The following is a 134,705-nucleotide window of genomic DNA, read 5'->3' on the forward strand; positions in this document are numbered from 1 at the left end:
GTACTGGTCAAAAGTTTGGACACACCTACTCATTCAAGGGTTTTTCTTTATTTTTACTATTTTCTAAATTGTAGAACAATACTGAAATCATAAACTATGAAATAACACATAACGAATAAAGTAGTAACCAAAAAAGTGTTAAACAAATCAAAATATATTTTAAGTGCAAAGCTGTCATCAAGGTAAGGGTGGCTACTTTGTAGAATCTCAAATATATTTTCATTTGTTTAACACTTTTTAGTTACTACATGATTCCACGTGTGTTATATAATAGTTTTGATGTCTTCGCTATTATTCTACATTGTAGAAAATAGTACAAATAAAGAAAAACCCTTAAATGAGTAGGTGTGTCCAAACCTTTGACTGATGCTGTATATATATATATATATTTTCCTAAGTAGAGCTTTGAGTTTAATCAAAATCAAATGTTATTTGTCACATGCTCTGAATACAACCTACAACTTACAGTGAAATGCTTACTTACAAGCCCTTAACAAACAATGCTTTAAGAGGTTTCAAGAAAAAATAAGTGTTAAGTAAAAAATAGAAAATAAAAGTAACAAATAACTAAACAGCAGCAGTAAAATAACAATAGCGAGGCTTTATACAGGGGGGTACAAGTACAGAGTCAATGTGCAGGGGGCACTGGTTGGTTGAGGTAATTGAGGTAATATGTGCATGTAAGTAGAGTTAAAGTGACTGCATAGATAATTAACAGAGAGTAGAAGCATCGTAGAAGAGGGGTCTGGGTAGTCCTTTGCTTAGCTGTTCGGGAGTCTTATGGCTTGGGGGTAGAAGCTGTTAAGAAGCCTCTTGGACCTAGACTTGGCACTCTGGTATCGCTTGCCGTGCGGTAGCAGAGAGAACAGTCTATGACTAGGGTGACTGGAGTCTTTAACAATTTTTAGGCCCTTCCTCTAACATCGCCTGGTATAGAGGTCCCAGATGGCAGGAAGCTTGGCCCCAGTGAAGTACTGGGCCGTATGCACTACCCTCTGTAGTGACCTTGCGGTTGGAGGCCGAGCAGTTGCTATACCAGGCAGTGATGCAACAAGTCAGGATGCTCTCGATGGTGCAACTGTAGAACCTTTTGAGGATCTGAGGACCCATACCAAATCTTTTCATTCTCCTGAGGGGGAATAGGCTTTGCCGTACTCTCTTCACGACTGTCTTAGTGTGTTTGGACCATGATAGTTTGTTGGTGATGTGGACACTACAGCCCAGTCGATGAGAATGGTCCACAATCATCTCCTTTGTCTTGATCACGTTGAGGGAGAGATTGTTTTCCTAGCACCACAGGGCCAGGGCTCTGACCTCCTCCCTACAGGCTGTCTCATTGTTGTCGGTGATCAGGCCTACCACTGTTTTGTCATCTGCAAACTTGATAATGGTATTGATAACTCTGTAATGAAAAGCACTATACAAATTAAATGTATTATTATTTATTATTATTTTGAATGGGACACCTGGTCATCATGTAGAAGGGTTGTTTAGATGTTTGGAATGTTAACCTGTTGTTATAGTGTGCCATATCTGCCCTCACCAGGGTAGGCCTTAATGACCAAACACATTTAGCCACTGATTATAATGCTGTTTAATAAACATGTCAAATATAAGATATAGCTATTGTTATAATGAATGGAGGATAGAGAATGGCTTTTATCTAACACAGATGTTGGCTTGGTGAGGTTATAATAGGCAGCGTGTGCCTATGGCCTATGGTAGCCTAGCTACACACCGACTGTAGGGCCAGACACCTGCTATGGAACAGAATGCTTTGCCATCAAACAAAATACATCTTTGTATCATGCATTTGTTAGAGCGTTGGACTAGTAACTGAAAGGTTGTGAGTTCAAACCCCGAGCTGACAAGGTACAAATCTGTCGTTCTGCCCCTGAACAGGCAGTTAACCCACTGTTCCTAGGCATTCGTTGAAAATAAGAATTTGTTCTTAACTGACTTGCCTGGTTAAATAAAGGAAAAATAAAAATAAAAATTCACACACGATAGAAGAGGCCTTGATGGAAAGGGGGGATGAGTTGAGCATGAATGTGTCAGTGTCCCTCAAATTCAAATATTCGACATGTTATTTTTGCTCTCACTGTAGGGGACTGAAGGAACGCATCCAATCCTGCTCAGTGAGTGATGCGCAGCCGTGAGTCATGACCGCAAACATGGCACGATGGCACAGGGGCGTGTTTGTTATACCTAACCTGTATGCGCCCTGCCTATAGGCCTGCCGCGTCTACAGCTCCCCTGTTGTCATTGGGCACTTCATATGTCAATCTGAACACCAAACGCAGCGCCTCCTCGCAATTATCGCGGTTGCATAAAAATACATGATTAATCTGTTATAGAGGCGAATTTGGGTTCGTTCGGAATGAGGCTTTGACTCCATCCGAGCAAAACTACCCGAATAAAACATTATTATAGCACAGGACATCAACATTTAACATTTAACCGATGCTCATTTACAGCAGGTGGCGTTGCTTGTATAACCTATAATCGCGTTTCGATCCGGAACTTGGATTGGATCTGCCTGTTGTTCAGATTCAGCACTGGACAGCGACCGATTTTGTCGCTCGGACATTCAAAACGACAAGGAATACTCGAGAAAGGGTAGGTCTAAATGAGAAATGGCTATAGAAAAATAATAGAATGAATTATGTCGATGTATTTATTATAAACGTTTGCCTGTAAGCAAAACATAATATTCGTTGCAACGTGTATCATTTGGTGTAGGTTATTTTTCATCTTGATGCATGTAATCTATGGAATTATGTCTACAAATTTGCACGGCTTTATAGATGACTTTTAGACACAGATTTTAACAGGACCTCATTCCCCAAATGCCCTTGAAAATAATGGTGTGTGTGGTGTTGCAGGCAAACAACTGCGCAATCCTACTCTGACTGCCTCGCTTTCCCTGTCTCTCCTCAGTCGAATCGACCCTTGCTTGGCTCGGGGCAATGCGCGGCTAGATGACTTCACTACATCAACAAGCACGGTAGCCCTGGACTAAATATATCACCACACCCCCCTGCCTTCTCTCTTCCTTCTCTCTCATCTTGAGCGCCTCCCGCCCGCTAGCACCATGGGTAACCGAGGAATGGAGGATTTGATTCCGCTGGTCAATAAACTCCAGGACGCTTTCAGCGGCATCGGTCAGAGCTGCAATCTTGACCTGCCACAAATCGCGGTAGTCGGCGGACAGAGCGCTGGCAAGAGCTCGGTGTTGGAGAACTTCGTTGGCAGGTAGGTTCAACGAGTAGCAGCCAAGCACAACACGTCAAATTCATTACTAATACTAGGGCTAGAAATAATCCAATCTCCTGTTAACCTTGGGGATGTCCTGTCACGGCCAATTTATCCTCAGTCGTGTCCATCCCCGTCACGTTTTGTTTTCCCAGAGGACGCACGCGCCGTGGCGTCCCTGTTCATCTCGTAGCCAGGAGCTCGAGCTCGTCTCCATCTTATTTTCAACGCACATTCCTATTGCATTGCAGGCTATATGACAGGGGAGCCGGTATTTGGGTTACCGCAACACCCTCGGGATTTCAGCCCCATCCAGCCTGTTTCATTCCTTGAACTATCAATTTCTTCAGTAGCTCTACCATTTAAACAGAGACAGCATTTGTTTTCAATCACTTTACACAAATCCATGTCTCTATTTGTAAACTGTACATATATAATGTCTATAGGCCTACAGTATTGGGTTGAAATATAACATGTCCACCCACCACCTGCATAAAGGTTGCTTTAGAACCCGAGATGTCTGCTGTGGTCTCCAGGTTCCGATAGGATTTCTAGTCATTACAGCATAAACTGTATAATACTGTATCAACACTGTATCAATACTGTATCAATACTGCCTATCTCACTGCTTTGACACAACTGACTATCCCTTTCTTATTTCTGTCAAACAAATGAGATTCATAGGCTGTTGTTGCTTCAGAGTGAATGAAGGACGTAAACCTCTGTAGACGAAAGCATCTTTAGGTGAAGAGTAATTATTTGTCCATCCTTTTGCCTCTTGGTCTATTTCAAGACATCGATTTACCAATGAATGGATTGAAACTGTAATGTGAGACTGAATTGAATGAAGGCTGAATCATCTGGTTGAGTATTATATTACCAATTATCATTTGTCCCAAGACAAATGCGGGTGACAGATAGCCTAGTGGTAAGAGAGTTGGGCCAGTAACCAAAAGGTCTCAAGTTTGAATCCTAAATAGACAAGGTGGTGAAATATCTGTCAATGTGTCATTGAGCAAGGCACTTAAGCCAGATTGCTTCAGGGTCGCCGTTGATAATGGCAGACCCTGGCCGTAACCCCACTCTCTGAGGGTGTCTCAGGGGGAGTTGGGATATGCAAATACACATTTCCATTTCACACATGGGTATAATACATGCTTTTACATGTGTGAAATAGGACAAATACAAGTGCCTACATTATTATAAGACGAATCCTCTGTGTCCTCTGTACTGTAGTTGATTAAAGGTATTTCGGATGTGGGTGTCTCAGAGAGTGAATGATTATGTCTGTAAAATAATTAATGAAATGACTGTTGTAAGGACTGTTGGATATACAGTACATATACCTGTCACCACTCTTCTCTCATCTCATTACATTGATATGATCAAGTCACTTCTGCTGTCAATCGTGAAGAAGAGTTTCCATCGATTTTGTTCACTGTGGGATGAATTGGTACTGTACATTATGACACAGTGTGGCCCATGAATGTGGTTTGTACATAAACAGATGCCACTGGATAGAGACAGAGGATGTTATAGAGTAGTCTGACAAGTCAGACAACTGTTTCTGAAAATGACCTATGTCTACAAATATTTACAGACAAACGTGAATGGTAAAGACTGGTAATTGACGCTATGTATAGAAGATGTTTCTGCTATCGCCACGGTTGTATTCATTAGTGCACACCATAGCAAAACGGGTTTCTTATTGGACAAGATTCCGGGGTCCCTCCCTGTTTGTCCGTTTTCTTCCATTTGGTGCCTAGAAAATATGAACCAGGTCCAGATAGATGAGGTGCATGGTTGTTGTCAGCAGCAGCATCAGTCAAAGCTCAGCCGGCCACCCCTGAGACCTGGGATCCAGCTGAGTAATGATCCTGCTGTCCAGGATTGGCTCCCCCACACCGCTGCTGAATGGACACCAGGGTTCTGACTCATCTTTTCTGCTAGCCCATAGATAGAGGGCAATCTCATGATCAATATTCATCTAGCCTAGCCGTTGTTTCAATTGCGTCAGGATTGTAGCGTTCAACTGTGTGATGAGAAATGACAAGTGTCCTAAACATACATGTAGACAAGTGACTTGCAAACACATGAGCCAACCCTCACGCACACACACTCAATCTCTCTCTCACCTGGTAGCAGACTGGTATGTACTGAAGTCATCATTTTCAGTTTATTTACAGCACAGTATGTGGTGAATTTTCAAAACTCGTAGTACAAAACTACAAACTGGTCACACTTGTTGCGTCTTACATTTAAAACCTTTCATTGTGCATTTATTTTGTTTGTAGACATATTTCACCACACAACCATTGATCCAAAATATAACTTTACTGTGAAATATAATGAACAACCAGTTCATCTAATAGCAAAAAATGTAAGATACATTTGTAAAAATTGCCTTTTGAATGTAGTATGCAACAGTACTGTGAATTACAGTACATTACTGTTTTCACATTAGGCAATACATTTACAGTTTCCATACAATGCACTGAACATCACATTTCCAAAATGTCTACCTAATGAGTGACCATTGAAGGCATCTTTCACAATGTTATAAAATCAAATCAAATCAAATCAAATGTTATTTGTTACATACACATGGTTAGATGTTAATGCGAGTGTAGCGACATGCATGTACTTCTAGTTCCGACAATGCAGTAATAACCAACAAGTAATCTAGCTAACAATTCCAAAACTACTACCTTATACACACAAGTGTGAAGGGATACAGAATATGTACATAAAGATATATGAATGAGTGATGGTACAGAGTGGCATAGGCAAGATGCAGTAGATGGTATCGAGTACAGTATATACATATGAGATGAGTATGTAAACAAAGTTGCATAGTTTAAAGTGGCTAGTGATACATGTATTACATAAAGATGCAGTAGATGATACAGTATAGTATATACATATACATATGAGATAAATAATGTAGGGTATGTAAACATTATATTAAGTAGCATTGTTTAAAGTGGCTAGTGATATATTTTACATCAATTCCCATCAATTCCCATTATTAAAGTGGCTGGAGTTGAGTCAGTGTGTTGGCAGCAGCCACTCAATGTTAGTGGTGGCTGTTTAACAGTCTGATGGCCTTGAGATAGAAGCTGTTTTTCAGTCTCTCGGTCCCAGCTTTGATGCACCTGTACTGACCTCGCCTTCTGGGTGATTGCAGGGTGAACAGGTAGTGGCTTGGGTGGTTGTTGTCCTTGATGATCTTTATGGCCTTCCTGTGACATGCGTTGTGCAGACCTCACTACCCTCTGGAGAGCCTTACGGTTGTGGGCGGAGCAGTTGCCGTACCAGGCGGTGATACAGCCAGACAGGATGCTCTTGATTGTGCATCTGTAGAAGTTTGTGAGTGCTTTTGGTGACAAGACAAATTTCTTCAGCCTCCTGAGGTTGAAGAGGCGCTGCTGCGCCTTCTTCACAATGCTGTCTGTGTGGGTGGACCAATTCAATTTGTCTGTGATGTGTCCACCGAAGAACTTAAAACTTACTACCCTCTCCACTACTGTTCCATCGATGTGGATAGGGGGGTGTTCCCTCTGCTGTTTCCTGAAGTCCACAATCATCTCCTTAGTTTTGTTGACGTTGAGTGTGAGGTTATTTTCCTGACACCACACTCTGAGGGCCCTCACCTCCTCCCTGTAGGCCGCCTCGTCGTTGTTGGTAATCAAGCCTACCACTGTTGTGTCGTCCGCAACTTGATGATTGAGTTGGAGACGTGCGTGGCCACGCAGTCGTGGGTGAACAGGGAGTACAGGAGAGGGCTCAGAACGCACCCTTGTGGGGCCCCAGTGTTGAGGATCAGCGGGGTGGAGATGTTGTTACCTTCCCTCACCACCTGGGGGTGGCCCGTCAGGAAGTCCAGTACCTAGTTGCACAGGGCGGGGTCGAGACCCAGGGTCTCGAGCTTGATGACCAGCTTGGAGGGTACTATGGTGTTAAATGCCGAGCTGTAGTCGATGAACAGCATTCTCACATCGGTATTCCTCTTGTCCAGATGGGTTAGGGCAGTGTGCATTGTGGTTGAGATTGCATCGTCTGTGGACCTATTTGGGCGGTAAGCAAATTGGAGTGGGTCTAGGGTGTCAGGTAGGGTGGAGGTGATATGGTCCTTGACTATCGTTTAGCTCAGTTACCTTAGCTTTCTTGGGAACAGGAACAATGGGGGCCCTCTTGAAGCATGTGGGAACAGCAGACTGGGATAAGGATTGATTGAATATGTCCGTAAACACACCAGCCAGCTTGTCTGCGCATGCTCTGAGGGCGCGGCTGGGGATGCCGTCTGGGCCTGCAGCCTTGCGAGGGTTAACACGTTTAAATGTTTTACTCACCTCGGCTGCAGTGAAGGAGAGTCCGCATGTTTTGGTTGCGGGCCGTATCAGTGGCACTGTATTGTCCTCAAAGAGGGCAAAAAAGTTATTTAGTATGCCTGGGAGCAAGGCATCCTGGTCCGTGACTGGGCTGGTTTTCTTTTTGTAATCTGTGATTGACTGTAGACCCTGCCACATACCTCTTGTGTCTGAGCCGTTGAATTTTGATTCTACATTGTCTCTATACTGATGCTTAGCTTGTTTGATTGCCTTGCGGAGGGAATAGTTACACTGTTTGTATTCGGTCATGTTTCCGGTCACCTTGCCCTGATTAAAAGCAGTGGTTCGAGCTTTCAGTTTCACGCGAATGCTGCCATCAATCCACAGTTTCTGGTTTGGGAATGTTTTAATCGTTGCTATGGGAACGACATCTTCAACGCACGTTCTTATGAACTCACTCACCGAATCAGCGTTTACATCAATGTTGTTGTTTGATGCAATACGAAACATATCCCAGTCCACGTGATGGAAGCATTCTTGGAGCCTGGAATCAGATTGGTCGGACCAGCGTTGAACAGACCCCAGCATGGGACCTTCTTGTTTTAGCTTCTGTCTGTAGGCAGGGAGCAACAAAATGGAGTCGTGGTCAGCTTTTCCGAAAGGGGTGCGGGGGAGGGCCTTATATGCATTGTGGAAGTTAGAATAGCAATGATTCAAGGTTTTACCAGCCCTGGTTGCGCAATCTGATACAATTTAGGGAGTCTTGTTTTCAGATTAACCTTGTTAAAATCCCCAGCTACAATGAATGCAGCCTCAGGATGTGCGGATTCCAGTTTGCAAAGAGTCAAATAAAGTTTGTTCAGAGCCATTGATGTGTCTGCTTGGGGGGGAATATATACGGCTGGAAGGCAGAACACAGGATCCGCTCCGGGAAAGTCATATTCTTGGTCGTACTGATGGTGAGTTGACGCTGCTCTTATATTCAGTAGTTCTTCTCGACTGTATGTAATGAAAGCTAAGATGACCTGGGGTACCAATGTAAGAAATAACACGTAAAAAAAAAAAAAAAACTGCATAGTTTCCTAGGAACGCGAAGCGAGGCGGCCATCTCTGTTGGCGCTGGAAGTAAGGTACATCATGTTTAGCAGGCACTAGTTTGCATCAAGCCTATCTTGAGCATTTGGCCACAGGTTCTCATCAAAATTGCAGTAAATATCCTCATCGTTTATGTACCTGGAGAAAAAACAAGCCTGATATAGGTCTGGATTCATCCATGACCTGAAGGAGAGTGACATGGTCATGGCAATCTTCCCCCTGTATTCTATTTCACACAATTGTAGTGGTCCTGTACGTGGCTTAGTTCATTAGAGCATGGCACTAGCCAGAGTTGCTGGTTTGATTCCCACTGGGGTTACATACCAAAATGTGTGGACTGTTGTCACTTTGGATAACAGTGTCAGCTACGTAAATTGCATATATTACAGTACTGTATTGGCAAATGCAATTTTAGTAAAGTACTGTAGCTTCATTTTGGATACATGTTTACTGTATAGGGAATGCATTTCTTTCTTGTTTTGGACATTCTAGATTATTTGCGTATTTGTTTTATATTGTTATTGCATTACTGCATTTTAGGAGCTAGAAACACAAGCATTTCAATGCACCTGCTATAACATTGTCACGATGTTTGTAATAATGGTCGGACCAAGGCACTCCACACTCCAAGACTGCTTCCATCACGTGGACTGGGACATGTTTCGTATTGCGTCAAATAACAACCTTGACGAATACGCTGATTCGGTGTGCGAGTTCATTAAAAACGTGCGTTGAAGATGTCGTTCCCATAGCAACGATTAAAACATTCCCTAACCAGAAACCTTGGATTGATGGCAGCATTCGTGTGAAACTGAAAGCGCGAACCACTGCTTTCAATCAGGGCAAGGTGTCTGGTAGCATGACTGAATACAAACAATGCAGCTATTCCCTCCGTAAGGCTATCAAACAAGCTAAGCGTCAGTACAGAGACAAAGTAGAATCCCAATTCAACGGCTCAGACACAAGAGGCATGTGGCAGGGTCTACAGTCAATCACGGACTACAGGAAGAAATCCAGCCCAGTCATGGACCAGGATGTCTTGCTCCCAGGCAGACTAAATAACTTTTTTGCCCGCTTTGAGGACAATACAGTGCCACTGACACTGCCTGCAACGGAAAAATGCGGTCTCTCCTTCACTGCAGCCGAGGTGAGTAAAACATTTAAACGTGTTAACCCTCGCAAAGCTGCAGGCCCAGACGGCATCCCCAGCCGCGCCCTCAGAGCATGCGCAGGCCAGCTGGCTGGTGTGTTTACGGACATATTCAATCAATCCCTATACCAGTCTGCTGTTCCCACATGCTTCAAGAGGGCCACCATCGTTCCTGTTCCCAAGAAAGCTAAGGTAACTGAGCTAAACGACTACCGCCCCAAAGCACTCACTTCCGTCATCATGAAGTGCTTTGAGAGACTAGTCAAGGACCATATCACCTCCACCCTACCTGACACCCTAGACCCACTCCAATTTGCTTACCGCTCAAATAGGTCCACAGACGATCCAATCTCAACCACACTGCACACTGCCCTTACCCATCTGGACAAGAGGAATACCTATGTGAGAATGCTGTTCATCGACTACAGCTCGGCATTCAACACCATAGTACCCTCCAAGCTCGTCATCAAGCTCGAGACCCTGGGTCTCGACCCCGCCCTGTGCAACTGGGTACTGGACTTCCTGACGGGCCGCCCCCCAGGTGGTGAGGGTAGGTAACAACATCTCCTCCCCGCTGATCCTCAACACTGGGGCCCCACAAGGGTGCGTTCTGAGCCCTCTCCTGTACTCCCTGTTCACCCACGACTGCGTGGCCACGCACGCCTCCAACTCAATCATCAAGTTTGCGGACGACACAACAGTGGTAGGCTTGATTACCAACAACGACGAGACGGCCTACAGGGAGGAGGTGAGGGCCCTCGGAGTGTGGTGTCAGGAAAATAACTTCACACTCAACGTCAACAAAACTAAGGAGATGATTGTGGACTTCAGGAAACAGCAGAGGGAACACCCCCCTATCCACATCGATGGAACAGTAGTGGAGAGAGTAGCAAGTTTTAAGTTCCTCGGCATACACATCACAGACAAACTGAATTGGTCCACTCACACAGACAGCATCGTGAAGAAGGAGTTGAGTCAGTGTCAGTGTGTTGGCAGCAGCCACTCAATGTTAGTGGTGGCTGTTTAACAGTCTGATGGCCTTGAGATAGAAGCTGTTTTTCAGTCTCTCGGTCCCTGCTTTGATGCACCTGTACTGACCTTCTGGATGATAGCGGGGTGAACAGGCAGTGGCTCAGGTGGTTGTTGTCCTTGATGATCTTTATGGCCTTCCTGTGACATCGGGTGGTGTAGGGGTCCTGGAGGGCAGGTAGTTTGCCCCCGGTGATGTGTTGTGCAGACCTCACTACCCTCTGGGGAGCCTTACGGTTGTGGGCGGAGCAGTTGCCGTACCAGGCGGTGATACAGCCCGACAGGATGCTCTCGATTGTGCATCTGTAAAAGTTTGTGAGTGCTTTAGGTGACAAGCTGAATTTTTTTAGCCTCCTGAGGTTGAAGAGGTGCTGCTGCGCCTTCTTCACCACGCTGTCTGTGTGGGTGGACCAATTCAGTTTGTCCATGATGTGTACGCCGAGGAACTTAAAACTTTCTACCCACTCCACTACTGTCCCGTCGATGACTAGGACCAGGGCCAGCGTTGAACCTGAGAGCGGGAGCTTCCTGTTTTAGTTTCTGTCTATAGGCTGGAAACAACTAAATGGAGTCGTGGTCAGCTTTTCCGAAAGGAGGGCGGGGGAGGGCCTTATATGCGTTGCGGAAGTTAGAATAACAATGATCCAGGGTTTTACCAGCCCTGGTAGCACAATTGATATGCTGATAGAATTTAGGGAGTCTTGCTTTCAGATTAGCCTTGTTAAAATCCCCAGCTTCAATGAATGCAGCCTCAGGATATGTGGTTTCCAGTTTACATAGAGTGAATTAAAGTTTGTTCAGGGCCATCGATGTGTCTGCTTGGGGGGAATATATGCGGCTGTGATTATAATCGAAGAGAATTCTCTTGGTAGATAATGCGGTCGGCATTTGATTGTGAGGAATTCTAAGTCAGGTGAAAACAAGGACTTGAGTTCCTGTATGTTGTTATGATCTCACCACGTCTTGTTAATCATAAGGCATAATACCCCCCCCCCTCTTCTTACCAGAAATATGTTTGTTTCTGTCGGTGCGATGTGTGAAGAAACCAGCTGGCTGTACCGTCTCCGATAGAGTGTCTCGAGTGAGCCATGTTTCCATGTAGCAAAGAACGGTACAGTCTCTGATGCCTCTCTGGAATGCAACCCTTGCTCGGATTTCATCAACCTTGTTGTCAATAGACTGGACATTGGTAAGTAGTATGCTCGGGAGCGGTGCGCGATATGCCCATCTCCAGAGCCTGACCAGAAGACCACTTCGTCTGCCCCTTTTACGGCGTCATTGTATTGGTTCGCCGGCTGGGATCCGATCCATTGTCCCAGGTGGTGGGCAAAACACAGGATCCGCTTCGGGAATGTCGTATTCCTGGTCGTAATGATGGTGAGTTGAAGTTGCTCTTATATCCAGTAGATCCTCCCGACTGTATGTAATAAAACCTATGATTACCTGGGGTACCAATGTAATAAATAACACGTAAAACAACAAAATACTGCATAGTTTCCTAGGAACGCGAAGCGAGGTGGCCATCTCTGTCGGCCCCGGAAGTATCATACACAAACACCAACATAGAAAATGAAACCTAGAACCCCACATAGAAATTATAAACTAGACTAAAACCTCTAGTCCCTCTACCATAGAAAATACAGTCTTTCTATGGTCAGGACGTGACAGTACTCCCACCAAAGGTGCGGACTCCGACCGCAAAACCTGAAACATAAAAGGGAGGGTTATGGGGGGTGTCTAGTGTCGGTGGCGGTTCTGGTGCGGGGCAAAGTACCCGCTCATCCGCCAGCATCGGGGGCGGCTCTGGTGTGGGACAAAGTATCCACTCATCCTGCGGATCCAGCCACGGACCCAGGCTGAACACTGTGCCTGGACTGGACCTAGATGCCGGGGAAGGCTCCTGCCTTGAAACGGGACTGGGCACCATGTCTGGACTGGATATCGTCCCAGGGGAAAGCTCCCGCCACGGAGCGGGACTGGACGCTGGGCCTGGACTTGGCACCAACGCCGAAGAAGACTTTGGCCTTGGAGCTGGACTGGACGCCATGCTTAGACTGGGCACCGGCGCAGGGGAAGGCTCCGGCTAAGGAGCTGGAGGTTCCGGACCATTGACCATCGCAGGTGGTTCCGGACCGTGGACCGTCTCAGGAGGTTCCGGACCGTGGACCGTCTCAGGAGGTTCCGGACCGTGGACCGTCTCAGGAGGTTCCGGACCGTGGACCGTCTCAGGAGGTTCCGGACCGGTGACCGTCTCAGGAGGTTCCGGACCGGTGACCGTCTCAGGAGGTTCCGGACCGTGGACCGTCTCAGGAGGTTCCGGAATGGGAACCGTTGCCGGAAGCTCTGGACTGGGCACCGTCGCCGGAAGCTCTGGACTGGAGAGGCGCACTGGAGGCCTGATGCGTGGGGCCAGCATAGGTGGCATCAGACTGGTGACACGCAATTCAGGGCAAGTGCGAGGAGCAGGAATAGGACGTACCGGACTGGGAAGGCACACTTGAGGGAGTGGGTTGAGGAGCAGGCACAGGACGTACCTGACTAGGAAGGCACACTTGAGGGAGAGTGCGAGGAGCAGGAATAGGACGTACCGGACTGGGAAGGCACACTTGAGGGAGTAGGTTGAGGAGCAGGCACAGGACGTACTTGGCTGTGGAGGCGCACTGGAGGTCTCAAGCATAGAGCTGGCACAACCCGTCCTGGCTGGATGGTTACTATCGCCTGGCAAATACGGGCGCTAGCACAAGATGCACTGGGCTGTGCAGATGCACTGGAGACACAGTGCGCAGAGCCGGCGCAGGATATCCTGGGCTGAAGAGACGCACTGGAGGCCAGGAGCGCTGAGCCAGCACCATCCGTCCTGAAGAGTATGAAGCGAGGGCCAGCCAACGAGAGCATACAGGTCGCAATGGTGGGTAGTATATGGGGATTTGGTGACAAAACGGATTGCACTGTGATAGACTGCATCCAATTTCTTGAGTAGTGTATTGGAGGCTATTTTGTAAATGACATCGCCAAAGTCGAGGATTGGTAGGATGGTCAGTTTTACAAGGGTATGTTTGGCAGCATGAGTGAAGGATGCTTTGTTGCGAAATAGGAAGCCAATTCTAGATTTAACTTTGGATTGGAGATGTTTGATATGGGTCTGGAAGGAGAATTTACAGTCTAACCAGACACCTAAGTATTTGTAGTTGTCCACGTATTCTAAGTCAGAGCCGTCCAGAGTAGTGATGTTGGACAGGCGGGCAGGTGCGGGTAGCGATCGGTTGAAGAGCATGCATTTAGTTTTACTTGTATTTAAGAGCAATTGGAGGCCACGGAAGGAGAGTTGTATGGCATTGAAGCTTGCCTGTTTAAAAGTAGAAAGTTTGCAGCCATCCACTTCCTTATGTCTGAAACACATGCTTCTAGCAAGGGCAATTTTGGGGCTTCACCATGTTTCGTTGAAATGTACAGCTGTGTGTCATCCACATAGCATTGAAAGTTAACATTATGTTTTCGAATAACATCCCCAAGAGGTAAAATATATAGTGAAAACAATAGTGGTCCTAAAACGGAACCTTGTGAAACACCGAGGACAAACCATTCACAGAGACAAACTGATATCTTTCCGACAGATAAGATCTAAACCAGGCCAGAACTTGTCCGTGTAGACCAATTTGGGTTTACAATCTCTCCAAAAGAATGTGGTGATCGATGGTATCAAAAGCAGCACTAAGGTCTAGGAGCACGAGGACAGATGCAGAGCCTCGGTCCGATGCCATTAATATGTCATTTACCACCTTCACAAGTGCCGTCTCATTGCTATGATGGGGTCTAAAACCAGACTGAAGCATTTCGTATACATTGTTTGTCTTCAGGAATGCAGTGAGTTGCTGCGCAACAGCCTTTTCAAATTTTTTTGAGAGGAATGGAAGATTCGATATAGGCCGATAGTTTTTTATATTTTCTGGGTCAAGGTTTGGCTTTTTCAAGAGAGGCTTTATTACTGCCACTTTTAGTGAGTTTGGTACACATCCGGTGGATAGAGAGCCGTTTATTATGTTCAACATAGGAGGGCCAAGCACAGGAAGCAGCTCTTTCAGTAGTTTAGTTGGAATAGGGTCCAGTATGCAGCTTGAAGGTTTAGAGGCCATGATTATTTTCATCATTGTGTCAAGAGATATAGTACTAAAACACTTGAGCGTCTCTCTTGATCCTAGGTCCTGGCAGAGTTGTGCAGACTCAGGACAACTGAGCTCTCAAGGAATACGCACATTTAAAGAGGAGTCCGTAATTTGCTTTCTAATAATCATAATCTTTTCCTCAAAGAAGTTCATGAATTTATCACTGCTAAAGTGAAAGTCATCCTCTCTTGGGGAATGCTGCTTTTTAGTTAGCTTTGCGACAGTATCAAAAACGAATTTCGGATTGTTCTTATTTTCCTCAATTAAGTTAGAAAAATAGGATGATCGAGCAGCAGTAAGGGCTCTTCGGTACTGCACGGTACTGTCTTTCCAAGCTAGTCGGAAGACTTCCAGTTTGGTGTGGCGCCATTTCCGTTCCAATTTTCTGAAAGCTTGCTTCAGAGCGCGGGTATTTTCTGTGTACCAGGGAGCTAGTTTCTTATGAGAAATGTTTTTAGTTTTTAGGGGTGCAACTGCATCTAGGGTATTGCGCAAGGTTAAATTGAGTTCCTCAGTTAGGTGGTTAACTGATTTTTGTCCTCTGGCGTCCTTGGGTAGGTATGTTGTAGTTGTTTTCATTAGGTATGTTGTAGATGCTTTCATTAGGTATGTTGTAGTTGCTTTCATTAGGTATGTTGTAGTTGCTTTCATTAGGTATGTTGTAGTTGCTTTCATTAGGTATGTTGTAGTTGTATTCATTAGTGATGTTGTAGCTCATTTCCAAATATGAATTATGATGCGTTACCAGCTTAAAACATTTTTAAACAAAAATGACAGTTATTATAATAACTGAGGCTAATTGCTTGATAAATAATTGTTTCCCAAACGTCCATCATCATCACAGCCCTAGCTGTTTCTTTGTGTTGTTGTCTTGATTGGCTGTCTGTCTGCAGGGACTTCCTGCCCCGAGGCTCTGGGATCGTCACCCGCAGGCCCCTTGTCCTGCAGCTCATCAGTGCCAATGCAGGTAACACACGCGCTCGCACACACACACGCATGCACGCACGCACACACACACACACACACACACACACACACACACACACACACACACACACACACACACACACACACACACACACACACACACACACACACACACACACACACACACACACACACACACACACATACCTATCTGCATCTTTCTTCACAGAATGGGCAGAGTTCTTACACTGCAAAGGGAAGAAATTCACTGACTTCGATGAGGTTCGCCAGGAGATTGAGGCGGAGACTGACCGCATTACTGGGGCCAATAAGGGCATCTCTCCCGTCCCCATCAACCTGCGCGTCTACTCCCCACATGGTACACATACCTAACCCCTCATCCACCCTCTTTCTCTCTCTTACTTTCTCTCCCTCTCCCTCCCCCTCTTTTATCTCTCTCTCTCCCTCTCATATATATATCTGTGCTCTCCTTCCCTACTGTGTGTTCATTAATATTCACTATAAGATGTGTCCTCCCCTCTCCTTTCCCCCCTGCCTGCAGTGCTGAACCTGACCCTGATTGACCTGCCAGGCATCACCAAGGTGCCCGTGGGGGACCAGCCAGTGGACATTGAGCAGCAGATCAGAGACATGATCATGCAATTCATCTGCAGGGAGAGCTGTCTCATCCTGGCTGTCACTCCGGCCAACTCTGACCTGGCCAACTCAGACGCCCTCAAACTGGCCAAAGACGTTGACCCCCAGGGTAAGATTGATCATATTGCTATATCACATTATGGGGTTAGCTGATATTTTAAACACCTATTCAGACGTTGAGAGATCTCGCAGGCATCTGCAATGAAGTCAGCCATGAACGTGGTCTTTGTGTTGTGACTGACTTCTGCCTTTGCCCCTTACCCTTTGACCACTGACACCAGGCCAGCGGACCATAGGAGTGATCACCAAGCTGGATCTGATGGATGAGGGAACTGACGCCAGGGAAGTCCTGGAGAACAAGCTGCTGCCCCTAAGGAGAGGTGGGACATCGCTTTCTCTCTGTCTCTTACTCACTGTTTCTCTGTCTTTCTACCAATCTCTCTCTTTCTTTGTCCCTCTTTCTCCATCTCTATGTCCACCGATCTACTTCAGTCATCTTTGGGATCAGCTTTTCTGTTCTATCCTCCGCACTCGCCTTACATTTTGGTACCATTTTATTGTATGACAGTCATGTCGTTTCCATCATCCTGTCTGTCTGTGTGTGTTGCCAGGATGGATTAGAGTGGTTTCACACTGCCCATCTGTGTGTGTTGCCAGGTTATATTGGAGTGGTTTCACACTGCCCATCAGTATGTGTTGCCAGGTTATATTGGAGTGGTTTAACACTGCCCCACCTGTGTGTGTTGCCAGGTTATATTAGAGTGGTTTCACACTGCCAATCTGTGTGTGTTGCCAGGTTATGTTAGAGTGGTTTCACACTGTCCCACCTGTGTGTGTTGCCAGGTTATATTAGAGTGGTTTCACACTGCCCATCTGGGTGTGTTGCCAGGTTATTTTGGAGTGGTTTCACACTGCCCATCTGTGTGTGTTGCCAGGTTATATTAGAGTGGTTTCACACTGCCCACCTGTGTATGTTGCCAGGTTATATTGGAGTGGTTTCACACTGCCCATCTGTGTGTGTTGCCAGGTTATATTGGAGTGGTTTCACACTGCCAATTTGTGTGTGTTGCCAGGTTATATTAGAGTGGCTTCACACTGCCAACCTGTGTGTGTTGCCAGGTTATATTGGAGTGGTTTCACACTGCCCACCTGTGTGTGTTGCCAGGTTATATTGGAGTGGTTTCACACTGCCCATCTGTGTGTGTAGCTAGGTTATATTGGAGAGGTTTCACACTGCCCACCTGGGTGTGTTGCCAGGTTATATTGAAGTTGTTTCACACTGCCCATCTGTGTGTGTTGCCAGGTTATATTGGAGAGGTTTCACACTGCCCACCTGGGTGTGTTGCCAGGTTATATTGAAGTTGTTTCACACTGCCCATCTGTGTGTGTTGCCAGGTTATATTGGAGTGGTTTCACACTGTCCCTCTGTGTGTGTTGCCAGGTTATTTTGGAGTGGTTCCACACTGTCCATCTGTGTGTGTTGCCAGGTTATATTGGAGTGGTTTCACACTGCCCATCTGTGTGTGTTGCCAGGTTTTCATGGAGTGGTTTCACACTGCCCATCTGTGTGTGTTGCCAGGTTATATTGGAGTGGTTTCACACTGCCCAACTGTGTGTGTTGCCAGGTTATATTAGAGTGGTTTCACACTGCCCATCTGTGTGTGTTGCCAGGTTATATTAGAGTGGTTTCACATTTCCCAACTGTGTGTGTTGCCAGGTTATATTGGAGGGGTTTCACACTGCCCATCTGTGTGTGTTGCCAGGTTTTATTGGAGTGGTTTCACACTGCCCATCTGTGTGTGTTGCCAGGTTATATTGGAGTGGTTTCACACTGCCCACCTGTGTGTGTTGCCAGGTTATATTGGAGTGGTTTCACACTGCCCATCTGTGTGTGTTGCCAGGTTATATTGGAGTGGTTTCACACTGCCCATCTGTGAGTGTTGCCAGGTTATATTGGAGTGGTTTCACACTGCCCATCTGTGTGTGTTATCAGGTTATTTTGAAGTGGTTTCACACTGCCCATCTGTGTGTGTTGCCAGGTTATATTGGAGTGGTTTCACACTGCCCATCTGTGTGTGTTGCCAGGTTAAATTGGAGTGGTTTCACACTGCCCATCTGTGTGTGTTTCCAGGTTATATTGGATTGGTTTCACACTGTCCCTCTGTGTGTGTTGCCAGGTTATTTTGGAGTGGTTCCACACTGTCCATCTGTGTGTGTTGCCAGGTTATATTGGAGTGGTTTCACACTGCCCATCTGTGTGTGTTGCCAGGTTTTCATGGAGTGGTTTCACACTGCCCAACTGTGTGTGTTGCCAGGTTATATTGGAGTGGTTTCACACTGCCCATCTGTGTGTGTTGCCAGGTTATATTAGAGTGGTTTCACACTGCCCATCTGTGTGTGTTGCCAGGTTATATTAGAGTGGTTTCACATTTCCCAACTGTGTGTTGCCAGGTTATATTGGAGGGGTTTCAGACTGCCCATCTGTGTGTGTTGCCAGGTTTTATTGGAGTGGTTTCACACTGCCCATCTGTATGTGTTGCCAGGTTATATTGGAGTGGTTTCACACTGCCCACCTGTGTGTGTTGCCAGGTTATATTAGAGTGGTTTCACACTGCCCATCTGGTTGTGTTGCCAGGTTATATTGGAGTGGTTTCACACTGCCCATCTGGGTGTGTTTCCAGGATGGAATAGAGTGGTTTCACACTGCCCATCTGGGTTTGTTGCCAGGTTATATTGGAGTGGTTTCACACTGCCCATCTGGGTTTGTTGCCAGGTTATATTGGAGTGGTTTCACACTGCCCATCTGTGTGTGTTGCCAGGTTATATTGGAGTGGTTTCACACTGCCCATCTGTGTGTGTTGCCAGGTTATATTAGAGTGGTTTCACACTGCCCATCTGTGTGTGTTGCCAGGTTATTTTGGAGTGGTTTCACACTGCCCATCTGTGTGTGTTGCCAGGTTATATTGGAGTGGTTTCAAACTGCCCATCTGTGTGTGTTGCCAGGTTATTTTGGAGTGGTTTCACACTGCCAATTTGTGTGTGTTGCCAGGTTATATTAGAGTGGCTTCACACTGCCAACCTGTGTGTGTTGCCAGGTTATATTGGAGTGGTTTCACACTGCCCACCTGTGTGTGTTGCCAGGTTATATTGGAGTGGTTTCACACTGCCCATCTGTGTGTGTTGCCAGGTTATATTGGAGAGGTTTCACACTGCCCATCTGGGTGTGTTGCCAGGTTATATTGGAGTGGTTTCACACTGCCCATCTGTGTGTGTTGCCAGGATGGATTAGAGTGGTTTCACACTGCCCATCTGTGTGTGTTGCCAGGTTATATTGGAGTGGTTTAACACTGCCCATCTGGGTGTGTTGCCAGGTTATATTGGAGTGGTTTCACACTGCCCATCTGTGTGTGTTGCCAGGATGGATTAGAGTGGTTTCACACTGCCCACCTGTGTGTGTTGCCAGGTTATATTGGAGTGGTTTCACACTGCCCATCTGTGTATGTTGCCAGGTTATATTGGAGTGGTTTCACACTGCCCATCTCTGTGTGTTGCCAGGTTATATTAGAGAGGTTTCACACTGCCCATCTGGGTGTGTTGCCAGGTTATATTGGAGTGGTTTCACACTAACCATTTGTGTGTGTTGCCAGGTTATATTAGAGTGGTTTCACACTGCCCATCTGTGTGTGTTGCCAGGTTATATTGGAGTGGTTTAACACTGCCCATCTGGGTGTGTTGCCAGGTTATATTGGAGTGGTTTCACACTGCCCATCTGTGTGTGTTGCCAGGATGGATTAGAGTGGTTTCACACTGCCCACCTGTGTGTGTTGCCAGGTTATATTGGAGTGGTTTCACACTGCCCATCTGTGTATGTTGCCAGGTTATATTGGAGTGGTTTCACACTGCCCATCTCTGTGTGTTGCCAGGTTATATTAGAGAGGTTTCACACTGCCCATCTGGGTGTGTTGCCAGGTTATATTGGAGTGGTTTCACACTGCCCATTTTTGTGTGTTGCCAGTGGTTTCACACTGCCAATCTGTGTGTGTTGCCAGGTTATATTGGAGTGGTTTCACACTGCCCATCTGTGTGTGTTATCAGGTTATTTTGAAGTGGTTTCACACTGCCCATCTGTGTGTGTTGCCAGGTTATTTTGGAGTGGTTTCACACTGCCCACCTGGGTGTGTTGCCAGGTTATATTGAAGTTGTTTCACACTGCCCATCTGTGTGTGTTGCCAGGTTATATTGGAGTGGTTTCACACTGTCCCTCTGTGTGTGTTGCCAGGTTATTTTGGAGTGGTTCCACACTGTCCATCTGTGTGTGTTGCCAGGTTATATTGGAGTGGTTTCACACTGCCCATCTGTGTGTGTTGCCAGGTTTTCATGGATTGGTTTCACACTGCCCATCTGTGTGTGTTGCCAGGTTATATTGGAGTGGTTTCACACTGCCCAACTGTGTGTGATGCCAGGTTATATTAGAGTGGTTTCACACTGCCCATCTGTGTGTGTTGCCAGGTTATATTAGAGTGGTTTCACATTTCCCAACTGTGTGTGTTGCCAGGTTATATTGGAGGGGTTTCACACTGCCCATCTGTGTGTGTTGCCAGGTTTTATTGGAGTGTTTTCACACTGCCCATCTGTGTGTGTTGCCAGGTTATATTGGAGTGGTTTCACACTGCCCATCTGTGTGTGTTGCCAGGTTTTCATGGATTGGTTTCACACTGCCCATCTGTGTGTGTTGCCAGGTTATATTGGAGTGGTTTCACACTGCCCAACTGTGTGTGATGCCAGGTTATATTAGAGTGGTTTCACACTGCCCATCTGTGTGTGTTGCCAGGTTATATTAGAGTGGTTTCACATTTCCCAACTGTGTGTGTTGCCAGGTTATATTGGAGTGGTTTCACACTGCCCATCTGTGTGTGTTGCCAGGTTTTATTGGAGTGTTTTCACACTGCCCATCTGTGTGTGTTGCCAGGTTATATTGGAGTGGTTTCACACTGCCCATCTGTGTGTGTTGCCAGGTTTTCATGGAGTGGTTTCACACTGCCCATCTGTGTGTGTTGCCAGGTTATATTGGAGTGGTTTCACACTGCCCATCTGTGTGTGTTGCCAGGTTATATTAGAGTGGTTTCACACTGCCCATCTGTGTGTGTTGCCAGGTTATATTAGAGTGGTTTCACATTTCCCAACTGTGTGTTGCCAGGTTATATTGGAGGGGTTTCAGAGTGCCCATCTGTGTGTGTTGCCAGGTTTTATTGGAGTGGTTTCACACTGCCCATCTGTATGTGTTGCCAGGTTATATTGGAGTGGTTTCACACTGCCCACCTGTGTGTGTTGCCAGGTTATATTAGAGTGGTTTCACACTGCCCATCTGGTTGTGTTGCCAGGTTATATTGGAGTGGTTTCACACTGCCCATCTGGGTGTGTTTCCAGGATGGAATAGAGTGGTTTCACACTGCCCATCTGGGTTTGTTGCCAGGTTATATTGGAGTGGTTTCACACTGCCCATCTGGGTTTGTTGCCAGGTTATATTGGAGTGGTTTCACACTGCCCATCTGTGTGTGTTGCCAGGTTATATTGGAGTGGTTTCACACTGCCCATCTGTGTGTGTTGCCAGGTTATATTAGAGTGGTTTCACACTGCCCCACCTGTGTGTGTTGCCAGGTTATATTAGAGTGGTTTCACACTGCCCATCTGTGTGTGTTGCCAGGTTATATTGGAGTGGTTTCAAACTGCCCATCTGTGTGTGTTGCCAGGTTATTTTGGAGTGGTTTCACACTGCCCACCTGTGTGTGTTGCCAGGTTATATTGGAGTGGTTTCACACTGCCCATCTGTGTGTGTTGCCAGGTTATATTGGAGAGGTTTCACACTGCCCATCTGGGTGTGTTGCCAGGTTATATTGGAGTGGTTTCACACTGCCCATCTGTGTGTGTTGCCAGGATGGATTAGAGTGGTTTCACACTGCCCATCTGTGTGTGTTGCCAGGTTATATTGGAGTGGTTTAACACTGCCCATCTGGGTGTGTTGCCAGGTTATATTGGAGTGGTTTCACACTGCCCATCTGTGTGTGTTGCCAGGATGGATTAGAGTGGTTTCACACTGCCCACCTGTGTGTGTTGCCAGGTTATAATGGAGTGGTTTCACACTGCCCATCTGTGTATGTTGCCAGGTTATATTGGAGTGGTTTCACACTGCCTATCTCTGTGTGTTGCCAGGTTATATTAGAGAGGTTTCACACTGCCCATCTGGGTGTGTTGCCAGGTTATATTGGAGTGGTTTCACACTAACCATTTGTGTGTGTTGCCAGGTTATATTAGAGTGGTTTCACACTGCCAATCTGTGTGTGTTGCCAGGTTATATTGGAGTGGTTTCACACTGCCCACCTGTGTGTGTTGCCAGGTTATATTGGAGTGGTTTCACACTGCCCATCTGTGTATGTTGCCAGGTTATATTGGAGTGGTTTCACACTGCCCATCTCTGTGTGTTGCCAGGTTATATTAGAGAGGTTTCAAACTGCCCATCTGGGTGTGTTGCCAGGTTATATTGGAGTGGTTTCACACTGCCCATTTGTGTGTGTTGCCAGGTTATATTAGAGTGGTTTCACACTGACAATCTGTGTGTGTTGCCAGGTTATATTGGAGTGGTTTCACACTGCCCATCTGTGTGTGTTATCAGGTTATTTTGAAGTGGTTTCACACTGCCCATCTGTGTGTGTTGCCAGGTTATATTGGAGTGGTTTCACACTGCCCACCTGGGTGTGTTGCCAGGTTATATTGAAGTTGTTTCACACTGCCCATCTGTGTGTGTTGCCAGGTTATATTGGAGTGGTTTCACACTGTCCCTCTGTGTGTGTTGCCAGGTTATTTTGGAGTGGTTCCACACTGTCCATCTGTGTGTGTTGCCAGGTTATATTGGAGTGGTTTCACACTGCCCATCTGTGTGTGTTGCCAGGTTTTCATGGATTGGTTTCACACTGCCCATCTGTGTGTGTTGCCAGGTTATATTGGAGTGGTTTCACACTGCCCAACTGTGTGTGATGCCAGGTTATATTAGAGTGGTTTCACACTGCCCACCTGTGTGTGTTGCCAGGATATATTGGAGTGGTTTCACACTGCCCATCTGTGTGTGTTGCCAGGTTATATTGGAGTGGTTTCACACTGCCCATCTGTGTGTGTTGCCAGGTTATATTGGAGTGGTTTCACACTGCCCATCTGTGTGTGTTGCCAGGTTATATTGGAGTGGTTTCACACTGCCCATCTGTGTGTGTTATCAGGTTATTTTGAAGTGGTTTCACACTGCCCATCTGTGTGTGTTGCCAGGTTATATTGGAGTGGTTTCACACTGCCCATCTGTGTGTGTTGCCAGGTTAAATTGGAGTGGTTTCACACTGCCCATCTGTGTGTGTTTCCAGGTTATATTGGATTGGTTTCACACTGTCCCTCTGTGTGTGTTGCCAGGTTATTTTGGAGTGGTTCCACACTGTCCATCTGTGTGTGTTGCCAGGTTATATTGGAGTGGTTTCACACTGCCCATCTGTGTGTGTTGCCAGGTTTTCATGGAGTGGTTTCACACTGCCCATCTGTGTGTGTTGCCAGGTTATATTGGAGTGGTTTCACACTGCCCATCTGTGTGTGTTGCCAGGTTATATTAGAGTGGTTTCACACTGCCCATCTGTGTGTGTTGCCAGGTTATATTAGAGTGGTTTCACATTTCCCAACTGTGTGTGTTGCCAGGTTATATTGGAGGGTTTCAGACTGCCCATCTGTGTGTGCTGCCAGGTTTTATTGGAGTGGTTTCACACTGCCCATCTGTATGTGTTGCCAGGTTATATTGGAGTGGTTTCACACTGCCCACCTGTGTGTGTTGCCAGGTTATATTAGAGTGGTTTCACACTGCCCATCTGGTTGTGTTGCCAGGTTATATTGGAGTGGTTTCACACTGCCCATCTGGGTGTGTTTCCAGGATGGAATAGAGTGGTTTCACACTGCCCATCTGGGTTTGTTGCCAGGTTATATTGGAGTGGTTTCACACTGCCCATCTGTGTGTGTTGCCAGGTTATATTGGAGTGGTTTCACACTGCCCATCTGTGTGTGTTGCCAGGTTATATTAGAGTGGTTTCACACTGCCCCACCTGTGTGTGTTGCCAGGTTATATTAGAGTGGTTTCACACTGCCCATCTGTGTGTGTTGCCAGGTTATATTGGAGTGGTTTCACACTGCCCATCTGTGTGTGTTGCCAGGTTATTTTGGAGTGGTTTCACATTTCCCAACTGTGTGTGTTGCCAGGTTATATTGGAGTGGTTTCACATATCCCATCTGTGTGTGTTGCCAGGTTATTTTGGAGTGGTTTCACACTGCCAATTTGTGTGTGTTGCCAGGTTATATTAGAGTTTCACACTGCCAACCTGTGTGTGTTGCCAGGTTGTATTGGAGTGGTTTCACACTGCCCACCTGTGTGTGTTGCCAGGTTATATTGGAGTGGTTTCACACTGCCCATCTGTGTGTGTTGCCAGGTTATATTGGAGAGGTTTCACACTGCCCATCTGGGTGTGTTGCCAGGTTATATTGGAGTGGTTTCACACTGCCCATCTGTGTGTGTTGCCAGGATGGATTAGAGTGGTTTCACACTGCCCATCTGTGTGTGTTGCCAGGTTATATTGGAGTGGTTTAACACTGCCCATCTGGGTGTGTTGCCAGGTTATATTGGAGTGGTTTCACACTGCCCATCTGTGTGTGTTGCCAGGATGGATTAGAGTGGTTTCACACTGCCCACCTGTGTGTGTTGCCAGGTTATATTGGAGTGGTTTCACACTGCCCATCTGTGTATGTTGCCAGGTTATATTGGAGTGGTTTCACACTGCCCATCTCTGTGTGTTGCCAGGTTATATTAGAGAGGTTTCACACTGCCCATCTGGGTGTGTTGCCAGGTTATATTGGAGTGGTTTCACACTGCCCATTTGTGTGTGTTGCCAGGTTATATTAGAGTGGTTTCACACTGCCAATCTGTGTGTGTTGCCAGGTTATATTGGAGTGGTTTCACACTGCCCATCTGTGTGTGTTATCAGGTTATTTTGAAGTGGTTTCACACTGCCCATCTGTGTGTGTTGCCAGGTTATATTGGAGTGGTTTCACACTGCCCACCTGGGTGTGTTGCCAGGTTATATTGAAGTTGTTTCACACTGCCCATCTGTGTGTGTTGCCAGGTTATATTGGAGTGGTTTCACATTGTCCCTCTGTGTGTGTTGCCAGGTTATTTTGGAGTGGTTCCACACTGTCCATCTGTGTGTGTTGCCAGGTTATATTGGAGTGGTTTCACACTGCCCATCTGTGTGTGTTGCCAGGTTTTCATGGAGTGGTTTCACACTGCCCATCTGTGTGTGTTGCCAGGTTATATTGGAGTGGTTTCACACTGCCCAACTGTGTGTGTTGCCAGGTTATATTAGAGTGGTTTCACACTGCCCATCTGTGTGTGTTGCCAGGTTATATTGGAGTGGTTTCACACTGCCCATCTGTGTGTGTTATCAGGTTATTTTGAAGTGGTTTCACACTGCCCATCTGTGTGTGTTGCCAGGTTATATTGGAGTGGTTTCACACTGCCCATCTGTGTGTGTTGCCAGGTTAAATTGGAGTGGTTTCACACTGCCCATCTTTGTGTGTTTCCAGGTTATATTGGATTGGTTTCACACTGCCCATCTGTGTGTGTTGCCAGGTTATATTGGAGTGGTTTCACACTGCCCATCTGCCAGGTGTGGTTTCACACTGCCCATCTGTGTGTGTTGCCAGGTTATATTGGAGTGGTTTCACACTGCCCATCTGTGTGTGTTGCCAGGTTATATTAGAGTGGTTTCACACTTCCCATCTGTGTGTGTTGCCAGGTTATATTGGAGTGGTTTCACACTGCCCATCTGTGTGTGTTGCCAGGTTTTATTGGAGTGGTTTCACACTGCCCATCTGTATGTGTTGCCAGGTTATATTGGAGTGGTTTCACACTGCCCATCTGTGTGTGTTGCCAGGTTATATTGGAGTGGTTTCACACTGCCCATCTGGTGTGTTGCCAGGTTATATTGGAGTGGTTTCACACTGCCCATCTGGGTGTGTTGCCAGGTTATATTGGAGTGGTTTCACACTGCCCATCTGGGTTTGTTGCCAGGTTATATTGGAGTGGTTTCACACTGCCCATCTGTGTGTGTTGCCAGGTTATATTGGAGTGGTTTCACACTGCCCATCTGTGTGTGTTGCCAGGTTATATTAGAGTGGTTTCACACTGCCCATCTGTGTGTGTTGCCAGGTTATATTGGAGTGGTTTCACACTGCCCATCTGTGTGTGTTCCCAGGTTATTTTGGAGTGGTTTCACACTGCCAATTTGTGTGTGTTGCCAGGTTATATTAGAGTTGTTTCACACTGCCAACCTGTGTGTGTTGCCAGGTTATATTGGAGTGGTGCCCACCTGTGTGTGTTGCCAGGTTATATTGGAGTGGTTTCACACTGCCCATCACTGCCCATCTGTGTGTGTTGCCAGGTTATATTGGAGTGGTTTCACACTGCCCATCTGTGTGTGTTGCCAGGTTATATTAGAGAGGTTTCACACTGTGTGTGTTGCCAGGTTATACACTGCCCATCTGTGTGTGTTGCCAGGTTTATATCTGTGTGTGTTGCCAGGTTGGAGTGGTTTCACACTGCCCATCTGTGTGTGTTGCCAGGTTATATTGGAGTGGTTTCACACTGCCCATCTGTGTGTGTTGCCTGCCCAGGTTATATTGGAGTGGTTTCACACTGCCCATCTGTGTGTGTTGCCAGGTTTATTATTGGAGTGGTTTCACACTGCCCATCTGTGTGTGTTGCCAGGTTATATTGTGGTTTTGCCAGGTTATATTGGAGTGGTTTCACACTGCCCATCTGTGTGTGTTGCCAGGTTATATTGAGTGGTTTCACACTGCCCATCTGTGTGTGTTGCCAGGTTATATTGGAGTGGTTTCACACTGCCCATCTGTGTGTGTGTGTGTTTTGCCAGGTTGCCAGGTTATATTGGAGTGGTTTCACACTGCCCATCTGTGTGTTGCCAGGTGTTGCCCATCCAGGTTATATTGGATTGGTTTCACACTGTCCCTCTGTGTGTGTTGCCAGGTTATTTTGGAGTGGTTCCACACTGTCCATCTGTGTGTGTTGCCAGGTTATATTGGAGTGGTTTCACACTGCCCATCTGTGTGTGTTGCCAGGTTTTCATGGAGTGGTTTCACACTGCCCATCTGTGTGTGTTGCCAGGTTATATTGGAGTGGTTTCACACTGCCCATCTGTGTGTGTTGCCAGGTTATATTAGAGTGGTTTCACACTGCCCATCTGTGTGTGTTGCCAGGTTATATTAGAGTGGTTTCACATTTCCCAACTGTGTGTGTTGCCAGGTTATATTGGAGGGTTTCAGACTGCCCATCTGTGTGTGCTGCCAGGTTTTATTGGAGTGGTTTCACACTGCCCATCTGTATGTGTTGCCAGGTTATATTGGAGTGGTTTCACACTGCCCACCTGTGTGTGTTGCCAGGTTATATTAGAGTGGTTTCACACTGCCCATCTGGTTGTGTTGCCAGGTTATATTGGAGTGGTTTCACACTGCCCATCTGGGTGTGTTTCCAGGATGGAATAGAGTGGTTTCACACTGCCCATCTGGGTTTGTTGCCAGGTTATATTGGAGTGGTTTCACACTGCCCATCTGTGTGTGTTGCCAGGTTATATTGGAGTGGTTTCACACTGCCCATCTGTGTGTGTTGCCAGGTTATATTAGAGTGGTTTCACACTGCCCATCTGTGTGTTGCCAGGTTATATTGGAGTGGTTTCACACTGCCCATCTGTGTGTGTTGCCAGGTTATTTTGGAGTGGTTTCACACTGCCAATTTGTGTGTGTTGCCAGGTTATATTAGAGTTGCTTCACACTGCCAACCTGTGTGTGTTGCCAGGTTATATTGGAGTGGTTTCACACTGCCCACCTGTGTGTGTTGCCAGGTTATATTGGAGTGGTTTCACACTGCCCATCTGTGTGTGTTGCCAGGTTATATTGGAGAGGTTTCACACTGCCCATCTGGGTGTGTTGCCAGGTTATATTGGAGTGGTTTCACACTGCCCATCTGTGTGTGTTGCCAGGTTATATTGGAGAGGTTTCACACTGCCCATCTCTGTGTGTTGCCAGGTTATATTAGAGAGGTTTCACACTGCCCATCTGGGTGTGTTGCCAGGTTATATTGGAGTGGTTTCACACTAACCATTTGTGTGTGTTGCCAGGTTATATTAGAGTGGTTTCACACTGCCAATCTGTGTGTGTTGCCAGGTTATATTGGAGTGGTTTAACACTGCCCATCTGGGTGTGTTGCCAGGTTATATTGGAGTTGTTTCACACTGCCCATCTGTGTGTGTTGCCAGGATGGATTAGAGTGGTTTCACACTGCCCACCTGTGTGTGTTGCCAGGTTATATTGGAGTGGTTTCACACTGCCCATCTGTGTATGTTGCCAGGTTATATTGGAGTGGTTTCACACTGCCCATCTCTGTGTGTTGCCAGGTTATATTAGAGAGGTTTCACACTGCCCATCTGGGTGTGTTGCCAGGTTATATTGGAGTGGTTTCACACTGCCCATTTGTGTGTGTTGCCAGGTTATATTAGAGTGGTTTCACACTGCCAATCTGTGTGTGTTGCCAGGTTATATTGGAGTGGTTTCACACTGCCCATCTGTGTGTGTTATCAGGTTATTTTGAAGTGGTTTCACACTGCCCATCTGTGTGTGTTGCCAGGTTATATTGGAGTGGTTTCTGCCCACCTGGGTGTGTTGCCAGGTTATATTGAAGTTGTTTCACACTGCCCATCTGTGTGTGTTGCCAGGTTATATTGGAGTGGTTTCACACTGTCCCTCTGTGTGTGTTGCCAGGTTATTTTGGAGTGGTTCCACACTGTCCATCTGTGTGTGTTGCCAGGTTATATTGGAGTGGTTTCACACTGCCCATCTGTGTGTGTTGCCAGGTTTTCATGGATTGGTTTCACACTGCCCATCTGTGTGTGTTGCCAGGTTATATTGGAGTGGTTTCACACTGCCCAACTGTGTGTGATGCCAGGTTATATTAGAGTGGTTTCACACTGCCCATCTGTGTGTGTTGCCAGGTTATATTAGAGTGGTTTCACATTTCCCAACTGTGTGTGTTGCCAGGTTATATTGGAGGGGTTTCACACTGCCCATCTGTGTGTGTTGCCAGGTTTTATTGGAGTGTTTTCACACTGCCCATCTGTGTGTGTTGCCAGGTTATATTGGAGTGGTGGTTTCACACTGCCCACCTGTGTGTGTTGCCAGGTTATATTGGAGTGGTTTCACACTGCCCATCTGTGTGTGTTGCCAGGTTATATTGGAGTGGTTTCACACTGCCCATCTGTGTGTGTTGCCAGGTTATATTGGAGTGGTTTCACACTGCCCATCTGTGTGTGTTATCAGGTTATTTTGAAGTGGTTTCACACTGCCCATCTGTGTGTGTTGCCAGGTTATATTGGAGTGGTTTCACACTGCCCATCTGTGTGTGTTGCCAGGTTAAATTGGAGTGGTTTCACACTGCCCATCTGTGTGTGTTTCCAGGTTATATTGGATTGGTTTCACACTGTCCCTCTGTGTGTGTTGCCAGGTTATTTTGGAGTGGTTCCACACTGTCCATCTGTGTGTGTTGCCAGGTTATATTGGAGTGGTTTCACACTGCCCATCTGTGTGTGTTGCCAGGTTTTCATGGAGTGGTTTCACACTGCCCATCTGTGTGTGTTGCCAGGTTATATTGGAGTGGTTTCACACTGCCCATCTGTGTGTGTTGCCAGGTTATATTAGAGTGGTTTCACACTGCCCATCTGTGTGTGTTGCCAGGTTATATTAGAGTGGTTTCACATTTCCCAACTGTGTGTGTTGCCAGGTTATATTGGAGGGGTTTCAGACTGCCCATCTGTGTGTGCTGCCAGGTTTTATTGGAGTGGTTTCACACTGCCCATCTGTATGTGTTGCCAGGTTATATTGGAGTGGTTTCACACTGCCCACCTGTGTGTGTTGCCAGGTTATATTAGAGTGGTTTCACACTGCCCATCTGGTTGTGTTGCCAGGTTATATTGGAGTGGTTTCACACTGCCCATCTGGGTGTGTTTCCAGGATGGAATAGAGTGGTTTCACACTGCCCATCTGGGTTTGTTGCCAGGTTATATTGGAGTGGTTTCACACTGCCCATCTGTGTGTGTTGCCAGGTTATATTGGAGTGGTTTCACACTGCCCATCTGTGTGTGTTGCCAGGTTAGTGGTTATATTAGAGTGGTTTCACACTGCCCCACCTGTGTGTGTTGCCAGGTTATATTAGAGTGGTTTCACACTGCCCATCTGTGTGTGTTGCCAGGTTATATTGGAGTGGTTTCACACTGCCCATCTGTGTGTGTTGCCAGGTTATTTTGGAGTGGTTTCACATTTCCCAACTGTGTGTGTTGCCAGGTTATATTGGAGTGGTTTCACATATCCCATCTGTGTGTGTTGCCAGGTTATTTTGGAGTGGTTTCACACTGCCAATTTGTGTGTGTTGCCAGGTTATATTAGAGTGGCTTCACACTGCCAACCTGTGTGTGTTGCCAGGTTGTATTGGAGTGGTTTCACACTGCCCACCTGTGTGTGTTGCCAGGTTATATTGGAGTGGTTTCACACTGCCCATCTGTGTGTGTTGCCAGGTTATATTGGAGAGGTTTCACACTGCCCATCTGGGTGTGTTGCCAGGTTATATTGGAGTGGTTTCACACTGCCCATCTGTGTGTGTTGCCAGGATGGATTAGAGTGGTTTCACACTGCCCATCTGTGTGTGTTGCCAGGTTATATTGGAGTGGTTTAACACTGCCCATCTGGGTGTGTTGCCAGGTTATATTGGAGTGGTTTCACACTGCCCATCTGTGTGTGTTGCCAGGATGGATTAGAGTGGTTTCACACTGCCCACCTGTGTGTGTTGCCAGGTTATATTGGAGTGGTTTCACACTGCCCATCTGTGTATGTTGCCAGGTTATATTGGAGTGGTTTCACACTGCCCATCTCTGTGTGTTGCCAGGTTATATTAGAGAGGTTTCACACTGCCCATCTGGGTGTGTTGCCAGGTTATATTGGAGTGGTTTCACACTGCCCATTTGTGTGTGTTGCCAGGTTATATTAGAGTGGTTTCACACTGCCAATCTGTGTGTGTTGCCAGGTTATATTGGAGTGGTTTCACACTGCCCATCTGTGTGTGTTATCAGGTTATTTTGAAGTGGTTTCACACTGCCCATCTGTGTGTGTTGCCAGGTTATATTGGAGTGGTTTCACACTGCCCACCTGGGTGTGTTGACAGGTTATATTGAAGTTGTTTCACACTGCCCATCTGTGTGTGTTGCCAGGTTATATTGGAGTGGTTTCACATTGTCCCTCTGTGTGTGTTGCCAGGTTATTTTGGAGTGGTTCCACACTGTCCATCTGTGTGTGTTGCCAGGTTATATTGGAGTGGTTTCACACTGCCCATCTATGTGTGTTGCCAGGTTTTCATGGAGTGGTTTCACACTGCCCATCTGTGTGTGTTGCCAGGTTATATTGGAGTGGTTTCACACTGCCCAACTGTGTGTGTTGCCAGGTTATATTAGAGTGGTTTCACACTGCCCATCTGTGTGTGTTGCCAGGTTATATTAGAGTGGTTTCACATTTCCCAACTGTGTGTGTTGCCAGGTTATATTGGAGGGGTTTCACACTGCCCATCTGTGTGTGTTGCCAGGTTTTATTGGAGTGGTTTCACACTGCCCATCTGTGTGTGTTGCCAGGTTATATTGGAGTGGTTTCACACTGCCCACCTGTGTGTGTTGCCAGGTTATATTGGAGTGGTTTCACACTGCCCATCTGTGTGTGTTGCCAGGTTATATTGGAGTGGTTTCACACTGCCCATCTGTGTGTGTTGCCAGGTTATATTGGAGTGGTTTCACACTGCCCATCTGTGTGTGTTATCAGGTTATTTTGAAGTGGTTTCACACTGCCCATCTGTGTGTGTTGCCAGGTTATATTGGAGTGGTTTCACACTGCCCATCTGTGTGTGTTGCCAGGTTAAATTGGAGTGGTTTCACACTGCCCATCTGTGTGTGTTTCCAGGTTATATTGGATTGGTTTCACACTGTCCCTCTGTGTGTGTTGCCAGGTTATTTTGGAGTGGTTCCACACTGTCCATCTGTGTGTGTTGCCAGGTTATATTGGAGTGGTTTCACACTGCCCATCTGTGTGTGTTGCCAGGTTTTCATGGAGTGGTTTCACACTGCCCATCTGTGTGTGTTGCCAGGTTATATTGGAGTGGTTTCACACTGCCCATCTGTGTGTGTTGCCAGGTTATATTAGAGTGGTTTCACACTGCCCATCTGTGTGTGTTGCCAGGTTATATTAGAGTGGTTTCACATTTCCCAACTGTGTGTGTTGCCAGGTTATATTGGAGGGGTTTCAGACTGCCCATCTGTGTGTGCTGCCAGGTTTTATTGGAGTGGTTTCACACTGCCCATCTGTATGTGTTGCCAGGTTATATTGGAGTGGTTTCACACTGCCCATCTGTGTGTGTTGCCAGGTTATATTAGAGTGGTTTCACACTGCCCATCTGGTTGTGTTGCCAGGTTATATTGGAGTGGTTTCACACTGCCCATCTGGGTGTGTTTCCAGGATGGAATAGAGTGGTTTCACACTGCCCATCTGGGTTTGTTGCCAGGTTATATTGGAGTGGTTTCACACTGCCCATCTGTGTGTGTTGCCAGGTTATATTGGAGTGGTTTCAGGTTTTCACACTGCCCATCTGTGTGTGTTGCCAGGTTATATTAGAGTGGTTTCACACTGCCCATCTGTGTGTGTTGCCAGGTTATATTGGAGTGGTTTCACACTGCCCATCTGTGTGTGTTGCCAGGTTATTTTGGAGTGGTTTCACACTGCCAATTTGTGTGTGTTGCCAGGTTATATTAGAGTGGCTTCACACTGCCAACCTGTGTGTGTTGCCAGGTTATATTGGAGTGGTTTCACACTGCCCACCTGTGTGTGTTGCCAGGTTATATTGGAGTGGTTTCACACTGCCCATCTGTGTGTGTTGCCAGGTTATATTGGAGAGGTTTCACACTGCCCATCTGGGTGTGTTGCCAGGTTATATTGGAGTGGTTTCACACTGCCCATCTGTGTGTGTTGCCAGAATGGATTAGAGTGGTTTCACACTGCCCACCTGTGTGTGTTGCCAGGTTATATTGGAGTGGTTTCACACTGCCCATCTGTGTATGTTGCCAGGTTATATTGGAGTGGTTTCACACTGCCCATCTCTGTGTGTTGCCAGGTTATATTAGAGAGGTTTCACACTGCCCATCTGGGTGTGTTGCCAGGTTATATTGGAGTGGTTTCACACTGCCCATTTGTGTGTGTTGCCAGGTTATATTAGAGTGGTTTCACACTGCCAATCTGTGTGTGTTGCCAGGTTATATTGGAGTGGTTTCACACTGCCCATCTGTGTGTGTTGCCAGGTTTTATTGGAGTGGTTTCACACTGCCAATCTGTGTGTGTTGCCAGGTTATGTTAGAGTGGTTTCACACTGCCCCACCTGTGTGTGTTGCCAGGTTATATTAGAGTGGTTTCACACTGCCCACCTGTGTGTGTTGCCAGGTTATATTGGAGTGGTTTCACACTGCCCATCTGTGTGTGTTGCCAGGTTATGTTAGAGTGGTTTCACACTGCCCATCTGTGTGTGTTGCCAAGTTATGTTAGAGTGGTTTCACACTGCCCACCTGTGTGTGTTGCCAGGTTATATTGGAGTGGTTTCACACTGCCCATCTGTGTGTGTTGCCAGGTTATGTTAGAGTGGTTTAACACTGCCCCACCTGTGTGTGTTGCCAGGTTATATTAGAGTGGTTTCACACTGCCCATCTGGTTGTGTTGCCAGGTTATATTGGAGTGGTTTCACACTGCCCATCTGGGTGTGTTTCCAGGATGGAATAGAGTGGTTTCACACTGCCCATCTGGGTTTGTTGCCAGGTTATATTGGAGTGGTTTCACACTGCCCATCTGTGTGTGTTGCCAGGTTATATTGGAGTGGTTTCACACTGCCCATCTGTGTGTGTTGCCAGGTTATATTAGAGTGGTTTCACACTGCCCATCTGTGTGTGTTGCCAGGTTATATTGGAGTGGTTTCACACTGCCCATCTGTGTGTGTTGCCAGGTTATTTTGGAGTGGTTTCACACTGCCAATTTGTGTGTGTTGCCAGGTTATATTAGAGTGGCTTCACACTGCCAACCTGTGTGTGTTGCCAGGTTATATTGGAGTGGTTTCACACTGCCCACCTGTGTGTGTTGCCAGGTTATATTGGAGTGGTTTCACACTGCCCATCTGTGTGTGTTGCCAGGTTATATTGGAGAGGTTTCACACTGCCCATCTGGGTGTGTTGCCAGGTTATATTGGAGTGGTTTCACACTGCCCATCTGTGTGTGTTGCCAGAATGGATTAGAGTGGTTTCACACTGCCCACCTGTGTGTGTTGCCAGGTTATATTGGAGTGGTTTCACACTGCCCATCTGTGTATGTTGCCAGGTTATATTGGAGTGGTTTCACACTGCCCATCTCTGTGTGTTGCCAGGTTATATTAGAGAGGTTTCACACTGCCCATCTGGGTGTGTTGCCAGGTTATATTGGAGTGGTTTCACACTGCCCATTTGTGTGTGTTGCCAGGTTATATTAGAGTGGTTTCACACTGCCAATCTGTGTGTGTTGCCAGGTTATATTGGAGTGGTTTCACACTGCCCATCTGTGTGTGTGTTGCCAGGTTTTATTGGAGTGGTTTCACACTGCCAATCTGTGTGTGTTGCCAGGTTATGTTAGAGTGGTTTCACACTGCCCCACCTGTGTGTGTTGCCAGGTTATATTAGAGTGGTTTCACACTGCCCACCTGTGTGTGTTGCCAGGTTATATTGGAGTGGTTTCACACTGCCCATCTGTGTGTGTTGCCAGGTTATGTTAGAGTGGTTTAACACTGCCCCACCTGTGTGTGTTGCCAGGTTATATTGGAGTGTTTTCACACTGCCCATCTGTGTGTGTTGCCAAGTTATGTTAGAGTGCTTTCACACTGCCCCACCTGTGTATGTTGCCAGGTTTTATTGGAGTGGTTTCACACTGCCCACCTGTGTGTGTTGCCAGGTTATTTTGGAGTGGTTTCACACTGCCAATTTGTAGGTGTTGCCAGGTTATATTAGAGTGGCTTCACACTGCCAAACTGTGTGTGTTGCCAGGTTATATTGGAGTGGTTTCACACTGCCCACCTGTGTGTGTTGCCAGGTTATATTAGAGTGGTTTCACATTTCCCAACTGTGTGTGTTGCCAGGTTATATTGGAGTGGTTTCACACTGCCCATCTGTGTGTGTTTCCAGGTTTTATTGGAGTGGTTTCACACTGCCCACCTGTGTGTGTTGCCAGGTTATATTGTAGTGGTTTCACACTGCCCATCTGTGTGTGTTGCCAGGTTATTTGGAGTGGTTTCACACTGCCCATCTGTGTGTGTTGCCAGGTTATATTAGAGTGGTTTCACACTGTCCATCTGTATGTGTTGCCAGGTTATATTGGAGTGGTTTCACACTGCCCATCTGTGTGTGTTGCCAGGTTATATTAGAGTGGTTTCACACTGTCCATCTGTGTGTGTTGCCAGGTTATGTTAGAGTGGTTTCACACTGCCCCACCTGTGTGTGTTGCCAGGTTATATTAGAGTGGTTTCACACTGCCCATCTGGGTGTGTTGCCAGGTGTATTTTAGTAGTTTCACACTGCCCACCTGTGTGTGTTGCCAGGTTATATTGGAGTGGTTTCACACTGCCGATCTGGGTGTGTTGCCAGGTTATATTGGAGTGGTTTCACACTGCCCATCTGTGTGTGTTGCCAGGTTATATTGGAGTGGTTTCACACTGCCCATCTGTGTGTGTTGCCAGGTTATATTAGAGTGGTTTCACATTTCCCAACTGTGTGTGTTGCCAGGTTATATTGGAGTGGTTTCACACTGCCCATCTGTGTGTGTTGCCAGGTTTTATTGGAGTGGTTTCACACTGCCCACCTGTGTGTGTTGCCAGGTTATATTAGAGTGGTTTCACCTTGCCCATCTGTGTGTGTTGCCAGGTTATATTGGAGTGGTTTCACACTGCCCATCTGGGTGTGTTTCCAGGATGGAATAGAGTGGTTTCACACTGCCCATCTGTGTGTGTTGCCAGGTTATATTGGAGTGGTTTCACACTGCCCATCTGTGTGTGTTGCCAGGTTATATTGGAGTGGTTTCACACTGCCCATCTGTGTGTGTTGCCAGGTTATATTAGAGTGGTTTCACACTGCCCCACCTGTGTGTGTTGCCAGGTTATATTAGAGTGGTTTCACACTGCCCATCTGGGTGTGTTGCCAGGTATATTGGAGTGGTTTCACACTGCCCATCTGTGTGTGTTGCCAGGTTATATTTGAGTGGTTTCACACTGCCCATCTGGGTTTGTTGCCAGGTTATATTGGAGTGGTTTCACACTGCCCACCTGTGTGTGTTGCCAGGTAATATTGGAGTGGTTTCACACTGCCGACCTGTGTGTGTTGCCAGGTTATATTGGAGTGGTTTCACACTGCCCATCTGTGTGTGTTGCCAGGTTATATTGCAGTCGTTTCACACTGCCCATCTGTGTGTGTTGCCAGGTTATATTGGAGTGGTTTCACACTGCCCATCTGTGTGTGTTGCCAGGTTATATTAGAGTGGTTTCACACTGCCCATCTGGGTTTGTTGCCAGGTTATATTGGACTGGTTTCACACTGCCCACCTGTGTGTGTTGCCAGGTTATATTGGAGTGGTTTCACACTGCCGATCTGTGTGTGTTGCCAGGTTATATTGGAGAGGTTTCACACTGCCCATCTGTGTGTGTTGCCAGGTTATATTGGAGTGGTTTCACACTGCCCATCTGTGTGTGTTGCCAGGTTATATTGGAGTGGTTTCACACTGCCCATCTGTGTGTGTTGCCAGGTTATATTAGAGTGGTTTCACATTTCCCAACTGTGTGTGTTGCCAGGTTATATTTTGGAGTGGTTTCACATTTCCCATCTGTGTGTGTTGCCAGGTTTTATTGGAGTGGTTTCACACTGCCCACCTGTGTGTGTTGCCAGGTTATATTAGAGTGGTTTCACCTTGCCCATCTGTGTGTGTTGCCAGGTTATATTGGAGTGGTTTCACACTGCCCATCTGGGTGTGTTTCCAGGATGGAATAGAGTGGTTTCACACTGCCCATCTGTGTGTGTTGCCAGGTTATATTGGAGTGGTTTCACACTGCCCATCTGTGTGTGTTGCCAGGTTATATTAGAGTGGTTTCACATTTCCCAACTGTGTGTGTTGCCAGGTTATATTGGAGTGGTTTCACACTGCCCATCTGTGTGTGTTGCCAGGTTTTATTGGAGTGGTTTCACACTGCCCACCTGTGTGTGTTGCCAGGTTATATTAGAGTGGTTTCACCTTGCCCATCTGTGTGTGTTGCCAGGTTATATTGGAGTGGTTTCACACTGCCCATCTGGGTGTGTTTCCAGGATGGAATAGAGTGGTTTCACACTGCCCATCTGTGTGTGTTGCCAGGTTATATTGGAGTGGTTTCACACTGCCCATCTGTGTGTGTTGCCAGGTTATATTGGAGTGGTTTCACACTGCCCATCTGTGTGTGTTGCCAGGTTATATTAGAGTGGTTTCACACTGCCCCACCTGTGTGTGTTGCCAGGTTATATTAGAGTGGTTTCACACTGCCCATCTGGGTGTGTTGCCAGGTATATTGGAGTGGTTTCACACTGCCGACCTGTGTGTGTTGCCAGGTTATATTGGAGTGGTTTCACACTGCCCATCTGTGTGTGTTGCCAGGATATATTGCAGTCGTTTCACACTGCCCATCTGTGTGTGTTGCCAGGTTATATTGGAGTGGTTTCACACTGTCCATCTGTGTGTGTTGCCAGGTTATGTTAGAGTGGTTTCACACTGCCCCACCTGTGTGTGTTGCCAGGTTATATTAGAGTGGTTTCACACTGCCCACCTGTGTATGTTGCCAGGTTATATTGGAGTGGTTTCACACTGCCCATCTGTGTGTGTTGCCAGGTCATTTTGGAGTGGTTTCACACTGCCAATTTGTGTGTGTTGCCAGGTTATATTAGAGTGGCTTCACACTGCCCACCTGTATGTGTTGCCAGGTTATATTAGAGTGGTTTCACACTGCCCATCTGGGTTTGTTGCCAGGTTATATTGGAGTGGTTTCACACTGCCCACCTGTGTGTGTTGCCAGGTTATATTGGAGTGGTTTCACACTGCCGATCTGTGTGTGTTGCCAGGTTATATTGGAGAGGTTTCACACTGCCCATCTGGGTGTGTTGCCGGGTTATATTGGAGTGGTTTCACACTGCCCATCTGTGTGTGTTGCCAGGTTATATTGGAGTGGTTTCACACTGCCCATCTGTGTGTGTTGCCAGGTTATATTGGAGTGGTTTCACACTGCCCATCTGTGTGTGTTGCCAGGTTATATTAGAGTGGTTTCACATTTCCCAACTGTGTGTGTTGCCAGGTTATATTGGAGTGGTTTCACATATCCCATCTGTGTGTGTTGCCAGGTTTTATTGGAGTGGTTTCACACTGCCCACCTGTGTGTGTTGCCAGGTTATATTAGAGTGGTTTCACCTTGCCCATCTGTGTGTGTTGCCAGGTTATATTGGAGTGGTTTCACACTGCCCATCTGGGTGTGTTTCCAGGATGGAATAGAGTGGTTTCACACTGCCCATCTGTGTGTGTTGCCAGTTTATATTGGAGTGGTTTCACACTGCCCATCTTTGTGTGTTGCCAGGTTATATTAGAGTGGTTTCACATTTCCCAACTGTGTGTGTTGCCAGGTTATATTGGAGTGGTTTCTCACTGTCCATCTGTGTGTGTTGCCAGGTTTTATTGGAGTGGTTTCACACTGCCCATCTGTGTGTGTTGCCAGGTTATGTTAGAGTGGTTTTACACTGCCCCACCTGTGTGTGTTGCCAGGTTATATTAGAGTGGTTTCACACTGCCCATCTGGGTGTGTTGACAGCGTATATTGGAGTGGTTTCACACTGCCCATCTGTGTGTGTTGCCAGGTTATATTAGAGTGGTTTCACACTGCCCACCTGTGTATGTTGCCAGGTTATATTGGAGTGGTTTCACACTGCCCATCTGTGTGTGTTGCCAGGTTATTTTGGAGTGGTTTCACACTGCCAATTTGTGTGTGTTGCCAGGTTATATTAGAGTGGCTTCACACTGCCCACCTGTGTGTGTTGCCAGGTTATATTAGAGTGGTTTCACACTGCCCATCTGGGTTTGTTGCCAGGTTATATTGGAGTGGTTTCACACTGCCCACCTGTGTGTGTTGCCAGGTTTTATTGGAGTGGTTTCACACTGCCGATCTGTGTGTGTTGCCAGGTTATATTGGAGAGGTTTCACACTGCCCATCTGGGTGTGTTGCCAGGTTATATTGGAGTGGTTTCACACTGCCCATCTGTGTGTGTTGCCAGGTTATATTAGAGTGGTTTCACATTTCCCAACTGTGTGTGTTGCCAGGTTATATTGGAGTGGTTTCACACTGCCCATCTGGGTGTGTTTCCATGATGGAATAGAGTGGTTTCACCTTGCCCATCTGTGTGTGTTGCCAGGTTATATTGGAGTCGTTTCACACTGCCCATCTGTGTGTGTTGCCAGGTTATATTGGAGTGGTTTCACACTGCCCATCTGTGTGTGTTGCCAGGTTATGTTAGAGTGGTTTCACACTGCCCCACCTGTGTGTGTTGCCAGGTTATATTAGAGTGGTTTCACCTTGCCCATCTGTGTGTGTTGCCAGGTTATATTGGAGTGGTTTCACACTGCCCATCTGTGTGTGTTGCCAGGTTATATTAGAGTGGTTTCACACTGCCCACCTGTGTATGTTGCCAGGTTATATTGGAGTGGTTTCACACTGCCCATCTGTGTGTGTTGCCAGGTTATTTTGGAGTGGTTTCACACTGCCAATTTGTGTGTGTTGCCAGGTTATATTAGAGTGGCTTCACACTGCCCACCTGTGTGTGTTGCCAGGTTATATTAGAGTGGTTTCACACTGCCCATCTGGGTTTGTTGCCAGGTTTTATTGGAGTGGTTTCACACTGCCGATCTGTGTGTGTTGCCAGGTTATATTGGAGAGGTTTCACACTGCCCATCTGCGTGTGTTGCCAGGTTATATTGGAGTGGTTTCACACTGCCCATCTGTGTGTGTTGCCAGGTTATATTAGAGTGGTTTCACATTTCCCAACTGTGTGTGTTGCCAGGTTATATTGGAGAGGTTTCACATTGCCCATCTGTGTGTGTTGCCAGGTTTTATTGGAGTGGTTTCACACTGCCCACCTGTGTGTGTTGCCAGGTTATATTAGAGTGGTTTCACCTTGCCCATCTGTGTGTGTTGCCAGGTTATATTGGAGTGGTTTCACACTGCCCATCTGGGTGTGTTTCCATGATGGAATAGAGTGGTTTCTGTGTGTGTTGCCAGGTTATATTGGAGTGGTTTCACACTGCCCATCTGTGTGTGTTGCCAGGTTATATTGGAGTGGTTTCACACTGCCCATCTGTGTGTGTTGCCAGGTTATATTAGAGTGGTTTCACACTGCCCCACCTGTGTGTGTTGCCAGGTTATATTAGAGTGGTTTCACACTGCCCATCTGTGTGTGTTGCCAGGTTATATTGGAGTGGTTTCACACTGCCCATCTGTGTGTGTTGCCAGGTTATATTAGAGTGGTTTCACACTGCCCACCTGTGTGTGTTGCCAGGTTATATTGGAGTGGTTTCACACTGCCCATCTGTGTGTGTTGCCAGGTTATTTTGGAGTGGTTTTGCCAAGGTTGCCAGGTTATATTAGAGTGGCTTCACACTGCCCACCTGTGTGTGTTGCCAGGTTATATTAGAGTGGTTTCACACTGCCCATCTGGGTTTGTTGCCAGGTTATATTGGAGTGGTTTCACACTGCCCACCTGTGTGTGTTGCCAGGTTTTATTGGAGTGGTTTCACACTGCCGATCTGTGTGTGTTGCCAGGTTATATTGGAGAGGTTTCACACTGCCCATCTGGGTGTGTTGCCAGGTTATATTGGAGTGGTTTCACACTGCCCATCTGTGTGTGTTGCCAGGTTATATTGGAGTGGTTTCACACTGCCCATCTGTGTGTGTTGCCAGGTTATATTAGAGTGGTTTCACATTTCCCAACTGTGTGTGTTGCCAGGTTATATTGGAGTGGTTTCACATTGCCCATCTGTGCGTGTTGCCAGGTTTTATTGGAGTGGTTTCACACTGCCCACCTGTGTGTGTTGCCAGGTTATATTAGAGTGGTTTCACACTGCCCATCTGGGTGTGTTTCCAGGATGGAATAGAGTGGTTTCACACTGCCCATCTGTGTGTGTTGCCAGGTTATATTGGAGTGGTTTCACACTACCCATCTGTGTGTGTTGCCAGGTTATATTAGAGTGGTTTCACATTTCCCAACTGTGTGTGTTGCCAGGTTATATTGGAGTGGTTTCACACTGCCCATCTGTGTGTGTTGCCAGGTTTTATTGGATTGGTTTCACACTGCCCACCTGTGTGTGTTGCCAGGTTATATTGGAGTGGTTTCACACTGCCCATCTGTGTGTGTTGCCAGGTTATATTAGAGTGGTTTCACACTGCCCATCTGGGTGTGTTGACAGCGTATATTGGAGTGGTTTCACACTGCCCATCTGTGTGTGTTGCCAGGTTATATTAGAGTGGTTTCACACTGCCCACCTGTGTATGTTGCCAGGTTATATTGGAGTGGTTTCACACTGCCCATCTGTGTGTGTTGCCAGGTTATTTTGGAGTGGTTTCACACTGCCAATTTGTGTGTGTTGCCAGGTTATATTAGAGTGGCTTCACACTGCCCACCTGTGTGTGTTGCCAGGTTATATTAGAGTGGTTTCACACTGCCCATCTTGGTTTGTTGCCAGGTTATATTGGAGTGGTTTCACACTGCCCACCTGTGTGTGTTGCCAGGTTTTATTGGAGTGGTTTCACACTGCCCATCTGGGTGTGTTGCCAGGTTATATTGGAGTGGTTTCACACTGCCCATCTGTGTGTGTTGCCAGGTTATATTGGAGTGGTTTCACACTGCCCATCTGTGTGTGTTGCCAGGTTATATTAGAGTGGTTTCACATTTCCCAACTGTGTGTGTTGCCAGGTTATATTGGAGTGGTTTCACATTGCCCATCTGTGTGTGTTGCCAGGTTTTATTGGAGTGGTTTCACACTGCCCACCTGTGTGTGTTGCCAGGTTATATTGGAGTGGTTTCACACTGCCCATCTGGGTGTGTTTCCAGGATGGAATAGAGTGGTTTCACACTGCCCATCTGTGTGTGTTGCCAGGTTATATTGGAGTGGTTTCACACTGCCCATCTGTGTGTGTTGCCAGGTTATATTAGAGTGGTTTCACATTTCCCAACTGTGTGTGTTGCCAGGTTATATTGGAGTGGTTTCACACTGCCCATCTGTGTGTGTTGCCAGGTTTTATTGGAGTGGTTTCACACTGCCCACCTGTGTGTGTTGCCAGGTTATATTAGAGTGGTTTCACACTGCCCATCTGTGTGTGTTGCCAGGTTATATTGGAGTGGTTTCACACTGCCCATCTGGGTGTGTTTCCAGGATGGAATAGAGTGGTTTCACACTGCCCATCTGTGTGTGTTGCCAGGTTATATTGGAGTGGTTTCACACTGCCCATCTGTGTGTGTTGCCAGGTTATATTGGAGTGGTTTCACACTGCCCATCTGTGTGTGTTGCCAGGTTATATTAGAGTGGTTTCACATTTCCCAACTGTGTGTGTTGCCAGGTTATATTGGAGTGGTTTCACACTGCCCATCTGTGTGTGTTGCCAGGTTTTATTGGAGTGGTTTCACACTGCCCACCTGTGTGTGTTGCCAGGTTATATTGGAGTGGTTTCACACTGCCCATCTGTGTGTGTTGCCAGGTTATGTTAGAGTGGTTTCACACTGCCCCACCTGTGTGTGTTGCCAGGTTATATTGTGATTTGCCCATCTGGGTGTGTTGACAGGTATATTGGAGTGGTTTCACACTGCCCATCTGTGTGTGTTGCCAGGTTATATTAGAGTGGTTTCACACTGCCCACCTGTGTATGTTGCCAGGTTATATTGGAGTGGTTTCACACTGCCCATCTGTGTGTGTTGCCAGGTTATTTTGGAGTGGTTTCACACTGCCAATTTGTGTGTGTTGCCAGGTTATATTAGAGCTTCACACTGCCCACCTGTGTGTGTTGCCAGGTTATATTAGAGTGGTTTCACACTGCCCATCTTGGTTTGTTGCCAGGTTATATTGGAGTGGTTTCACACTGCCCACCTGTGTGTGTTGCCAGGTTATATTAGAGTGGTTTCACACTGCCCATCTGGGTGTGTTGCCAGGTTATATTGGAGTGGTTTCACACTGCCCATCTGTGTGTGTTGCCAGGTTATATTAGAGTGGTTTCACACTGCCCACCTGTGTATGTTGCCAGGTTATATTGGAGTGGTTTCACACTGCCCATCTGTGTGTGTTGCCAGGTTTTATTGGATTGGTTTCACACTGCCCACCTGTGTGTGTTGCCAGGTTATATTGGAGTGGTTTCACACTGCCCATCTGTGTGTGTTGCCAGGTTATATTAGAGTGGTTTCACACTGCCCATCTGTGTGTGTTGCCAGGTTATATTGGAGTGGTTTCACACTGCCCATCTGTGTGTGTTGCCAGGTTATATTAGAGTGGTTTCACACTGCCCACCTGTGTATGTTGCCAGGTTATATTGGAGTGGTTTCACTGCCCATCTGTGTGTGTTGCCAGGTTATTTTGGAGTGGTTTCACACTGCCTATTTGTGTGTGTTGTCAGGTTATATTGGAGTGGTTTCACACTGCCCACCTGTGTGTGTTGCCAGGTTATATTAGAGTGGTTTCACACTGCCCATCTTGGTTTGTTGCCAGGTTATATTGGAGTGGTTTCACACTGCCCACCTGTGTGTGTTGCCAGGTTTTATTGGAGAGGTTTCACACTGCCCATCTGGGTGTGTTGCCAGGTTATATTGGAGTGGTTTCACACTGCCCATCTGTGTGTGTTGCCAGGTTATATTGGAGTGGTTTCACACTGCCCATCTGTGTGTGTTGCCAGGTTATATTAGAGTGGTTTCACATTTCCCAACTGTGTGTGTTGCCAGGTTATATTGGAGTGGTTTCACACTGCCCATCTGTGTGTGTTGCCAGGTTATATTGGAGTGGTTTCACACTGCCCATCTGTGTGTGTTGCCAGGTTATATTGGAGTGGTTTCAGGTTATGTTAGGTGGTTTCACTGCCCATCTGGGTGTGTTTCCAGGATGGAATAGAGTGGTTTCACACTGCCCATCTGTGTGTGTTGCCAGGTTATATTGGAGTGGTTTCACACTGCCCATCTGTGTGTGTTGCCAGGTTATATTAGAGTGGTTTCACATTTCCCAACTGTGTGTGTTGCCAGGTTATATTGGAGTGGTTTCACACTGCCCATCTGTGTGTGTTGCCAGGTTTTATTGGAGTGGTTTCACACTGCCCACCTGTGTGTGTTGCCAGGTTATATTAGAGTGGTTTCACCTTGCCCATCTGTGTGTGTTGCCAGGTTATATTGGAGTGGTTTCACACTGCCCATCTGGGTGTGTTTCCAGGATGGAATAGAGTGGTTTCACACTGCCCATCTGTGTGTGTTGCCAGGTTATATTGGAGTGGTTTCACACTGCCCATCTGTGTGTGTTGCCAGGTTATATTGGAGTGGTTTCACACTGCCCATCTGTGTGTGTTGCCAGGTTATATTAGAGTGGTTTCACATTTCCCAACTGTGTGTGTTGCCAGGTTATATTGGAGTGGTTTCACACTGCCCATCTGTGTGTGTTGCCAGGTTTTATTGTAGTGGTTTCACACTGCCCACCTGTGTGTGTTGCCAGGTTATATTGGAGTGGTTTCACACTGCCCATCTGTGTGTGTTGCCAGGTTATGTTAGAGTGGTTTCACACTGCCCCACCTGTGTGTGTTGCCAGGTTATATTAGAGTGGATTCACACTGCCCATCTGGGTGTGTTGACAGGTATATTGGAGTGGTTTCACACTGCCCATCTGTGTGTGTTGCCAGGTTATATTAGAGTGGTTTCACACTGCGCACCTGTGTATGTTGCCAGGTTATATTGGAGTGGTTTCACACTGCCCATCTGTGTGTGTTGCCAGGTTATTTTGGAGTGGTTTCACACTGCCAATTTGTGTGTGTTGCCAGGTTATATTAGAGTGGCTTCACACTGCCCACCTGTGTGTGTTGCCAGGTTATATTAGAGTGGTTTCACACTGCCCATCTTGGTTTGTTGCCAGGTTATATTGGAGTGGTTTCACACTGCCCACCTGTGTGTGTTGCCAGGTTTTATTGGAGAGGTTTCACACTGCCCATCTGGGTGTGTTGCCAGGTTATATTGGAGTGGTTTCACACTGCCCATCTGTGTGTGTTGCCAGGTTATATTGGAGTGGTTTCACACTGCCCATCTGTGTGTGTTGCCAGGTTATATTAGAGTGGTTTCACATTTCCCAACTGTGTGTGTTGCCAGGTTATATTGGAGTGGTTTCACATTGCCCATCTGTGTGTGTTGCCAGGTTTTATTGGAGTGGTTTCACACTGCCCACCTGTGTGTGTTGCCAGGTTATATTAGAGTGGTTTCACCTTGCCCATCTGTGTGTGTTGCCAGGTTATATTGGAGTGGTTTCACACTGCCCATCTGGGTGTGTTTCCAGGATGGAATAGAGTGGTTTCACACTGCCCATCTGTGTGTGTTGCCAGGTTATATTGGAGTGGTTTCACACTGCCCCAGGTTATATTAGAGTGGTTTCACATTTCCCAACTGTGTGTGTTGCCAGGTTATATTGGAGTGGTTTCACACTGCCCATCTGTGTGTGTTGCCAGGTTATATTGGAGTGGTTTCACACTGCCCATCTGTGTGTGTTGCCAGGTTATATTGGAGTGGTTTCACACTGCCCATCTGTGTGTGTTGCCAGGTTATATTAGAGTGGTTTCACATTTCCCAACTGTGTGTGTTGCCAGGTTATATTGGAGTGGTTTCACACTGCCCATCTGTGTGTGTTGCCAGGTTTTATTGGAGTGGTTTCACACTGCCCATCTGTGTGTGTTGCCAGGTTATATTGGAGTGGTTTCACACTGCCCATCTGTGTGTGTTGCCAGGTTATGTTAGAGTGGTTTCACACTGCCCCACCTGTGTGTGTTGCCAGGTTATATTAGAGTGGTTTCACACTGCCCATCTGGGTGTGTTGACAGCGTATATTGGAGTGGTTTCACACTGCCCATCTGTGTGTGTTGCCAGGTTATATTAGAGTGGTTTCACACTGCCCACCTGTGTATGTTGCCAGGTTATATTGGAGTGGTTTCACACTGCCCATCTGTGTGTGTTGCCAGGTTATTTTGGAGTGGTTTCACACTGCCAATTTGTGTGTGTTGCCAGGTTATATTAGAGTGGCTTCACACTGCCCACCTGTGTGTGTTGCCAGGTTATATTAGAGTGGTTTCACACTGCCCATCTTGGTTTGTTGCCAGGTTATATTGGAGTGGTTTCACACTGCCCACCTGTGTGTGTTGCCAGGTTTTATTGGAGAGGTTTCACACTGCCCATCTGGGTGTGTTGCCAGGTTATATTGGAGTGGTTTCACACTGCCCATCTGTGTGTGTTGCCAGGTTATATTGGAGTGGTTTCACACTGCCCATCTGTGTGTGTTGCCAGGTTATATTAGAGTGGTTTCACATTTCCCAACTGTGTGTGTTGCCAGGTTATATTGGAGTGGTTTCACATTGCCCATCTGTGTGTGTTGCCAGGTTTTATTGGAGTGGTTTCACACTGCCCACCTGTGTGTGTTGCCAGGTTATATTAGAGTGGTTTCACCTTGCCCATCTGTGTGTGTTGCCAGGTTATATTGGAGTGGTTTCACACTGCCCATCTGGGTGTGTTTCCAGGATGGAATAGAGTGGTTTCACACTGCCCATCTGTGTGTGTTGCCAGGTTATATTGGAGTGGTTTCACACTGCCCATCTGTGTGTGTTGCCAGGTTATATTAGAGTGGTTTCACATTTCCCAACTGTGTGTGTTGCCAGGTTATATTGGAGTGGTTTCACACTGCCCATCTGTGTGTGTTGCCAGGTTTTATTGGAGTGGTTTCACACTGCCCACCTGTGTGTGTTGCCAGGTTATATTAGAGTGGTTTCACCTTGCCCATCTGTGTGTGTTGCCAGGTTATATTGGAGTGGTTTCACACTGCCCATCTGGGTGTGTTTCCAGGATGGAATAGAGTGGTTTCACACTGCCCATCTGTGTGTGTTGCCAGGTTATATTGGAGTGGTTTCACACTGCCCATCTGTGTGTGTTGCCAGGTTATATTGGAGTGGTTTCACACTGCCCATCTGTGTGTGTTGCCAGGTTATATTAGAGTGGTTTCACACTGCCCATCTGTGTGTGTTGCCAGGTTATATTGGAGTGGTTTCACACTGCCCATCTGTGTGTGTTGCCAGGTTATATTGAGTGGTTTCACACTGCCCATCTGGGTGTGTTGCCAGGTTATATTGGAGTGGTTTCACACTGCCCACCTGTGTGTGTTGCCAGGTTATATTGGAGTGGTTTCACACTGCCCACCTGTGTGTGTTGCCAGGTTATATTGGAGTGGTTTCACACTGCCCATCTGTGTGTGTTGCCAGGTTATATTGGAGTGGTTTCACACTGCCCATCTGTGTGTGTTGCCAGGTTATATTGGAGTGGTTTCACACTGCCCATCTGTGTGTGTTGCCAGGTTATATTGGAGTGGTTTCACACTGCCCATCTGTGTGTGTTGCCAGGTTATGTTAGAGTGGTTTCACACTGCCCCACCTGTGTGTGTTGCCAGGTTATATTAGAGTGGTTTCACACTGCCCATCTGGGTGTGTTGCCAGGTTATATTGGAGTGGTTTCACACTGCCCATCTGTGTGTGTTGCCAGGTTATATTAGAGTGGTTTCACACTGCCCACCTGTGTATGTTGCCAGGTTATATTGGAGTGGTTTCACACTGCCCATCTGTGTGTGTTGCCAGGTTATTTTGGAGTGGTTTCACACTGCCAATTTGTGTGTGTTGCCAGGTTATATTAGAGTGGCTTCACACTGCCCACCTGTGTGTGTTGCCAGGTTATATTAGAGTGGTTTCACACTGCCCATCTTGGTTTGTTGCCAGGTTATATTGGAGTGGTTTCACACTGCCCACCTGTGTGTGTTGCCAGGTTTATATTGGAGTGGTTTCACACTGCCCATCTGTGTGTGTTGCCAGGTTATATTGGAGTGGTTTCACACTGCCCATCTGTGTGTGTTGCCAGGTTATATTGGAGTGGTTTCACACTGCCCATCTGTGTGTGTTGCCAGGTTATACTAGAGTGGTTTCACATTTCCCAACTGTGTGTGTTGCCAGGTTATATTGGAGTGGTTTCACATTGCCCATCTGTGTGTGTTGCCAGGTTTTATTGGAGTGGTTTCACACTGCCCACCTGTGTGTGTTGCCAGGTTATATTAGAGTGGTTTCACCTTGCCCATCTGTGTGTGTTGCCAGGTTATATAGGAGTGGTTTCACACTCCCCATCTGGGTGTATTTCCAGGATGGAATAGAGTGGTTTCACACTGCCCATCTGTGTGTGTTGCCAGGTTATATTGGAGTGGTTTCACACTGCCCATCTGTGTGTGTTGCCAGGTTATATTAGAGTGGTTTCACATTTCCCAACTGTGTGTGTTGCCAGGTTATATTGGAGTGGTTTCACACTGCCCATCTGTGTGTGTTGCCAGGTTTTATTGGAGTGGTTTCACACTGCCCACCTGTGTGTGTTGCCAGGTTATATTAGAGTGGTTTCACCTTGCCCATCTGTGTGTGTTGCCAGGTTATATTGGAGTGGTTTCACACTGCCCATCTGGGTGTGTTTCCAGGATGGAATAGAGTGGTTTCACACTGCCCATCTGTGTGTGTTGCCAGGTTATATTGGAGTGGTTTCACACTGCCCATCTGTGTGTGTTGCCAGGTTATATTGGAGTGGTTTCACACTGCCCATCTGTGTGTGTTGCCAGGTTATATTAGAGTGGTTTCACACTTTCCCACCTGTGTGTGTTGCCAGGTTATATTGGAGTGGTTTCACACTGCCCATCTGTGTGTGTTGCCAGGTTTTATTGTAGTGGTTTCACACTGCCCACCTGTGTGTGTTGCCAGGTTATATTAGAGTGGTTTCACCTTGCCCATCTGTGTGTGTTGCCAGGTTATATAGGAGTGGTTTCACACTCCCCATCTGGGTGTATTTCCAGGATGGAATAGAGTGGTTTCACACTGCCCATCTGTGTGTGTTGCCAGGTTATATTGGAGTGGTTTCACACTGCCCATCTGTGTGTGTTGCCAGGTTATATTAGAGTGGTTTCACATTTCCCAACTGTGTGTGTTGCCAGGTTATATTGGAGGGGTTTCACACTGCCCATCTGTGTGTGTTGCCAGGTTTTATTGGAGTGGTTTCACACTGCCCACCTGTGTGTGTTGCCAGGTTATATTGGAGTGGTTTCACACTTGCCCATCTGTGTGTGTTGCCAGGTTATGGAGTGGTTTCACACTGCCCATCTGGGTGTGTTTCCAGGATGGAATAGAGTGGTTTCACACTGCCCATCTGTGTGTGTTGCCAGGTTATATTGGAGTGGTTTCACACTGCCCATCTGTGTGTGTTGCCAGGTTATATTGGAGTGGTTTCACACTGCCCATCTGTGTGTGTTGCCAGGTTATATTAGAGTGGTTTCACATTTCCCAACTGTGTGTGTTGCCAGGTTATATTGGAGTGGTTTCACACTGCCCATCTGTGTGTGTTGCCAGGTTATATTAGAGTGGTTTCACACTGCCCATCTGTGTGTGTTGCCAGGTTATATTGGAGTGGTTTCACACTGCCCATCTGTGTGTGTTGCCAGGTTATGTTAGAGTGGTTTCACACTGCCCCACCTGTGTGTGTTGCCAGGTTATATTAGAGTGGATTCACACTGCCCATCTGGGTGTGTTGACAGCTTATATTGGAGTGGTTTCACACTGCCCATCTGTGTGTGTTGCCAGGTTATATTAGAGTGGTTTCACACTGCGCACCTGTGTATGTTGCCAGGTTATATTGGAGTGGTTTCACACTGCCCATCTGTGTGTGTTGCCAGGTTATTTTGGAGTGGTTTCACACTGCCCATTGTGTGTGTTGCCAGGTTATATTAGAGTGGTTTCACACTGCCCACCTGTGTGTGTTGCCAGGTTATATTAGAGTGGTTTCACACTGCCCATCTTGGTTTGTTGCCAGGTTATATTGGAGTGGTTTCACACTGCCCACCTGTGTGTGTTGCCAGGTTTTATTGGTTTCACACTGCCCATCTGGGTGTGTTGCCAGGTTATATTGGAGTGGTTTCACACTGCCCATCTGTGTGTGTTGCCAGGTTATATTGGAGTGGTTTCACACTGCCCATCTGTGTGTGTTGCCAGGTTATATTAGAGTGGTTTCACATTTCCCAACTGTGTGTGTTGCCAGGTTATATTGGAGTGGTTTCACATTGCCCATCTGTGTGTGTTGCCAGGTTTTATTGGAGTGGTTTCACACTGCCCACCTGTGTGTGTTGCCAGGTTATATTAGAGTGGTTTCACCTTGCCCATCTGTGTGTGTTGCCAGGTTATATTGGAGTGGTTTCACACTGCCCATCTGGGTGTGTTTCCAGGATGGAATAGAGTGGTTTCACACTGCCCATCTGTGTGTGTTGCCAGGTTATATTGGAGTGGTTTCACACTGCCCATCTGTGTGTGTTGCCAGGTTATATTAGAGTGGTTTCACATTTCCCAACTGTGTGTGTTGCCAGGTTATATTGGAGTGGTTTCACACTGCCCATCTGTGTGTGTTGCCAGGTTTTATTGGAGTGGTTTCACACTGCCCACCTGTGTGTGTTGCCAGGTTATATTAGAGTGGTTTCACCTTGCCCATCTGTGTGTGTTGCCAGGTTATATTGGAGTGGTTTCACACTGCCCATCTGGGTGTGTTTCCAGGATGGAATAGAGTGGTTTCACACTGCCCATCTGTGTGTGTTGCCAGGTTATATTGGAGTGGTTTCACACTGCCCATCTGTGTGTGTTGCCAGGTTATATTGGAGTGGTTTCACACTGCCCATCTGTGTGTGTTGCCAGGTTATATTAGAGTGGTTTCACACTGCCCCACCTGTGAGTGTTGCCAGGTTATATTAGAGTGGTTTCACACTGCCCATCTGGGTGTGTTGCCAGGTATATTGGAGTGGTTTCACACTGCCCATCTGTGTGTGTTGCCAGGTTATATTAGAGTGGTTTCACACTGCCCACCTGTGTGTGTTGCCAGGTTATATTAGAGTGGTTTCACACTGCCCATCTGTGTGTGTTGCCAGGTTATTTTGGAGTGGTTTCACACTGCCAATTTGTGTGTGTTGCCAGGTTATATTAGAGTGGCTTCACACTGCCAACCTGTGTGTGTTGCCAGGTTATATTGGAGTGGTTTCACACTGCCCACCTGTGAGTGTTGCCAGGTTATATTGGAGTGGTTTCACACTGCCCATCTGGGTGTGTTGCCAGGTATATTGGAGTGGTTTCACACTGCCCATCTGTGTGTGTTGCCAGGTTATATTAGAGTGGTTTCACACTGCCCATCTGGGTTTGTTGCCAGGTTATATTGGAGTGGTTTCACACTGCCCACCTGTGTGTGTTGCCAGGTTATATTGGAGTGGTTTCACACTGCCCATCTGTGTGTGTTGCCAGGTTATATTGGAGTGGTTTCACACTGCCCATCTGTGTGTGTTGCCAGGTTATGTTAGAGTGGTTTCACACTGCCCCACCTGTGTGTGTTGCCAGGTTATATTAGAGTGGTTTCACATTTCCCAACTGTGTGTGTTGCCAGGTTATATTGGAGTGGTTTCACACTGCCCATCTGTGTGTGTTGCCAGGTTATATTGGAGTGGTTTCACACTGCCCATCTGTGTGTGTTGCCAGGTTTTATTGGAGTGGTTTCACACTGCCCACCTGTGTGTGTTGCCAGGTTATATTAGAGTGGTTTCACCTTGCCCATCTGTGTGTGTTGCCAGGTTATATTGGAGTGGTTTCACACTGCCCATCTGGGTGTGTTTCCAGGATGGAATAGAGTGGTTTCACACTGCCCATCTGTGTGTGTTGCCAGGTTATATTGGAGTGGTTTCACACTGCCCATCTGTGTGTGTTGCCAGGTTATATTGGAGTGGTTTCACACTGCCCATCTGTGTGTGTTGCCAGGTTATATTAGAGTGGTTTCACACTGCCCCACCTGTGAGTGTTGCCAGGTTATATTAGAGTGGTTTCACACTGCCCATCTGGGTGTGTTGCCAGGTATATTGGAGTGGTTTCACACTGCCCATCTGTGTGTGTTGCCAGGTTATATTAGAGTGGTTTCACACTGCCCATCTGGGTTTGTTGCCAGGTTATATTGGAGTGGTTTCACACTGCCCACATGTGTGTGTTGCCAGGTTATATTGGAGTGGTTTCACACTGCCGACCTGTGTGTGTTGCCAGGTTATATTGTAGTGGTTTCACACTGCCCATCTGTGTGTGTTGCCAGGTTATATTGGAGTGGTTTCACACTGCCCATCTGTGTGTGTTGCCAGGTTATATTGGAGTCGTTTCACACTGCCCATCTGTGTGTGTTGCCAGGTTATATTGGAGTGGTTTCACACTGCCCATCTGTGTGTGTTGCCAGGTTATGTTAGAGTGGTTTCACAGTGCCCCACCTGTGTGTGTTGCCAGGTTATATTAGAGTGGTTTCACACTGCCCATCTGGGTGTGTTGCCAGGTTATATTGGAGTGGTTTCACACTGCCCATCTGTGTGTGTTGCCAGGTTATGTTAGAGTGGTTTCACACTGCCCCACCTGTGTGTGTTGCCAGGTTATATTGGAGTGGTTTCACACTGCCCATCTGGGTGTGTTGACAGGGTATATTGGAGTGGTTTCACACTGCCCATCTGTGTGTGTTGCCAGGTTATATTAGAGTGGTTTCACACTGCCCACCTGTGTGTGTTGCCAGGTTATATTAGAGTGGTTTCACACTGCCCATCTGTGTGTGTTGCCAGGTTATTTTGGAGTGGTTTCACACTGCCAATTTGTGTGTGTTGCCAGGTTATATTAGAGTGGCTTCACACTGCCAACCTGTGTGTGTTGCCAGGTTATATTGGAGTGGTTTCACACTGCCCACCTGTGTGTGTTGCCAGGTTATATTGGAGTGGTTTCACACTGCCCATCTGTGTGTGTTGCCAGGTTATATTAGAGTGGTTTCACACTGCCCATCTGTGTGTGTTGCCAGGTTATATTAGAGTGGTTTCACACTGCCCATCTGGGTTTGTTGCCAGGTTATATTGGAGTGGTTTCACACTGCCCATCTGTGTGTGTTGCCAGGTTATATTGGAGTGGTTTCACACTGCCCATCTGTGTGTGTTGCCAGGTTATATTGGAGTGGTTTCACACTGCCCATCTGTGTGTGTTGCCAGGTTATGTTAGAGTGGTTTCACACTGCCCCACCTGTGTGTGTTGCCAGGTTATATTAGAGTGGTTTCACACTGCCCATCTTGGTTTGTTGCCAGGTTATATTGGAGTGGTTTCACACTGCCCACCTGTGTGTGTTGCCAGGTTTTATTGGAGAGGTTTCACACTGCCCATCTGGGTGTGTTGCCAGGTTATATTGGAGTGGTTTCACACTGCCCATCTGTGTGTGTTGCCAGGTTATATTGGAGTGGTTTCACACTGCCCATCTGTGTGTGTTGCCAGGTTATATTAGAGTGGTTTCACATTTCCCAACTGTGTGTGTTGCCAGGTTATATTGGAGTGGTTTCACATTGCCCATCTGTGTGTGTTGCCAGGTTTTATTGGAGTGGTTTCACACTGCCCACCTGTGTGTGTTGCCAGGTTATATTAGAGTGGTTTCACACTGCCCATCTTGGTTTGTTGCCAGGTTATATTGGAGTGGTTTCACACTGCCCATCTGGGTGTGTTTCCAGGATGGAATAGAGTGGTTTCACACTGCCCATCTGTGTGTGTTGCCAGGTTATATTGGAGTGGTTTCACACTGCCCATCTGTGTGTGTTGCCAGGTTATATTAGAGTGGTTTCACATTTCCCAACTGTGTGTGTTGCCAGGTTATATTGGAGTGGTTTCACACTGCCCATCTGTGTGTGTTGCCAGGTTTTATTGGAGTGGTTTCACACTGCCCACCTGTGTGTGTTGCCAGGTTATATTAGAGTGGTTTCACCTTGCCCATCTGTGTGTGTTGCCAGGTTATATTGGAGTGGTTTCACACTGCCCATCTGGGTGTGTTTCCAGGATGGAATAGAGTGGTTTCACACTGCCCATCTGTGTGTGTTGCCAGGTTATATTGGAGTGGTTTCACACTGCCCATCTGTGTGTGTTCCCAGGTTATATTGGAGTGGTTTCACACTGCCCATCTGTGTGTGTTGCCAGGTTATATTAGAGTGGTTTCACACTGCCCCACCTGTGAGTGTTGCCAGGTTATATTAGAGTGGTTTCACTCTGCCCATCTGGGTGTGTTGCCAGGTATATTGGAGTGGTTTCACACTGCCCATCTGTGTGTGTTGCCAGGTTATATTAGAGTGGTTTCACACTGCCCACCTGTGTATGTTGCCAGGTTATATTGGAGTGGTTTCACACTGCCCATCTGTGTGTGTTGCCAGGTTATTTTGGAGTGGTTTCACACTGCCAATTTGTGTGTGTTGCCAGGTTATATTAGAGTGGCTTCACACTGCCAACCTGTGTGTGTTGCCAGGTTATATTGGAGTGGTTTCACACTGCCCACCTGTGAGTGTTGCCAGGTTATATTGGAGTGGTTTCACACTGCCCATCTGGGTCTGTTGCCAGGTTATATTGGAGTGGTTTCACACTGCCCATCTGTGTGTGTTGCCAGGTTATATTAGAGTGGTTTCACACTGCCCATCTGGGTTTGTTGCCAGGTTATATTGGAGTGGTTTCACACTGCCCACCTGTGTGTGTTGCCAGGTTATATTGGAGTGGTTTCACACTGCCCATCTGTGTGTGTTGCCAGGTTATATTGGAGTGGTTTCACACTGTCCATCTGTGTGTGTTGCCAGGTTATATTGGAGTCGTTTCACACTGCCCATCTGTGTGTGTTGCCAGGTTATATTGGAGTGGTTTCACACTGCCCATCTGTGTGTGTTGCCAGGTTATGTTAGAGTGGTTTCACACTGCCCCACCTGTGTGTGTTGCCAGGTTATATTAGAGTGGTTTCACACTGCCCATCTGGGTGTGTTGACAGGGTATATTGGAGTGGTTTCACACTGCCCATCTGTGTGTGTTGCCAGGTTATATTAGAGTGGTTTCACACTGCCCACCTGTGTATGTTGCCAGGTTATATTGGAGTGGTTTCACACTGCCCATCTGTGTGTGTTGCCAGGTTATTTTGGAGTGGTTTCACACTGCCAATTTGTGTGTGTTGCCAGGTTATATTAGAGTGGCTTCACACTGCCAACCTGTGTGTGTTGCCAGGTTATATTGGAGTGGTTTCACACTGCCCACCTGTGAGTGTTGCCAGGTTATATTGGAGAGGTTTCACACTGCCCATCTGTGTGTGTTGCCAGGTTATATTGGAGAGGTTTCACACTGCCCACCTGTGTGTGTTGCCTGGTTATATTGGAGTGGTTTCACACTGCCCACCTGTGTGTGTTGCCAGGTTATATTTGAGTGGTTTCACACTGCCCGTCTGTGTGTGTTGCCAGGTTATTTTGGAGTGGTTTCACACTGCCCATCTGTGTGTGTTGCCAGGTTATATTGGAGTGGTTTCACACTGCCCATCTGTGTGTGTTGCCTGGTTATATTGGAGTGGTTTCACACTACCCACCTGTGTGTGTTGCCAGGTTATATTTGATTGGTTTCACACTGCCCATCTGTGTGTGTTGCCAGGTTATATTAGAGTGGTTTCACACTGCCCATCTGTGTGTGTTGCCAGGTTATATTGGAGTGGTTTCACACTGCCCATCTGTGTGTGTTGCCAGGTTATATTGGAGTGGTTTCACACTGCCCATCTGTGTGTGTTGCCAGGTTATATTGGAGTGGTTTCACACTGTCCATCTGTGTGTGTTGCCAGGTTATTTTGGAGTGGTTCTACACTGTCCATCAGTGTGTGTTGCCAGGTTATATTGGAGTGGTTTCACACTGCCCATCTGTGTGTGTTGCCAGGTTTTCATGGAGTGGTTTCACACTGCCCATCTGTGTGTGTTGCCAGGTTATATTGGAGTGGTTTCACACTGCCCATCTGTGTGTGTTGCCAGGTTATTTTGGAGTGGTTTCACACTGCCCATCTGTGTGTGTTGCCAGGTTATATTAGAGTGGTTTCACATTTCCCAACTGTGTGTGTTGCCAGGTTATATTGGATTGGTTTCACACTGCCCATCTGTGTGTGTTTCCAGGTTTTATTGGAGTGGTTTCACACTGCCCATCTGTGTGTGTTGCCAGGTTATTTTGGAGTGGTTTCACACTGCCCATCTGTGTGTGTTGCCAGGTTATATTAGAGTGGTTTCACACTGTCCATCTGTATGTGTTGCCAGGTTATATTGGAGTGGTTTCACACTGTCCATCTGTGTGTGTTGCCAGGTTATTTTGGAGTGGTTTCACACTGCCCATCTGTGTGTGTTGCCAGGTTATATTAGAGTGGTTTCACACTGTCCATCTGTATGTGTTGCCAGGTTATATTGGAGTGGTTTCACACTGCCCATCTGTGTGTGTTGCCAGGTTATATTAGAGTGGTTTCACACTGTCCATCTGTATTTGTTGCCAGGTTATATTGGAGTTGTTTCACAATGCCCATCTGTGTGTGTTGCCAGGTTATATTGGAGTTGTTTCACAATGCCCATCTGTGTGTGTTGCCAGGTTATATTGGAGTTGTTTCACAATGCCCATCTGTGTGTGTTGCCAGGTTATATTGGAGTGGTTTCACACTGCCCACCTGTGTTTGTTGCCAGGTTATATACATTTACATTTACATTTAAGTCATTTAGCAGACGCTCTTATCCAGAGCGACTTACAAATTGGTGAATTCACCTTCTGACATCAGTGGAACAGCCACTTTACAATAGTGCATCTAAATCATTTAGGGGGGGGGGTGAGAAGGATTGCTTTATCCTATCCTAGGTATTCCTTGAAGAGGTGGGGTTTCAGGTGTCTCCGGAAGGTGGTGATTGACTCCGCTGTCCTGGCGTCGTGAGGGAGTTTGTTCCACCATTGGGGGGCCAGAGCAGCGAACACTTTTGACTGGGCTGATACAGGGAGTACCAGTACAGAGTCAGTGTGGAGGCTATATACAGGGGGTACCGGTACAGAGTCAGTGTGGAGGCTATATACAGGGAATATAGGAGTGGATTCACACTGCCCACCTGTGTGTGTTGTCAGGTTATATTGGAGTGGTTTCCCACTGCCCATATGTGTGTGTTGCCAGGTTATATTGGAGTGGTTTCACACTGTCCATCTGTGTGTGTTGCCAGGTTATTTTGGAGTGGTTTCACACTGCCCATATGTGTGTGTTGCCAGGTTATATTGGAATGGTTTCACACTGTCCATCTGTGTGTGTTGCCAGGTTATATTGGAGTGGTTTCACACTGCCCACCTGTGTGTTGTCAGGTTATATTGGAGTGGTTTCACACTGCCCATATGTGTGTGTTGCCAGGTTATATTGGAGTGGTTTCACACTGTCCATCTGTGTGTGTTGCCAGGTTATTTTGGAGTGGTTTCACACTGCCCATCTGTGTGTGTTGCCAGGTTATATTGGAGTGGTTTCACACTGCCCATCTGTGTGTGTTGCCAGGTTATATTGGAGTGGTTTCACACTGCCCATCTGTGTGTGTTGCCAGGTTATATTGGAGTGGTTTCACACTGCCCATCTGTGTGTGTTGCCAGGTTATATTGGATTGGTTTCACACTGCCCATCTGTGTGTGTTGCCAGGTTATATTGGAGTGGTGAACCGCAGTCAGAAGGACATTGATGGAAAGAAGGACATCAAGATGGCTATGGCTGCTGAGAGGAAGTTCTTCCTCACTCACCCGGCCTACAGACACATGGCCGAAAAGATGGGCACCCCGTGCCTACAGAAAGTCCTCAACCAGGTAGGCTAACCAACAGACTGCAGACTGACCAGGTTATGAACCGTCTCTCCTACAGGTTATTACATCCTTGCTAATCATCCTTAAGCCCAGCATAATAGGCTTGCTTAGCAACATTATATTTAGGGTACTTTTTGTGTTGTGTTGCCATAGCAATTGACCAACCACATCCGCGACACGCTGCCGGCGTTCCGTAGCAAGCTGCAGACTCAGCTTCTGTCTCTGGATAAGGAGGCCGAGGAGTACCGGGGATACCGCCCTGATGACCCGGGACGTAAGACCAAGCAACTGCTGCAGTGAGTTCCACACTCACAATCAGGGTTTGGGTCAATTGCGTTTTGATTCAGTATATTCAGTAAATCAACTGTAATTCCAATTTAAATTGTGTGTGTAGGATGGTGCAGCAGTTCTCCGTGGACTTTGAGAAGCGCATCGAGGGCTCTGGGGACCAGGTGGATACTGTAGAGCTCTCTGGTGGAGCCAAGATCAACCGTATCTTCCACGAGAGATTCCCTTTCGAACTGGTCAAGGTTAGATAGCTGGCGGATGCATATCTTGTTTCCTGGAGTGCTTGACTGAAAAACAGTCTCTCAATCTTATTCTCAATCTCTCTTTCTCTCCCTTTCTCTCTCTGTCAGATGGAATGTGATGACAAGGAGATGCGGCGGGAGATCAGCTACGCCATCAAGAACATTCACGGTATCAGGTGGGTGTTTATTTGATATTATTACTGTTTACCACTCTCATACCACCTCCACCTCTCACTCTCAAATCAAATCAAAGTTTATTTGTCACGGGCGCCGAATACAACGGGTGTAGACCTTACAGTGAAATGCTGAATACAACGGGTGTAGACCTTACAGTGAAATGCTGAATACAACGGGTGTAGACCTTACAGTGAAATGTTTACTTACAGGCTCTAACTAATAGTGCAAAAAAGGTATCAGGTGAACAATAGGTAAGTAAAGAAATAAAAACAACAGTAAAAAATTGTGAAAAACAACAGTAGCGAGACTATAAAAGTAGTGAGGCTACAAAAGTAGTGAGGCTACATACAGACACCAGTTAGTCAGGCTGATTGAGGTAGTATGTACATGTAGATATGGTTAAAGTGACTATGCATATATGATGAACAGAGAGTAGCAGTAGCGTAAAAGAGGGGTTGGCAGGTGGTGGGTGGGACACAATTCAGATAGCCCAGTTAGCCAATGTGCGGGAGCACTGGTTGGTTGGGCCAATTGAGGTAGTATGTACATGAATATACAGTGGGGCAAAAAAGTATTTAGTCAGCCACCAATTGTGCAAGTTCTCCCACTTAAAAAGATGAGAGAGGCCTGTAATTTTCATCATAGGTACACTTCAACTATGACAGACAAAATGAGAGAAAAAAATCCAGAAAATCACATTGTAGGATTTTTAATGAATTGATTTGCAAATTATGGTGGAAAATAAGTATTTGGTCAATAACAAAAGTTTATCAATACTTTGTTATATACCCTTTGTTGGGAATGTCAGAGGTCAAACGTTTTCTGTAAGTCTCCACAAGGTTTTCACACACTGTTGCTGGTATTTTGGCCCATTCCTCCATGCAGATCTCCTCTAGAGCAGTGATGTTTTGGGCCTGTTGATGGGCAACACGGACTTTCAACTCCCTCCAAAGATTTTCTATGGGGTTGAGATCTAGAGACTGGCTAGGCCACTCCAGGACCTTGAAATGCTTCTTACGAAGCCACTCCTTCGTTGCCCGGGCGGTGTGTTTGGGATCATTGTCATGCTGAAAAACCCAGCCACGTTTCATCTTCAATGCCCTTGCTGATGGAAGGAGGTTTTCACTCAAAATCTCACGATACATTCTTTCCTTTACACGGATCAGTCGTCCTGGTCCCTTTGCAGAAAAACAGCCCCAAAGCATGATGTTTCCACCCCCATGCTTCACAGTAGGTATGGTGTTCTTTGGATGCAACTTTGTCCTCCAAACACGACGAGTTGAGTTTTTACCAAAAAGTTTGATTTTGGTTTCATCTGACCATATGACATTCTCCCAATCTTCTTCTGGATCATCCAAATGCTCTCTAGCAAACTTCAGACGGGCCTGGACATGTACTGGCTTAAGCAGGGGGACATGTCTGGCACTGCAGGATTTGAGTCCCTGGCGGCGTAGTGTGTTACTAATTGTAGGCTTTGTTACTTTGGTCCCAGCTCTCTGCAGGTCATTCACTAGGTCCCCCTGTGTGGTTCTGGGATTTTTGCTCACCATTCTTGTGATCATTTTGACCCCATGGGGTGAGATCTTGCGTGGAGCCCCAGATCGGGGAGATTATCAGTGGTCTTGTATGTCTTCCATTTCCTAATAATTGCTCCCACAGTTGATTTCTTCAAACCAAGCTGCTTACCTATTGCAGATGCAGTCTTCCCAGCCTGGTGCAGGTCTACAATTTTTTTTCTGGTGTCATTTGACAGCTATTTGGTCTTGGCCATAGTGGAGTATGCCATTAATACAGGTAACGAGTGGAGGACAGAGGAGCCTCTTAAAGAAGAAGTTACAGGTCTGTGATAGCCAGAAATCTTGCTTGTTTGTAGGTGACCAAATACTTATTCTCCACCAAATAAATTAATTTAAAATCCTACAATGTGATTTTCTGGATTTTCTTTTCTCATTTTGTCTGTCATAGTTGAAATGTACCTATGATGAACATTACAGGCCTCTCTCATCTTTTTAAGTGGGAGAACTTGCACAATTGGTGGCTGACTAAATACTTTTTTGCCCCACTGTATAGTTAAAGTGACTATGCATAGAAGGTAAACAGATAGTAGCAGCAGCATAAAAGAGGGGCTGGGGAGGATGGCGGGACACAATGCATAAAGTCCGGGTAGCCATTTCATCAACTGTTCAGGAGTCTTGTGGCTTGGGGGTAAAAACTGTTGAGAAGCCTTTTTGTCCTAGACTTGGCACACCGGTACCGCTTGCCATGCGGTAGTAGAGAGAACAGTCTATGACTGGGGTGGCTGGGGTCTTTGACCATTTTTAGGGCCTTCCTCTGACACCGCCTGGTGTAGAGGTCCTGGATGGCAGGCAGCCAGTTATATACTGGGCCGTACGCACTACCCTCTATGGTGCCTTGCAGTCGGAGGCCGAGCAATTGCCATACCAGGCAGTGATGCAACTGGTCAGGATGCTCTCGATGTTGCAGCTGTTGAACCTTTTGAGGATCTCAGGACCCATGCCAAGTCTTTTCAGTTTCCTGAGGGGGAATAGGCTTTGTTGTGCCCTCTTCACGACTGTCTTGGTGTGTTTGGACCATTCCAGTTGGTTGGTGATGTGGACACCAAGGAACTTGAAGTTCTCAACCTGCTCTACTACAGCCCCATCGATGAGAATGGGGGCGTGCTCGGTCCTCCTTTTCATGTAGTCCACAATCATCTCCATAGTCTTGGTTACTTTGAGGGATAGGTTGTTATTCTGGCACCACCAGGCCAGGTCTCTGACCTCCTCCCTATAGGCTGTCTCGTCATTGTCGGTGATCAGGCATACCACTGTTGTATCATCAGCAAACTTAATGATGGTGTTGGAGTCGTGCCTGGCCATGCAGTCGTGGGTGAATAGGAAGTACAGGAGGGGACTGAGCACGCACCCCTGGGGGGCTCCAGTGTTCAGGATCAGATGTGTTCCTACCTACTCTCATCACCTGGGGGCGGTCCGTCAGGGAGTCCAGGATCCAGTTGCAGAGGGAGGTGTTTTGTCCCAGGATCCTTAGCTTGGCTTAGCTCCTATCCTCTTTTTCTTCCCACACACATTTGCTTTATTGACGGTTTTATTTTCTCTCTTTTCTCTCTCTTTTCTCTCTCTCTCTCTCTCTCTCTCTCTCTCTCTCTCTCTCATTCTCTCTCTCTCTCTCTCTCTCTCTCTTCTCTCTCTCTCTCGCTGTGCGCTGCAGGACTGGCCTGTTCACTCCAGACATGGCATTTGAGGCCATTGTGAAGAAGCAGATAGTGAAGATCAAGGAGCCGTGTATCAAGTGTGTGGACATGGTCATTCAGGAGCTGATCAACACTGTGCGCCAGTGTACCAACAAGGTAACCTTTTAGTTTAGTCAATCCTCATTATGATGTACGCTGTCATTCCTTTCAAAAACATATTTTAAATTATATTATTTCCTAGGATGCACTGTAACAGGTTGCGTGGTATGGGTATCTGTGTATGTGTGTGTGTGTGTTTTCAGCTGGATTGCTTCCCCAGACTGCGTGAGGAAACAGAGAGGATTGTGACCTCACACATCAGAGACAGAGAGAGTAGGGCCAAGGACCAGGTAACACATACGTCTCTCTCTCTCTCTCTCTCTCTCACACACACACACACACACACACACACACACACACACACACACACACACACACACACACACACACACACACACACACACACACACACACACACACACACACACACACACACACACACACACACACACACACACACACACACACACACACACACACACACACACACACACACACAGTACAAATTCACATGATTATAGTATAATTATTGACCCAGGGGCTGGTAATACTACACTGTAATTGCCTGCATGTATTGTTGACCATATCTTTCTGTCTCCAATTTCAGGTGTTGCTGCTGATCGATGTCCAGCTCTCATACATCAACACTAACCATGAGGACTTCATAGGCTTTGCTAAGTAAATGACTGACTAGGCCTGCCTTTAATGGCCTGCTGTTTTCATTACATAGTGGAGATGGGGGTAGGGGTGTGAGCGTTCGAAACGGATACTGAATTCCTGCAGACAATACTTTAACAGACCTCTCCCTCTCTTGTCTGGTTCCCTTTCTCCTGTGCTAACCTCCTATCTCTCTATCTGTCTCTCTGCTGTCTCTATCTGTCTCTCTCTATTTCTTTGCTGTCTCTCTCTGTCGCTCTGCTGTCTCTTTCTGTCTCACTGCTTTGTCTTTCTGTCTCTCTGCCGTCTCTCTGGTGGGTCTTTCTGTCTCTCTGCCGTCTCTCTGCTGTGTCTTTCTGTCTCTCTGCTGTCTCTCTGCTGTGTCTTTCTGTCTCTGCCGACTCTCTGCTGTGTCTTTCTGTCTCTCTGCTGTCTCTGCTGAGTCTTTTCTGTCTCTCTGCTGTCTCTCTGATGTGTCTTTCTGCCTCTCTGCTGTCTCTTTCTGTCTCACTGCTGTGTCTTTCTGTCTCTCTCTATTTCTTTGCTGTCTCTCTCTGTCACTCTGCTGTCTCTTTCTGTCTCACTGCTTTGTCTTACTGTCTCTCTGCCATCTCTCTGGTGGGTCTTTCTGTCTCTCTGCCGTCTCTGCTGTGTCTTTCTGTCTCTCTGCTGTCTCTCTGCTGTGTCTTTCTGTCTCTGCCGACTCTCTGCTGTGTCTTTCTGTCTCTCTGCTGTCTCTGCTGAGTCTTTTCTGTCTCTCTGCTGTCTCTCTGCTGTGTCTTTCTGCCTCTCTGCTGTCTCTTTCTGTCTCACTGCTGTGTCTTTCTGTCTCTCTGCTGTGTCTTTCTGCCTCTCTGCTGTCTCTTTCTGTCTCACTGCTGTGTCTTTCTGTCTCTCTGCTGTGTCTTTCTGTCTCTCTGCTGTCTCTCTGCTGTGTCTTTCTGTCTTTCTGCTGTCTCTCTGCTGTGTCTTTCTGTCTCTCTGCTGTCTCTCTGCTGTCTCTCTCTCTCGCTGTCTCTCCTCCATAGTGCACAGCAGAGCAGCAAGCAGAGCAGCAAGCAGAGTAATGCTGCAAGCCAGGTCAGCCAGGTGAGACATAGAGGAGGATCTGAACTACACACACACTCACACACACACACACACACACACACACACACACACACACACACACACACACACACACACACACACACACACACACACACACACACACACACACACACACACACACACACACACACACACACACACACACACACACACACACACACACTTGGGCAAAAGGTCAAGGGTGCCCTGGCTCACACAGTGGGGTGCATGCCATAGAGGAGGAAACAGGACCATAGAGGAGGAAACAGGACCTTAGAGGAGGAAACAGGACCATAGAGGAGGAAACAGGACCATAGAGGAGGAAACAGGCCATAGAGGAGGAAACAGGACCATAGAGGAGGAAACAGGACCATAGAGGAGGAAACAGACCATAGAGGAGGAAACAGGACCATAGAGGAGGAAACAGGCCCATTGAGGAGGAAACAGGCCCATAGAGGAGGAAACAGGCCCATAGAGGAGGAAACAGGACCATAGAGGAGGAAACAGGACCATAGGGACACAGACTCTTATTTGTTTCTTTATCTATCATTCATTTGTACACACATGGTATGTATACTCCAGTACGTTATACATCCATTACCTGTGTGTCGCATGTTTTTGCATTTCATGTTGAGTTTGGGGACCTTTCGATAGCCTTTGTGTGTCTTTTTCACTTGGATGTTGACACTTATTATTATGTCAGTGTGTTCAAACCAAATGGATGTTTTTACGCTCTGTTTCCCATCATCACTGTGTTTGAACCACTTCTATATCAACAAGGTGCCCCATGCATTTCATCCCAAGCCCTTAGTGAGAATCTGAGCTGCCCTGTTTTGGGTGTGTGGTCTGGTTGGTGAGTATTACTCGTTGGGGTTAGGGTTGGGCTATGCCTGCTGCCTGCTTTAGCGGCAGCCAATGGGGATCCTAATAAAATAAAATAAAACATTTAAAAATACTTACTCTACTGCTCATTGAGTGTGGCTCCCTCTTGTGGCCACTTTGAGTGTGTTGCTGTTTATAGCTTTTTCCACTTCTCAAGGTATGCTAACTTGAACCCACTCAACTGCTATGGCAAATACATATGTCAAGTACTTTTAAATACTTGATCTGTGTTGATTTAGTTTGCCTGCTGTACAATGGAACCAATGGAATAGTCCCAAAAGTACAAACTCCAAGCAAAATCAACCACAACTCAAGTATTAGCATGTATTTGCCTTGATGTATTTGAGCCAGGTGTGGCAGGTTCCAGTCGTGAGGTTGTATCCAGACGTGGTACCCACGTAATGTGGTGCCCCAGGTGTTTTAACGGCCCACTTCCTTCCTGTTTCAGGCCTCCTCTCCTCCCGCCTCAGGCCTGATTGTAAGAGCAACAGTTTACATTACGACACTCCCTCATCCCTTTGACCACAGGGGGTTACCTTTCACAATCAGCCTCCCAATACAAATGGTGTTGTAAAAATCTTTGATTCGTGCAAACAACTGAACAAAATCAAGACTTTATAAATGAACTGTTTGGGTAACCCCCTTAGTGGTTCTATGCCATCTGAGACACCTAACTTAATATTCACTCAATCCTTGGGCTTGTTGTGCCTGCTGGTTAACACACCTAACACAATGGACACTGATGTAGCACTAATGCTATAATGCTAATATTGTGTGTTTTGGGGGTGTAATGAAGCACTAATAACCCAACAGCCACCTCTTAACACTGTGACACAGACCTGTGTTTGTGACTGTCACCCTAGTGCCTTGTTGTGCCAGGAGACTGTCACCGAACGGAACTCAGTCACATGTTGTGGTCTGGTTGAGTCACAAAGATACACACTGACACAATCGATTAACTTTGAGTTCTCACACAACACACTTTCTCATTGCATTTTATTATTCATACATCATATCAGTGCAAAAATTGGTTTGGTTATGTATAGTAACCTAACAAGCCAGGTTTGGTTACATATAGTAGTCTAACAAGCCAGGTTTGGTTACATATAGTAGCTGGGCAAGCCAGGTTTGGTTACATATAGTAGCCTAGCAAGCCAGGTTTGGTTACATATAGTAGCCTAGCAAGCCAGGTTTGGTTACATATAGTAGCCTAGCAAGCCAGGTTTGGTTACATATAGTAGCCTAGCAAGCCAGGTTTGGTTACGTATAGTAGCCTAGCAAGCCAGGTTTGGTTACATATAGTAGCCTAGCAAGCCAGGTTTGGTTACATATAGTAGCCTAGCAAGCCAGGTTTGGTTATGTATAGTAGCCTAGCAAGCCAGGTTTGGTAACATATAGTAGCCTAGCAAGCCAGGTTTGGTTACATATAGTAGCCTAGCAAGCCAGGTTTGGTTACATATAGTAGCCTAGCAAGCCAGGTTTGGTTATGTATAGTAGCCTAGCAAGCCAGGTTTGGTTACATATAGTAGCCTAGCAAGCCAGGTTTGGTTATGTATAGTAGCCTAGCAAGCCAGGTTTGGTTACATATAGTAGCCTAGCAAGCCAGGTTTGGTTACATATAGTAGTCTAACAAGCCAGGTTTGGTTACATATAGTAGCCTAGCAAGCCAGGTTTGGTTACATATAGTAGTCTAACAAGCCAGGTTTGGTTACGTATAGTAGCCTAGCAAGCCAGGTTTGGTTACATATAGTAGTCTAACAAGCCAGGTTTGGTTACATATAGTAGCCTAGCAAGCCAGGTTTGGTTACATATAGTAGTCTAACAAGCCAGGTTTGGTTACATATAGTAGCCTAGCAAGCCAGGTTTGGTTACATATAGTAGCCTAACAAGCCAGGTTTGGTTATGTATAGTAGCCTAGCAAGCCAGGTTTGGTTACATATAGTAGCCTAGCAAGCCAGGTTTGGTTATGTATAGTAGCCTAACAAGCCAGGTCTGGTTACGTATAGTAGCCTAGCAAGCCAGGTTTGGTTACGTATAGTAGCCTAGCAAGCCAGGTTTGGTTACGTATAGTAGCCTAGCAAGCCAGGTTTGGTTACGTATAGTAGCCTAGCAAGCCAGGTTTGGTTACATATAGTAGCCTAGCAAGCCAGGTTTGGTTATGTATAGTAACCTAGCAAGCCAGGTTTGGTTACATATAGTAGCCTAGCAAGCCAGGTTTGGTTACGTATAGTAGCCTAGCAAGCCAGGTTTGGTTACATATAGTAGCCTAGCAAGCCAGGTTTGGTTACATATAGTAGCCTAGCAAGCCAGGTTTGGTTACATATAGTAGCCTAGCAAGCCAGGTTTGGTTACATATAGTAGCCTAGCAAGCCAGGTTTGGTTATGTATAGTAACCTAGCAAGCCAGGTTTGGTTACATATAGTAGCCTAGCAAGCCAGGTTTGGTTATGTATAGTAGCCTAGCAAGCCAGGTTTGGTTACATATAGTAGCCTAGCAAGCCAGGTTTGGTTACATATAGTAGCCTAGCAAGCCAGGTTTGGTTATGTATAGTAGCCTAGCAAGCCAGGTTTGGGTTAGGTTTGTTACATATAGTAGCCTAGCAAGCCAGGTTTGGTTATGTATAGTAGCCTAGCAAGCCAGGTTTGGTTACATATAGTAGCCTAGCAAGCCAGGTTTGGTTACGTATAGTAGCCTAGCAAGCCAGGTTTGGTTATGTATAGTAGCCTAGCAAGCCAGGTTTGGTTACATATAGTAGCCTAGCAAGCCAAGTTTGGTTATGTATAGTAGCCTAGCAAGCCAAGTTTGGTTACATATAGTAGCCTAGCAAGCCAAGTTTGGTTACATATAGTAGCCTAGCAAGCCAGGTTTGGTTATGTATAGTAGCCTAACAAGCCAGGTTTGACAGAATGTGTAATCAGTGGAGGATGGGTACAGTAGGTTTAGCTTCTGTGTTGACCTGACAACTGTTCAGTGCCTTTAAACCTGTCAGAATTTTCTTCCTGACAATCACAACACCCACCACTACTATGGCCCCATCTCTTAATCCCTGTTCTCTAACCTCTGACCTCTGCCCCCTACCCTCTCTACAGGTCATCCGTAAGGGCTGGCTAACCATCAACAACATCAGCATCATTAAAGGTGGGGCCAAGGAGTACTGGTTTGTCCTGACCGCTGAGAGCCTGTCCTGGTTTAAGGATGATGAGGTGAGTTAGTCAACCCTCTTCAGGGTGGGTTAGTACGGTAGTTAATCACAGTAAATTTGATGCAGTTTATGGCTAGATTTCTGGTGTTGGTGGATTGGAACATCATTTCTGGTTAATGTCTGGCAGAAGGGAGGACAGGGTAAACAAATGGTAGAATATTCCAATGCCATAAGAGTCTCTTTTGTTTGATATATCTGTAGAGGACATTTTATAAATCATACCTTCTGACTACTCACTAAATCACAACTCAACGGTGGTTCCCCATTGCCTCTTCAGTGGGGTTTCCCCTTCCCTTGAGATGCAGGTTGCTCCTTGATTGACTGAATGTTGCGTTCATCGTAGCTTGGTGGGCTGGTGTCTGTCTGCCTGTCTGTGCCTGCTGTACAGGTTCCAGGAAGTTCTGCACAGCAAGTGTAGACAGGCAGACACACGGCAACTCCCGGAGTCAGCCAATCCATGCACTGGTCAGCAGATGACATCCATAGGTCATAGAAAGAGAGAGCAGGAAGAGGATATAAAATACTTGTGAGTCCTGTACAGTGAATATGGCTGTGTATTGACCACATTCTGAACATGGAGAGGATTAAACTATGTGGACTGTTTATGACCCTATCAGCTGTCTCGCCCACTTTGTCTCTCTTTGAGTTCCCCCATCTTTTCTTTCTGTCTCTCTTTCTCTCTCTCCACCTCTCTTCTCTCACTCCATTGGGAGTTAAGGCATTTGGTTTTCTTTTGCACAATTGGAACAATCCCAAATCAAACCACTGGTCACACATACTCACACACATTATACAAACACACACATTTACACAAAGACGGTAATGTGTTGGCTTTATAAGGCATTATTTGATTATTAATAGATATAGACATTAACTGGGTGTATCGTAGACATTCTCAAGTTGCATTGACTCTCAAGCAGTTCTGACATTCAACCAAGCATTTCTTTACTTTCCATGTGCGTTTTACTGTATATTTATTACACACACACACACACACACACACACACACGCACACACACGCACGCACGCACGCACACACACACACACACACACACACACACACACACACACACACACACACACACACACACACACATACTTAATTGGACACATACACACACACTCTCGAGCTTTGCCCCCCCCCCCCCCGCCTCTTTCTCGGTGCAGTTGGCAGTTTCTCTGGAACAGCACACATTCTTGGCAAGTTTTTAATCCAAACATCAGCCTCCAATGATTCAGTGGGGAGAAATCCCCTATTAAATGACAATATTCCTCCCTCTCTGTTTCTGAACCCAACACCCCTTCAATATCCAAACCATCTATCAGCAATACCAACCCACAGCCTCTGAAATACCACCCTAACAGGGCAGTAAAATACCCCTTCATTATGCAAACCATCTATCAACAATACCAACCCACAGCCTCTGAAGTACCACCCTAACAGGGCAGTAAAGGCATTCCCAACACCTAATCCTAGCATGCCTACTACACCCACCACTAGTTCCAATCTCTATACAGTATACAACCCCAATACGGTACTTTACCCCAACAATACCACTGATTCCTATACATCCTCTCAACACCGCCATCTACTAACCCCACCAAACTACCAAACCACCAGGCCACTCCCCTCGCTGGTTTATTATATCATCAGTGAAGTCATATTTCTCGCTGATTTCCGCTTGCACATCCTGGGCAATATGAAGATCATCTTTCACACAATAGTTTGATCACAGAATGAAATGATTTACTATTATATTTAATCACTATGAGTTTGACTGTATATTTAGGCAACATAGTTACTGTAACCGCCCAACCCCAATGAAGTACTAGAAGTATGTGTTTGTATTTGATGCAGGAGTTGATGGATGGGTTGACCACTGTTCTGTGTCTGATTCTATGGAGCCGCTGCTGCTCCTCCCTTTACTGCACCAGAGCCAATCAGGGCTGAATTCTTTGTGCAAGGGAGCCTATACATTTCTATTACTGTTGTTCTGTACATTTAGCAGAAAGACTGTTTCAAAGACATTACAAACACATTGGTCTAGACCTGACTATGAAAAAACAACTTTGTTATAGCATAGGCATTTTCTTCATTTTCTTACATGTGTTGCATAAATAAAATAAGTGTTTAAAAAAAATGCAGTTACAACAGCCACAAAGTACAAATAGGATGCCCTAGTGAGAAGCGATAGCTAACACACACAGTAAAGGAGGAAGCAGAGACGAGCAGGCAGCTCTGGAAGATGCTCCATGGTGGAGTGTGGCTAATCAAACCCACTCCTTGAAAGCCAATGTTTCTCCAAAGAGAAGAGAAGTGCTTCCCTGCCCAGTCTAACCAATGTGCAGACTACTGTACACCAGTATGACAATGAACAGGTAGTCTGAACACTGGGAGGACGGAGCCGGACAGACAGACTCAGAGTGTCAGGCCATTCCATAGGCAGTAGGGCTGCACGGTTGCTGCTCTTTGCCTTCCTCCCTCATCCTCCTCCATTTTGGCATCAAGAAGTAGGGAACCCCCACCCGATCCCCAAAATCACTGTTTTCTTTTCACCCGTCTGCGTCACCTCTTCTCCCCCTCTCTCGTTAGGTTTTTTGTTTATTGTGTTTCTGTGTGTCGCTCCCATCGCAGTCCGTTTGGGTCATGCCGGCCAGGCAGAGTATCCAGGCTTGACGTGGCACATTCACTCAGATGACCGACCGGGACAGACTGGCTAAGCACTCTGGGAGGGGATATTACAAAAAAGAGAGAGGGAAAGAGAAAGGGAGGGAAAGAGAGTGAGAGAGATGGAGGAAGAGGGAGGAAGAGGGAGGGACCCATGTGGCCATATATGGGTTGGAGTGACCCCTTGGGGAATACAAACTAGAGAGGTCTGCAAAGTGTATTTTTCATTTCTCATTTTCTACTCCCATTGTTTTGTCTAGTAATACCCTACCATGGCTCTGCAGGGGTCAGATCTGGGCATCTCTGTTGTTCCAGTTTTCTAAATCCTTCGTTTTGTTTCTTCTTCAGGTCTCCCTCTTTCTTAACTTCACTCTGGAAGTTATTCCCCTCCCTCCTTCTCTCCCTCCCTCCTTCCCTCCTCTCCTTCTCTCCCTCCCTCCTTCTCTCCTTCCCTCCTTCTCTCCCTCCTTCCCTCCTTCCCTCCTTCCATCCTTCCCTCCTTCCCTCCCTCCCTCCCTCCCGCCTTCTCTCCTTCCCTCCTACTCTCACTCTCTCCCTCTCTCCCTCTCTCCTTCCCTCCTTCCCTCCTTCCCTCCTTCTCACTGTCTCTCTGTACTGTTAAGCGGTAGCAGATGTTAAGTCAACACCAGGCTGTCATTTAATATCTCCCCCCTCTCTCTCCTTTTCTCACTCTCTCTCTACCTCTCGCTCTCTCTCTATCCCTCTCTCAACCCCCTTACCCGACAAATCAGGCAGGAAGTGGGCCCCTCTGGAATGGAAAGAAAAAATATTGAAGAAATAAGAGGGGGAGGGTTAATAGAGAGAGAGAGAGAGAGAGAAAGAGAGAGAATGTGAGAGTGAAGCATTGAGATGGTGAGGATGGAGAGGGATGGATTGAGTTATGGAGAATTTTACATTACTTTTTATTCTCCATCTTGACTTGTTGCACCCACCTTTAAAACTTTGTCATGCTCAGTGTTATCCAGACAAGCAGCCCTCTGTTTCTTCTGATGTCCATGTTCACATACACACCACAGTCCCCTGAGTCCCCTGTGTTTCTCCACATCTGTGTTTCCATAGCCAGAAGGTTGCCTCCAGCCCAGCTCCCCCTCCCGTAGCAAGAAGGTTGCCTCCAGCCCAGCTCCACCTCCCGTAGCCAGAAGGTTGCCTCCAGCCCAGCTCCCCCTCCCGTAGCAAGAAGGTTGCCTCCAGCCCAGCTCCCCCTCCCGTAGCAAGAAGGTTTCCTCCAGCCCAGCTCCACCTCCCGTAGCAAGAAGGTTTCCTCCAGCCCAGCTCCACCTCCCGTAGCCAGAAGGTTGCCTCCAGCCCAGCTCCCCCTCCCGTAGCCAGAAGGTTGCCTCCAGCCCAGCTCCCCCTCCGTAGCAAGAAGGTTTCCTCCAGCCCAGCTCCACCTCCCATAGCAAGAAGGTTTCCTCCAGCCCAGCTCCACCTCCCGTAGCAAGAAGGTTTCCTCCAGCCCAGCTCCACCTCCCGTAGCACAAAGGTTTCCTCCAGCCCAGCTCCACCTCCCGTAGCACAAAGGTTTCCTCCAGCCCAGCTCCACCTCCCGTAGCAAGAAGGTTTCCTCCAGCCCAGCTCCCCCTCCCGTAGCAAGAAGGTTTCCTCCAGCCCAGCTCCACCTCCCATAGCAAGAAGGTTTCCTCCAGCCCAGCTCCACCTCCCGTAGCAAGAAGGTTTCCTCCAGCCCAGCTCCACCTCCCGTAGCAAGAAGGTTTCCTCCAGCCCAGCTCCCCCTCCCGTAGCAAGAAGGTTTCCTCCAGCCCAGCTCCACCTCCTGTAGCAAGAAGGTTTCTTCCAGCCCAGCTCCACCTCCTGTAGCACAAAGGTTTCCTCCAGCCCCAGCTCTCTCTCCCGTAGCCAGAAAGTTTCCTCCAGCCCCAGCCCCAGTCCCAGCCCCCCCCCCTCATCCCATAGCCAGAAGGTTTCCTCATCCCATAGCCAGAAGGTTTCCTGCAGCCCCAGGTCCCCCTCCCTTACAGATGTACCATGGAGAATGACTGTGTCTTGACCAACACACTAATGACTTCCACATGTAGGCTTTCTCTTTCTCTCTCCCTTACCCTCCCTCTCCTGCCCCGCTCTACCTCTCACTCTCATTGTTCTTCCCCTTTTCCACCTCCCCTCTATCTCCCCCTCTGTGCTCCCCCACCCTCTCTCCCCTCCCCTGCGCTCCCCCTAAATTCTCCCTCTCCTTACCCTTGTCTCCACATTCCCCTTCTCTCTATTTTCCCTGGATCGTCGCCCAATTAAACCAACCTCTTGATTAAAATTTGAACGAAAAAATATACATCATTTGACACAGAGATCAGACAGTAATCAGAAAAGAAGTATGCATTTCCATGCTATGGTTCTTTGCATTTGATTGTTTCTATTGTCAAACCTGATGGCCTCTTCCTTTCTGTTTGTGTTTCTCAGGAGAAGGAGAAGAAATACATGCTCCCTCTTGACAACCTGAAGGTGCGAGACGTGGAGAAAGGCTTTATGTCCAGCAAGCACGCCTTCGCCATCTTCAACACCGAGCAGAGGTCTGGAACCAGACACATCCTAATAGAGTCAACTTTTAATATTGTAGCGGTACACAAGGGTTCTTCGGCTGTGCCCGTAGGGGAACCTTTTTGGTTCCATGTAGAACTCTGTCTGTTTTCCAGGTAGAACCCTCTGTGAAACCCATAAGGGTTCTACCTGGAACCAAAAATGGTTATTCAAAGAGTTCACCTATGCGGACAGCGGAAGAACCCTTTTAGGTTCTACTGTAGATAGCACCTTTTTTTCTAAGTGTACTTTTACTTTAAATATTCCTACTTTGGTACCACTACTTCTAATAACACAAACTGTACAGGAAGACAGAAACCAATGTGGCTGCTGGGCTTCTTCTCTTCCTAGGCTTTATTTAACTAGATGGGCCTGCTACCCCCTGCCTTGACCCCAAAGGGGACCTGGAACCAGTGTATCTAACTTCCTCCTCCCCTCCCCTGTGTTGTGGTCCGACAGGAACGTGTACAAGGACAACCGTTTCCTGGAGCTGGCCTGTGACACTCAGGATGAGGTGGACAGTTGGAGGGCTTCTCTCCTTCGCGCTGGGGTCTACCCCGAAAGATCTTCCAATGTGAGTGAATGCTGCACGGGCCACCAGCGTTGGGGACAATTTCATTTCCATTCAGTCTATTCACAAAGCCAGCCGAATTGGCTGAATCTAAATGGAATTGACCTCGACCCTGGTGCCCACCACTGTGACCACTTCCTGTGGCATCACCCCATATTAGTCACTGACTCCACATCTTACGTATTACCCATGACTACCCCTAACTCCCTTCCCATGTTGCACTTCTGTCATATCTATTCTTATTATTTATGATTTTTTCTTAAACCTGTGTGCTTGCATGGTAATGTACATTGCTAAATATGCATTTTGAATGTATAATCCAGTATACAGTACCAGTCAAACGTTTGGACACACCTACTCATTCTAGGGTTTTTCTTTATATTTACTATTTTCCACATTGTAGAAGAATAGTGAAGAATGGAATCATGTAATAACCAAAAAAGTCTTAAACAAATGAAAATACATTTTATATTTGAGATTCTTCAAAGTAGCCACCCTTTGCCTTGATGACAGCTTTGCAGACTCTTGGCATTCTCTCAACCAGCTTCACCTGGAATGCTTTTCCAACAGTCTTGAAAGAGTTCCCACATATGCTGAGAACTTGTTGGCTCCAACTCATCCCAAACCATCTCAATGGTCAGGTGATTGTGGAGGCCAGGTCATCTGATGCAACACTCCATCACTCTCCTTCTTGGTCAAATAAAATAGTCCTTACACAGCCTGGGGGTGTGTTGGGTCATTGTTTTGTTGAAAACCATATGATAGTTCCACTAAGCGCAAACCAGATGGGATGGTGTATCGATGCAGAATGCTGTGGTAGTCATGCTGGTTAAGTGTGCCTTGAATTCTAAATAAATCACTGACAGTGTCCCCAGCAAAGCACCCCCACACCCCAACACCATATTTCCACCAGTCTAATGTCCATTGCTGTGTTTCCTGTCCCAAGCAAGTCTCCTCTTATTATTTGTGTCCTTTAATAGTGGTTTCTTTGCAGCAATTCAACCATGAAGGCCTGATTCACACAGTCTCCTCTGAAAAGTTGATGTTGAGATGTGTCTGTTACTTGAACTCTGAAGCATTTATTTGGGCTTCAGTTTCTGAGGCTGGTAACTAATGAACTTCTCTGCACCAGAGGTAACTGGGTTTTCCTTTCCTGTGGCAGTCCTCATGAGAGCCAGTTTCATCATAGCACTTGATGGTTTTTGCGACTGCACTTGAAATAACTTTCACATTTCTAGAAATGTTCTGCGTTGACTGACCTTCATGTCTTAAAGTAATGATGGACTGTCATTTCTCTTTGTTTATTTGAGCTGTTCTTGCCATAATATGGACTTGGTATTTTACCAAATAGGGCTATCTTCTGTATACCACCACTACCTTGTCACAACACAACTGATGGGTCATATCCATTAAGAAGGAAAGAAATTCCACAAATGTACTTTTAACAAGGCACACCTGTTAATTGAAATGCATTCCAGCTGACTACCTCATGAAGCTGGTTGAGAGAATGCCAAGAGTGTGCAAAGCTGTCATCAAGGCAAAGATTGGCTACTTTGAAGTTTCTCAAATATAAAATACATTTAGATTTGTTTAACACTTTTTTGGTTACTACATGATTCCATGTGTGTTTTGATGTCTTTAATATTATTCTACAATGTAGAAAATAGTACAAATAAAGAAATACACTTAAATGAGTAGGTGTGTCCAAACTTTTGACTGGTACTGTATGTTTTTACAATTTAAAAAAGTCATATCTCTCCTATCACTTCCCAAATGACTCATCATATCACTTTAATCTCTCCATCCTCTCTGTCTTTCTCCCTGAAGATTGATGTAAGTGTGAAGATGATGTAACTAGTCACAATAGCTGTAGGCTACATTTTGTTGATATGCTATTCGTACTTGTAACTCATTTTTGTTAAAAGATTTTTGCCCTTTAAAAGCCTGTGCTATGGTTGTTTCTGATGTACAGAGCTTTGTGATTTCCGTTTGTAATGAAATACGCACTACAAATAAAGTTATTATTATTTGTCATTGATAAACACAATTTTTCTGCATCTAAAGATGCAAGCCACTAGCTCTGTATTGCTAAATACAGGTGTGTTAAAACTAAAAGCCCTTTTCCTCCAGGTGGAGAGTGAGGGCGGCGGCTCCTCGTCCTCGTCCCAGGACAACTTTTCCATGGACCCTCAGCTGGAGCGAAAAGTGGAAACCATCCGCAACCTGGTCGACTCCTACATGGCCATCGTCAACAAGTGCATCCGCGACCTCATGCCCAAGACCATTATGCACCTCATGATCAGCAACGTAAGAGACCTCTGCTTCACGCTGGCGTAGTGCTATCAGAACGGGGTTCAAATGGTAGTTTAGATGCACTATTGTAAAGTGGCTGTTCCACTGGATGTCAGAAGGTGAATTCACCAATTTGTAAGTCGCTCTGGATAACCTTCTTAAATGTAAATGTAAAATGTAAATGTGGTAGTTGCATCAGCTTGAGCCTGACTGGTGTGCAACTTTTTAGATTATTATAATGGTTTCTTTGTGCTAGGCAAGGGAAATCAAATCAGATTTTATTTGTCACATAAACAACAGTTGTCGACCAATGGAAAGTTAAATATATACAGGAAGTACCAGGTAATAACATGGCAATATACAGGAAGTACCAGGTAATAACATGGCTATATACAGGAAAGTACAAGGTAATATGATGGCTATACACAGAGAGTACCAGGTAATAACATGGCTCTATACAGGGAGTACCAGGTAATAACATGGCTCTATACAGGGAGTACCAGGTAATAACATGGCTCTATACTGAGACTACCAGGTAATAACATGGCTCTATACAGGGAGTACCAGGTAATAACATGGCTCAATATAGGGAGTACCAGGTAATAACATGGGTCTATACAGGGAGTACCAGGTAATAACATGGCTCTATATAGGGAGTACCAGGTAGTAACATAGCTCTATATAGGGAGTACCAGGAAATAACATGGCTCTATATAGGGAGTACCAGGTAATAACATGGCTCTATACTGAGAATACCAGGTAATAATATGGCTCTATACAGGGAGTACCAGGTAATAACATGGCTCTATATAGGGAGTACCAGGTAATAACATGGCTCTATACAGGGAGTACCAGGTAATAACATAGCTCTATATAGGGAGTACCAGGTAATAACATGGCTCTATATAGGGAGTACCAGGTAATAACATGGCTCTATATAGGGAGTACCAGGTAATAACATGGCTCTATATAGTGAGTACCAGGTAATAACATGGCTCTATATAGGGAGTACCAGGTAATAACATGGCTCTATATAGTGAGTACCAGGTAATAACATGGCTCTATATAGTGAGTACCAGGTAATAACATGGCTCTATATAGTGAGTACCAGGTAATAACATGGCTCTATATAGGGAGTACCAGGTAATAACATGGCTCTATATAGTGAGTACCAGTTAATAACATGGCTCTATATAGTGAGTACCAATACCGAGTTGATGTGTAGCGGTACGAGGTAATATTTTATATTATTTTATTTAACATTTATTTCACTAGGCAAGTCAGTTAAAAACAAATTCTTATTTACAATGATGGCCTACCCCGGCCAAACCCGGACGCCGCAGGGCCAATTGTGCACCGCCCTACGGGACTCCCAATCACGGCCGGATGTGATGCAGCCTGATGGCTATATAGACATGGCTATATACAGGGAGTAGCTGTAACGAGTCGATGTGTAGGGGTATGATGTAATTGAGGGAAATATGTACATATAGAAAAGGGGTAAAGTGAGTCAATGCATATAGTACAGGTAGCCATTTGATTAGCTATTTAGCAGTCTAGTTTAGCAGTCTAATGGCTTGGAAGTAGAAACTCAGGGTCCTATTGGTTCCAGACTTTCTGCATTGGTAAATCAAACAGGCTGGGTTATTGTAAAGCACTAGCTGACAATTATTGTTATAATAAGGGCTTTATAAACATATTTGAATGAGTGATTGATTTATCCATCAATTCTCTCTCCTGCCACCAGGTGAAGGACTTCATCAACGCGGAGCTGCTGGCCCAGCTGTACTCAGCCGGGGACCAGGGTGCCCTGATGGATGAGTCCCAGGAGCAGGTCCAGAGGAGGGATGAGGTCCTCAGGACCCACCAGTCCCTGAAGGAGGCCCTGGCCATCATAGGAGACATCTCCACCACCACCATCTCCACCCCCATGCCGCCACCCGTGAACGACTGGCGCAGTGGAGGTGGCAACAGGTAGGCATCCTGGTAGTCCATTGAGAAGGACTACCCTAGACCCTAGACATTGATCTAAGTGTAGTGTAGTGGAGTCAACTCTTGTTCTAATAATGGTGAAGATGTTGGGATTGGCCAGCAGGAGACCCGGGTTTGCACTGATTTCCAAGAAGATGTTATTATTATTATTACATTTTTTACTTGGATAAGTGTTGCGAAATAAATAAGGAAATCACAAATAGTTAAGTCTATTTTATCTGTTATGTCAAGAATATGTCATACACGAGAGGTCACTGAGGGCCATATCTCCACCCCCCCAGGTCTCCTCCAACCAGTCCCACTGGTTCCAGGAGGATGTCATCAGGCCAGCGCCCTAGTCCCGGAGGGGGGCGAGGGGCTCCACCCCCTCCAAACCGCCCAGGACCCCTGGGGCCCTTCAACAACAGTGCTGATAGCCCCCAGGTCCCCAGCCGCCCCAACCGGGCCCCTCCCAGCATCCCCAGGTGAGGCCAGCCCAGGGCCTATGTGCTCCTTTATGGTCAGTTGGTCAGAGCATGATCGTGTGTACTAAGAGCAAGGGTTTAATTCACATAGGGATCACAAACTAAAAATGTATGCACTCATTGTAAATTGCTTTGGCCTTTAGATTAAAGGGTCTGATATGTACACATAGAGACCACAGGAGGTAGGTGGCACCTTCATTGGGGAGGACGGGTTGGTGGTAATGGCTGGAGCGTAATAAGTGGGACGGTATCAAATACATCAAAGACATGGTTTCTATGTGTTTGGTGCCATTCCATTTGCTCCGTTCCAGACATTATTATGAGCCGTCCTGCCTTTGCTTGCCTCAACTGATAGATACACTGAACACTATTTGGTATCCATTACTAGTGGTAACGATCAGTTTTTCCTGACCATATAACCTGACTCAGCTCCCTACATCATGTATAGAAGTCCCACTGTCTAATTTAAAGGGGAATATTTTAAGGGTTATTATACTGAACAAAAATGTAAACGCAACATGTAAAGTGTTGGCCACATGTTTCATGAGCTGAAACGTTCCAAAAGTACAAAAAGCTTATTTCTGTTACATCCCTGTTAGTGAGCATTTCTCCTTTACCAAGATAATCCATCCACCTGACAGGTGTGGCATATCAATAAGCTGATTAAACATGATCATTACACAGGTGTACCTTGTGCTGGGGGACAATAAGAGGCCACTCTAAAATGTACAGTTTTGTCACACAACGCAATGCCACAGATGTCTCAAGTTGAGGGAGTGTGTAATTGACATGCTGATTGCAGGAATGTCCACCAGAGCTGTTGCCAGAGAATTGAATGTTCATTTCTCTATCATAAGCCCCCTCCAACGTCATTTTAGAGATTTAGCACTACGTCCAACCAACCACGTGTAATCACGCCAGCCCAGGACCTCCACATCCGGTTTCTTCACCTGCGGGATATTCTGAGACCAGCCACCCAGACAGCTGATGAAACTGAAGAGTATTCCTGTCTGTAATAAAGCCTTTTTGTGGGGAACAACTCATTCTGATTGGCTGGGCCTGGCTCCCAAGTGGATGGGCCTATGCCCTCCCAGACCCATCCATGGCTGCACCTCTGCCCAGTCATGTGAAATCCATAGATTCGGGCCTAATGAATTTATTTAAATTGACTGACTTCCTTATATGAGCTGTAACTGTAGAGTAGGGGCCTGAGGGCACACACTTAATGTGTTGTGAAGTCTGTTGTGAATGTATAGTAAGGTTTTTAAAATTGTATAACTGCCTTAATGTTGCTGGACCCCTGCCTTGGCAGCAGCTAATGGGGACTCTTAATACAAATACCAAATACATTTTTTTTTAAATTGTTGCATGTTGCGTTTATATTCTTGTTCAGTATCGTTCAACTAAAACACACAAACACATTCCAGTAGTTTGTTACTGAAGCAAGGAAGTCCACTTCCAAATTCAGGATGACACTTTTTCTCTGTTTCTTTCTCTGAAGTCACTATTTCTTTTTAACACCTGTCCTTTATGCTGTTGCTAATTGCCTGTTTTTAACCCTTTTTCAACTAACTTAACCCTCTGCTTCTCTCCAACTCTCTCTCTCTCTCTCTCTCTCTCTCTCTCTCTCTCTGTCATACTTCATCCTCTAAACACTACTGCCCCCCCACCCTCCCTTCCTCCCCCGCCCCCAGTCGGCGACCTCCTCCTTCTCCAACAAGAAATGTCCCCCCATCTTAAGCAGTCAAAGGAGCTTGTGATCTCTTAAGGGCCTAGCGCTCATCCCCTAGCGCTCATCCGTCCCCATACCAACCCCATTCCCCCTATCCTCCACAAGCCCCTCTTCTGTCTATCCTTTACATAGTGCAGACATTGAACCTTTTGCCCTCTGTCCCTGACCCCTGACCTCACGCCAGGTGACGATCAATGTCCATGTATCTATGTACAGTATGGTGCTTGTCTTGTGGTGTATCTTTCTGTATGTGTGCTTGTGCTCACCTGTGGTCCAGGTCTGTTTAGCAGATCCAGTTCCGACTGAGTTTCAGCCCCTAGAAAACCCCCATCTCCCTTACCTAGAACCCAACTTGCTGTCCCTAGAACCCCATCCTCACCCTCCACCCACCTCCACCTAGACCCCACTTGCTGCTTCTCTACATATCTATGCTCAGCAGTGGCACTGCCCTACCCATTCCAAAATGCAGCATGGCACATAGGTCTGCTTTTATTGCATGTGTGTGTGTGTGTGTGTGTGTGTGTGTGTGTGTGTGTGTGTGTGTGTGTGTGTGTGTGTGTGTGTGTGTGTGTGTGTGTGTGTGTGTGTGTGTGTGTGTGTGTGTGTGTGTGGGAGGGGGACTAATTGGCCTATCTAGGCCAAGTTAGTTTTAGTATCATATATTACATATTGTACAACACCTTCTTTCTGTGGGTTATTGGCTAGGTGTTCATTCTTCTCTTAGAGAGGAAAGAATATGTCTTAGTGGAGTGTGTGTGTGTGTGAATGTTAGTGTGTGCGTATATTTGTGCATATATATGTGTGTGAGAGTGTGCCAACACGTGTGCATGTATTGTCTGTCTGCACGTTGGTTTGATGTTTGAGTTGTAAGCTGTTAATAAATCAAGACCCTTGGGACTAATTTGATGTTGGATTACTGTGTGATTTGTTCCTGTGTTGTAGTAGCAGTCAATACACATAGAACAAGGCTGAGGATATTGTTCAAAGCAAAACAGCCTCAATAAATGGTATGCCTGTATCTACTGTATCACTGGTCAAGTGGAGATCTTCCTCACACCTTTAAGCTCAAACTCACAGAGGCTGGCTGGCGAGATGGCAGGAAGTATTCCCAATGCACAGAGAGACAGAGAAACACACTGATATTACCAGCCACAGTTATGGGAAGATACATATCTCTGTGTGACTGAGAACAGTGACATTCTCCATTTAGACTTTGCCTCAGGTTGGATTCAAACCTCCCCTGTGTTCATGACTGATCACATGCCACTTCAGAACTGTGTAAAACATATCCTCCTCTCACTGTCCTCCTCCTCTCCCTGTCCTCTCCTTTTCTCCTCTCCCTCTTCCTCCCCAGTCCCGAGTCCAGGCAGCCACTGTGCCCAGAGCTTAAGGTGGATTTGTGTAAAGTGCTCTCTGTCAGTTTGTTATTGTGTATGTATGTGGTCCTCTTTTGAGACTGTGTTCTGCAGTACATACATACAAACCAAGGTATTAATAATACAGAGGTGACTGTTGACTATAATGACCTTGTTACAATCTAGCGCTTGTTCTCTCAATGTCTCTAGTGTTCTCTCGCTCTACTTCTCTAAATAGATCAATTAGACCGCCATAGTGGCATGAGTTACAAGTCTGTATTGCCAAAGTAAATTATAGAAAGGAAATCATACAATATCAAGCAGAACATCAACAATGTGGTTCCTATAGTTATGAAAATATATTGTATGTAGGAGGATTTAGATTAATTGGGAATTGAATTGCAACAGTGGTTCTTTTCTTTCTGTGTGTCTGTATCTCTCTTCAATAAACTATTCCCCTCCCACTTTCCCTTTGTCCAAAATGTTTCTCTTCAAAATATATTAATCTGATTAACCCATGCAGGCTAAACTATTAGCCCCTCCACTGGAAACAGTAGCTGAACATACAAGTTGTTGAAAGGACATTCACAGACTGCACTGCACATAATACTAAGACAGAAGGTTTGTTTAAATGAATCAGATATGAAACTCAACTGAAATCAACTGATTTTATTGTGGTGGATTTATTAGGCCATCATCACCATGATCTATAATGATAGTTATACAGACACGAACAGTACACTTATTTTCCCAGAAGATGGCGCTGGTTAGCCATAAGTAACTGCAGGCCGTCACTTATTATCAGGCAGATGAACGTCCTCATCAGCATTGAGTTGCATTGCATCACTTTTGTTTTTCTTTTGACATGAAGTACTGTTCTACACAGAGTAGACTATGTTAAAAAAAAAAGTTGTAATATGTACAGAATAATTTTGTTATTGTCATAGCTGGGCTATTTTCTAAAAGACAATGAGAAAATAAAGCAACTCGGAATACATATTTTTCTGTTGAAAGCTCCAACTTGTCCATGTGGGGTCAAACAACATTAGGAGGGCTAGCTCGGAACTGATGAACATTGATTTTAAAGAACTGATTCTAAGTATGAAAGATTCCAAAAAGCGGCCAATTATTTCAGGCCCGGTACCATCAATGGGCCACGGCTGTGAACTATTCTGCAGGCTACTGACATTACACACCTGGCTAAAAGACTACTGTAGCTCTGCTGCCATAACTTTTATAGATAACTTTGACACTTTTTGGAAACAGAAGATGCTCTACAGGAATTATGGAGTCCATCAAATCATCTTGGCTCCTGGACTCTGTCCGCGCATTTCAAGGCTGCATTGAGACAATGACTTATCCATGACCCAAGCCCTGCTCAGATAATCCCCACCATTGTGTCGCTGAGCTGTTGTAGTCCTGCTGCAAATGTACATTGGCCCAGGGGTATTAGCAGTCATAATGTAAGAAAATGTCATTTATGTCCCTCTAACTCCCCTCAATGCCTCTGTCAATCCTACAGCTATTGTATGCAGTAAAACAGTCCTGGAGCTTAGCATCTGCTTCGTCTGACCACTTTTTTATTGATCTAGTCACTGGTGCTTCCTGCTTTAATTTTTGCTTGTAAGCAGGAATCAGGAGGATATAATTATGTTCAGATTTGCCAAATGAAGGGCGAGGGAGAGCTTTGTATGTGTCTCTGTGTGTGGCGTAAAGGTGGTCCAGAGTTTTTTCCCCTTTGGTTGCACATTTAACATGCTGATAGACATTTGGTAAGACGGATTTAAGTTTCCCTGCATTAAAGTCCCCGGCTACTCTGGTTGAGCGTTTTCCTGTTGGCTTATTGCGGAATACAGCTCATTCAGTGCGGTCTTAGTGCCAGAATCAGTCTGTTGTGGTATGGAGACAGCCTTGAAAAATACAGATGAAAACTCTCTAGGTAGATAGTGTGGTGTACAGCTTATCATGAGATACTCTACCTCAGGCGAGCAAAACCTCAAGACTTCCTTGGATATTGTGCACCCGCTGTTATTTACAAAATTACATAGTCTACCTCCCATTGTCTTACCAGACGCCGCTGTTCTGTCCTGCCGATACGGCGTATAACCAGCTAACTCTATGTTGATAATGTTGTCGTTCAGACATGAAGCATAAGCTATTACAGTTTTGAATGTTTTGAATGGTAGTTTAATCTTCCACGGAGGTCATCGATTTTATTTTCAAAAGATTGCACGTTTGCTATTAGAATGGAAGGAAGTGGGGGATTATTTGATAGCCTACGAATTGTCCGAAGGCAGCGCGTCCTCTGGCCTCTTTTTCTCTGCCTCCTCTTCAAATTACGGGGATCTGGGCCTGTTCCCTCGGAAGCAGTATATCATTCAAGTCGGGCTCGTCGGACTCGTTAAAGGAAAAAAAGGATTCTGCCAGTCCGTGTTGAGTAATCGCAGTCTTGATGTCCAGAAGATGTTTTCGGTCATAAAAGTTGGTAGCAGCAACATTATGTACAAAATAAGTTACAAACAAAGCAAAGAAACAAGCAAAAAACACAATTAGTTAGGAATACGTAAAACGTCAGCCTTGTTCTCCGGCACCATCTTGTCCACTAAATACCTCCCCTTAATCTGGCCCTTCCTTAGGTTCCTTCCCCAGGCAGTATTGTTTCTGTTATTCATGTCTAGACGCTACTCCTACGTTGGATCGTTCCATGTTATTTGTCATATTAAACTTACCACCTGCTCCTGCTTCTCAACTCCAGTGTCTACGTTACACCCACTAAACGCAAACCAGATGGGAAGGCATATCGCTGCAGAATGCTGTGGTAGCCATGCTGGTTAAGTATGCCTTGAATTCTAAATAAATCCCTGACACGTTCACCAGCAAAGCCCCCCTACACCATCACACCACCTCTTCCATGCTTCATGGTGGGAACCACACATGCGGAGATCATCCGTTCACCTACTTTGCATCTCACCAAGACATGGCGGTTGGATCCAAAAATCTCAAAATTGGACTCGTCAGACCGAAGGACAGATTTCCACCGGTCTAATGTCTAATGTCCATTGCTCGTGTTTCTTGGACCAAGCAAGTCTCTTCTTTTTTCTTTTTTTTTTACAGAAATTCGACCATTAGGCCTGATTCACACAGTCTCCTTTGAACAGTTGATGCTGAGATGTATCTGTTACATGAACTCTGCAAAGCATTTATTTGGGCTGCAATCTGAGGTGCAGTTAACTCTAATGATCTTATTCTCTGCAACAGAGGTAACTCTGGGTCTTCCTTTCATGTGGCTGTCCTCATGAGAGCCAGTTTCATCATAGCGCTTGATGGTTTTTGCGACTGCACTTGAAGAAACTTTCAAAGTTTTTGACATTTTCCAGATTGACTGACCTTTATGTCTTAAAGTAATGATGGACTGTCATTTATCTTTGCTTATTTTGAGCTGTTCTTGCCATAATATAGACTTGGTATTTTACCAAATAGGGCTATCTTCTGTATACCACCCCTACCTGGACACAACACAACTGGCACACCTGTTAATTAAAATGCATTCCAGGTGACTACCTCATGAAGCTGGTTGAGAGAATGCCAAGAGTGTGCAAAGCTGTCATCAAGGCACAGGGTGGCTACCTTGAATAATCTCTAATATAAAATATTTGATTTGTTTAACACTTTTTTGGTTACTACATGATTCTACATTTTATAGTGTTGATGTCTTAACTATTATTCTACAATGTAGAAAATAGTAAAAATAAATAAAAACCCTGGAATGAGTAGCTGTGTCCAAACTTTGGACTGGTACTGTACATGGAGAGCTAACATTAATAATATGCATGTCAATCTCTCTCGGTTTAAAGTAGAGGAGAGATTGACTTCCTCACTACTCTTTTTTGTGAGAAGTATTAACATGTTGAATGCACCGAGCTGTCTGTTTAAACTACCAACACACAGCTCAGACACCCATGCATACCCTACAAGACATGCCACCGGAGTTCTCTTCACAGTCTCCAAGTCCAGAACAGACTATTGGAGGCACACAGTACTACATAGAGCCATGACTACATGGAAATCTATTTCACATCAAGTAACCCATGCAAGCAATAAAATCTGATTGAAAAAAAATGATAAAAATACACCTTATGGAACAGCGGGGACTGTGAAGAGACACACACACACACACACACACACACACACACACACACACACACACACACACACACACACACACACACACACACACACACACACACACACACACACACACACACACACACACACACACACACACATGATAACATACACATTATACACACGTCCACATGGGTTTTGTGTTGTAGATAATGTGGTAGTAGAGTAGTGGCTGGCCTGTGGGCACACACTTAAGGTGTTGTGAAATGTATTGTAATGTTTTTAAAGTTAACTGCCTTAATTTTGCTGGACCCCAGGAAGCGTAGCTGCTGCCTTGGCATCAGCTAATGGGGATCCTTAATAAATACAAACACAAACGCTTAAAAAAAGAAGCTCAAATTGTATTTGTCACATGCACTGAAGACAACAGGTGTAGGTAGACCTTACAGTGGAATGCTTACTTACAAGCTCTTTCCCAAAGATACAGAGTTAAATGGATGCACAAGAATAAAGCTATACAAGGAGTATTTTCAAAGAATACTTCCAACTCATCAATTAGCAATTTGCCAATTTCCTGTAAAGGTCCATTCCCCTATATAGTACTCAACAACAAAATGGTTTTTTAACTGTCACATTTTACACTCATTTGTATCATAGTTCAACATCAGAGTATGGGGATTTGACAGCGACACACTGGTACACCACATTTCTACGAACATTACTGCGCAACAGCGTTGCTGCGTTTTCATTGGACAGAGCAGGGGACGCGGCGGATGACACAGCTATTGCGTTGGCGGAACGCAAGGTCTGTGGCTCCAGTGGATTTGACAGGAGCCAACAGTTCAACACAACACCACTTTCAGGAAATTAGAAGTTCGGTTTCGGACCTGTAACTTGTAGTAGAAGTTAGACATATTCACGTTGAGTTAAAACATACAACTGTTGAATAACGACAGTAATTGATACATGTGTAGGTAGACGGTGATAATGTTGGACCCTGCGGGAGGATGATGAAGAAGAGATTGTGGCGAGTTATGTCAGCGTGCCTACTTGTGTTATTACTGTGTTGGTAAGTTTGAGCTCTACGGTACTTTTATTTTCATAACAAGGAATGTGTTTTACCTCACTAGATAACTATAGCATCTCGTTAGCCAAAATATGTTGGAATAGATGCTATATTAACCAGAACCACGGCAAACATAGCGTTAACTGGCTTGCTAGCCAGTTAGTTAGCTATTTAGCTAAGTTACCTACTAACGTAGCTCAGAGTTGTTAGATAGTGAACGTTAGCTAGCTAGCTAGTGTTCGCCAGTAGCGTTGGCTAGCTCAGACAAATGCAGTTTGTATTTTAACAAGTAATATCGTACTGCCTCAGCCTGCCTCCATCACCAGAAAGTGGAGTATAGGACCCTAATAGTAACTTAACTAGCTACATAATATCTCTATCATACTAAATAGGGTAGGTTAAATAACACACTATTGCCGAGTTGTTGCACGGCCTGTATTGATTTCTAATATGTTCTGTTAGTCACATAATACATTTTACCCTCACCTAATAGTTAAGGATTTACAGCTTATTTAGTCACTCAGCTAGCAGGCTCGCTGCTTTTAGGTCCTGACCCCTGGCTGTAAATCCTTCATCACCAAAGTTCAGAGGCTCCATCCAGAGGTGATGAGAATCTAGGATAGGCATAATGGAGAAGAATGCACCTGGTTTACTGTAATGGCACACATGAATGCTGCATTGATGCTCAGACAGAAATTCCAATGGCCTGAAGTCCTTTCGAGGAAAGTGATGCTTCTTGGCCCTTACATTTTTCAAAGTGTAGCACTAGTCCGGCTCAGCGAGATGATGTTGCATGCACAAAGTAAACACAGTAGTGCAGGGATTGACATTAAGGTCTAAAAGGCACTCGGCCATGGCATTGGGCAAGTGAGGAGTATTTTTGGGTTGCCAGAAAATGAACACTTGTCCGAAAAATAGGCTAGCTATTTACACCTACACACGGGACGAACAAGACATAGCAGACTACTGGAATTATTTGTATATTGGTTGTTATCAGTAAAAAAACAAATCGGCAATAAGGCAACCCTTCATTTCCACAACTAAGAGTGTTGAAGCGCAAGGCTAACTTCTGTTATTTTGTTCCCGTAGCTATCAAGTTGTAGAAGCGTGAAGTGCACAGATACTGTGTGAGAGTAGTCTTGCATCGTGCTCATTTGGGGTGCTGCTCGTTGCAACGTCATCTCGCTGAGTTTACTTTAAAATGGAACTGGCCTAGGCTGTAATTTTGTAGTGGAAACTCATTAATGAGCTAAGCATCTGGAAAGTACCTAGTTAGGTGAAATGTGATGTGTAAACCTCCCCCTGAACTTTGTACTGCTATGATATGGCATGTTGATGGCTATCTCCTTCCTCAGACTGCAGTGTTGGAGGCTACCCCTCCTTAATTCTACTCAGGCATGAAGGAGTATTATTGACAGTTCCACCCCTGGATGCAAATCTAACTTTCTCAATGTACCAATAATCTGCCCTTTATCCTGAAGTGTGCACTTGTTCACTTCCATTCAAGGATTCAAGAGGGGAGAGTCCACTTCAGGCGGAGGGTGTGTTTATGCTCAGGGAAGAGTGCTCAGTCACAATCACACCTTGGGTGTATCACTGTAAATGAGTCATAGAATGTGCCAGTTAGGCTTCTACTCCCTTATCTTGTTTCTCATGTGTTGTTAGAGGGAATTGAGCCAAAATCTGCCATCTAACACTGGTCCCTGTATTCACATGGTCATAGTTGATTCTTGCTGAAATGACCGGTAGTACTATGAGGCTTGGGCGATATACCATTTATACCGTATACCGATGGTATGATTTTCAATACTGTTACTACAGTGGGGGTGCGTGTTATGCCACTGCTTATAACAAACTACAAGTAAAAACTGCAATATCTAACTTTTTTGGAGACCAAACCAAATTCACATAGAATTCTGAGTTATAAATGTGTCATTCTCATTGAAAGCAAGTATAAGAAGCTGTACATTTCTTTGCTTCCCATTCTTAAGTTTTGGTTTTTGAAATCAAAACTATGAAATAACATTTGGAATCATGTAGTAACCAAAAAAGTGTTAAAATCAAAATATATTTTAGATTTTAGATTCTTTAAAGTAGCCACCCTTTGCCTTGTTGACAGCTTTGCACACTCTTGGCATTCTCTCAACCAACTTCATGAGGTAGTCATCTGGAATGCATTTCAATTAACAGGTGTGTCTTCTTAATTTGTGGAATTTCTTTCCTTCTTAATGCGTTTGAGGCAATCCGTTGTGTTGTGACAAGGCGGGGGTGGTATGCAGAAGATAGCCCTATTTGGTAAAAAAAAACAGCTCAAATAAGCAAAGAGAAATGACAGTCCATCATTACTTTTAAGACATGAAGGTCAATCAACCCGGAAAATTTCAAGAACTTTGAAAGTTTTTCAAGTGCAGTCGCAAAAACCATCAAGCACTATGATGAAACTGGCTCTCATGAGGACCGCCACAGGAAAGGAAGACCCAGAGTTACCTTTGCTGCAGAGGACACGTTCAGTAGAGTTAACTGCATCTCAGATTGCAGCCCAAATAAATGCTTCACAGAGTTCAAGTAACAAGACACATCTCAACAGGTTCAGTGAATCAGGCCTTCATGGTCGAATTACTGCAAAGAAACTACTACTAAAGGACACCAATATGAAGAAGAGAATCATGGGCAATGGACATTAGACTGTTGGAAATCTGTCCTTTGGTCTGATGAGTCCAAATTTGCGATTTTTGGTTTCAACCACCATGTCTTTGTGAGACACAGAGTAGGTGAACGGATGATCTCTGCATGTGTGGTTCCCACCGTGAAGCATGGAGGAGGAGGTGTGATGGTGTGGGGGTGCTTTGCTGGTGACACTGTGATTTATTTAGAATTCAAGGCACACTTAACTAGCATTCTGCAGCGATACGCCATCCCATCTGGTTTTCACTTAGTGGGACTATCATTTGCTTTTCAACAGGACAATGACCCAACACACCTCCAGGCTGTGTAAGTGCTATTTGAGCAAGGAGAGTGATGGAGGGCTGCATCAGATGACCTGGCCTCCACAATCACCCGATGTCAATCCAATTGAGATGGTTTGATGAGTTGGACCACAGAGTGAAGGAAAAGCAGGCAACATGTTCTCAGCATATGTGGGAACTCCTTCAAGACTGTTGGAAAAGCATTCCAGGTGAAGCTGTTGAGAGAATGCCAAGAGTGTGCAAAGCTGTCATCAAGGCAAAGGGTGGCTACTTTTTAAGAATCTCAAATATAAAACATGTTTTGATTTGTTTAATACTTTTTTTGTTACTATATGATTCCATGTGTGTTATTTCATAGTTTTGGATGTGTTCAATATTATTCACAATGTAGAAAATAGTAAAAATAAAGAAAAACCCTTAAAAAATCAAATCACATTTTATCGGTCACATACACATGGTTAGCAGATGTTATTGCTAGTGTAGCGAAATGCTTCTAGTTCCGACAGTGCAGCAATATCTAACAAGTAATCTAACAATTCCACAACTACCTAATACACATACATCTAAGTAAAGTAAAGGAATGGAATAAGAATATACAGTGCCTTACAAAAGTATTCACCCTCTTGGCAGTTTTCCTATTTTGTTTCATTACAACCTGTAATTTAAATGGATTTTTATTTGTTTTTCATGTAATGGACATACACAAAATAGTCCAAATTGGTGAAGTGAAATGAAAAAAATAACTTGTTTTAAAAAAAACAACGGAAAAGTGGTGCATTTATATGTATTCACCCCCTTTGCTATGAAGCCCATAAATAAGATCTGGTGCAACTAATTACCTTCAGAAGTCACATAATTAGTTAAAAAAGTCCACTTGTGTGCAATCTAAGTGTCACATGATCTGTCACATGATCTCAGTACACAGTGCCTTGCGAAAGTATTCGGCCCCCTTGAACTTTGAGACCTTTTGCCACATTTCAGGCTTCAAACATAAAGATATAAAACTGTATTTTTTTGTGAAGAATCAACAACAAGTGGGACACAATCATGAAGTGGAACGACATTTATTGGATATTTCAAACCTTTTTAACAAATCAAAAACTGAAAAATTGGGCGTGCAAAATTATTCAGCCCCCTTAAGTTAATACTTTGTAGCGCCACCTTTCTTAGCATTATTCGAGGTCTGACAACACCGCATCTTTTTAGTTATTTTGACCCGTTGTCATTTTCTGCAAATAAATGCTCTAAATGACAATATTTTTATTTGGAATTTGGGAGAAATGTTGTCAGTGGGTTATAGAATAAAATAAAAAATTTCATTTTACCCAAACACGTACCAATAAATAGTAAAACTAGAGAAACTGATAATTTTGCAGTGGTCTCTTCATTTTTTCCAGAGCTGTATATGGATGAGCAATGACCGAGCAGCATAGGCAAGATGGTATACAATACAGTATATACAAATGAGATGAGTAATGCAAGATATGTAAACATTTATTAAAGTGATTAGTGATGCATTTATTAAAATGGCCAATGATTTCAAGTCTGTATGTAGGCAGTAACCTATCTGTGCTAGTGAGGGCTGTTTAACAGTCTGATGGCCTTGAGATTGATAAATAGCTTCTGTCTTTCGGTCCCAGCTTTGATGCACCTGTACTGACCTCGCGTTCTGGATGGTAGCGGGGTGAACAGGCAGTGGCTCGGGTGGTTGTTTTCCTTGATGATCTTTTTGGCCTTCCTGTGCTATAGGTGTCCTGGAGGGCAGGTATTTTGCCTGCGTTGTGCAGACCGCACCACCCTCTGGAGAGCCCTGTGGTTATGGGCGGTGCAGTTGCCGTACGAGGCGGTGATGCAGCCCGACAGGATGCTCTCAATTGTGCATCTGTAAAAGTTTGAGGGTTTTAAGTAACAAGCCAAATTTCTTCAGCCTCCTGAGGTTGAAGAGGTCCTGTTGCGCCCTTTTTACCACACTGCCTGTGTGTGTGGACCATTTCAGTTTGTCTGTGATGTGTATGCCGAGGAACTTAAAACTTTCCACCTTCTCCACTGCTGTTCCATCGATTTGGATAGGGCGTGCTCCCTTTTCTGTTTCCCGAAGTCCACGATCATCTCCTTTGTTTTGTTGACGTTGAGTGAGAGGTTGTTTTCCTGACACTGCACTCCGAGTGCCCTCATCTCCTCCCTATAGGCTGTCTTGTCGTTCTTGGTAATCAAGCCTACTACTGTTGTCGTCTGAAAACTATCTGATTGAGTTGGAGGTGTGCATGGCCACGCGGTCGTGGGTGAACAGGGAGTACAGGAGGGGGCTGAGCAGCAATGAATGAGTAGGTGTGTCCAAACTTGACTGGTACTGTATATCATTGTTTTATTTTATTTGTATAACTCCCCTTGTGTGCACTTCCGGTAATACCATATATATACCCTGGTATGGTACAGAAACGGTATGAAAATCTGGATACCGCCCAAACCTAAGTACTACTACTCATTCTAACTACAACTCATAATTCAAATTCCTCAGACTTGTAAGGATGTATGCTAGGCTTATGGTGTTGATTACATTACATTTTACTGCAGTATATTTGGCAAGTAGGCCTACTTTTGCTTTACTGCCTAGTTTCTTTCTACTGCCTATTGTTAAAGTGGCCACACACTCTAATACATAATTTCTCGTCCAACGAAAACACCATGGCTCCTTAGAGGTTACATTAAGGCTGTTGGATCTGAATTAAAAGTTAAACACCCTACAACCTATATTATTTGTGTCTTACCAGACTCCCGTGGCCAAGCACAGTAGACCACTTGCCCTATAAATTCACTGCTAGACAAGGCCACGTTAGTGGTGCAGCTGTTTGACACGGCAGCTTAACACAATGACATCTGTCACCAGTAGAAATGTGACATTGTTGTGAGTGGACTTATTTAAAGCCTTGTCATGACCAGCGATCTCTGTTGTCCCGTGCCAAGATTCACAAGACAGCTGTGACATTGACTTGTCCATTTCCTTGACACACTGTCAGACTGTCAGCAGACAGTGGCAGGCACTTTTTAATTTTCCCTGTGCAGCCACATGGCATAAGGTTTTGACTTTGACCTCCCACCTCCAGCCTAGCCTTCCCCCACAGTGATAAGATACACTGTGAGAGAGAGACACTGTCAGACACCTAAGCATTCCCATGTCGCCTCTTTCAGCTCTGAAACTGCTGGGAAGCAGCTCCCTCTGTTTGATTATGATTCCTTCATTGATTCTTTGAAATCAAGCTGTTTTTCTTCTGGTCAAGGCTTGTACTTGTTGGAATGGTAAACATAGTGACACTAGGTTACAGTATATTTCCACACCTTAATAGCATTAGGGTCAATTTCATCTAAATTCAGGAAGTAAACTGAAATTCCAAATCCACTATTCCCATTGCTCTCACTCTCACTCTGTGGCCCCCATGCCTAAATCAATAACACTGATGTCTTCTCCTATGTTATCTCAGGCACCCCACTAAATATGTTAGCTGCACAGAGCAACCCCCAGAGGCTCAGACCCAGAGTCTGAAGGAAGATCCTGGCGACAGGTCCCATCACAAGGTACATCACCTGCTTCACCTGTTTGGACCATACGTTTCAATCATGCCTTTTGTTACATACCTAGTAGAACATAGCAACAACTCTCTTGTTGATATTATACCTGTTTCTTTAATGTTGGGTACGACAACTAATGTTCACTTCCGGTCCGTCAGGGTGTTGTTCAGTTAGAGGATGGCTGGGGGTCACAGTATGTCCAGCACCTATCTGAAGAGGAGGTGCTGCCAGAGGGAGAGGAGGTGGAGACACAGCAGCGAGGCCTAGCAGAGGAGGAGGGGGCGGGGACTCCAAGCACTGAGGTGGAGAACAAGGAGCATGTTCAGGTACTTATGTTTTGGTTATGTTTTTATTTGGATCCCCATTTTGCTGTTAGAATTGAGATCTACTCTTCCTGGGGTCCAAAAGGTACAGGTTCTGCAGTGATGAATCATAAGAAGTAGACCTGAAGAACTACTCCACTCTGGCTTTCTTACTGTATGTGAAGCAGATGTCTATTTCTTTAGTTCAAGAGCAGATTGAGACTTGCATACCATCCACCAGACTTATTGACCAAACCTATTGATTGTTCCTGAAATCTTTGTATCATAAAACACATACTGCACAGGCAGGTGGATGGTTGCCATGGACCATCAATATTAAGTTTGGTCTTATACTGACAGTGATAATGTTTTCCAGACGTTGGACCTGGAGGATTCTGAGAAGGAGCCAGAGACAGCAGAACCAGAGGCCGAGCCAGAGACAGCAGAACCAGAGGCCGAGCCAGAGACAGCAGAACCAGAGGCCGAGCCAGAGACAGCAGAACCAGAGGCCGAGCCAGAGACAGCAGAACCAGAGGCCGAGCCAGAGACAGCAGAACCAGAGACAGCAGAACCAGAGGCCGAGCAGCCACCTCCAGAGCCCGTTGTCACCCAAGAGCTGCAGCCAACACCCACCTCTGACCTATTCCCTCTATCCTCTGCCCTCAACCCCGTCACTGAAGACCCCTCCATGCCCCATGGCTCGTCCTCTAGTGTACCAGAGGATACTTTGTCTGATGTCCCTGTACCGGAATTCAGCGATACTGATCTTGCCACAGACGACTGTGAAGCTGGAGAAACCAACCCCTTTGATGAATCCTGGACCTGCCTGAGTAGCGGCTCCAACATCCAGGACCAGAGTCCCAGGTATTGTGACTTGGAATGTAGAATGTACATCTCACAATTTTTTCCCTGAAACGCTTATTTTCAAGTCTTGTGAAAGCAAAAAGTATTTTGTAGAATTCTCACAAACGATCCAGGAAACCAAACCAGGGAATTGAATTTCATATGTGAAAACGCCCTAACCTTACCTGAGGCCTGAACTTGTGTTCGCTCCTTGAGGGCTAATGGCTTTAGCACAAATGGATAACACAGTCAAGTGGCGCACAGGAGGCTGAGGTTCGACCCCAGTTGCTTTTACCAGTGTTTGAATGTAGGCTCTCTTTCTATTGTCTCCCTCTGTAGTCTTCCTGTTGTCCTGGAGAAACTTAACAACGCTCAAGGAAAAGGCACCAAGACCGACAACACCTCCCACATGCTGAAAGAACGGGTAGAGATACACCAACATTTGTTGCATAGAAATAATGTTTTCTGATGCTTATAGTCCCAAAAGTGCAAATTCCAAGCTTAATTAAGCCCAGCTTAAATGCTTGAATATATGATGATTTGAAGTAAGTATTTGAACTGAGTCTGATGTACTGTTGACTGCTGTTGCCAGGGCTTGAGCTCACACATCGCCACGGAGAAGGATCCTAATGTGGCAACCAAGGATGCGGAGGACATCCCCACCTTTGACGAGTGGAAGAAGAAAATTATGGAGAAGGAGAACAGTAAGATAGATGGTGTTCCTGTCTCACACACTCACTCACTCACTGGTTTTGATTTAAAACTGTATCTCTCTTCATAGCTCTGGCCACTCACATCTCCACCAACGGCGGCTCCCACGCTGTAAAGAAGGTGCAGAAGAACTTCAACAACTATGCCTCAGTGGAGTGTGGCGCCAAGATCCTGGGATCTAACCCAGAGGCTAAGGTATCTATTTCAAACTGTCACCCTCCAAACCCATCTATATATTCAGTTGATACAACTGATTTTAATAGCTAGCTTTGCATATATTGATGGAAGGATCTTGTTTTCTGTCAGAGTACTTCAGCCATATTAATGGAGAGCATGGATCATTACATGTTAAACCCCTGCAGCAACAAGATCTGGTGAGTGTGTGCGTGCGTTTGGAGATCCCTCGCCCCTTCTCTTGCTCTCTCTCTTGCCCCTTCTCTCTCTCTCTCTCGCCCCCTTCTCTCTTTCTCGCCCCTTCTCTCTCTCTCTCTCGCCCCTTCTCTCGCTCTCTCGCCCTCGCCCCTTCTCTCTCTCTAAGCCCCCTTCTCTCCTTCTCTTGCTCTCTCTCTTGCCCCCTTCTCCCTCTCGCCCCTTCTCTCTCTCTCTCTCTCGCCCCCTTCTCTCTTTCTCGCCCCTTCTCTCTCTCTCTCTCGCCCCTTCTCTCGCTCTCTCTCTCGCCCCTTCTCTCACTCTCTCTCTCGCCCCTTCTCTCACTCTCTCTCTCGCTCTCTCTCGCCCCTTCTCTCGCTCTCTCTCTCTCCCCTTCTTTCTCTCTCCCCCTTCTCTCGCCCCCCTTCTCTCTCTCTCTCTCTCTCTCTCGCCCCCTTCTCTTTCTTTCTCTCGCCCCCTTCTCTCTTTCTCGCCCCTTCTCTCTCTCTCGCCCCTTCTCTCTCTCTCTGCCCCTTCGCTCTCTCTCTCTGCTCCCTTCTCTCTTTCTCCCCTTCTCTCGCTCTCTCTCGCCCCTTCTCTCGCTCTCTCTCTCTCCCCTTCTTTCTTTCTCCCCCTTCTCTCTCTCCCTCGCCCCCTCTCTCTCTCTCTCGCCCCCTTCTCTCTCTCTCGCCCCCTTCTCTCTCTCTTGCCCCTTCTCTCTCTCTCGCCCCTTCCTTTCTCTCCTCGCCCTTCTCTCTCTCTCTCTCGCCCCTTCTCTCTCTCTCGCCCCTTCTCTCTCTCTCTCTCTCTCTCTCCCCTCTCTCGCCCTCTCTCCCCCTCTCTCTCGCCCCCTTCTCCTTCTCTCTCTCTCTTCTCTCTCTCGCCCCCTCTTCTCTCTCTCTCTCGCCCCTTCTCTCTCTCTCGCCCCTTCTCTCTCTCTCGCCCCTTCTCTCTTTCTCGCCCCTTCTCTCTTTCTCGCCCCTTCTCTCTTTCTCACCCCTTCTCTCTTTCTCGCCCCTTCTCTCTCTCTCGCTCCTTATCTCTCTCTTTCTCTCGCCCCTTTTCTCTCTCGCGCTCTTTCTCTAACTCCTTCTCTCTCTCGCCCCTTCTCTCTCGCCCCTTCTCTCTCTCTCACCCCTTCTCTCTCTCTCGCCCCTTCTCTCTCTCTCGCCCCTTCTCTCTCTCTCAGGTTCATCATCGAGCTGTGCGATCCCATCCAGGTGAAGCAGTTGGACATTGCTAACTTTGAGCTCTTCTCCTCCACACCCAAAGACTTTCTGGTCTCCATCAGTGACAGGTTTGATTTTTAGCCATAGATCTGGGGCATGTTCATTAAGGCACGTATGGAAAAATGTTTAAACCATTTAAAATCTGAAACGAAAATTTGCTGTTATTGGACAAGTTCATATAGTCTCTCCCTGTTTCAGTCAATTTTCTTCTTCTTGGTGCTTTATGAACACAACCACAATGGGAATATCTTGAATTGATATCTTTCAAACTGTCATTTGATGATGAACATCATACATGTTACTAAAATAGTCAGTACTACTGCACTAATAAGGGTTGAACAATAGGCTGAATGATGTTGAGTGTTGTTGGATGATTCTCCCTCAGGTACCCGACCAACAAGTGGGTGAAGCTGGGCACTTTTCATGCTCGGGAGGAGCGCACTGTTCAGAGTTTCCCTCTGGACGAGCACCTGTACGCCAAATATGTCAAGGTGTGTATGGCATTCTCCTGCACCTTCTGTTATCTACCCCCTTTACTCCCATTCTAGTCATCCAGGTCTCTCTTGGGAAAGAGGTATTCTGACTTCAATGGGACTACTTGATTAATTACAAATCAAATCAAGACTACAGTAGTCCCCTCTTTACTCTGTTATGGCCCTCTCCTTCACAAGTGGGTCAAACTCAAATCCCGCTCTGGGCTGTTTGTGTGTTTGTGCTGGTCCTCTCATTCTAGAGTAATGTTTTACAAATGTACAAAACATTGGAGCCTTTCTCGTCTTTAAACTGATGCTTCTGTACCTCTTCTCTGAAGAGCGGAACAGGAACCAGCAGTCATTCATTGGTCCTATTTTAAATGCATGTATGCTTCTTGTAATTACTTGTTTCTCTTCCTTTGTTTCTCCTGCTTCAGATGTTCACCAAGTACATAAAGGTTAGCCTATTTATATCTTAGAGGTGGTTGGTCTGTGGAGGGGCATGTAGAGGGTTGAAGGGAAGGGCTTTAGTGTTACAATGCTAACAGTAGGAGAATTTTGCTAACTGATCAGCACCAGCTTACACTAGGCCAGGTAGCAAATAATCCTTATATCTAGATAAAGCCACTGAACATATCTCTAATCATTATAATTCATCTAGCCATGTCAGTCATGAGAATACCATGTCATTTTGACAGTAGATATTTTGACTGTGGAGTAGCCCATTCTTTAAAGGGCAACTTCTCTGATAGAAAACAGCCTATGTGGCATCGATATGAGTCAGAAACATTTATTTTAGTGTCAAAGTTGAGTACAAAGTGTAAATAGGATTACTTTTGTTCATTAAGTCTGTCTCGTCTATAACTGTATTACTTGAAGGTTGGGTTTCGAGTTCGACAATGCTCACTTGCCTTTTTCATCTTAGATTCATTCAGACTAATTTGAGGAAGGAATACTGACTTTGCTGCTATGGTGTCTCATGGGGATCAAACCATATTCCCTTGACTGAAATCTTGACTTTTCTTAATGAACATCAGAGAAACACATTTGGAATCGTTGCATTTAGTCTCTTTAATTGTGTAGGGCAAGGCGGTTCATCACAGCTTCAAAGTGCCTGAAATAGCTTGTCGCTGACCAGCCAGACAATCATCAATGTTAACAACAACTAACTTGAATTTGACTATTTGTCACACGATTTCAATAACAATTTAACCACTGGCCAAATCATAGCTTTGCCAAGTGTTCATATTGCAACATGATTATTATCACTGACAGTGTAGAACAGTCCCACCATGCACTAATGCCTGTCTCCTGGATGTAAATGATGTCTGTGTTTCATCGCAGGTGGAGCTGGTCTCTCACCATGGATCTGAACACTTCTGCCCCCTTAGTCTCATAAGGTAGGCAATGAATGGAAAAACATTTAGTTCATGGAAGTTTTACAGCCATTAAGAAAACCCCCAGATAAGATACATCAATTTACTGAATAAACAGGTATTTGCCAATTCGGAAAGTAATTCAGACCCCTCAACTTTTTCCACGTTTTGTTACATCACAGCCTTATTCTGAAATGGATCAAAAAAAAGAATACAGAACAGAATACCCCCTAATGACAAAGCGAAAACAGGTTTTTAGAAATAATAAACAGAAATACCTTATTTACATAAGTATTTAGACACTTGGCTATGAGACTCTAAATTGAGCTTAGGTCCATCCTGTTTCCATTGATCATCCTTGAGATGTTTCTACAACTTGAATGGAGTTCACCTGTGTTAAATTCAATTGATTTGACATGATTTGGAAAGGCACACACCTGTCTATATAAGGTCCCACAGTGGGCAGTGCATGTCAGAGCAAAAGCCAAGCCATGAGGTTGAAGGAATTGTCCGTAGAGCTACGAGACAGGATTTTGTTTCGGCACGGACACGGGGAAGGGTACCAAAACATTTCTGCAGCATTGAAGACCCCAAGAACATAGTGGCCTCCATCATTCTTAAGTGGAAGAAGTTTGGCCGCCCGGCCAAACTGATCAATCGGGGGAGAAGGTCCTTGGTCAGGGAGGTGACCAAGAACCCAATGGTCACTCTGACAGAGTTCCTCTGGAGAGATAGGAGAACCTTCCAGAAGGAAAACCATCTCTGCAGCACTCCACCAATCAGGCCTTTATGGTAGAGTGGACATACGTAAGCTGCTCCTCAATAAAAGGCACGACAGGCCACTTTGAGTTTGCCAAAAGGCACCTGAAGGACTCTCAGACCATGAGAAACAAGATTTTCTGGCCTGAAGAAGCTAAGATTGAACTCTGTAGAAGAAACCTGGCACCATCCCTACGGTGAAGCATGGTGGTGGTAGCATCATACTGTGGGGATGTTTTTCAGCAGCAGGGACTGGGATCGAGAAAGAAGAACGGAGCAAAGTACAGAGCGATCCTTGATGAAAACCTGTTCCAGAGCGCTCAGGACCTCAGACTGGGGTGAAGGTTCACCTTCCAACAGGACAATTATCCTAAGCACACATCCAAGACAATGCAGGAGTGGCTTCTGGACAAGTCTCTGAATGCCCTTGAGTGGCCCAGCCAGATCCCGGACTTGAATCCGATTGAACTCAGATCTCTGGAGAGAGCTGAGAATAGCTGTGCAGCGATGCTCCCCATCCAACCTGACAGAGCTTAAGAGGATTTGAACAGAAGAATTGGATAAACTCTCCAAATACAGGTGTACCAAGCTTGTAGCGTCATACCCAAGAAGACTCGAGGCTGTAATCACTGTTCTACAACAAAGTACTGAGAAAGGGATCTGAATGCTTATGTAAATGTGATAGCATTTTAAAAAATAAATACATTTTGCTAAAATGTAAAAAGTTTTTTTTTTGGTCATTATGGGGTATTGTGTGTAGATGAGGGAGAAAACACTATAATACATTTTAGAATAAGGCTGTAACGTGAAAAAGTGAAGAGTCTGAATACTTTCTGAAGACACTGTGTACAAGTGTGAGGTGGCAGGTAGCCTTGTGGTTAGAGCTTTGGGCCAGTAACCGGAAGGTTGCTGGATCGAATCCCCGAGTTAACAAGGTAAAATTATGTTATTCTGCCCCTGAGCAAGGCAGTTAACCCACTGTTCCCCGGGCGCCGAAGATATGGATGTCGATTTAAGGTGGTTCAAAGGGGTTGGGTTAAATGCGGAAGACACATTTCAGTGGAATACATTCAGTTTGACAACTGATGAGTTTACCCCATGTCCATCACCAGTCTTGCATCTGGAGCTGCTAGTGTTGAACTGATCTCTCTCTCTCGAAGCTGCCTTGTGTCAGGGGCTGTCAGAGTTTGCAGGACATTTTGTCTTCAAAAAGTACAGCTTACAACTCGCTTAACATGCTTTTTTCTCCTACAGAGGCATTAGTAGTTGTAAAACAAAAAGACAGCTGGAACTTAATGTACCACCATACGGGCTCATTGTATTCTTGTGGGACTTAAACACACATTTGTAGTATTTGCTAACTCTCAGTTTGATGTTAGTTTAAACATTTAAAGAGTTTAAACTTTTTATTTTAGGATATCTTAGCTATCATTTGTTCTGTTATTACTGGGCTCCTGGTGTATCTCTGCCTGCCCTCTGGTGACTGCTAGACAGTATAACATGTCTTCCTTTCTGTTGAAGGGTTTTTGGAACGAGCATGGTGGAGGAGTATGAGGAGATCGCTGACCCCCTGGACAGACCAGACGACCAGGATGACGACCTCGGTGAGAGCCTCCTGTTCTTCTGTACTATCTGAAATACTTGTCAATATTCTCTCAACCATCATGGTCATAAACATATCAATAAAATGTCTCTGGTCATACGTATCAGACAGGGAATGCATGATAAGATATGACGCATTCATCAATGTACATTAACATGTTACAAGTACACAGCAACATGTTCACCTTATGACGAGACTAGATGTAGTATGTCAACAAAGTCCTTATACAGGTGTTAGGTTCTAAATATCAGAGTAAGAAATTGACGGACACTATGAAACCTCTAACCCTAGACTATGGCACCCCTCATGTCTCGAGTGGAACTTATGATTAACAATATTTAACATTTAGGAATCCCAACCTATCACAGGTTAATGTAATTTGTACCTCTCACCTTTGAACTGTTTGGATGTTGTTCCTGGTGAGTGTGATGTTATATCTCCTGTGTTTGTGTGACCTTCAGATTATCCTCCTGGATACGTTCCTGCAGAGGACAAGGCTTCAAATTACCTCATAGGATCAGCCAAGGGTGAGTTAGACACATACAGCCAAATAAATATCCCATTACACCAGTCACACAACTATGGTTTCATCCTGCGTATAAGTGTCTTTGAGACTCACAGGGTTCCAACCCCTCTTAGTATTGAAAAAATGAGATCTGTCATACCTGAGTCTGTAAACCCTTTGTGACGTCTATGTGGGGAGGGTTTCAAGGGTTTCAAGTATTCACTGGGCTGTCTTGTTCCAGACGTCATTCTGAACATGGTGAACAACATTAAAGTCAACGTGCTGGGGGGAGGACCAGGTGAAGGGAACTTCTCAGGCCAGACAGTGAACCTGACTGTCGTTACATCATCTGACCCTGACACCACCACCACCCTCAGCCCAGTGTAAGTACCAGCCAACCAGTCATTTTTTTCACTTAGTCTTTCACTTGATATAGATCTACAATAATGGCAGACATTTTGTCATTTAAACTGCTGAAGTGGGTTTTTTTTAAAGTCTGACGGCAATGGTATTTACCAGAGTATATTAGAAGTCAGCTAAATGGGATAGTTTGTGATTCCTATGATAATAAATCACATTTCTGTTAGGGCCTGCAGGTTACCGTGCTTGGATGTGCATTATTGGTATTTTATAGCTGTAATAGCTTACGTCCCTGTCTCTCTTTCTCTGTGTCTTTCTCTCTCTGTTTCTGTCTCTCTTTCTCTGTGTCTTTCTCTCCCTGTTTCTGTCTCTCTTTCTCTGTGTCTTTCTCTCTCTGTTTCTGTCTTTTCTGTGTCTTTCTCTCCCTGTTTCTGTCTCTCTTTCTCTGTGTCTTTCTCTCTCTGTTTCTGTCTTTTCTGTGTCTTTCTCTCCCTGTTTCTGTCTCTCTTTCTCTGTGTCTTTCTCTCTCTGTTTCTGTCTTTCTTTCTCTGTGTCTTTCTCTCCCTGTTTCTGTCTCTCTTTCTCTGTGTCTTTCTCTCCCTGTTTCTGTCTCTTTCTCTGTGTCTTTCTCTCCCTGTTTATGTCTCTGTTCTCAGGCCTGACGCTGTAGAGGTGGAGCAGCCTGAAGTACTAGAGGACACTGATGTCACTACCACAGAGGAACCCAAACCAGAGCATGTAACTGAAGAGAAGCAGGTAGTCTCTCCTGTAGAGGAGGAGGAGGAGGTCCAGTCTATAGTCACCATGCTGGAAGAGGATGGGAGGGAGAGAGAGGAGCACCGTTGCCCTGGCCATCGACAGCAAGAAAGCCTTGACTACTGTGGCCCATCTTCCTCTTCTTCTTGCTCCTGCTCAGCCTCCCTCCAGGAGTACCTCGTTCACCAGTGTTCCTTTCAGAGGAACTATACCAGCCAGGAGAGGAAACCAGAGGCTACTCCAGCTCCAGTCACCCCCACCACCCCGTCACAGCAGCTGCCCATCTCCCCCACGCCCACCCAGACACCCCAGCATTCACACACTCAGGGGGAACAACCCCAGGAGAGAGAGCCCAGCTCTGCCCATGGGGAGAGAGAAGCCAGGCCCACTGACACCCCACCACACCTTCCATGGGTTGAGACTGAGGCAGTGGAAGAGGTAGAGCCCAGTATGGAGCTGCCCCACCTAGAGCCCAGCCAGACCTCCACCCTGCCCAGACCCAGCTCCACCGACACCTCCAGCTCTGCCGCCAGGCCCACACCTGCCGTGGCGCCTCCACTCCACACCTTATCCAAAGACCTGCCTGGGCAGAAGCACCCTATCACTGGGGCAGAGAAAAGCCAAGAGGTGCAGCAGGGGGAGATCAGGCAGCCTCCCACTGTCGCCACCTCCAGCTCCAGTGGCCCAGTGGAGCAGAGTTGGGGAACCCCTGTAGAGGAGAGGCCCTGTCCTGAAGTCCAGCCTGTAGAACAAGACAACATCCCGGTCATCCACCAACCACATGTGGCTGATCCACTCCCCCCACCCCTCCTCATTACCTCCACCCCCACAGAGCAGCAGCAGCCTCTGGGATCCCCACTTAAACCAGCGGGTGCCGGCAGCGGCAACACTACTCCTGAGGAGCAGAACTCTGTCCCCATCGTGGTCATGACGGAGCCCCCCTCACATGGCCATGGCCAGGCCGTGGCCACGGAAACCAAGGGGAAGGCGGAGCTTGTGGAGGACATTGTCTTCACCCCGTCGCCCAATGGCAACGGGCAGCAGCTGCCTCGCCCCACCTCCTTCCAGCCCCCCTCTCCTTCCCCTTTAGACTTCTATGCAGAGCTCCACAACGCCACGGAGCAGGGGAACGGGAACCCAATGCACGGCTCCACCAGCCAGAAGGAGTCTGTGTTCATGAGGCTCAACAACCGCATCAAGGCCCTGGAGATGAACATGTCGCTGAGCGGACGCTACCTAGAGCAACTCAGCCAGAGGTACGGTGGCCTCAGCGATTCATGGATGGCCATTGGCTGAGCATTGAGCACCATGCTGCTGTTTTTATTAACTGTCAGATGTCAGACCTATTGGAACTAGAGTTAGTCAATTGAAGGTTTAGATGATGATGCTGATTTTTCTGTGTGTTTTGTTGAAGGTACCGAAGGCAGATGGAAGAGATGCAGAGGGCTTTCAACCAAACCATCATCAAACTGCAGAACACATCCAGGAAGGCAGAGGAGCAGGTGCGGAGTGGAGGGGGACCTACAATGTGTTTGTCTAGAACGTTACATACTGCGTAGCCTATCTTAAGATGGAGTCTCAGGCGGGTATCGCACAGTTTTGGCCTTTAAATTATTATTTTTTTTAACCTTTATTTAACTAGGCAAGTCAGTTAACAACAAATTCTTATTTACATGGATGGCCTAGGAACAGTGGGTTAATTGCCTTGTTCAGGGGCAGAATGACAGATTTTGTCATCTAGTCACTCAAAATTGCAGGGAGGGTGTCATTTGCAATGTATGGGAATATGGCTTGTGAGAGTGTTTGTGATTGGTCAGCTCAAAAGCTTCCTTTGTCCCTATAGGACCAGAGACAGACAGAGTCCATCCATTCGTTGCAGGGCCAACTGGAGGACGTCACACAGCTGGTGCTCAACCTGTCTGCGAGAGTCAGCCAGCTGCAGAGCCAGGTAGATACTACATCATTTCTACCCTATTGAATACAGCAGGTTTGGGGTCAATACATTTAAATTCAGTCAGTGGTAAGTGAACTAAAGAACTACTACACCTCATTGCTTTTCAACAAGGAAGTTTGCCACCTGAATTGACATGGAATTGAACCCAACCCTGGAATGCAGCAGTAAAATGTATTCTATATTTCTTTACACCCCTTACCAATCACAGCACATGGCTGCAGTGTGCTAACTTGACCCTGTCTCTGTTGTAGGTGACAGACAGGCAGAGTTACCTCCTGCTGTGCCTGGTGTTGTGTTTGATCCTGGGCCTGCTGCTGTGTTTCCAGCACTGTCGCATGGCTGCCATGCAGCCTCCCTCCACAGACCCTCCTATAACCTACAGCTACTGCTCCCCAGAGAGGTATCTACACTCACATCCTCTGTTATGTCCCACTAGGGGGAACACCAGGGGTTGTGATTATGTACTGCTTATGAATGGGTTATGAATGTGTTATGGAGTCCTTACATAGGTACCCTTCAATTGGTGTTACCACATCTCATCCAAGGAACACCACACACTCACCTGCACATTATTGTTGACATACATGAAGTGTCATCAGGATGCTGTGTTTAAAGTAACTGTCCAGTGTTTCCAGGTTTCTATGAAATATGACCTATAATTAATTACAATATGAGTGAAATAGTTTTCCTTCCAAATGTTTTTTTATTTATTTTTTAAGTATGTTAAAAAGCAACTTTTCTGTGTTGGAGTGGTCTGGGCGTATACCGGTCTTTAAAGATATTCACACGAGAAGACCTCTGATTGGCCAGTGCAACAACCTCTGAGGAAATATCAAGCATTTTTTAAACGGTCTATTTGAGATACATGTTTGAGGTGGGGTTTTTGAAGTGGGTTTTTTTCTTCTCCAATTGATGCTTTTGCCACATACGAGTATAGGACATTATTTGCGAATGAGTTAACAATATGAACTTTTAAAAGTGAGATTTTCACTGGACAGTTACTTTAAGTCTGAGTCTAATTCATCCTGTCTCCTCCCCTCAGGCGGTTCTCTGAATATGAAGACATGAGCTTGAAGAGACGAGCCTCATATCCTCTCCTGCACTCTGATTCCTTTCAGTTACCTTCCACTGAAGGCAAGTTTACTCATGACGATGTCTGTATGTGTGTGTGGAGGAGTGTGTACTTCCTTCTGATTCCTCATTCCAAGGTTTGTGGAAGCCCATTCATAGACACTATCCACCTTAGTGGCTGTCTATTCATGAAGATACCTTCTGGCTGGGGGAGTTTTGTTAAGAGCCCTGGCAAACGGTCTTAAACGGATAACACACATTGCTTGCGGTACGATTTTGGAAACATATGAAAGATGCGTTCCTTTATTAAAAGAAACTGTGTTAACGGTTCCACACAGCCATATTTACATGTTACATTGCTTGTTTACGGAAGACAGAGGCGACCTACTGTGCTCATTAGCTATCTAGCTTGCTCGAACACCTGTGTGTTGTGATTGTAGTTTACATGGTCCCACCAGTAAGCGGGGTTTATAGCTGAGAACCCTTGGGATAAGGCAGAATGCCTTGGGTTCGCAAGAGCAAGGTTTGTAGTTGCTGTTTGGCTGATTTTATAATATTGTTTCACAATCAGTTTTTTTTAAATATAATTTGCTTTCTATTTTCACCTTGTGCTTGCAGGTGCAGAGTCACTGCAAACTGTTGAATCAATCAATTTTCCACCAGCTAATAAAAAGGTATGGATGGAACAGTGTTGCTATCTCAAGGAAATTCTCAACACTCTCTCACATATAAACTGTATCATGTATAACTGTATCATGAACATGATCTCTCCTCATCGCCAACCTCAACAAATAAAATCTCTCTCCTCAACCCTTCCACCCTCTGTCCCCAACACTTCTCTGGTGAAGAAACGCAGTAAGATGAAGACCGTGGAGACCCTGAAGAGCACTGCTTTCTGTTCTCCTTTGCTTGCTAACCGAGCGCCTATATATGACGGCCGTGGCACCATAGACCCTCTACCCCGCACGGGGCATCTCCGCCACCCTGCCTTCAGGGACCCCCCCTCTGAGGGCAGCTCCGAGGGCTCCTCCCAGTCAGACGAGCCCTCCTTCTGCGGCCTCGCTGCTGCCACCTGCACGCGCCTCTGTGACGGCCTGCCCCTGCCCAGGAGCAGGGCAGAAAATCTGTCTTTCAAGCCTGGGCGCGTGGATCTCCTGCAGGGCCCGCGGAGAGACAGGAGTGAAGCTACACCCACCATCCTTACCCTGCAGGACCTCATCGGGGGGGAAAAAGAGCTAGCTGCAGGGAGGCTGGGAGTGATGGCGCTCTGAGGTCCCGTCTGACACAGACTGCTCCTCCTTCAGACTCTGGAACACTCATCCTCTGAAAGGAGGGTTGTTGTTATCTCTGTATACATAGGAGGCTTTAGGCTAGTACACAAATGAGACAATCCCTCTTCTTCCACCTCCTAACCAGCATGTTATGTTCTGTCCATGTTCTCTGTCAAACCTTTTGTCAGGCTCTTTGTTATGAGGTTAATAATGACAACCTTAAAAGATAAGTTAACTTTTTTTAACCAAATCTGTATTTTGGATGTAAATGGCATGTTCTAGAATAAAACATGGAACAAAAGCCAAAAAATTAACCTAAATACGTCATTTTAGAAACGCAACTTCTGAATTTGTCTTTCCAAACTTTATCTGCAATGTTATATTTAATTTTGTGCAGCTCAAGCAGTTTCCCCTATCCATCTGCGCTTATTTTCCGTGTAGCCAGAGCATGCACACCCAGAAAAGTATCATGGGCTACACGGCTAAAGACCTGCATCACTAGTGAGAGCGTTGCCATTTCTAAAAGGATGTATTTGGGTGATTTTAGAGCTTTTGTTTTACTTTATCCCCACCCTGGCACTGCAGAATGAGCAGGAGGAAGTTTATCTCTGGTTGGGGTAAGTTTATCAAAAACAAGTGAAATCGCAAAAAAATAATGTCTGGGCACTTCTATAACATCCCATTTACATTCAAAATACAGATTTGGTCAAAAAAAAAATTAAGAAGTTATCCTTTAAAGGTGCACAATGTAACAATTAAAACTACAAATAATAGCCAATTTCAAGGATGGGCTAAAGGAATACAATTCCATGAAAGGAAAATCTAAGTTAGAATTTGCTTTTACTAGTGGGTTGCTGGTCTAGCCATGTTCCTTTCATAGACACAGCAGGTTTTTCCTGGTTCAAGAATGGTTCTCATTTTCTGAAGTTGAAAACAATTTATTATATTAGGGATAAATGGGCCCTATCAAAGCTATTTGACCACAGTAAAAGTCCAGCAACACCTGCTATGACCTAGCTTTTTGTTAGAACTTGTTTTGTAATTTATGGACGAGTGAGTAGATTGTACCATGGTTGGACACCTGCAATTTCATGCAAATGTCACTTAAATATAAATCGTTAATATATTTATCATATCATGAATAAAGGCAGGTTGAGACTTTTCTACTATTACGTTGGGGACTTTTATTTAGACATTTCCCCCAAAATGCTGTGATCCGGAAGTGACATTCTAATCTGGGTGACAGAGACGGAAGCGAGATGGCCCACTCCCTCATTTTTGGGGTTACATTACAGTCAATGAACTAAGCAGGCCAGACCCAACTCCTATTGCATTGGGGTCTATGGGAGAACCACCCTGTTAAGCAGAACGGATTTATTTTAATTTTGTTCAATTGTAAGCAGCCTGAGTGAACTGTCTTAATTTATCCACCATCTTTGGCTGACAAGTAGCCTGGGATCACATGTGTTGTTTACAGAGCTGGCTAGTCTAGTACTGCGCAAAAGAACTTGATTGCAGCTGGGTTTTCATCAGCCAGCAGGCCGGTAACATTTCAGTGTGTAGTACCTGGATGCCACAGTAGAAATGTGACCATCGTTTTCCCAAAAATGAAGAGCTCAGACATTAGTGGGTGGATGGACAGGTTGCACCTTTATTGACCAAAAATATAAATGCAACATGTAAAGTGTTGGGCCCATGTTTTATGAGCTGAAATAAAAGATCCCAGAATTTTTCCAAATGCACACATTTTTTATTTTGGGCAAAAATGTGTTTACATCTATCCTTACATCTACATTTATCCTTTGTCAAGATAATCCATCCACCTGACAGGTGTGGCATATCAACAAGCTGATTAAAGTTGTCACAACGCAATGCCACAGATGTCTCAAGTTTTGAGGGAGCGTGCAATTGATATGCTAACTGCAGGAATGCCCACCAAAGCTGAATTGAATGTTAATTTCGCTACCATAAGCCACCTCCAACATTGTTTTAGACCACCTGTAACCGCGCCAGCCCAGGACATCCACATCCAGCTTCTGCACCTGTGGGATCGTCTGAGACTAGTCACCCGGACAGCTGATGAAACTGAGGAGTATTTCTGTCTGTAATAAAGCCTTTTTGTGGGGAAAAACTCATTCTGATTGGCTGGGCCAGGTTACCACCCATGGAGGTGCCTCTGACAAGTCATTTGAAATCCATAGATTAGGGCCTAATTTGTTTATTTAAATTAACTGATTTCCTTTTATGAACTTGCAACTCAGTGATTGTTGAATGTTGCGTTTATATTTTTGTTCAGTATAAGTCCCATTCCCAAACTCCATAGGCGTAAACACATGAGTGACAGATTTGCAGAAGATGAATGTGCTAGTAGAGATACTCGGGTGCAAAGGAGCTAAATAAATAAATACAGTATTGGGATGAGGTAGTTGGATGTGCTACTTACAGAACGGCTATGTACAGGTACAGTCATCTGTGAACTGCTCTGAGAGCTGGTGCTTAAAGCTAGTGAGGGAGATATGAGTCTCCAGCTTCAGTGATTTTTGCAGTTCGTTCCAGTCATTGGCAATGTGCGATTACTGCCAGAAAGAATGTTGCCAGAAGAATGTTGAGCATGTATTACTACAGTTTGGGCAGTATCAGAGGGAAAGAGTGTTTGGATGTTAAATGACAGGACAGAGTTATTGCTGGGAGTAACCAGTCTTGTTCAGTACATTGCAATACATCTGGGTATATTAAGCACACCGGTAAAAACACTGGTGTTGTAGTAATTTACAAACAGATGGCATCAACGTGCCATTTTGCACCCATAACATCTTCCCTTTTATAAAATAGGACAGGAGCTGTCAATTCACTAACAAAACAAACCTAGTAATTGGGTCTGTCAACAATCCCTAATAGGAAACCTACAGATTAAGTATTTTGTTTTGTGGCTGGGACAGCCACCAGCAGCGTGAAAAGACAGAGGGCTTGTCTGTGAGGACTGCGGGTTCACTCAGAGGTGTGTCACCTGACTGTCTGAGGGGAGTGTTGATGGGCGACGTGATCCCCTGGCTCTTCACCCAGTGCCTCAGGCCCAACATGACCTGCTGGGGTTCCGTCCTTTGTCACGTGACCCCTATGCCCATCAGGGTTCTGAGTAGGGGCTTGCTCAGCAATCTGAAGGTCAACCCTGTTACGACGGTACAGTGAGCCATTCACTTCGACCAAGTAGGAGCGTGGTGCAACTTTCTGTACACAGGATCCCGAGTCTCCAGAGGCCTGTCCAGTCACCTGGTAATGGCTTCATCAGCACTGTTTCACCCACCCTGAGCTCAGTTAAGTCTTTTGCTGATTTGTCGTAGATGAACCTGGACACCTGTCTTCTGTGATGACGCTTCTCCAGCACTTCTGTCACCACACAGGGCTCCATGAGAGTGTTGGCTACTGGCACAGCTGGTTTTAAGCGCCGTGCCATGAGGCGCTGGGCCGGGCTGCTATTCAGGCCTTCTGTTGGGGTATTGCGCCACTGCAGGAATGCTTTCCAGGTATCCTTGCCCTTTTGCAGTGGTTCTTTGCGATTTTGACTGCCGACTGCCTTCCCATTAGCTTTTGGGTGTCGTGGCGATGAGGTGATGTGCTCGAATCCCCATTCTGCAGCAAGTTTCCGGAACTCAAAGCAGGAGAATTGGGGTCCATTATCTGAGATTACCCTATCTGGATGTCCATAGCGTGCACACTGAGCCTTGCAGCGTTTGATCGTTGTCTCTTCTGAGAGGTTGGGGAGGAAGTAAATCTCCCAGAAGTCTGAGTAATGCTCGACTACCAGAAGAAAGTCTGTCACTGTGCTGGAAGAGATCTAGACTTACTATCTGCTACCATCGGTATCTCGTGGGACATCATCGTCTCTCTCTGTTGCTCAATGTCATATTCATTGCAGATTGTGCATTTATTAACATAGTCTTTATTTCACTCTGCATTCCTGGCCAATACAGTGTGCCTGTAACAGGCCTCATCTGCAATGTGACTTGAGTGAACGCGCTCCATCATCTCAGGGCGCAGAGACCAGGTTCTAGCTTCTGTGTTTGGGAGTGATGGGTCTAGCAGTGATGGGAGTGTTGGCACTGCGGTATGAAGCTGTAGTCCCATCAGCAGTTGAGCTGGGCTGAAGCCATTCTGGAGTGAAGTTGACCGATAGGCCAGCAAAGCAAGGAGAGTAGGCCGAAACCAGGATCTCAGGTACCCCATTGCGGGCAAAGATGGACTTCAGATGAACTACAACGTCTACAGACTTTGTTAGTGGCAGGTTTGCGATTCTCACATATCTTGAGAAGTAGTCCACCACTAGCAGGTAGGTGGTTCTTTTGCCAGCGCCTCTCAGGAAGTTGTGATGGTTCTGTTTGGATTGTGTGCTCTTTTATGCTTGTCCTGCAGTTAAGCACAACCTCATTCAGTTACTGGCTGAGTCCAGGCCACCACACAGCCTGTTGTGCACGTTCTCTGCACTTGAACACACCTTGACCCTTGTGCAGCTTAGTGAGGACATACTTTCGTAAGGCTGATGGAATGGCAAGTCTTGTTCCTTTCAACGGAAGAACGTCGTGCACTGCGAGAAAAGCGCGTTCTGCCCGGTACAGTATCAGAGGGCCTTAGCATTAGCTGAACTCATACCATCCTTCCTGACACATTATCATGACTTTTGAGCACACAGTGTCGGCTTTGAGTTGTTCTCTCAGGTTGTCCATGTTGGAAACACTTGGAAGCTGGAAGCTGTTCCATGATGGCATCCACCTATATATTTGTGCTCTCCATGTGCTCCTTTTCTGCATCAAGAGCTTTGGATTTGACTGGCACACATTGCAGTAATTCTGCAGTCCACAGACTCTTTCCAGGGACATGAGCAATCGTGTAGGAGTATCTCAAACGTCTCTTCCTAAAGCTTTGGATTTGTGGGGGAAGGGTGTACAAGGGTTGGTTCCACAGAAGGCTCAGGAGCGGTTTGTGATCAGCTTCCAGCTGAAAGTGTTGACCAATAAGAACGTCTCTGAATCTCTCACATGCCCATGTCAGCCCCAGAGCTTGTTTTTCCACATGAGCTAGCTAGTATCTCTGCTCAGTCGGTGTGAGTGTTAAGAGAATTATGTTCTCAATGTTCATAAACCACTTCAATTAAACTACTCAGTCTGCAACCCAGAGTTTGTAAGATTCTGGTTGAATGAAACAGATGGAGGCACAGCCACAATAGCCAAAATGTTTATTCACGAGAGCGCTCCCCCCGTTGTACAAAACCATCCATTTTATACTGGCTCCTTACGCACATACCTTCACACACAAACAGTCCTACGCACATACTGTATCAATACCCAACCGACAAAGATTAGGGAGACCTTGAGAAGTACTCCCTGTCCTCTCCCAAGTCTCTCAGAGGCCACGCCAGGTCGGCACCGAATTTTACTCAGACAGTCTGTGTTTGAAAGAACAGTCCCATCTAAACAGTGAAAATAGTCTTATCTAACATTGGCTCCTCGTAGTTAAAAGACACGGAGCCATCTCCTAGGCCTGGAGCTCTGTATTCGTTATCCCACTGGTCGGAGCTCGGAATCGGTCCGTGTCTCACCATCTGTTGCGTTATTGACCTTTCCAGAGTCCTGGTGATCAAACCTCTCACACATGGGACCAAACATCCACACAAACACTGAAAGTTGCCCACAATACATTACAATATTTTTCCATTTCCCAAACCTGCTATCGAACCACCCTGTCTGGGAAATATCCACCCCAGAGTTCTCTGCCAACTCATGAGCTAATGTGGTAAAACCTGCCAGGGCCTTGGTCACTGATCCGTCTGGAGCTGTGTTATTAAAAAATAAACGTACAGCAATGAACCCCAATCATTCTTCCTTTTCTGCCAATTAACATATCGAGAGTCAGTCTATTTTACCAGGTCATGAGGGAGGTGGTGGAGAATTGGTCAGAGAGCCCCTTTAATGCATCACCAGTATCATTCACAAATCGCTGTTGATTATAATAGATTACATTCATTAATCCAATCCACATTTTTGTTTATTGTCAACCACCAAAATAATGTACTGGTAAAGTCTTCACCTATTTGCTTCATCTGGAACTTCCCTGAGGATGCCAATAGCATCCATCTAGACTCCCATCCTCATCAAAACTCCTCCTGTGCCTACTTTTGTCTCCTATAACTGGCCTCTGATGACTAACTCAAACTGGTTGGACCAATAACTCTGGGGCGCAAGTTAAGGTTAAGTGAGGTTAAGAATTGTCTCCTGTACTTCCAAACCTAAGTCAGTCACATCAACGATTACCTTTCAGCCATTAAAATCATCTAAGTTCTCGGTGCCATTCTTGTATCTATAACACTGGTACTCATCAGGAGTTAAAGTGAACGAGGTGGGTTGGCCGAGTACTTCAATCTGGCCAACCCAAACCCTGTAAAGTTATTTGCTTTCCTCGGGAATTGATTACCTTAAATCTTACATCTTGATCTTCTTTGACTCCTTATTCTGTAAGTCACTCATCAGTGTATTATATAGTTTATCTTTTACTTCTTATCAAAGACAATGTCGTCCTATAAATAGTAACGGGAGGTGGTGAATCTGGATGTATCAGAGAGGTTTCCAAGACTAGGATGAAGCTCAGAGCCCTACTCTTCCCAAAAACCACCAACTCACTCCTGCCCTTAGTTGGTCTGCTCGGTACCAACCCATACTCACACTTCTAGGATCACCCGCAGTGATGAACGGTCGGGATAGGAAATCTTCGTTAAGGAGGTGACCCCTGGACCCTGTTGGTACTCGGTTCTTCTACTAACTCTGTGTGTGATCAGCAGTGCTTATATGTGTACATACCGTAACGTGGACCCAAGTGACTCTGTCAGCTATTCTAATGGCCAAGGCGGTGGTTTAACAGAACCTTGTATGGACCTTCACAACGGAGCGGCTTCCCGTCTATTCTCCTCAGGGACTGGATCCACACCCAGTCTCCTGGTTGGATTGAGTGAATCACCTTTTCCTGTAATTCACCTGTTGGACACAAAATCTTGGACATACGGGTTTGGTTAACAAACAGTCTTCTCATGTGTTCTGCTAGTATATCTTCAACCTCTATGTCTACCTGTTCTGGTCCCTAACTCTGGAATCATGTCTGCCAAGTAAGTTGGGAACGCTTCTACCCATCTATTATATACATATATATTTTTGTTTAACCTGTCTAGGACACAGGTTTCCCTAACGGAACCCCCCAAACATTCCGCTGAACAGGCAGTGCGGGTAATTCAAAAATATATTTTTTAAATATTTAACTTTCACACATTAACAAGTCCAATACAGCAAATTAATGATAAACATCTTGATAATCTACCCATCGTGTCTGATTTTTTCAATGTTTTACAGCAAAAACACAACATATATTTATGTTAGATCACAACCAAATCCAAAAAAAAACAGCCATTTTTCCCAGCCAAAGATCGAGTCACAAAAGCAGAGTTAGAGATAAAATGAATCACTAACCTTTGATAATCTTCATCAGATGACACTCATATGACATCATGTTACACAATACATTTATGTTTTGTTCGATAATATGCATATTTATATCCATAAATCTTGGTTTACACTGGCGCCATGTTCAGAAATGCCTCAAATATCTGGAGTAATTACAGAGAGCCACATCAGATAACAGAAATACTCATCATAAACTTTGACGAAAGATACATGTCTTACATGTAATTAAAGATACACTGGTTCTTAATAAAAACCGATGTGTCAGATTTTTAAAAACATTACGAAAAAAGCATACCATGCAATAATCTGAGACGGCGTTCAGACGTAAATATATTTCTCCGCCATGTTGGAGTCAACAGAAATACAAAATTACATCATAAATATTCCCTTACCTTTGATGATCTTTCATCAGAATGCAGTGCAAGGAATCCTAGTTCGGCAATAAATCGTTGTTTTGTTCCATAATGTCCATTACTAGTGTCCAATTAGCTACTTTTGCTAGCACGGTTAGTTCACATGTCACAATACTTATTTTCCACCATAATTTGCAAATAACTTCATTAAAAATCCTACAATGTGATTTTCTGGATTTTTTTTCTAATTTTGTCTGTCATAGTTGAAGTGTACCTATGATGAAAATTACAGGCCTCTCTCATCTTTTTAAGTGGGAGAACTTGCACAATTGGTGGCTGACTAAATACTTTTTCCCCACTGTATATCCAATAACGTTCCAACCGGAGCATTTGTTTTTGTCTACAGAGTATCCAGGAGCTGGCATTCTGCCAGACCAGTGACTCAAATAGCTGCCATCCTGTCCCACATCACACTAGAGGCTTCATTCCACGTTCTACTGACTGTTGACATCTAGCGGAAGGCGTAGGAAGTGCGAACAGATCCATATCTTATTTGGATGTGCATAGGCGATGAGTTGAAAATCAACCAGCTCCAGAATTTCCACTTCCTATTTGGAAGTTTGCCTGCCCTATGAGTTCTGTTATACTCACAGACATAATTCAAACAGTTTTAGAAACTCCAGAGTGTTTTCTATCCAATAGTAATACTAATATGCATATGTTAGCATCTGGGACAGAGTAAGAGGCAGTTCACTATGGGCACTTAATTCATCCAAAGTGAAAATGCTGCCCCCTATCCCTAAAAAGGTTATTAAAGATGCGGCAATATTGATACATGGGCAGAGCCATGTATCAACAGGGGTGATAGTGGAGCAGGTGGTTAGTGGAGCAGGTGGTAGAGCAGGTTAGGACACACTTTGTGGCCTATTGGATAATGAACTACTTAATATGACTATTTATGTAGCGATCGCCGTATGTTGTGGAATTTCAGCCCGCTAGCGGGTTCCGTGCTCAAAGAGGTTAAACAATGACTTAGGTAAGATTAGTAAATTATCCTTATGTCTGACATTATCTTGTAGGATCGCCCCTTTCATTTTCCACATGTCCCTTCTGCTCTCTCTCTATCTTGCTCATTTCCTGACCCCCCTTCCGTCTCCTCATACTCCCAAACCATCAAGGTCACCTTAGGCCTCCGCATAGGGCGGGGGAGCCCTTCTCCGTCTGCCTTTTCTACTATCTGTCTGTCGCTCCTTCCCACAACCATCAGTATCAAATATAGGTTGTTTCCAAATATTGACTAAATGTCTCACTGTCTCCCTGTCTGAACTCATGGATTTTAGAAAATCAACATGTCTATAGTAGTCACGCCCTGACCATAGAGATCCTTTTTATGTCTCTATTTTGGTTTGGTCAGGGCGTGAGTTAGGGTGGGCATTCTATGTTTTGTGTTTCTATGATTTTCTATTTCTAGGTTTTGGCCGAGTATGGTTCTCAATCAGGGACAGCTGTCTATCGTTGTCTCTGATTGGGAACCATACTTAGGTACCCTTTTTCCCACTTGTGTTTGTGGGAAGGTAACTTTGTTTGATGGCACATAGCCTTAAGCTTCACGATTTGTTTTGTATTGTTTATTGTTTTGTCGGCGTCATTTCAAATAAAAGAGAAAATGTACGCTCACCATGCTGCACCTTGGTCCAGTTCTTTTAACAGCCGTGACAATAGTATTAATCTCAAAGATTATTACATAGTTCATTATGTTTATCTCATCCTCTCAATGATCCTGGATCACCACAGATGTCATACATCCCTGTCCTGTTGGCTTAGAATATGTCCTGAAATTTTAACATAAGTCTACCAGTAGTCCAAGGCTATGCCATTTCTTTCTTTTCATTGTTTCTAATTACAAATATGTCAAAGAACTATAAACTCATAATTATCCATTACACAAATGACCTTAAAATCAGTATCACAAATGACCTTAAATTCATTATCCAAATGGCCCTCCCATGAGGCTGATCAGACCACAAAGGAAAGCCATGATAGAGGTCAAAAGTCATACAACCCTTTCACAGTAGTGTTTCTTACTATATTAGACAAATTAAAGAAAAACCATCAAAACATTTCTACATGTTGTATCCTGGGTTCCCAGAACATTCCTTTATCAAAAGAATTCACGTTTAATTAAAACTCAGAAAATCAAACTTCTAATATTCCATGTGTGTGTGTACCCTTTTAAGACATTGTCTCTCTGGAGACCAGATGCGCTGATCCGGCCTCATGGCACCTGGTTCGATGCCCACTCTAGCCCGGCCGATACGAGGCGCTGGGATGTACCGCTCCGGGCTATGCACACGCACCGGGGATACTATGCGCCTCACGGCATAACATGGTGCCTGCCCGGTCCCTCTATCTCTCCGGTAAGCACGGGAAGTTGGCACAGGTCTCCTACCTGCCTTCGCCACACTCCCCGTGTGCCCCCCCCATAGTATGGTCAGAGCGTGAGTTGGGGTGGTCAGTCTATGTTTGTTTTTCTATGTTGTTTTTTGTGTTCGGCCTAGTATGGTTTTCAATCAGAGGCAGGTGTCGTTAGTTGTCTCTGATTGAGAATCATACTTAGGTAGCCTTTTTCCACCTGGGTTTCGTGGGTGTTTATTTCCTGTTTCGTGTTTGTCATTCACCTTACGGGACTGTTCGTTTGTTGCTTATTGTTTTTGTTCAGTGTTCATTTTGCTTTATTAAATTATGGACACTTACCATGCTGTGTTTTGGTACTCCGATCCTTCTCGTTACTCCTCCTCAGAAGAGGAGGACGAGATCCCTTACATATCCTTAACTTATTTTGATAAATTCCTCCCATTAATTCTTCCTAGAATTTTTGAATAATTATTTGCATGAATCCTGATATAGTATTTAGATCTCACACTTATACAACTATAAGTTCTACTTATTCTTAGTTGTTCCTTATGACTTTTGACTGATAAATATATCTATCTCCTTATTCTATGTGTGTACTTTTAAAATTCTGATTAAATTATTCTTATGTGTCTCACTATTCATGTGTATGTCACTACTCCCTATGTGTGTGCTCACACTCTATGTGTATTTTGCTATCTCGATGTGTGTTTCTCCTTTCTGGAATCTTTATCTATAGAGGTGCATTTATTGGACATTAAATCTTACCCGTACAACTAGAAGCTATTTCCCAGAGGTCGTAAGGCTCAAGTTAACAACCTATTTTCTGTTGTGTCAGAGGACTTTTAAAGTTAATATCTAAATATGACTTTATTTAGTATGTCTTTTGAATTTGATCTATGGCTAATTTACTACATGTTAATTAACCATTTGAGTTATCCTATTTGTACAAAATCACTGTCCTATCTCACAACACCTATTTAAATCCCTGCGTTAACAAACCTTGCAGGCCGTCACTAAGTCGGCCAGATCTATTAAGCTAGCTTTATTTATGGTAGCACACCTTACCTCAAGTCATTTCGGACCTGCACAATTAGTTAACTATCAACGTACACAAAGTCGTGCTTGGTGAATCTGTTTAGAATGATTAAGCTTCTATTGTTGCTAAATTCTAAATATTTTAGAACATCAAATCAAAGATATCTTAAATCATTCCACCCTTAGAAGGAAGGATGGTTTTGTACAATGGGGGGAGCGCTCTCAGGAATAAACATTTTGACTATTGTAGCTGGGCCTCCTTGCTCTTCCTCTGCAGCAGCACTCCTCCTCGTCCGTAGGAAGATTCGCATCGGCTGACACAGTGATCTCTTTTTTGGGCCGTACAGGGCGAGCACAGGTGTGGATGTCAGCTCCTCCTTCAGCTCTTTGATGGCTTTGACTTGGTCGGTGCCCCAGTACCAGTGGGTTTTCTTTGAGAGTAAGTCTCTGAGAGGTTTGTCCTTTTCTGCAAACTGAGGGATGGACTTTCCCAGTTGGTTCACCATTCCTAGAAAACTCTGCAGCTCGCTAACGTTGGATGGCTGTGCCATCTCCTTGACGCCCTCTGACTTTGTCCGGTCGGACTGTACTCCTTTGTCGAATATAATGTGGCCAAGGAACTTCACTTCATCCTTTGACAGGTCACATTTGTCCGTGTTCAGAGTTAAGCCGGCTTTTTCCATCTTCTGCAATGCGACATGAAGTCTTGCATCATGCTCCTCCGGTGTTTAGCCCCAGACCAACACATCATCCATGTGTCAGACCACACCATCCATCCCTTCAGTGACCTCTGTCACCATTACTTTCTGGAGTGTTCAGGTGCTGAAGCTATACCAAAAGGTAGAAGATTGAAATAGTAAAGCCGTAAAGGTGTGATGAAGGTTGCCTGCTTAACTGACTCCACGGCGAGCGCTATCTGCCAGAAGCCCATGTTCCTGTTGAACTTGCTGAAGATCTTCGCCCCAGCTATTGAGCCACGGGTCTGTTCGACCGTGGGAAGTATGTATTTGTCTTTACACACTGACTCATTGAGACTGGTGAAATCAACACATATCCGTACATCCCCGTTCTTCTTTGGGACAACCAACCAGTACGTGGGCTCCTCCGTGGGCTCTAGCTCTTAGCTTTTGGCAGCAATGTCAGAGGAATTTGTCGTGGAGTGAGTAGCGCTCTGCGCCAGGTTTCAGCTTGGTGGTATATGGTTGTTGTACTGAACCAAGACCGCTGCACAGTTTGGATAGCTTTCTTTCAGTGTCTGTAAACCAATGCTGTCGAGTCAAGCAAATGACACAAGCTTTCTGATAGCTGGTCCGCCTAGTAAAGCTTTGTGTAGATCTCTGATGACATCATACACATCCTCCAGTGTCTCCTTTTCTCCCTTTCATAGAACCAAACTTGTGATTCTGATCCTGTGCAGCGGCGCTCTTCCTGGTCCTAGCAGATTTTTGTTTTTTGCAGAGCTGGTTGATTGAACACATTGTCTGGGGTAACAGTCACATCAAAACCAGTGTCGATTTTGAATTTCACATTTCTGTCCATCACAAGAACGTCAATCATCCATGGGTCACCTCCTGCTTTTATTGTTCCTAGGAAAATGTTATCATCCTCTTCTTGAACCTCATTTACGGCTCTTGATGACATACACACACACACACATTGACAATGTCCCCTTTCCCACAGGACAGACACACTACCTCATTAGCTGCACACCGTGCTCTTGGTTGTGCAGGGATTTTGCCACAGTTTTGACACTGACTGCTTTTTCTCATTAGCATTAGCATTCTCATGGCTAGCTTTCTCATGCTGGATTTTCTGTTTCCACTGGCTGCCTTTCTGCATGTCTTTTTTGTTTTACTGTGTCACCTCGCAGGCAACTCTGCTGCTTTTTCACTTCTTCAGTTTGCTTCGCCATCTCAATAGTTCTCTTTAGTGTGAGATCTTTATCTAGCTGCATACGTTCTGACAGACGCATGTCTGCTAACCCAACGACAATCCTGTCTTGAATTAGTTCATCATGCAAAAGTCCATAGTTGCAATACTCTACTAGGGCATATAAGGCTGTAAGAAAACAACCCACTGTTTAATTTCTCCGCATGATAAAGCGTACTACGGATCACATTATTTTTCACAATAATGAATGCATGAAATCCGTATCTTATTTGTCCATACTGTTTTTGCTTGAGTTCGTTTAGGTTTAGACCCCTCAAAACATAATCTGCTTCGTTGCCCGTACAGTACATGAGTGTTTACCTGGTTCTCCTTGGTAGAAGTGGGAAGATTTACTTGCCTGACGAAAGCGCTCGAACATCCTAATCCATTTGGTCCATTCTTGAGGTTTAGAAGAATATAACTGCTCCAGCGGCTGTATGCTAAATGTATCACTTGGGCCTATATGAGCGAGTATCTGTGCCCCTCTCGCTGCACCATGCATGGGCTACTGGCTTTTTCCCACTGCTACCGGTGGCTGCTCTGCTAGCTAATGTAAGAACTGTTCGTCAGGAGCTTCATGAAATGGGTTTCCATGGCCGGGCAGCTGCACACAAGCCTAAGATCACCATGCACAATGCTAAGCATCGGCTGGAGTGGCATAAAGCTCGCCGCCATTGAACTCTTGAGTAGTGGAAACACATTCTCTGGAGGGATAAATCACTTCACCATCTGGCAGTCCAACGGACAAATCTGGATTTGGCGGATGGTAGGAGAACGTTACCTGCCCGAATGCATAGTGCTAACTGTAAAGTTTGGTGGAGGAATAATGGTCTGGGCCTGTTTTTCATGGTTCGGGCAAGGCCCCTTAGTTCTAGTGAAGGGAAATCTTACCGCTACAGCAAACAATGACATTCTAGACGATTCTGTGCTTCCAACTTTGTGGCAACAGTTTGGGGAAGGCCCTTTCTTGTTTCAACATGACAATGCCCCCGTGCACAAAGGGAGGTTCATATAATTTGTTGAGATCAGTATGGAAGAACTTGACTGGCCTGCACTGAGCCCTCACCTTAACCCCATTGAACACCTTTTGGATGAATTGGAATGCCAACTGCGAGCCAGGCCTAATCGCCCAACATCAGTGCCCGACCTCCCTAATGTTCTTGTGGCTGAATGGAAGCAAGTCCCGCAGCAATGTTCCAACATCTAGTGGAAAGCCTTCCCAGAAGAGTGGAAGCTGTTATATCGGCAAAGGGGGGACCAACTCCACATTAATGCCCATGATTTTGGAATGAGATGTTCGACAAGCAGGTGTCCACATACTTTTGGTCATGTAGTGTTTTATTAATTAAACAACCATTATTTAATTGTACTGCAGTTTTACTGCATCTTAAATGTAGTGCATTTTTGTAAGTGTATCCTGTATTATTGTGCATGTTTATCTTACATACTGCTAGCCTAGAACAAATGTTAGGGAAGTGAATGTGCACTTTTCAATTGGGTGGACTGCAACTATGAAAAACACTGCCGTAGTCTGTAGCAAAAGCATTTATAGCATCTGAGATTCTCTAAATTAGGGACCATCTCTGATAGTCTCTGCGGTCCTATAGCTATCACAAATTTGTGATTTGAATGACCTTGCAAATACCATTACTTTAAAAAAAATTGGTATTTCAACACCTGCCAAATAAAAACCTCAAACTCAACTCATGAACAAACACAACTCCTAAAATAGTTAAAATGGGCCGAGTTTGATTTGGAAAGGCTCAAACCTGTCTATATATGATCCCACAGTTGACAGTGCATGTCAGAGCAAAAACCTAGCCATGAGGTTGAAGGAATTGTCCGTAGAGCTCAGAGACAGGATTGTGTCGAGGCACAGATCTGCAGCATTGAAAGTCCTCAAGAACACAGCGGCCTCCATCATTCTTAAAAGGAAGAAGTTTGGATCCACCAAGACTCTTCCGAGAGCAGTCCGCCCGGCCAAGCTGAGCAATCGGGGGGGAAGGTCCTTGGTCTAGGAGGTAACCAAGAACCCAATTGTCATTGACAGAGCTCCAGAGTTACTCTGTGGAGATGGTTGTCCTTCTGGAAGATTCTCCTATCTCCGCAGCACTCCAACAATCAGGCCTTTATGGTAGTGGCCAGCGGGAAGCCACTCCTTAAAAAAAGGCACACAACAGCCTGTGAGACACCTAAAGAACTCTGACCATTAAAAACAAGGTTTTCTGGTCTGATGAAACCAAGATTGAACTCTTTGGCCTGAATGCCAAGAGTCATGTCTGGAGGAAACCTGACACCATCCCTACGGTGAAGCATGGTGGTGGCAGCATCATGCTGTGGGGATGTTTTTCAGCGGCAGGGACTGGGAGACTAGTCAGGATTGAAGGAAAGATGAACGGAGCAAAGTATAGAGAGATCCTTGATGAAAACCTGCTCTAGAGAGCTCAGGACCTCAGACTGGGGTGAAGGTTCACCTTCCAACAGGATAACGACCCTAAGCACACAGCAAAGACAATGCAGGAGTGGCTTCGGAACAAGTCTCTGAATGTCAATGAGTGGCCCAGCCAGAGCCCAGACTTGAACCCGATCAAACATCTCTGGAGAGACCTAAATATAGCTGTGCAGCAACGCTCCCCATCCAACTTGACAGAGGTTGAGAGGATCTGTAGAGAAGAATGGGAGAAACTCCCCAAATACAGGTGTGCAAGCTTGTAGCGTCATACCCAAGAAGGCTTGAGGCTGTAACTGCTGCTAAAGGTGCTTCAGCAAAGTACTGAGTAAAGGGTCTGAATAGTTATGTAAAAGTGACATTTCAGTTTCATTTAAAAAATTTTTTTTTAATTTCTAAAAACTGTTTTTGCTTTGTCATTATGGGGTATTGTGTGGATATTGGTGGGGGGAAAAAAACTATTTAATCCATTTAGAATAAGGTTGTAAAGTAACAAAATGTGGAAAAAGTGAATGGGTCTGAATACTTTCCAAATGCGCTGTATATAGATTGTCTATTAATTTAGTAGCATTTAGATAAGTGGTAATCAGTTCAACCAAAAAACAGATGTCAACCAAAATAAGATGAATGAAAAATACTAATTAATCTGGTTTTAAGATTTCAAGATTTCCAATAAAAGACTCCTTCATCACGTCGTATGCCCACTGTGATTGATCCAAGTCGGAAGCTATAGTAATTAACTGCAATTTGTGAGTCACACCAGAGAGGAAGAGGCAAAGCATGAGGGATAACTGGGCCCAAAATCTGTCTTCTCCAGCAGGTGGTGCTTTTTCTTTGGCACATGACATTGAGTATAGGGAGTGGATTAGCAGGGCTCGACAGACAGGGCTGCCTGCTGGCCCGGCAACATCTGCGGAGCTCACCGGGCCAGTTGATCAAGCTTTCATATGGCCCGCTTTGGCTAGTACATTTCAAACTCCAAGACAGTAAAAAAAGTGTATACACACTGAACAAAAATATAAATGCAACATGTTCAAAGATTTTACTCAGTTATAATTCTTATAAAGAAATCAGTCAATTTAAATAAATTCATTAGGCCCTAATCTATGGATTTAACATGACTAGGAAGACACATATTCATCTGTTGGTCACAGATACCTTAAAAAAAAGGTAGGGGCTTGGATCACAAAACCAGTCAGTATCTGGTGTGAACACGATTTGCCTCATACAGCTCGACACATCTCCGTCACATAGAGTTGATCAGGCTGTTGATTGTTGCCTGTGGAATGTTGTCCCACTCCTCTTCAATGGCTGTGTGAAGTTGCTCGATTTTGGCGGGAACTGGAACATGCTGTCGTACACGTCGATCCAGAGCATCCCAAACATGCTCAATGGGTGACATGTGTAACGATGCACGCTGAGAGTCGGAAGCAAGTTCAGGGAGTGAATACATTTAATTAATAAATGAGCAAAACAAGAAACACAAACAGCACACTGACATGAAACAGCAACCGAAACAATGACGACTGACGAAGAAACCAAAGGGAGTGACATATAAAGGGCAGGTAATCAAGGAGGTGATGGGAGTCCAGGTGAGTCTCATTATGTGTGTAACGCTGGTGACAGGTGTGCGCCATAATGAGCAGCCTGGTGACCTAGAGGCCGGAGAGGGAGCACACGTGATAACATGTCTGAGTATGCAGGCCATGGAAGAACTGGGACATTTTCAGCTTCCAGGAATGATGCACAGTTGTGGCCAAAAGTTTTGAGAATAAGACAAATATTAATTTCCACTAAGTTTGCTGCTTCAGTGTCTTTAGATATTTCTGTCAGATGTTACTATGGAATACTGAAGTATAATTACAAGCATTTCATAAGTTGCTCTCGGAGGATGTGTTGGTACCATTCTTTATTCATGGCTGCGTTCTTAGGCAAAATTGTGAGTGAGCCCACTCCCTTGGCTGAGAAGCAACCCCACACATGAATGTTCTCAGGATGCTTTACTGTTGGCATGACACAGGACTGATGGTAGCGCTCACCTCGTCTTCTCCGGACATGCTTTTTCCGGATGCCCCAAACAATTGGAAAGGGCATTCATCAGAGAAAATAACTTTACCTCAGTCCTCAGCAGTCCAATCCCTGTACCTTTTGCAGAATATCAGTCTGTCCCTGATGTTTTTCCTGGAGAAAAGTGGCTTCTTTGCTGCCCTTCTTGACACCAGGCCATCCTCCAAAAGTCTTCGCCTCATTGTGCGTGCAGATGCTCTCACACCTGCCTGCTGCCATTCCTGAGCAAGCTCTGTACTGGTGGTGCCCTGATCCCGCAGCGGAATCAATTTTTGGAGACGGTCCTGGTGCTTGCTAGACTTTCTTGGGCGCCCTGAAGCCGTCTTAACATTTAACATTTAACATTTAAGTCATTTAGCAGACGCTCTTATCCAGAGCGACTTACAAATTGGTGAATTCACCTTCTGACATCCAGTGGTCAGGGCGTGAGTTGGGTGGGTTGTCTGTTAGTTTTTCTATGATTTTCTATTTCTGTGTTTGGCCTGATATGGTTCTCAATCAGAGGCAGCTGTCAATCGTTGTCTCTGATTGGGAACCATATTTAGGTAGCCTGTTTTCTATTGTGTTTTGTGGGTGGTTATTTTCAGTCTTTGTGTGTCTGCACCAGATAGAACTGTTTCGGTTGTTTTTGTTATTCAGTGTTCAGTTTTGATTATTATTAAATAAGATGAACACTAACCACTCTGCACTTTGGTCCTCTCCTTTTTCCACCCAAGACAACCGTTACACTGAGGAGTTAGTGGAGGAGGGGGTGAGGCAGATCAACAGCGACTCAGACTTCAACCCAGCAGAGGAGAGGACCACAAGTAGAGGAAGGGGAATAGGAAAGAGTAGGCCAAGAGGGAGACCGAGTACCAATGGGAAGAGGAATGTAGCTGTGGAAGATTTAGATCGATCACCTCAATGTCGTGTTCATTAGGGCACATCATAACAAAACATTTTAGAATGGAAAATGAGAGTTTTCTAATTTAACAAGTACAGATAGAACATTCCTGTTTTACTTTGTTTTATAGCGTTTCACTATGTTTCATGCTTTCTGAACATGACCCAGAATGAACTCTAACAAGTATGGAGTCAATGAGTCTTTTAGATTTATGAGGTAAATGGTTGTTTTTGCTATGTATGAAAACACTACTGTAAAGTCTACTTCATTGTTACTAATAGAAGTGATTCAAATCAAATGACTCTTGATATTTACCAAAACATTGTTTGTTACTGGGTTGAATTTTTTTTATAAAACAATTTATAGTCACCAAATATTTAAATTTTCCTCTACTACTTTAAACTATGTTTGAGCTGCTGTTGAATGATGTAATACCACCTCTATTAAAGTCTACAGTAGGCCATCATTGATAATGAGAATTTCTTCTTAACTGACCTTCCTAGTTAAATAAAGGTAAAAAATTGGATTGAAGTCAGGTGATTGTGGAGGCCAGGCTATCTGATGCATCACTCTCCTTGCTCAAATAGCCCTTACACAGCCTGGAGGTGTGTTGGGTCGTTGTCCTGTTGAAAAACACCTGATAATCCCACTAAGCCAAAACCAGATGGGATGACGTATCACTGTGGTACCCATGAATGTGCCTTGAATTCTAAATAAATCACAGTGTCACCAGCAAAGCACCATCCTCCTCTTCCATGCTTCATGGTGGGAACCACACATGAAGAGATCATCCATTCACCTACTCTGTGTATCACCAAAAATCTCAAATTTGGACTCATCAGACCAAAGGACAGATTTCCACCGGTCTAATGTCCATTGCTCATGATTCTTGGCCCAAGCAAGTCTCTTCTTCTTATTGGTGTCCTTTAGTAGAGGTTTCAGCAATTTGACAATGAAGGCCTGATTCACGCAGTCTCTTCTGAACAGTTGATATTGAGATGTGTCTGTTACTTGATCTCTATGAAGCGTTTATTTGGGATGCAAATATATCCTCTGCAGCAGAGGTAACTCTTGGTCTTCCTTTCCTGTGGCGGTTCTCATGAGAGCCAGTTTCATCATAGTGCTTGATGGTTTTTGCAAGTGCACTTGAAACTTTCAAAGTTCTTGACATTTTCCAGATTGACTGACCTTCATGTCTTAAAGTAATGATGGACTGTTGTTTCTCTTTGCTTATTTGAGCTGTTCTTGCCATAATACGGACTTGGTCTTTTACCAAATAGGGCTATCTTCTGTATACCACCCCTACCTTGTCACAACACAACTGATTGGTACTGTATGTACTGTATAAAGATAATGAAACTATAAGACTGACATTCTCAACACAACCTGCCATTGGATACAAATTATAAAAATGTTTGCACAGGAAATTATATTAACCACCTACTTTTCAGTTCTTAAGAACAGTTTTGAAATGTGTGTTTTGTATTCTTTGCTATTGGATTGAATTGTAGTTAAAATGACTCATTTGTGAGCCTATCATTATCTGATGCATTGGGGACTAAACAAAATGTTCTCATGGTATTTCACATAAAACTTTGATTTAGCATAAATGACTCAGGGGTGTGTGAAGATGTGTGAAACCCAAATTAATGCACAGTAAAGGGTTCTGAATATAAGATGGGGGGCAATACAAGTGTTATGAGTTTAGAGTTTTGCGGAAACATTTTTTTTACCACATCACACATTGCGAAAATAGCACCAACGCGATTTAAAAAAAAATGGAATGATGCTTCTGATATAGTAGTAACATGTTGAACATGCTTCTCTGTCATGTAAAGGTTAGTCTGTTCATAATATCACAACTATCTGCAACAGTCAGAATTTTGCTCCCTCCTGAAAATAACACATTATTAATCAATAAAATGTTTCTATAAAGCCCAGTTGTCAAATACCCTGCAAAAGCAGACAGGCACCATCCAACCCAAACCTGCAAAACATCATCATCATCCAGTGCTGGAGAGTGGAGATGGCATTTTGGACCCAGCAGGGGGCACTGTAGCCGTGGAAGTACTAGACTGTAGTATGGGACCAGGATACTGCTTTGTTATATCAACCACTCATTTCCCCCAGAATCATTACTGAGGAGAGTGGAAGCAGAAATGTTATGGTATATTACCAGGGAAATGGAGGAGAAGGCAAAATGTACCCTCTGTCTCATCTACTCAGTGGGATACTGGAATGTTTGACATTGCAGTGAGTGACCTTGTTAGATGGATTGAAATTGACATTAAGGGGAATACAATTTTTACATTGAGCTTTTCTCTTACCATTATATATACAAACATATGCAACTTAGCAGGCAGTTTCATCCAAAGCGAAGTATAGTTTAGTGAGTAGGCTACATACATTTGTTGTATGTGTTGCCTATGTGATCCCTGTTGGAATAGAAACATCTAGTGGTATGACATCTACCTTCTAACAGATCAGTGTTGAGGCAACCATGTCAGTTCCCTTATCATTTATATGTGATCATAATGCAACTGAAATACATTTCCACAATGCTCAAAGGGCTCACCAGACCCATCCGGTGTATAGCCTACCTGTTGTGAATAATAAGAATAATGGTGGGGACACTACTTTATCTTTGTGAAGGCTATATCTGTTGATGTGCAGGCTTGACCAACATGCATTCATTACAGACAGCTGCTGCTGATGTTTTTTTTATGTTAAAACGGGATTAATTTTCTCCCCCGTTATTTTTGTTGTTCTTTCTGCCTCTGTGGACGGGCCCAGTGAGAGTGGTGGATGATGTCAGAAATGAGGTTAAAACCTCTTTATTCCTCTGGTGGGGTAGCAGAAGCCTTTCACAGATAAGCGTCTCTGATGGTCTTTTTTCCTTCACTCTGTTCTGTGGTGCACATTATTCCTAAGTTTCTCTCTGCCTCTTGCTCTCTCCCTTTCACCCCCCCCCTCTCTCTCTGCCTCTCTCTCTTGTTCTCTTTCTCTCTTTCTATCTCACTCACTTTCGTCCCAAAGATTATCTGCAAATGCACTGCCACAAAGCTACAATCCTCTTGACTCCAAGGATGTTTTCATCCGAGGTTCTCCTCTGTCCGCTCAGTATTTCATGATACTTTACTGTAATAACTTCCCTGTTAAAAAACATTCTGTGGCTAGTTTTGTCTGTCGTGACTGTTTTCTGCTTGCAACAGCATTGTCCCAACAATTGAATAATTCTTGGGTTTTGTATTTGTATATCGGGAATATTTTTGTGTCTGTGTGGGAGGATGTGTGTGTTGGCTACTGTTGTTTTTTTAAATGCCAATGTCAGGTCTCATTAGCTAGGAATGCTGATCCATCCTTTAAAGGAGGTTAAATGCTCATCTCAGACCTAGAGGTGCTAACCTTCTATCTTCCTCCCTCTTTTTCTCTCATCTCCTTCCTCCTCCCTCTTTTCTCCATCCCCCTCTCCCATCCTTTCTCCATCTCACTTCTTATCTCTCCATCCCCCTCTCCCATCCTTTCTCCATCTCACTTATCTTATCTCTCCATCCCCCCATCTCCTTCCTTTCTCCATCTCCCTTCCTTTCTCATCCATCCCCCTCTCCCATCCTTTCTCCATCTCACTTCTTATCTCTCCATCCCCCTCTCCCATCCTTTCTCCATCTCACTTCTTATCTCTCCATCCCCCTCTCCCATCCTTTCTCCATCTCACTTCTTATCTCTCCATCCCCCTCTCCCTTCCTTTCTCCATCTCACTTATTATCTTTCTCCATCCTTATTATCTCTCCATCCCCCCTTCCTTTCTCCATCTCATCTTCTTATCTCTCCATCCCCCTCTCCTTTCCTTTCTCCATCTCACTTCTTATCTCTCCATCCCCCTCTCCCTTCCTTTCTCCATCTCACTTATTATCTCTCCATCCCCCTCTCCCTTCCTTTCTCCATCTCACTTCTTATCTCTCCATCCCCCTCTCCTTTCCTTTCTCCATCTCACTTCTTATCTCTCCATCCCCCTCTCCCTTCCTTTCTCCATCTCACTTCTTATCTCTCCATCTCCATCTCACTTCTTCTCCATCTCTCCATCCCCCATCCTTTCCTTTCTCCATCTCTCACTCCATTATCTCTCCATCCATCCCCCTCTCCCTTCCTTTCTCCATCTCACTTCTTATCTCTCCATCCCCCTCTCCCTTCCTTTCTCCATCTCACTTCTTATCTCTCCATCCCCCTCTCCCTTCCTTTCTCCATCTCACTTCTTATCTCTCCATCCCCCTCTCCCTTCCTTTCTCCATCTCACTTCTTATCTCTCCATCCCCCTCTCCCTTCCTTTCTCCATCTCACTTCTTATCTCTCCATCCCCCTCTCCCTTCCTTTCTCCCATCTCTCTTCCCTCCTCTCACTTCTCTCTCTCGCCTACCTATTTTATCTCTCCCCCTCTCTCTTCTTCCCCTCCCTTTATCCCCCCTCTCTCCTTCTCTCTGGGTCTGGGAGTATATGTGCTCACCTGTGAGTGGAGAAAAGAGAGAAGAGAATCCCCTCAGTGAGACCTCTTGTAATTGGAGGAGGAGAATCCTGTCAGTGTTGGGCTTTCTTTCATTTGTGCGGGAAATTCTTTGATGTTACGCGGATACCATTTGAGACCACTGAATAAAATGAGGATTTGCAATTTATGTTCCAGATGAATTTTTTCCTCCCTCCCCTCCCCTAACTGTCTTTTGACTGTGTTATTGGAATGTTTCTTGTTTTCATCTCCAAACCACAGTTCTATTTTCGACTCAAACCAATTTTAGAATTCACATCTTGTGGTGCCCTTCACATTTGATCTGGTTCTGCAGTAAGTAAAAGCATCACAATAAACTTTATAGGCTATATCAATTATATCCTCTTCATGCCTTGGCAACAATAGCCTTCTGATAGAGGCATTTAGTGATCCACTTAGCCACAGACCAATAAGACGTTGGCAGCCACTTGAAATGAATTGAGCCATGCCTTTACCTCTCTTTATAGGTCCTCACTGCTGCATCTCCAGCCAGCCCCCTCCCAGCCCCATGCATGGATGATTAGGTCAGGCCTGTAGAATGGACCAGCCAGTGAAATAGCAGAAGCTGACGTTCCTCATTTGAGCTGGAGATGGAGTATGGACAGCCTTCTCTTGACCAACTCAGTGGCCTTGTGGTTAGAGTGTCTGCCCTGACATCGGAAGGTTGGGAGCTCAAAACCCGGTTGAGTCACTCCAAAGACTGTATAAATGGGGCCCATTGTGTCACTGCTTGGCACTCAGCATTACGGGTATACTGTAAGTTGGGGTTAAGGCCCTGTGATAGACTAGTGTCCTGTTCAGGGTGGTGTACTGTACATCAAGCTGACTCAACCTACAGGGTATAGGCTCCTGTGAGCCATTCTGTCTTCCTCGTGCAAGACTGCTTTACTTTTCTTCTCCACTGAGCCTATCTCTATCCACTCAATGTTTCATGGCTTTATTTCCTCTGCAGCCCTTCTGTCATCTGAGGTTTTCTGCTCTCTCTGACAGGGCAGGACGGAGGTGAGTGTGTGATCATTGCTTGCTCATATACACGCAGACCTGAGGTGTGACTCGAGCGATAATGGTGTGTACACACACACTCACTATCCCAGGATAGTCATTTCTACAGACAATATTGCCGTAGACAATATAGACTCACACGACACGCTCACACACACACATGCACACAATGCAAGGCAACATTGTTGCCCACGTGCACCGCACACACACATGGCTGAGACATGTTGACTAATCACAGCGCGTGCACACTCCAGCCTAAGTCATCATAAGCACAGTACACACACTTCCTCCCAGAGCTTTAGCCAGCTGATAGCCATCTCTGTGTTTTTTATGACAGTGTGACTGATGACCAGTGATGACTGATAATCTACGAGCTCTCTGACAAACTAGCTTACCACCTAAACATGTCCAATAACAACACAGATTTTTGCTTTCGGTGTGCGCTACTCAACATATTCCTGATGTTGATCCACAATGAACTAAGTCTAAACAAACATGCAAAGAAGCTTCCGATTGTTTCTGAAGTGCCTTAGCCCCAAATGTATTGCTCCAGAGACCTGTTTAAGGTAGAGTGGCTATGAGAGTGACAATGACTGTACCTCACATCTAACTAGTGAGTGAGTTGACCCCGTATTATGTTTGTCACTATGGTTACCACCCCCGGGTACCTTCAGATGAAGATGTGATGTTGATGCGGATGTTGGTGGTGGTTTGCCCTCCGGCCCCTCTCCTCTGTGTGTGTCAGCCCCAGAACCCTCATCACGCTTCCCCAGACCTCTTGTCACTTACCCCGGGGACTCGCCAGCCAGCCAGGTGAGAAAAGCACGCAACAGGAATAAAAATTACTATGACCTATTTATGTGTGTGTGTGTGTGTGTGTGTGTGTGTATGTGTGTGTGTGTGTGTGTGTGTGTGTGTGTGTGTGTGTGTGTGTGTGTGTGTGTGTGTGTGTGTGTGTGTGTGTGTGTGTGTGTGTGTGTGTGTGTGTGTGTGTGTGTGTGTGTGTGTGTGTGTGTGTGTGTGTTCGGTCCCTGGAGCAAGGTTGTTTGGTTATAATGGATTTTCGTTATTTTCTTCTCTATATGCTGTGTTTTCAACAAAGACCTTTCACACCGACGAGCAGATGTGTCTGTATATTTTAAAAAGCAGTAGTACAGCAGCGTCCTGTTGGATTGTTGGTCACTGCCCTGACAGGACAGAAAATTCAGGGCTGACATCAGGTGTGCACTTGAGATTGTTAGGCTCTTGGTAAGTGAGACTCTGAGACTGGACTGTCTCTCTGGACGCCTAGGGGGATTGAATGCTATATGGCTGTCATTCCCAACCTTTTTCTGTTACTGTATTACCAACTGAATTTAGCTCTGCCTGGAGTAGCCCTGGAATAGCCCTGGAGAAGCCCTGGAGTAGCCCTGAAGTAGCCCTGGAGTAGCCCTGGAGTACCCCTGGAGTAGCCCTGGAGAGCCCTGAAGTAGCCCTGGAGAGCCCTGGAGAAGCCCTGGAGTACCCCTGGAGTAGCCCTGGAGTAGCCCTGGAGAAGCCCTGGAGTACCCTTGGAGAGCCCTGGAGAGCCCTGAAGTAGCCCTGGAGAAGCCCTGAAGTAGCCTTGGAGAGCCCTGGAGTAGCCCTGGAGTAGCCCTGGAGTAGCCCTGGAGAAGCCCTGGAGTAGCCCTGGAGTAGCCCTGGAGAAGCCCTGGAGTAGCCCTGGAGTAGCCCTGGAGTAGCCCTGGAGTACCCCTGGAGAAGCCCTGGAGAGCCCTGGAGTAGCCCTGGAGTAGCCCTGGAGTAGCCCTGGAGAAGCCCTGGAGTACCCCTGGAGAGCCCTGGAGAGCCCTGAAGTAGCCCTGGAGTAGCCCTGGAGAAGCCCTGGAGAGCCCTGGAGTAGCCCTGGAGTAGCCCTGGAGTAGCCCTGGAGAAGCCCTGGAGTACCCCTGGAGAGCCCTGAAGTAGCCCTGGAGAAGCCCTGAAGTAGCTCTGGAGAGCCCTAAAGTAGCCCTGGAGAAGCCCTGGAGTAGCCCTGGAGTAGCCCTGGAGAAGCCCTGGAGTACCCCTGGAGAGCCCTGGAGAGCCCTGAAGTAGCCCTGGAGAAGCCCTGAAGTAGCCCTGGAGAGCCCTGAAGTAGCCCTGGAGAAGCCCTGGAGTAGCCCTGGAGTAGCCCTGGAGAAGCCCTGGAGAGCCCTGGAGAAGCCCTGGAGAAGCCCTGGAGTACCCCTGGAGAGCCCTGGAGAAGCCCTGGAGAAGCCCTGGAGAAGCCCTGGAGTAGCCCTGGAGTAGCCCTGGAGTACCCCTGGAGTAGCCCTGGAGAAGCCCTGGAGTAGCCCTGGAGAAGCCCTGGAGAAGCCCTGGAGTAGCCCTGGAGAAGCCCTGGAGTAGCCCCGGAGAAGCCCTGGAGTAGCCCCGGAGAAGCCCCGGAGAAGCCCCGGAGAAGCCCTGGAGTAGCCCTGGAGAAGCCCTGGAGAAGCCCTGGAGTAGCCCTGGAGTACCCCTGGAGTACCCCTGGAGTAGCCCTGGAGAAGCCCTGGAGTACCCCTGGAGAAGCCCTGGAGTAGCCCTGGAGTAGCCCTGGAGTAGCCCTGGAGAAGCCCTGGAGTAGCCCTGGAGTAGCCCTGGAGTAGCCCCGGAGAAGCCCTGGAGTAGCCCTGGAGTACCCCTGGAGAAGCCCTGGAATAGCCCTGGAGAAGCCCTGGAATAGCCCTGCAGTAGCCCTGGAGTAGCCCCGGAGAAGCCCTGGAGAACCCTGGAGTAGCCCTGGAGAAGCCCTGGAGTACCCCTGGAGAAGCCCTGGAGAAGCCCTGGAGTAGCCCTGCAGAAGCCCTGGAGAAGCCCTGGAGTAGCCCCGGAGAAGCCCTGGAGTACCCCCGGAGAAGCC

At 45.6% G+C, this 134,705-nt stretch overlaps 2 protein-coding genes across 2 annotated transcripts; both read left to right on the top strand.

The window, feature by feature from the left end:
• Nucleotides 1–2,294: 2,294 nt before the first annotated feature.
• On the top strand, nt 2,295–82,828 carry LOC135512063 (dynamin-3-like). Its single transcript, XM_064933690.1, has 21 exons — nt 2,295–2,619; nt 2,941–3,255; nt 15,917–15,990; nt 16,180–16,329; nt 16,513–16,716; nt 16,889–16,987; nt 58,730–58,890; nt 59,041–59,183; nt 59,282–59,417; nt 59,526–59,593; nt 62,823–62,961; nt 63,108–63,194; nt 63,512–63,582; nt 64,590–64,650; nt 68,622–68,735; nt 73,839–73,948; nt 74,415–74,529; nt 76,657–76,833; nt 78,566–78,792; nt 79,092–79,274; nt 80,969–82,828. The coding sequence occupies exons 2-21, from the start codon at nt 3,095–3,097 to the stop codon at nt 81,012–81,014; spliced, it is 2,526 nt and encodes an 841-aa protein (XP_064789762.1). The 5' UTR covers nt 2,295–2,619; nt 2,941–3,094; the 3' UTR covers nt 81,015–82,828.
• A 4,459-nt stretch (nt 82,829–87,287) lies between these two features.
• LOC135506886 (SUN domain-containing ossification factor-like) lies at nt 87,288–108,839 on the top strand. Its single transcript, XM_064926310.1, has 22 exons — nt 87,288–87,555; nt 93,998–94,091; nt 94,244–94,411; nt 94,764–95,251; nt 95,570–95,654; nt 95,823–95,934; nt 96,012–96,136; nt 96,248–96,315; nt 97,500–97,607; nt 97,925–98,030; nt 98,450–98,470; nt 99,357–99,412; nt 101,669–101,751; nt 102,212–102,277; nt 102,497–102,638; nt 103,272–104,627; nt 104,786–104,873; nt 105,215–105,319; nt 105,577–105,725; nt 106,368–106,638; nt 107,002–107,070; nt 107,245–108,839. The coding sequence occupies exons 1-22, from the start codon at nt 87,494–87,496 to the stop codon at nt 107,665–107,667; spliced, it is 4,245 nt and encodes a 1,414-aa protein (XP_064782382.1). The 5' UTR covers nt 87,288–87,493; the 3' UTR covers nt 107,668–108,839.
• The last annotated feature ends 25,866 nt before the right edge of the window (nt 108,840–134,705 follow it).

Source organism: Oncorhynchus masou, chromosome 3, assembly GCF_036934945.1.
Source record: "Oncorhynchus masou masou isolate Uvic2021 chromosome 3, UVic_Omas_1.1, whole genome shotgun sequence".
Taxonomy (NCBI): domain Eukaryota; kingdom Metazoa; phylum Chordata; class Actinopteri; order Salmoniformes; family Salmonidae; genus Oncorhynchus; species Oncorhynchus masou.

Coding starts and splice junctions, on each gene's coding strand:
- LOC135512063 (XM_064933690.1), top strand. CDS start 3,095: ATGGGTAACCGAGGAATGGAGGATTTGATTCCGCTGGTCAATAAACTC. Junction 16,717..16,888: donor CAAAGACGTTGACCCCCAGG/GTAAGATTGATC, acceptor CACTGACACCAG/GCCAGCGGACCATAGGAGTG. Junction 59,418..59,525: donor TCCCTTTCGAACTGGTCAAG/GTTAGATAGCTG, acceptor TCTCTCTGTCAG/ATGGAATGTGATGACAAGGA.
- LOC135506886 (XM_064926310.1), top strand. CDS start 87,494: ATGATGAAGAAGAGATTGTGGCGAGTTATGTCAGCGTGCCTACTTGTG. Junction 95,252..95,569: donor ATCCAGGACCAGAGTCCCAG/GTATTGTGACTT, acceptor CTCCCTCTGTAG/TCTTCCTGTTGTCCTGGAGA. Junction 107,071..107,244: donor TTCCACCAGCTAATAAAAAG/GTATGGATGGAA, acceptor TCTCTGGTGAAG/AAACGCAGTAAGATGAAGAC.